Source organism: Carassius auratus, unplaced genomic scaffold (assembly GCF_003368295.1).
Source record: "Carassius auratus strain Wakin unplaced genomic scaffold, ASM336829v1 scaf_tig00216729, whole genome shotgun sequence".
Taxonomy (NCBI): domain Eukaryota; kingdom Metazoa; phylum Chordata; class Actinopteri; order Cypriniformes; family Cyprinidae; genus Carassius; species Carassius auratus.
In genome coordinates this window covers 4,716-136,226 of record NW_020528711.1, presented here as the reverse complement: position 1 = coordinate 136,226, position 131,511 = coordinate 4,716, and the positions used below count along the sequence as shown (strand labels likewise).

Here is a 131,511-nt window from a genome sequence, read left to right as displayed (position 1 = left end):
ATGTAGATAACGAGACACTAAGTCATAAACATGAGAAGGTTTTTCATTATTATGACTTACAGAATCGTATTTTTCTCAACAGTAGCGGAAACGGTCTTCCATACTCTGATGATGCAGTAATACCGCAGGTGAGAAAAACAATAAAAAAATTTTTTTAAAACTTTGGTCTGTCCAATGATTATAAACAGTCATTATGTTCACCAGACGTAAGATATTTTAGTGATAATGTGAAATTTGGTTTTAATAATTAAACAAAAATAAAATGGAATTAACAAAACCATTTATTTGTCATTATCTTTTAGTCAGTCTTATCTCCATCATTTGCCGCTGATGTTACCACCTCTTTTACTTTTTTTTCCGCTTCTGGCTGTCAGAAGAAGTCCTCTTCATGTTTAAATTAGCATATGCACTAGTAAGTGTCACAGGTCGGAGCGTACCACAGATGTCGTGAGTCACGCCCCTTCCGCGGTTTCCGCGGTTTCTGTATCCTGAGTGATGGGTCGACGTGCAGGTAGACGCTTCAAAGGGACCCGCTAGATCTGCACAAGAACATACAGGTAAGTATAACAGGACTGGACACGGACGGTGGACAGAGGGGCCGCTGGCTCTTCACTCGGGGCACAAGTAAGTCTGTAGAAAAGACAACTGGTAAGTACAAAGGTAACTGGGACTTCACTTGGGCATACAGGCGAGTGTCCAACGCAATATGCTGGCTTTAGCTTTGGGCATCAGGTAAGTACATCAAATGTAACTGGGGCTTCACGTGGGCATACAGGCGAGTGTACAACACAATATGCTGGCTTTAGCTTTGGGCATAAGGTAAGTACATCAAAGGTAACTGGGACTTCACTTGGGCATACAGGCAAGTTGCAACACAATATGCTGGCTTTAGCTTTGGGCATAGGGTAAGTACATCAAAGGTAACTGGGACTTCACTTGGGCATACAGGCAAGTTGCAACACAATATGCTGGCTTTAGCTTTGGGCATAAGGTAAGTACATCAAAGGTAACTGGGACTTTACTTGGGCATACAGGCGAGTGTACAACACAATATGCTGGCTTTAGCTTTGGGCATAAGGTAAGTACATCAAAGGTAACTGGGACTTCACTTGGGCATACAGGCGAGTGTACAACACAATATGCTGGCTTTAGCTTTGGGCAATAGCTTACGGTGAATATACAGGGAAACAGGAAGTGATGTAACTCACAGACCTTTGAGGAAATAGACATCAGGCATTCCTTTTCTGAGGCTTCAACCAACTGCTGATAGAGATGCGGATCGAAAGCTGCTGCTGAGTTGGGCCGAACACGGCCTCCGCTGGTGTCACACACAGGTAAGTTGTTTCACCCGAGGTGTGCTACACTGGGTGGGTCGAACACTTCCCTCTTTCTTCCAACCGACAGGGCAAGAGACCTAGACAGGGGCGAACTTTTGAAGAACTCCACAGCAGGTAATAATACACGCACAGCTGATTTCCTCCTACAGCAGCCAACTCCTCTACGTTAATACTTCCCACTGTATCCACACTGTTCTTACTTGAAATTGTTTCCCGCCACCGTCACGTGGGGAAGAAGGGTCAGGATGTCATCGACGGCATATAATTGGAGATGTTTTCTTCACCCGCCTCAGTACTCACTTCCTTCGCAGGATTTCGTCGGGCCTGAAAGGTGGTTGTTGACGACACAAACACAGCACAACACTGAAATTTTCAAGTGTATACACTCACAGCAAAGGACAAAGACTCACCCACTGCACTCCGCACACTGAATTTAGGGTCAAAACCCCGTCTGACCAAAGACTCGTCCTGGAAATCGTGGAGACACTGATGCAACGAATATTCAGATTTAAACGTCGCCGCCACGACACCCCAACGTCTTCTCTCGCTCACTGGTCCCGGCTCACCCACAATCCTCCTCCACGGTGGGGCCGCTCACATACTATGCCACAAACTCACAAAAAGGCTCACAGATAGTTCACTCTAGAGGATTATGATGCTGTACGATGGTTTAGGGTACACACACCGTTACTAACACGAGGTCTCTTTTCCCTCTTCTTTCCAGCTCCTGGATACTTCTCCTGCTGCCACGTGACCTGTCAATCAATCAATCACCTTTATTTATATAGTGCTTTAAACAAAATACATTGCGTCAAAGCACTGAACAACATTCATTTGGAAAACAGTGTCTCAATAATGCAAAATGATTGTGAAGGCAGTTCATCATTGAATTCAGTTATGTCATCTCCGTTCAGTTTAAATAGTGTCTGTGCATTTATTTGCAATCAAGTCAATGATATCGCTGTCGAAAGGGCCTCCTTCGGCGATACTTCCGGTGAGTCTTCCTGTTTTCAACCACTCAGAATTTGTTACACATGTCCATAGAGCATTTCACAGTTAGGTAGACATCCCAATATACTCAGCCCGGTTTCTGTTTCTGCCAAACCCTTGTCTCCGTCTTCGCCCAGCCAACAATATCCTCCGCCTTCTTTCCGCTGCACTCGCCCAAACACTCCAACTCACTCGCCGTATCGGCTAGAATAAAAAAAACTCCCCCTCTGCAGTTTCTGAGGCCCTCTTTATACTCCTCCTTCTCTTCACACTGCCCAATCCGCGATCGCCCCGCTCATCTATCCACCTGCGATCAATGAAACCCTTGCTGAGTCCCAATTCGCATACTATCCGTCCTAAATAGTATGCGAAACTAGAATTAGTACGTCCCAAATCGTAGTATGTTGAAAAGAGTATTCCAAAGATACCCGGATGGTCTATTGTTTCCGGTTAGAATTCAAAGTGCAGATCAGTGCACACTCTAAGTGCTAATATTGCCCACAACCCATTGCATGCGGGAGGGAGGAGCTTTGTGATGGCTTTGCGGTGATGTAAACATCCCTTGTCAAAAAATCCTATTGGAATTTCACTTTGTCCTATTGGATCCTACTGGATTCTTAAAATCCTATTGGACATTCTGATTGATTTTAATGGAATTTCACTTTGTCCTATTGGATCCTACTGGATTCTTAAAATCCTTTTGGACATTCTGATTCATTTTAATGGAATTTCACTTTGTCCTGTAGGATTTTATTTGATGTTTAGAATCTTATTGGATATTGGGTTTAATTTAATGGGATTAAATTTTTTCATGTGATCTTTTATTGATTTGTATTGGACATTGTGATTTTCAAATGGAAATTCACTTTGTCCTGTAGGATCTTATTTGATTCTGTTAATTACTTTTTAAGAGTAACTTAACTTTTTTAGAGTAGCACTGTGTATGTGTGTGTGTGTATTTGTAACCATAAAAATGCAGCCTACATATACACAAATATATATATATATATATATATATATATATATATATATATATATATATATATATATATATATATATATATATATATATATATATACACACACACATAATATATATATATATATATATATATATATATATATATATATAAATCTAAATACAGTAAGGAAAATATTTTAATTGATATAATATCCGAATAAGTTAAAATGTATTACATGTGACTAAGAATTCATAAAAAACACAAACATCTATAATGGTATTGTCGTGACGCTTCCCCTTTAAGAAATCCGAACGTAGTAGTGCGCGTGACACTGTAGCGTGCATAATTTGAACAGTAACGGTCAGGTGAGGAAGCTGAGAAATCGAGTGATTAACGTTGTTAAACTTGTTAAAAATGTATTGAAAGAAGGAATAAATAATGATACTTATCTGAGCTGCATCCCAAACTAACCATTTTGGGTGAAGTAATTATATCTGTTGCTGAGTTGTTGATCTAGTTACTGTATCTGCTGTTTACCATTAACTTTAGATAGCAAAAAGCTAATTTAACAACTGATATTAATGAAATAATAATGTATGCCATTTATAATAAAATGTAATTGTATAAAACACTGAAGTAGCGAGTACAAAATGCCTGTTCTGCCAACATTTTGAGCGTTTTGAATTTAATTCAGTTTATTTGCCAGACTCATGTCCAAAAGCCACGCAAGACAGGACAGGTAAAAACAAACAAAACAAACAAACAACAGTCAGTAAGAAAAAAAAAAAAAATAGCAAATACAATAATTAAAATACATACAGACATTTCAGCCAATGCACTCTCAGTCTGGATGTGTACCTGTAGCAACTCACTAAGGGATTTGAGAGTGCCACCATGATACTGTTAGTAGACTCATCCAGACGTTGCATAAATTTAAACATCAAATGTCTTAAAAGTGCTTTCAGTGTGGTTACTCCTACAGATACAAACATCTGACTAGCACTCCCTCCTCTGGGAACTTTGAGTAAAATTCTCATTGCATCATTGTAGGCAACTTGTAACTTCTGCATGGTAGATTTTTTGTAGGAAGACCACAGATGGGCTGTATAGAGAGGTGTACAGTAAGCTTTGAACAGAGTCACTTTAACCCGAGTAGAACAGTAACCAAACTTACGTGCTATGGTGTTTGCCTGTGCATATAACTTATAACACTGTCTGTATATGTCATCATCATCATTCATATCATCTGCAATACAATGACCAAGGTATTTAATCTTTTTGCAGACCTCAAGACAATTATTGGCTAGCATGAACACAGGAAAATTAAGCAATTTATCCTGTTTCGTTCTGCATATTAACACAGCACTTTTGCTGGAATTGTATTTTATATCAAATTCCACACCATAATCAGAGCATATATTAAGAAGCTCCTGCTGCCCAGCACTACTCGGACTAAAAGTAACAAGGTCATCTGCATACATAAGATGATTCACCAGCATGCCACCAATCATACAGCCAGTGTTGCAACCATTAAGTCTCCTTGACAGTTCATCCATATATAAATTAAATAAGACAGGGGACAAGATTCCTCCCTGCCTAACACCATTGGACACTCTAAAGGGGGTGGATATGCTACCCCCCCATTTGATATGCATCTGCTGGTGGGCATACCAATAGGCAAGAACCCTCACAATATACCCAGGGACTCCCCTTTGCTTTAGCTTAATAAAAAGCTGTTTGTGATTCACGCGATCAAATGCTTTGGAGGCATCAATAAAACACATGAGAATAGTGGAATTTTTAGACTTATACAAATTCACTATTTCCTTAAGAGCATAAATACACATGTCTGTGCCATGGTTTGGCTTAAATCCAAACTGATTATCCAGGGAAGAGATATACCCACTCACTCTATCAAGGAGGACTCTTTCCATTACCTTGGATAAAATACTGGCCAATGCTATAGGTCTATAACTATCCAGGCAGCCAACTTTTCCAGCTTTGTCCTTAATAACTGGGACAAGCAGAATAGATAACATTGAATCTGGAAGTATGCCATGGATCAACAAACCAGTAAAGTTGATTGCTAAGAGGGAAGCAAGCCTAAGACTGGCATTTTTCAGATGCTCTGCAGTTATTGAATCCATACCACATGCTTTATTGTTAGGTAAATTCCATATGGCACCAAATACCTCATGTGTCAGAATACTTATTGATTCATTACTGATAGCAGAGTCCTCCACGTGTGGATCATGTTTTAAACAATTAAAGAGGAAACTATAGTGCTGTCTCCATATTTCAACAACATTATCTTCTCCGGAGACTCCTTCAACAGTACAAGGAAGGGAAGATTTACAGTTATTGAGGGATCTCACCTCCTTCCAAAAGTCAGTAATATTGTTAGTCATCATTTTGCTGGCCATAGAGTCAGCCCTCATGGCTTGCTCATTTCTAGATATAAAACGAACAGCATACTTATATCTGGCATTGGCAAGCTTTTTATTCTCAAGCTCAGGGCCCTGCCTAGGTCTCCCAGCCAGGGCCCAAAGCTTGTAAGCTTCCCGAGCTTCAGTGTGATATGGTGCTACATGCTCATTCCATCCTGGTCTAATATTATAGGCCCTGTTTCTCCTGTGTTTTTGAAGAGGTTTACCACCCTCCAACAGAGCAGCCACAACATCATCATACATGACACATAGATTACTCTTGTGCTCCTCAATCTGACAGTTGACATCCTTACACATAATAGCTTCTCTGGGCAGATAAACATTACTTAGATAATGGTCTGTATTAGAATAATAAGCCAAAAGATCCTCTTCAGAAAGAGTTGACCAGTCTAATTTAGTACTCACATTACCACTAATAGCATTGTTGTTGCTGACTGTAGATGGTAATTCTTCAATGTTAATTGTGAGGGCCAAAGGTATATGATCCGTTATTGTGACCCCATACTTAATACCCATATTCTCTATGGCTGCATGCCCATCAGCTGTACTAAAACAATGGTCAAGCCATGATGTTGAGTGCCAGGCTTCACTTATGTATGTATAACTGTCTGCAGGCAACAGTACTCTATCCACCAGTACTCTATCCATCTATAACAGTAAGTTATTATCTTCACTGAAGCAGATCAGATGCTTAGCAAATAATGAGTTACTGTCATTGATATCAGCATTCATATCCCCAACACCATATACACTGCAGATGCTATTGTCTTGAATAAAAGCATTTATAAAAGCCAGTCTATTTAAATATTCAACCTCATTCTCACTAGAATCATATGGAGTATAAACATTTAAAATAACAAAATTGTTACATTTATAAGTATATTGTATGCCAATACACCAGTCAACATCAAGCCTGATCGGTTTTATCACAGCATCGAGCTTTTTATCCCAGAGCACAGCCACCCCACCTGGGATTCTGCCTCTGACTATAGCCTTACTAAGATCAGTCGTTGACTCCCCCACTCCAAGAAAGTTTTCATTAAGAGTGTTCAGTTTCTCTAAATCTTGTTTAGCAATAAAAGTCTCTTGCAAACATAAGATGTCACATTCGGCAAGCAAATTGTCCACCACAGAACGTCGAGCTTTATCCCCTGCACTCTGTCCCAGGCGCAGGCCACGGCAGTTGTAAGACAGTACCCGAATTGACATTTTCATGCCGACGGGTCAACACCAGAGTGCCCATTTACCTCCCTTTCGGACGGCACACGACAATATTGTGCTTTACGGTTTTGTGTACCGCTTTATTTGTATTGATGGATTAATATGTTCTGTAGTGCAGGTTAGGTTTTATGTTCCAGTTAAAAAGTTTAACTTGATACAGTTGTAAGGGAAACAGGTCAATTTAGCTCAAAGGGAATCATTTAAGATTTTAAAGGGAATTTGAACAGAATCACTGTTTCACGGCTGGTCACGGAGACGCCCTGCGATTCAGTGAACTAGCCGTTTAACATCAAATCTGCGCTGGATACTAATATCCAAACTATAGTGAAACCACTATCAATTAGCACAGTAACAAGATCGGTAGTTTAAGACATTAACTTGTAAACACAAAACACAAGATACTTCTCTTTTCAATATGAATAAGGCTTTATTAGATAAATCTAAGACATATAAACTAATCTAACACATAAACGCACGCACACACACATTCACACAAGTTGTAGGAAGGTCGAAAGTTAAGGAAAGATGAGTTTAAGAGAATGGAAATATGGAATCCCAAGTTTACAGCAATACGTTAAATTGCATAGACATGAACAACCATCAATCACGTAATTAACCCTTGCATTGAGTTCCTCAATGTGACTAAAATTATATTAGATACACCAGCACAACAAATATCTGGGGATACGTTGCCTTAGTTTCCTGTGAAAGGGACTCCCGTTGAAAGGGGTATCCCGGTGTCGCTGATCGGCTGGAAGTTCAGTAGTGAAGTGACGTCTTGGGAAGCCCGTGGTTGTTGGGCGTTGGCTCAAAGTGCAGAGTCGTGTGCGCTGGTCGAAGTTGAACGGGCATCCGAGGTCAGGCGTCGGAGACTCGACGTTACAAAACTTAACTCAGAACACGAAACTCTCAAACGGAAAAGAAAAGAAATAAAGTTTGACGAGACTAGGTTGTGTTCCTTTTCATTGTGGCATAGTAGCAGCAGGCAGGCACGCTGGAACCGCGCTCAAAGAACAATGATGACTAACCGCATGGCTAGATGCTACAAGCTAAAGCTAGGTAGCAAAGCTACAAGCTAAGAGCAGGCATGACTGATAGCACGAGCAAGGCTGGAACTAAAAGCAGACTAAAAGCCGACATGGCTAATAGCAGCAGCTAGGGACTAAAAGCAGACTAAAAGCCGACATGGCTAATAGCAGCAGCTAGCGACTAAAAGCAGACTAAAAGCAGAATTTCATGGGGTCCAAAGTATTTAAAACTTCCTTTTTTGGCCACCCCTCAAATGTTGCCTTGACCAATCAGATATGGTCTTGGGGTGGGTATCATAAATCATTTGTTTATCTTACCAAACATGTGGTTCTTGCCTCACAGGGTCTAATTTTGGACATGATTCCTATAACATGATTATGATATATTTTACAAATAAATGATTGTCAGGACAATATCAAGCAAGAAAATTCGATTATGTCAATACTAGACATGACTATGTATCCTATAGTTATCAAAAGACATACACAATAAGTGATTATACATGATAGTCAAATGTGTGGGTTACACATAAATGAATATGGAGTTAAGCAATGGAACGATTCATTTACAAGTCTTTTTGAGTTCATTCTGGTCCATATATAATGTATAAAAAGCAGTTTCTTTGCCATTCTCTGGCAAAGGGACTTTTCTGTGAAGACAAAGGTTTAAAGCCCTTCCCCCTTAGGAATTTCAGTCTGGTTTTACTGGCTGGGGGGGACGTCAATGCAAGTATTTAACTTGATCTCCTGGGTTTACATGTGATGTCCAGCGTTGCATTCCAATCACGAACAATAAATTTGACAATCTCTTCTTCGAATTAAAATTGTCAATAATTGTTCTATTGGTGTTAATGTTGAAAGCTGTTGTGTGAACAAGTTGGTTGGTTGGTTATCTTGCTTGGTTCTTGTGGCACTAGAACTGATTTATGACTTCCTGAGGAGTTCAGCTCATGTTTCAATGCACACAGCTCTGATAGACTCTTTGATTTGTCTGATTCGACTCATTTCTGCTACACAGTTCTCCCGTGATATTTGTGTGTACATGAAGACACGCATGACAAGAGAATAGATGGCGTCTTCCGTTATTACTTTCAATCGAAGCAATGAGTCCAGAAAAATTTAGCAGATTTACCGGCGTAATATTTAACACTCGCGTTTGTCATTTCTGAAATGGTAAATGTGGACGTCTTGGTCCTCTTAGATTAACAAAGATTTTCTTCAAATTGTGAATAGATTTTGTAGAGAAGCTGAGAAAAGTGCTATCCTCTTAAAGCACAGTACGACTCGAAATGACTGAGCTGGCTTATCTAAAACCAGGAAGTAATCGTGCATATGTTCATTTGACAGAGCATTAGTGATTGCTTTGGAATATATTTGATACAATATTTTTCAGTTTTTTTTTCTCTGTTTTTACATTACACACAAATAGTCCTGTATTAAATGAAATTAACAGTTTAAGTTCCCTTTGAGGTGTATTATACTGAGTTACAATATCATATTCTACATATTGTTTGATGTTTTATTGTTCTGTGTTGTGATGTGATTGTATTTGCTATTATTATTATTATTATTATTATTGTTACAGTAAAGTGTTATTTTTATATTCAACTTCTGGTCTCCTGTATACGCTTTATATGTTCCTCCTCACTCTAGATATGTTCCTCCCTTTGGGTCTAGAACTGGTTTAGTGTGAATAATTTACATTGGAAGCACAAGTGCTACATGTTGTGTGTGCGTGTGATCAATTCATTACCAGTCCCTTAGAAATGTTGGCACTAATGCTGTATTGCTGCACAAATCACCTCTTATGTTTTTTACAATGTTACTGAAGGTCGTGGAACGTACAATGAACAATGTCTACATCAGGGTGAGTTTAGGTAAACTGCAAGTACTATTTGTTCATAAAACAAATACAATGGAAAAGTGTACCTTTAGAATAAAAAAAAAAATCCCATATAAACAGTCACCCAACTGGATCCCATTAAAATCCTATAGGAATGATCCTACAGGATATTTATGTCTTGTCCTACAAGACTATTCCTATCAGAATCCTGTAGGAACGGTTCCAAAATATGATAGAAAATCCAATTAGAATCCTGTACAGTTTTCTTATTGGAATCCTTTAGGATTTTTTGACAAGGGCCGCTTCCATCAGCTGACAGGTGCGTCACATGGTCCCAGGAGGGAGTGCCAAATTCAAATAAACTATCTTCTGCCTATTTTTCATTCATTCTTTTTTCCGGTGGATCGCTTCATTCTGTTTGTGACACTGTACGCTGCAAAACCATGCCATGTTGTTACTAACAAGACGCAGTTTCCGACCGTGAGTTATTCCATAACGGACGCAAACAATTCTGTCGCTGAAGAAATGAAATGTAAACAAAGGAATTATGATCCATATTACAACGTTATTGCTTCGTTGGACTAAACGTGCTTCATGAAATGTCGTTCAGTGGACCCTTACCTTCCTAACTGAACCGGGATTTACAGCTGTGGATGTGTTTATGACTCGTTATTACGACAGATCTGGTATGTACAGAGTTTTCTTTGCTTATTTTTTTATGTGTACTGCTTACACAAATGTAGCAAATACAGTCTTTATAAGCTTTCCATTGAAAAACAGCGATCTGACGTCTATGCTTGAGGCTTAGATCTTTATAATGATACATCGTTTGTCAAGATTGAATTTGTCCTGTTTCATTTAATCTATTCATAATCACTGACACGTGCGAGTGGTGAGGCTTTGAGGACGAGGGCGTCGGGGTGCAGGTTACAGGTTAAAAATACCTCCATGTCCACTCAGAGGATGTGAATGGTAATGTTGAAGAATTTCAGGAATGAGGCTTTTAGGTAAGTACATTCTGTACTGAACTTGTCCTTTGCCTAGTTGTGTCTTGACAGACAACTTGTCTTCAACAATCTCAAATTGTTCAGGGGTAGCCTGCTTGTTCTCTGCTATTCCTTTGAAAATCTTTTGAATTTCAGGATCCTTATGTTGTTATTCCCATAGGTCCCTAGCAGTAATAGGAAAGTGTACTTCGTTGTTCAGGCATGTGAACAAGGTGCATGCAGGTAAGTTGGTCGCTCTGGAAAGGGCATGTTATGAGCCAAAGTCATTTGTTGGTTGTTTCCATTCTGCCCTCTTGTGTTCTCTGTGCATGTTTGTTTCAGATGGGCGGTTCCTGGAGATAATTTATTGGAGGCGATTGGTTCTCCTCTTCACCTGATCCAGATATAAGGACTGCCCCAAACACTCAATCAAGGCCATGATTGTGCCATCGCGTGTGACTCCACAGTTTGCTGTTTGCTTTGTTGTTGTTTGTTTGAATTTTTGAGTGTCTTACCAGAGAGATAGTGTGTTGGTGTATAAGATTGCGATTGTGTTCTGTGATAATTATATTGTATTGTTTTTTCTTTGCCTAAATTGTGATATTCCCGGTTAACTTGACCTAAGCCTGATTGACTACGATTTTGGATTCTGATTGTAAATTGTTTGCTGTTAACTTTTGTGTGTGTGTGTGTATATATATATATATATATATATATATATCTTGTAAACATTTTGTAAACATTTTGTTAATCTTAGTTTTTGTTAAGTTGAGGGACGTAGGGGGTTAGACGCCATTTTATTTTGATATCACTTTTCACATTGTTTTGGGTTTAGGGAGTCAGGTAAGTTGAATCTGTATTTTATTTCTTTTGGTTTCTTTAATTTTGATTTAGGAAGTGTAGAGGGTTAACAGAGGATTTTTTTGTTTGTTATTTTGGCCTTGTCTGCCCCTGATGAGAAGTCCCAAATTGTAAATAAATTATTGTTTAGTCAACCTCTCTCTGGTTCTGAGACTCTCTTCCTTTTCCTGTTGCGTCTGACCGCCAGCGGTCGTGACATAAATTGGGGGCTCGTCTTAAAAAGGAGTTTTTCCCCACAAACCAATTGGAGTTTTGCGGTCGCGTGTTTGTGATAAAACAAATTCATGAAATTTGCTTTGTTTTTTGTTTGGCTAGTGGTTTTCACTTTAAGGGGGAGGGAATTCGGTATGTCCTCTAAATTTGAATTGGAAACGTTTGCAATTCAGCCTACTGCTGAACAATTGGATATTTGTTGCAAAGATGATCGGTTTTCAGTTGCTGATTTATATCAAATTAAAGTTCCTCGTGGTGCAGTGAAGCGTGAGATCAGGGATGTGATCTATAAGCATTTGGTGGAAAATGGAGTTTTGCCAGAGGTGAGTGAAGCGGGTGTTGCAGATCAGTTGCCAATTTCCGTGGGTAAGGGGGCGGAGCATAATTAAACTGCACATTAAAATGGCCACGTAATGTTTGGCCACTGTTGTTGCAGTGTAAACTCATTGGTAAAGCCCAAGAAGTCCGCTCAGCGTTAACACTTGAGCAGAGCTTGGATTATGATGTAATGAAGAAATCCGTTTTTTCTGGTGCTGTATTTAGTTTTCCTTTTCTGTATTTGATGACAAAGTCAAACTTTTGTAAACGCAGGGCCCATTGGATGAGACGACCAGTAGTTTTAGTAGAGGACATTACCCACTGAAGGGCAGAGTGATCAGTCACAACTGTGAACATTCTGTACTCCAGGTAGTGTTGCCACTTCTCTAACGCCCAGATGACTGCTAAACACTCTTGGTGACGGAGTAGTTTGTTTCTGCTGGGTTTAAGCTTCGGCTTGCATAAGCTATAACTTCTTCCATTCCTTGCTCTTTTCTTTGGGTTAACACAGCTTCTAAACCCGTGCCACTAGCGTCTGTCTATACTGTGAAAGGATGTTGCAGATTTGGATGACTAAGAATGGGGGGTGAAGACAAACATGTCTTGAGCTGCTCAAATGCCTGCTGACACTTATCGGACCAATGAAATGTTTTCCCTTTCTTTTTCAGAGCATTTATGAGTTCTGCAATTTTTGAAAAATTCGGCACAAATCGATGGTATCATCCGGCTAGTCCAAGAAACTGCTGTACCTCATTAAGGTTGGTGGGTACTGGATAAGACTGAATGGCCTCAACTTTGCTAGGGTCTGCCATAATACCTTTAGTGTTCAAATCATTCAATTCAAGTTTATTTGTATAGCGCTTTTTACAAAACAAATCGTTACAAAGCAACTTTACAGAAAATTATGTTTCTACAATATTTAGTAGTAGCTAGTAGTTTGTGCACATTTGACAGGATTTTAGAAAAAATAAAAATAATAATAATACAAGACGTAGTCAGCTAGACGATGAACTATCAATATTATTAATTAAGTTATTATATGATTCAGTCACACATTTAGCAATAATTGTTAGTTCTGTTTGTTGATTCAGGGTCAGCATCATCTGAGGTCCTCTGAGGGTCAGCATCATCTCTTCTCAGGTGTTCTGGATCCAGACTGGAGCTTGTGTAAATCCTAGTTACCACGGGATGTAAATCCCGTGGCGAAATATAGAAACAAAATACAGACATCATTAGCATAGCTGCTGATCCAACAAAGTAAAATTAGTTTAACCCAAGCTAATGAATAAAAAAGCACCTTTGATCAGATGCAACTACACTCACAATTTAAAAGATACATTATTCGAATGCTTGGCGAAAGAGATGTGTTTTTAATCTAGATTTAAACAGAGAGAGTGTGTCTGAACCCCGAACATTATCAGGAAGGCTATTCCAGAGTTTGGGAGCCAAATGTGAGAAAGCTCTACCTCCTTTAGAGGACTTCGCTATCCTAGGAACGACCAAAAGTCCAGCGTTTTGTGACATTAGGGTGCGTGATGGGTTGTAACGTGGTAGAAGGCTAGTTAGGTACGCTGGAGCTAAACCATTTAGGGCCTTATAGGTAAGTAATGATAATTTGTAACTGATACGGAACTTAATAGGTAGCCAGTGCAGAGACTGTAAAATTGGGGTAATATGATCATATTTTCTTGACCTGGTAAGGACTCTAGCTGCTGCATTTTGGACTACCTGTAGCTTGTTTATTGACGAAGCAGGACAACCACTTAGAAGAGCATTACAATAGTCCAGTCTAGAGGTCATGAATGCATGAACTAGCTTTTCTGCATCAGAAACAGATAACATGTTTCGTAGCTTGGCAATGTTTCTAAGATGGAAGAATGCAGTTTTTGTAACATTGGAAATATGATTTTCAAAAGACAAATTGCTGTCTAATATAACACCCAGATTTCTGACTGTAGAGGAAGTAACAGTACATCCGTCTAGTTGCAGATTGTAATCTACAAGATTCTGTGTAGTGTTTTTTGGTCCAATAATTAGTATCCCTGTCTTATCTGAATTTAATTGGAGAAAATTATTTGTCATCCAATCTTTTACATTTTTAACACACTCTGTTAGCTTAGATAATTGGGAAGTTTCATCTGGTCTCGTTGAGATATATAGCTGAGTATCATCAGCATAACAGTGGAAGCTAATTTCGTATTTTCTAATAATATTACCAAGGGGCAACATGTATATTGAAAATAGAAGGGGACCTAGGACGGATCCTTGTGGCACTCCATATTTTACTGATGATAAATGAGATGACTCCCCATTTAAGTAAACAAAATGGTAGCGATCGGACAGGTAGGATCTAAACCATCTTAGAGCCTGCCCTTGAATACCTGTATAGTTTTGTAATCGATCTATGAGTATGTCATGATCTATGGTGTTGAATGCAGCACTAAGATCAAGTAAGACTAGAAATGAGATGCAGCCTTGGTCTGACGCAAGGAGCAGGTCATTTGTAATTTTAACAAGTGCAGTTTCTGTGCTATGGTGGGGCCTAGGAAGGTGCTCAATTGAGCAGACACAACTTTTTCTAAAATTTTAGACATAAATGGAAGATTTGAAATAGGCCTATAATTTGCCAGTACACTAGGATCTAGTTTTGGTTTCTTAATAAGAGGCTTGATAACCGCCAGCTTGAATGGTTTTGGGACTTGTCCTAAAGATAACGACGAGTTTATGATATTGAGAAGCGGTTCTTCGGCTACAGGTAACAGCTCTTTCAGTAATTTAGTGGGTACAGGATCTAATAAACATGTTGTTGGTTTAGATACAGTGATAAGTTTATTTAGCTCTTCCTGTCCTATGGTTGTAAAGCACTGCAGTTTATCTTTGGGTGCGATGGATGAAACTGAAGTGTTAGATGCTGTAGAATCTACATTCGCTATTGTATTTCTAATGTTATCTATTTTATCAGTGAAGAAATTCATAAAGTCATTACTATTTAACGTTGGTGGAATATTTGAATCAGGTGGCGTCTGGTAATTTGTTAACTTAGCCACTGTGCTAAATAAAAACCTTGGATTGTTTTGGTTATTTTCAATGAGTTTGTGTATATGCTCTGCCCTAGCAGTTTTTAGAGCTTGTCTATAGCTGGACATACTGTTTTTCCATGCAATCCTAAAAACTTCTGAGTTAGTTTTTCTCCATTTGCGTTCAAGACTACGAGTTACTTTCTTGAGAGAGTGAGTATTACTGTTATACCATGGTACAGTACGTTTTTCTCTAACTTTTTTCAATTTGATCGGGGCAACAGCTTCTAATGTATTAGAGAAAATAGTGCCCATGTTGTCAGTAATTTCGTCTAATTCATGTGTATTTTTGGGTACAAATAGCAGTTGAGATAGATCAGGCAGGTTATTTGCGAATCTTTCTTTGGTGGCTGGAACAATAGTTCTGCCCAGACGGTATCGCTGCGACATATAGTTAATATCAGTTATACGCAGCATGCACGATACAAGGAAATGGTCTGTAATATCATCACTTTGAGGTACAATATCTCTAGCAGTAAGATCGATTCCATGCGATATAATTAAATCTAGTGTATGATTAAAACGATGAGTGGGCCCGGTGACATTTTGCTAGACTCCAAAGGAGTGTATTAGGTCAGTAAACGCAAGTCCTAATGTATCATTTGCATTATCAACGTGAATATTAAAATCTCCCATGATTAGCGCCTTATCAACTGTAACTAGAAGGTCTGAGAGGAAATCTGCAAATTCTTTTAGGAATTCTGTATAAGGCCCTGGTGGTCTATACACAGTAGCCAGAGCAAGAGATACATTAGATTTCTTTTGCATGTCTGACAGAGTAACATTTAGCAGAAGTATTTCAAAAGAGTTAAACCTGTATCCTGTTTTCTGGGTAACATTGAGTGAAGTGACATTCAGCCAAGTATGGTGACCCATACTCAGAATTTGTGCTCTGCATTTAACCCATCCGAAATGCACACACACAGAGCAGTGAACACAAACACACACACTGTGAGCACACACCCGGAGCAGTGGGCAGCCATTTTATGCTGCGGCGCCCGGGGAGCAGTTGGGGGTTCGATGCCTTGCTCAAGGGCACCTAAGTCGTGGTATTGAAGGTGGAGAGAGAACTGTACATGCACTCCCCCCACCCACAATTCCGTCCGGCCCGAGACTAGAACCCACAACCCTTCGATTGGGAGTCCAACCCTCTAACCATTAGGCCACGACTTCCCCACGAGAATATCACTATATATTGAGAATATCACTATATATTGTTGCAACACCTCCGCCACGACCAGTCTGACGGGGCTCATGCTTATAACAGTAGTTTGGTGGAGTAGACTCATTTAGACCAAAATAATCATTTGGTTTTAGCCAGGTTTCAGTCAAGCAGAGTAAATCAAAACTATTATCTGTGATCATTTCATTTACAATAACTGCTTTTGGTGTGAGTGATCTAATATTTATGAGCCCAAACTTTAAAAATTGTTTTTGTTCATTTATTTTACATTGTTCTGGTTTAATTACGATAAGATTTTTTCTAGATCCTACATTATATTTATATTTATATTTTGACCTCACTGTTCGGGGAACAGACACAGTCTTAATAGGTTTTACAGTGCAAGTACTTTTAGCATTTAAGCGGGTGGAACAAAACTCATCATAATGGTTATTTGAGAATTGTCTTACTAGTCACATGGAGCGAAGTGTCCTGGATCATGGCCAAGGAATGAAATTTCTTGGAGCCAGAATTTACTTTATTTCAAGTTGATGGTCAAATCTGCTTCTTGTAGCTTATGGAAGACAGTCTGAATGTCTTGTAGATGCTGATTTAGGTCTGATGAATAGATGATTATATCACCTATGTAAACAAAACACCGTTCTCCTCGCAATTTCCCCAATACCGTCTCCATTAACCTTTGGAAGGTCGCAGGGGCATTCCTAAGCCCAAAAGGCATAACGTTAAATTGGAAAAGTCCTGAAGGAGTGATAAAGGCAGTTTTTGGTTTACTTGAGGGGTCAATGGCCACTTGCCAATAACCACTGTTGAGATCTATTGTGGAAAAAATTGCTGCCCCTGAAAGGGATTCGAGAATCTCTGTAATGTTCGGCAACGGGTAAGCATCTGTTTTGGTTATGGCATTTAACTTCCTGTAATCCATGCAGAATCTCATGCTGCCATCTTTCTTGGGGACAAAAACAACTGGAGAAGCCCAACCCGAGTATGATGGTTCCACAATTCCTGTCTTAAGCATCTCTTCCAGTTGTTCATTTACCAGAGCTTGCTTGAGAGGAGACATGCAGTAAGGTTTCTGTTTAATGGGTACTTGCTGACTTGTGTAGATGTAATGTTTCAGAACATCAGTATGACCAAGTTGAAGTGTGCATATTTAAGTGTTCCTCTCTAGAAGTTGCTTTTTACCATCAGGAGGTAAGTGGGCATCATTCACAGCCTTTTCAGTCAGAGTTAAGTCGGTAATCTCAGGAAATGGTAACATGAGTGTGGATTGAGGAGGTATAGAACTTAGTAAGGACAGACTCTGCAGCTTTCTTTCATTTCTTTGTCGTTGGGATTTGCAATTTGCAGGCACATTAGCATTTCCAGGTTGAAACAAATGTTGTTCTCCTGGATTTGACTTGAAGAAGTATGGTCGGTCAATGACGTTGATTTGCATGCCACTGAAGAATATGAAGTCCAAACCCAAAACTACTGAATAGGCGAGGGCCTTGGAAGAAAGGACAGCAATGGGTAAAGTAAAAGAATGATTATATATATTAATTTGTTGATTTACCCATCATAAAGGAACTTCAGCTTCTCCATTTGCCAGATATAAAAAGGTCCCAAAGTCCAAGATTGCAGTTTCTCATGTGGGGTAAATTTTTTCCACACCTCCTCCTGCACCATAGTATAACTTGCTCCTGTGTCCACAATAGCTTTTCCTGCCCAAACACCAATGCAGACAGGCACTACTAACTGTGGTGGAATGATTGGAGATGGAGATGAAGGTACTTTCGGGGTTGTTTTCATTTTAGGTATGGTTGTAGCAGTTACAGCATTATTGGTTGGTTGGCTGCCATGTTTGTGAGGTTGGAATGCTCTTCTGGTACCAGGTGGGTGCTGTGGTTTCTCAGGAGTGGATGAATAATGTGGACAGTTTCCTGGGGCGTGATATCCTTTACAACTCCAGCATCGTACAGAAGATGGTTTGTCATCAGTTCTGTTTGTGGGCTTTTGTGGGACATCTGGGAATGATGGTTTACTCACACAAGTTTCATACTGCTGTTGTTGCTCGTAGTCCTTCTCCAGTTGATGACCCAACTTTACGAGTTCTTCCACTGTGGTGACATGACTACGTAACTGACTGGCCAGGTGAGGTTTTATGGTCTTGAGAATCAATTTAACCACCTCCGTTTCGGTCAAGGTTGGTTTCCACCGTTTGCAGAGAGCTCTGTATGTGAAAGCAAAATCTCGAATTGTCTCCTTTTCTCCTTTGTGTTCAGGTACGAACTCGTTCCGCCAACTCACCTTCATAATCTTCTGATAGAAAAGCAGAAAGAAATGCAGTTTTAAACTCATCCCACGTGTTTATGGAAGATCTAGCGACCTCCCACCAGTCTCGTGCTGTGCCATGTAGGACTGTGCGAAAAGTTGCTAAAATGTCAATGTCGGCAAGAGGGTGTAATGCTTGGAAGTCTTGACATCGTGCTAGATATAGCAGTAGGTCAGTGTCATCAGTTGATCTTCCAAAAGTAGGAAAAGTAAGTCTTAAATGGTCACTTTTGATGGCAGGAGTTAGTAGATGTGTTGGACTTATTACTGGTGCAGCAGGTATGTTAGGTGGGGTTGTAGATGAGGACTCACTTTGTCTTTCTATATCCACCTTGATTGTTTTGAGGCTGTTCATTTCAAGTTGAAGTTCAGTTATCTTCGTGTCTAGTTCATTCATCTTGATGTTACCTTTGGTAACTTCTGCAGTGAGTTGCTCATGCTCTTTTTGAAAAATTCGCTGGGTGGTCTTGATGTCCTGCTGTAACTCCAGTTGTAGTTGTTCCACCATAAAGCGAAATTCAGTACCCTAGGTAGCTTCAGTTTTTTGTAGTTTCTCTGTTAGTAGCATTCTCATGGCTTTAACTAATTGATCAGTCTCGGTTTCTTCTTGTTGTTTTGTTGCAGTTAAGGTAATGAAGAGTTGCTGATGGTTGGACTCCATTTTTACAGACAAAGCATCCAGTTGCCCACCTGTGTGAGAAGTGAGTTCTTTTAGTTCATAGGTAAGTTCACTTACAATCTTTTTTTGATTTGTTTGATGATTTTTCATATGAGTGTGATATCTTGATTTAAACTTTGCAATTCATGGACTATTGATTACTGCGAGCCTACAACACTCGTCCTACATCAAAGCCATTGTGATTCATTATTGTAACCTCTGTTGTGAGAAATATTGTTTTTTGTTTTTTTTTGTTTTGTAAAAGAATAATATAAATATTTACACTAAATCTTTCTTGTGGGATGTTTTGTGAAGATTAATACAATTTGTTTTTGTCTGACTGGTGGCTTACGAGCTATCCTGGTATAAATGATTATGTGTGGTAGACCTTAATTCTACCTGGCACCCGAATTAAATTAAAAAAATCATTTTGCAAGGGCGTGCCACCGTTACACAGTACTACTCTAAAAATGTTACTCTTAAAAAGTAATTAACAGAATAAAATAAGATCCTACAGGACAAAGTGATTTTCTATTTACAAATCACAATGTCCAATACAAATCAATAAAAGATCACATGAAAAAATTAAATCCCATTAAATTAAACGCAATGTCCAATAAGATTCTAAACATCAAATAAAATCCTACAGGACAAAGTGAAATTCCATTAAAATCAATCAGAATTTCCAATGGGATTCTAAGAATCCAGTAAGATCCAATAGGACAAAGTGAAATTCCATTAAAATCAATCAGAAAGTCCAATAGGATCCAAAGGGACAAAGTGAAATTCCAATAGTATTTTTTGACAAGGGGCGAGAGCGCGCTCTGGCTTCGAGTGAATGAAACACACACTGCAGGAGAGTTTAGCCCTACGTTAAGTTCTTCTATCTTCTTCTGGGTCCTAATAAAATATCAGGTCATGCATAGACTATCCTGTCTCTTTGAGTTTAAATCTTTATATATTAAAAGGGGGGGGGGGGGGGCACGTCCCCCGCGTAATCTACGCCCCTGGTGAAGAATGTGTGCCAAACACGCCACGAATTGGCTTAAATAACCTCGACAGGTGACGTCACTGATAATGTGCACCTGCAGGTTATAAATGGACATGAAATGGAAAAATCCTCAGGTTACCCCTTTGTCTGAAGAGACACATCGACAGTGCGGCATTGAGGCACAGCATCTCGTTCCCGCTTTTTCAGGGAACAGGGTTACAGTAAAGTATCCCGAGACGTTCCCTTATCAAAAAGCTACTCTTGATGCTGTGCTCAATAGCCCCAATGGGAACAAGAATACCAACGCCGCCGCACTGTAAGTGTCTGTTGTGTAGTGTGTGTGCACAAACATCGAAGAGGTCTCAGACATGACTCTGGGATGTGGACTCAAGGGCATGCGAGCCCAGAGTAGCATCGACATCCTAACTATAGAATCTGACAAATGTGTGCAGAGAGGACCAACCTACCGCATCACACACTGGCTGCAAGGGTGCACCTCTTGCTCAAGCCATTGAAGATGCAACCCCATTGGTTGAATGGGCACTAACTCCTAGAGGCGAAGTTTGACTACGTGCCTCATAGGCTAGGGCAATAGCAACCCTCAACCAATGTAAAACAAGCCGCACCCCTGATTGTGACCCCACGGCATATGAAAAGCTGCTCTGACTTACGCCACTGGCTAGTGTGGTTGAAGTAAATCTGAAGAGCACGTAATGGACACAGTAAGTGAAGTCTTTCCTGCTCCAGTGTTATAAATGGCGGAGGACATAAGTCTTTGAAAATGAGTAGGATGGACATCCAAACTAAAGAACCTGACAAATGTGTGCAGAGAGAACCAATCTGCCGCGTCACACACTTGAGCAGGAGCATCCCTCACCCAATGTGAAACTGTTTGCCTGGAGGCGTAGCTCTAGTGGGTGCATCAACCTCTGAACCCCATGAATGAAGCGGGTGACTAGAGGGTGCTTTCCCGCAGAAACCCAGTCAATCAAAACATGGCAAGCCAAACTAGCGCCCTTGTAAGTTCTGAGAGTACTAGGGCATGTGTCTGAGGACATTTTCTCTTGCAACTCCAGTACTGAACCAATTTGGCAGTGAGCTGGGTCTACATGGTTTGTCATGCACCAGCCCTCAAAAACACTCCATATAAGTTCTTCTAGTGAAGGAAGTCCTAGCACTTAGAATAGTCTCTATTACTTTGGCTGGAAGGCCAGCATCTCTTAGTTGGTCCCACTGAGGGGCCAGACGTGAAATTTCAATAGCTCAGGCTGGGGATGAAATAATGTCCCCTGTGCCTGAGATAGAAGATCTCTCCTGACTGGAATCACCCATGGCAAGCCATCGAGGAGGGATATTAGATCTGAGAACCAAACTCCAGTCAGCCAGCGGGGCGCTATCAAGTAAGAGGCGAGACCCCTGTTGTTGGACCATGGCCAGGACTCCCAGGACCTGAGCAATCAGAGGAAAGGCGTAAAGACACAGTCTGGGCCATTCATGGGCCAAAGTGTCCAGACCCAGGGGAGCTGGATGGGTCAGAGAGAAGTAGAGGGGACATTGTGCAATCTCCTGTGAAGCACAGAGGTCCACTTCTGCTACTTAAAATCTTTCCCAGATTTGACTGACTACGTAGGGGTGGAATTTCCATTTCCCATGTTTCACAGCTTGTCTGGATAGCAAGTCTGCTCCCACATTCATATGCCCAGGAATGTAAATTGCCCTGAGGGACAGGAACTTGTCCTGTGACCAAAGCAGAACCTGGTATGCTAACTCGTTCGAGCTGCGCGACTGCAGTCTGCCCTGGCGATTTATGTAAGAGACTACAGATGTGTTGTCCACCCACACTAGGACATGGTAGCCTCTCAACTGCTGGAGGAAGTATTTCAGGGCCAGAAATACAGTCTTCATTTCGAGGCAATTGATGTGCCAATTTCGAGAAGATGACCTCTTGTCGTGGCAAAATTTAAATCAACTCTCGTCAGCATAAGAGACAGACTCAATCTCAGGTAATAATTAAAAAGAAAGCTTTTATTCTTTATAAAGAAGGTCAGACAGTCATACAGAATACAAGTGATTTCTGCAGAGTGAAACCGACCCAGGAAGAGGGAAGTCCTCCACCTTATATCCCTTTGCTCTTTCAAGGTTACACAGTCTTAACAGCTGTAACTTTCCATGGATGACATAAAACACACTCTCTGTAGGTTCTTTCTCACACATTTAGGACTTAGGTCATGCTCAGGTCATGCTCAGACATCTGTCCCCCCCCCCCCCCCCCCCAGGTGTCATCCCTCGGAACCCACACGTCTCTGTGAACCACCTGTTTACCATTACTCTTAGGCCATAAAAGTTCACACAACAATTTTAAGAAAACACATGCATATATGGGTATACAGAAGCAATGTTAACCCTCTTGGCGCCACGGTCGAGTTTACTCGACAAGATGCGGCACTGAATAAAACAGCCGATTTTGTCAAACAGGGTGTCAAATTTCATGCAACCTCCCCTGCACCAGATAGCAGACATGTAATACTTCAACTCTGACTGAAAAAAACATCATGCTCCTATACAAAATCTTCGAGCTAGAGCGCATTGAATCAGTGTGAAAAAAAGCGGAGCTTGTGTGAGTGTGAGCCATTTTGTCTGACCAATATTGTCAACGTCAGCGAGTATTGGCATTAGATTATTATTATTATCATTATTATTATCTAATGGCATCAATAAAGCTTCAATAAAGCTGCAATGAGGTATTGGGACACTGATTCTGAAGTGTTCATCGTGAAATTAGCAGGCGTGTTATTGTTGCGGGGACGAGGCGGGAGATTTTTTACCGCGCTAGACATGTATATTTGTCTTCTGATCGCACCTCTCCGCAATCGCGGCGACAGTATTGTAGTGGAGACTTTGTCTAATGCCACTGGGTATGTTAGATGAGGTCAAAGTATTCATAGAACAGTTAGGAGGCAAAGTGGGGGGGGGGGGGGTCGCAATGACACTGACAGTAGTCCAAGCTGTGTGGACGCGAGGCAGATCTGGCCGCGCTGCTCATAGCAGAAGCAGAGGCGATGTGACACGGGGCATAGCTTTTGAACTAAACAGGTCTTGTCTACTTGTGTTTATGTGTCATATGAATAATATATATGTGCCCCAAACATGGAATCAGAGTGCCTGCTGCATGTAGTAAATTGAAAATCCCAACCGCTACATGCATTCAGTTTGTTTCTACCATTTATTAGTAATGATTTACACAGTTTGTTTACTACTTACTATTTACCTGAGCATTCAGTATTGTGCAATATAGCACACAGAAGGTGAGGGGCATTTTTTGGGGGAAAGAAGTGATGCATTTTATCATTTAAACATGTGACTTTTCATGAAAATTCTATAATTCAAGATGAGCACCCCCATATGACATCATAATATGCAAATTAGATGGGAAAATAAAATCAATGACATTGGGTCATCCTTAATATTTTTATAATTGACAAAGTCTCTATCTTTTATACATTTTAAGATATAGCCTTTTGAAATTAAGAAGTCAAAATCGAACGTTTTAGGAAAAAACCTCTGGCGCCTAAAGGGTTAAATTAATTTTTCCACCACAATTTCCCCCTTTTTATCATTCATTGATCAGTAAAGCATAAAAATTCATTACTACTGGTTATATTTCCACTACACACTTAGCATTATGTTTGCTCTGGAAGCCGGACTAAATGAGTAAGTCACTGCTACTGCATTCCTGATATAAGTCAGACCCTCAGTCACCTCACAGACACAAACACAATTAGTTTTTTATTGTCCCATTCTCTCGTTTGATAGCCCCTTCCCCTGTGGGCTTATACGCTGAGTGCATTCTCATATCAATTCCTAAGAACTGACCCACCTCATTGACAAAATGTGTTCCATTGTCTGAACTGATTTTTCGTGGTATCCCCCATCTCGGGACTATTTCAGTTAGCAGAGCTTTTGCTACTGCTGCTGCATCCTGTTTGGATGTTGGGAAGGCCTCTACCCATTTGGACAACATGTCCACAAATACCAAACAATTTTTCTTCCCTTCACATGGGGACAGTTCAATGAAATCCATCTGTAAATATTCGAATGGCCCCATCGTTGCTGTCTGGGATACCGGAGGCATTTTTATGCCTCTTGTCACATTATTTGTATTACAAATGACACATCTTTTGCAAACATATTCTGCATAAATTGTGAACCCCTTTTTAAACCACAATTCTTTCATTTGCATAATAATTCCCCCTTTCGATGCATGGTCTTTCCCATGCATTGACTTAGCATAGTGAGGAAAGAAGTGTTTAGGTGCCATCTCTGCTCATCCATACTCCATTCACCATTTCACAGCCACACTGCTTCCATTTCTCTCTCTCCTGTCCTGTCGCAAATGTCAGGGTTATTTTCAGATAACAAAGTACACTCTGATGATTTTGTCTGCTGAGATGCCGCTGCCTTCGCCGCTGCGTCTGCTCTGGCGTTTCCTGTAGATATGGAATCTTTGTTATTAGTATGCGCTGTGCATTTACAAATGGCTATCTTTTCTGGCAGCAAAATAGCGTCAAGCAAATCTGCCACGAGGAGTGCATTTAATATTGGTCGCCCATCTGACTTCAAAAATGTTCTGTGTTTCCACAACGCACCAAATCGTGAATCTGTGTAAATCGTTACACATTTGTCTGTCATTAGTTTGCATGCTTCTGTTAATGCCACAAGCTCAGCTGCTTGTGCTGAATAATTTGATGGCAATGAGCCAGAGGCCACAATGTCAAATTCAGTTGTTATGGCATAACCAACTTTATTCAGGCCTGTTTTTGGATCTTTAAAAGCTGAGCCATCCACAAAAAGGACATTTTCACAATTATCGAGTGGCACATCAGACAATTCTGGACGTGGCGTACACACTTGTTCAAGTGCTGTCAAACAACAATGATGCTCTTCCCCATCCTCTTCTGTTGGAAGGAGAGTAGCAGCATTCAAGGTTGTGCATCACTTAACCGTGATTTTAGGCATATCAAGCAGAATAGTATGATATCTTAACCATCGTGCTGTTGACAAGTGTAATGTTTTCTGTTCCTGCAAAATCATGGACACTGCGTGAGGCACCAACAATGTCAGATCTGAGTAACCTATGAATTCTCTAGAAGCCATCACGGCCTTCTCAGCAGCTGCCACCGCCCTCAGACTGTGTGGCAGGCCTGCTGCAACTGGGTCTAATTTGCTGGAAAAATATGCCACAGGTCTCAATTTGTCTCCATGATGCTGCAACAATATAGAAGTCATAAATCCATTTTTCTTATCAATCATCTGAACAAAGGGAGTTTATTTGGGGCTGGCAAGCCCAGGGTTGGCGCAACAGACAGCTGAACTTTCATGTTCAGAAATGCCTGTTCTGCCTTCTCTGTCCACTTAATCCTGTCACTAGACTTTAACCCCCTTTCTGTTGTTAGGCCCCTCAAGGGCTGTTCAAGAATTGCATAATTTGGAATGAATGTTCTACAGTATGAGCACATCCCCAAAAATGAAATCATTTGTTTCTTTGTCAGTGGTTTTGGGACCTCTTTTATAGCTTCAACCCCATTTTCAGACAGTGATTTGCTATTTTGTGTTATTACATGCCCCAGGAATGTAATCTGTTGTTTCACGAACTGCAACTTTGTCAGGCTGACTTTATGGCCCTCCCGAGCCAGATGGTTCAAGAGGGTCACAGTGTCAGTCACACATGTGAGCACATCACGAGCACACAAGCAAAGATCATCCACATACTGCAACAAAGCTGTACCTGCTGTCAGGGTCAAAGGTTTCAAACTCCTCCTTAGGGCTTCATTGTAATTGCTAGGGGCATTGCAATACCCTTGTGGCATTCGAGCACAGGTGTAACCTTTGCCCTCAAACTCAAATGCAAACCAGAATTGGCTGTCTTTATCAACTGGCACGCTAAAAAATGCATTTGCCAAATCTACCACTGAGAAGAATGTTGCATCTTGTGGTATTTGTGACAAAATTGTGTATGGATTTGGCACTGATGGAGCTCTTTGTCTGTCAGCAGCATTCACAGCCTGTAAATCCTGTACAAATCGCCACTCTGTGGGCTCATCCCTTATTTTTTTTTACAGGAAAAATTGGAGTGCGAACTGAAGAATCATTGCATGGCACCATTATTCCCTCTTTTAATAGTGACTCAAATGCTGGTTTTATACCAAGAATTGCCTCTAGTTTTAGAGGTTATTTACATTGACATGGTCTGTAATCAGATTTTGGGGTGACGACAACTGGTTCACATCCTTTAATCAAACCCACATATTATTTGTGTTTTGCCCATAACTCTGATGGCACTTCTACTAATGCTGGATGTACAGTCGTGGCCAAAAGTTTTGAGAATGACATAAATATTGGAAATTGGAAAAGTTGCTGCTTAAGTTTTTATAATAGCAATTTGCATATACTCCAGAATGTTGTTTTTGAACGGACAAAAACCAGCTCCGCATGTGACACTCCCATGTGCCAGCCTGATCTTCTCGCTCATCTGGTTCCTCCAACCTGCTGTGTTTGTTGAAAGTCAGGTACAAGTGGTGGTAATAGTCCTGAACAGACTCGTCTCTGCTCTGGCAGCAGTTGCCAATCTTCGCTGTATCCACGCGCGCTGGAAATGCTGCTTTTATTCCCTTAGCCAGCTCTTCAACGGCCTTTCAGTATGGCGCATTATCATGATGTGACCACTCGCAGTGTTCTCTCCGACAGTCCTCTTTCTGCAGCTTTCCACTCACTTTATGCCAGCTCGTAGCCCCCAGTTTCACTGCCAACAGCCTTCTCAGTTTGTGCACGGTAGGGCTGAATTCTTGTCAGAAGGTGACTAATTCGATGGAAAATTTATCACCTGCTTCACCAGGACTCCGCAAGTGAGCCATCGCTTCTTTCATGTCCGTTATAGTCCACGGTCTACAGACCATAATAGGGCCGTCAGGACCTGAAACTTCAATTATTGGCGCTGTTATACTCACATTTTTCTTTTCTTTGTCAGGGGTGATCTGCGCACTATTTCCTCTTCAATTTCCTCGTTGGGGTTTCGGGAATGATTTCTGGATCTTCCACTGTTTCTTGTCTCCATTCTGGATCTGGCCACGGTGCTGTTGGTTTTCTTGGTGGAGAGCAGTCGAGGTCAGGGTCCATTTTCGCGGCTTGCAACTCAATCACGGGAAAATGTGTATAGGGCGGAGGTACATGTTTAGAAACACAAACATCAGAGCGGTTAGTAGGTCTATGTGAGGCAATTACATTTTCTTCACATTCTTCAACTTTCTTTTCCTCCTTTCTACTTGCTAATTATTTCTGCATTGTTCTCCTTTCTCTCCTATCTGCTTCCGCTATCCAACAATTCACAGTTCGTTCACATTTCTCACACGTGTCTTGCGCAACAACCTTTCTGTCTCTCGCTTCCCTCTTCTACTGATTCCTTCACAGCTTTTAATTTCTTAACACTCAACGTTCCCTCTTTTGGAAAACCATGGTATTTAATTAATTACCCCATATCTTGCATGCATTTTGGCCATACACTTTTTTTCATTTGCCTAAACATCGGTGTATCATACTCAACGAGCTTGCTCTGAGACTTTCCCATATTCCCCGGTTTCCTTCTCTGTGTTTATTCCTTCGGCACGCCTATAATCTGTCAGACGTCTCCAACAGATCCGACTTCCTCTGCCCAAGTCGGAGAGCCAATACTCGAACAGTCTCACTTCCCCTCTTAGAAATATGTTAACCGCTTGCCTCTTAATATCCGCTTAATATCTGGATCGCTTTGATCTCAATTTCTAACTCAATTAACGATCACGCCAGTTGCAGCAGTTTCAATTCCCCCTTAGAAATTTATTAACTGTGCCACAGTATTCTCACAATCCAATTCCCCTGGAATCACCCAGATTGTGCTTCCCACAGAGAAGGACCCACCGCTATGGTTAGTCCCTTTTCTATTTTAAATTCCAATCCTTAAAAAAAACTAAATTTTGAATACCATCAACTGTCTCTTACCCGAGAGTTCTGTTGCCACTCCGGTTCTTTTCTGATTCCAGTGGTGTCCCCTCCTGGCCTCGGCGGTCGGTCCCTCTCTCCCTCAAACGTAATCGGGGTTAGGGCTGAACTTCTATAGTCCAGGATGATCAGTCACCGTCTGCTCACAGGTCCAGAAGACACATCCAAGGAATCCCACGTTCTGACACCAAATTATCGTGGCAAAATTTAAATCAACTCTCATCAGCATAAGAGACAGACTCAATCTCAGGTAATAATTAAAAAGAAACTTTTATTCTTTATAAAGAAGGTCAAACAGTCGTACAGAATACAAGTGATTTCTGCAGAGTGAAACCGACCCAGGAAGAGGGCAGTCCTCCAACTTATATCCCTTTGCTCTTTCAAGGTTACACAGTCTTAACAGCTGTAACTTTCCATGGATAACATAAAACACACTCTCTGTAGGTTCTTTCTCACACATTTAGGATTTAGGTCACCCCCTCAGGTCATCCTCAGGCATTGTCCCCCCACTATATGGCCCAATGACCCTCTCAGGTCATGCTCCGACATCTGTTCCCCCCCAGGTGTCATCCCTCTGAACCCACACGTCTCCGTGAACCACCTGTTTGCCATTACTCTTAGTCCATAAAAGTTCACACAACAATTCTAAGAAAAACACATGCATATATGGGTATACATAAGCAATGTTAAATGAATTTTTCCACCACACCTCTCCAGATCCCTTGGGCTGGACGGCCAGCTAAGGCTGCTCCCCAGCCCATGAGGGAAGCATCTGTCATTAGCATCTTGCGATGACAACACGGACCTAGATGTAAATGTCAGGTGTCCTGAAACATGGCAGGAAGCAGCAGAGCATTTATCATTTCACTGGAGGCCATTGCCCCCCGAAACCCCGGTGGTGGCGGAGGTTTTTCAGTGATCCCCTAAGGGTGCCAGGAAGGAGCCTTACACTTCATATGGAATTTTGCAGGGCCCTCCCTGAGGGGAAAGACCCTTTGTGTTAAGTGTTTCTGGTCAAATGAAGTGAAAACAAGCCCACATATGCCGAAAAGGTTCGCGTATACACGTTATGAGTGATTTTCTCCTGCTAACCCCGAAAAGAACTTAAATTACACTTTCAGTTTTGAGATTACAGATAAGAGCAATACATCAATCGAATCTGTAAAGGGTTTACTTTTTTGTATACAGACATAATAACAACAGAACTTTGTGCACTTATAAAATAAAGATAGCAAACAAGGTATGCTGTCTGCAGCCTATGTCGGCGCTGATTTTCATTTACAAACACGTCATTAAAATGAACTGTAACTCTGTGAATACTCAACGAAGAGACATGAGAGAGATATCTATAAAAAGCCTGACATGTCTACTTTTAAATAAACAAGTGCTGCCGAAAACAGATATTCTGTGATAAGGTAATCCATATGAAAACAATGCGATGTCCATTTTTCACGTCTCCCTTCATTATCTTCTAATGTGACCACACCCCCGCGCTGAACGCTCTATTCAGATTCTAATGTTTCATTGAAGCGTGCGGCTTGAATACACCCACACAACAGAAGACTACACAGCGACTGTAATTCATGTTTTTTTATTGTACTGTTTGCTTCGCGATGAGAGGAAGAAGACATAATTAACCCAATAAGACAATAATTAAAAATGTGATGTGGTTGAGGAAGTGAGATTTACTCAGAAAAAAGAATGAATCACTTTATTCAGCAGAGATCATAAACATGAGTAAGTCTCTTTTTATTTATTTATATACTTAACACATAACGTGCAAACATTTTACTAGTTAGACTTTTTCCAAAGACTTTTTCCAAACTAAATGTATAATCAAGTGAAATATTATAAAGTTTCAATAACAATATACTGTAACAGATATGCAGGTCAGCGATTCATGGGTTAAATTCGGTTTTATAAATTCAGACTGTTGGTACTAAATGCCAGCCTGGCTGGACTTAAATTACTTTACGATACCCATGCGAGCTTCAAAGAAGAAACGAAAACCCCCAACCCAAATTCCTCCAACACACTGGAGACAAAGGAAACCTTTTTGTATAAGTTCCTTACTTTCATTTTATTATTAATATGTATTTTAATTATGTTTTTGGATTGCATAAAATGGTTAATCCTTGTTATGTGAAGAGTATAAGTTGCAAGCTCATACTTTAGGAAATGTCTCTCCTCACTTTAACCTTCTCAAAGAAAGCCATGTTTCTGCAACCCCCACTTTTGCAGGTTGTAAAAGTTACGACCACACAGGACAGGAGAGAAGCCAAGTCACTGGCTTCTTTTGAACAATGCATTCTATGGAATGTATTCATTAACTTTCTGTTTTCATGTTTTATAAATGTATTACGTATTCCCTTTTGGTACATTTAGATGTTTCCCAACATCTGCAGTGTTATCATGTGTTAAACAAATCTTTAAATGTGTAATTCGATCTAAAAATTAGATCTTTGGTCATATATATATTATGTCTAGTCTTGTTCTAATCGTCATGCTTTGACAGACCCACTTATCTAAAGTAAAGTAATGAAAAATGTATTATTCTGGAATTACGAACGTGCTAGAATATCCCTGATGAAATCGGACAAGTCCTAAATCATTAGGGTGGGTTGTTCCCAGAGACAAAGGAACTTTCCCGCCGCTTCAGATCGCGGATGTTCATTGGGTGGTTCACGCGAAAAGAGGCGTGAACATCTCAAGCTATAAGAGTCGACCGAACAAGGTCCGCCTGGCTCTTCTTGCTCTTCTTCCCGTTCTCCGTTCTCGGACACGTCGCTCCGCGCGGCCTCGGGCCGCGCTCAGTTCTCCTTCCCCCTCAGCACACGGACTGAGGAGAGGAAAGCCATTTTCATGGCTCATTTGGAAACTTTCATTTTCGTTGTTTTGTTTTCTTTTCTTTACTAAGTTTATTCAACTATTCGCCTCTCCACACAATGAAGACGAATTCTGGAACATTGTTTGTTGAACCTTTCAAATACAGCGCAAAGATGAACGAACACCTCTTTGCAACAAAGGAACACGTGACTCCACGCTCACGCCAAGATCCAGCGCAGCTTGCACGCGCGTCACACGGCCTCCGGCCCACGCGCGCAGTTTTCAAAGGACCACGTGACATCACACGTGCGTCGCCGGTACCACGCTCACCCACTGGGCCATGCAAGTATCGTTTTCTATGGAGATTTAAATGCTGCTTTAAAGTGTTGCTATTATTTGATTCGTTGTTGGTTTCACTAAGGTTTACTGACTGATTTTCATACCTGGGCTCATTCTGTGATCTCTCTCGCTTTCTCCACTTCTCCGACTCTCTCTCTCTCTCTCTCTCTCTCTCGCGCTCTCTCTCTCTCTCTCTTTTCTTTGGATTCCGTTATGTCTTGTAAATGTTTATTGTCTGTATTTTCGTACGCATATTTACTCTGTGTGATTTGTAGTTTGATGTATTACTAGTTGAATTATTAAAAACCCATATATAAAATGATTGGCTTGGACTCCACCCCACTCTCATTACGAGTCACTGAAATGTTTTGGTCTTTAGCTACAAGCTTAAATTTAGAAACTAAATTTATCATAATGATAGGATAATGTTTTCATGGCCAAAAAATATTTTTCCTTGAATTATAAAAAGTGATATCTCTATTGAAAACTGATAGGTCAATCTGGCTTGCTGGACAATCCACTGTTTGATTAGCAGTAATTTACAGTAAGAGATATCACAACAACTGATATGAAGAATGGAATATTGACATATTAATGAGTAAATTACAGTGCCCTGTGATTAGTATTGGTATTGGCAATTGAGCTATTTTTCATAATCAATAAAATTAAATGTAACTGTCATCTGAGATATATATTAATCAAATTCTTGATTAATTATTCAAATTCCCTATATATCATTTGAGTTAATTACTATGTAAAACTCATTGTTGTTACATTTTGGTGGAGAATGCGGGCATTTCAAACTTCGTTTTGTGAGCAATCAATCTGTGTATATGGTTTTTAATAATTTCTGCACGTGCACTATGAAATTATGTAACGTTACTTGTGAGATAAGTCGCAAGACGCGAACTCACTCCTAACTGACTGAGGCAAAAAGCTGGTCAGTAGCACCTAGGTATTCATAGAAACTTAACAGTATAGTCACTGTTATTTTTAATGAAAGTAAACTGCAGTATAATGTTAAAAGTATCCTGTTAAGAAAGACCAAAATCTTTTTACAGTGAGAACATTTTAATATGAATAATTAAAAGATGAAGAAATCTTTTATTAGTTGCAACATGTAAATCTGAACATGAGCGATGTTCCTCTGATTCAGTAAAAAGGCCTTGTTATTAAATATCGTTATTGAATTCATGGTAAACCACAGGATATTCAAAAAAATAAACGATAAAAACTCCTGGTCTAGAATTGGCTTAGCTACCCGATTTTAAACCTAAAACATTTAAATCATAAGTGCTATTTTGATAAATGTCTATTGGAGTCAACAGTTGGAAAATTCCTGTTTTTGTTACATTTGTGTTTCGGAAGTGAACGGATCCTTCCTTCAACCTATGTTAATATAGCACCTCAGAGATTAAAACTTTCTGTTTGTTACTTGTGATTTTTGATGCAGAAAATCAGCCTGACAAATGATCAGATAAATTCTAAGTCCTATTGAAATTGTAATTCCTCTATCTAAACACTAGAGGGAACGTGTGGGTTAGAAATTTCAGGGTACACCCTGCTTTCTGATTCCAGCTTGCATGAGTGCAAAGCTGCCAACCTGTGGCCATTTCAGATAATGCGCTCTGATTGCTAATTTATAATCCCCTGTGATGTATATTTGAATTGGATGTCTAAATTCTCGATAATTATTTGCATTTACAGCTTTGCTCGTGCGAATATTATTACAGGGAAACAAAAGAATGTTCCCTGCCTTTGACTGTTTACATTTACTTTGAGTTTGGTTCAAACATGATTTGAATTAAAATGTAATTGTTTAATAGTGGAAATCTAGATGTTTTCAGGTCAACCACTGATTGACCCACTTAGAAGGTAAGCCATCTAGTGGCAGTCTCCTGTTAAATCGACTAACAGACCTATGTCTTTTCCATTCTGTTTGAATTGCATGTCCACTTTTACCCTCTTTGATTAATCTCACACTGTTTGATTAATTTCATGATCATTAATGATAACTTACAAGCTATCAATGGTTATTATAGGATATTATTCAGATTTTCCTTTTTAATTCATACATGCTTATTTAAATTTTGATTTAAACCAGTTTTGAATTTTTAATTTGAATTAAGTTTTCTGCTCAGCAGGTTAAAGACAGAGAAGCAGTACTTTCCCCCTTGTGGTGAAAACCAGCTACTCCTTCTCTCTTGTTTCATTCCTGGTTTTTTTTTTATTTTTTATTATTTGATGTTTATTATTTTGCTTCTCTCTTTTGACTTAGGTTATTTTGATAATTACCATTATTATCATAATTCATTTTTGTTTTATTATTATTAGGTAAAGCTGTTACCTTTCCTCTCTACATATATAGTTACTCAATTGATGTTAAACAAACCAAACCTTAATTAACTTTAAGTTTCCTTTGTTCATCCTTTGTGTATTTGATTGTAGAACTCCCTTGGTGATTGGACAGTCATCTCAGGTTTCCAGTGAGCAAGGCTGCCCAACCGGTGTTACCGATACTGGCTGCGAGTGAAACTCGGTCCCTCTTGTCTCAAGAGACATCAGCAATTTTGGCACTCCAAAGGTTGTGCTAAAAGTCACAAGCCGTGCTTTCCTGCGACACGCCAGAGTAACGGAGGACCGGGGACACTGCGGTTCAGTGTTTGGGGAGCACCGGGGAGGTTGACCAAGCCACTGGTTCCCACCTGAATGACTTCAATTCAACCAGGTGAACCAAAAGTGATAAAACCTATCCACTTATTATAAGCCACAGAATATTAGATATTCCCCCGGATATATTTTAAGTGTTCTGACCCTTTTGCTTCTTTAAGCCACACCATATTTCTAGGTTTCCTACCCAGATAGCCCACTCACCTGTTGGCCCTATCTTAAAACCTAGCAGTAGGCTCAGGCCCCCTTATTCTCACTAACACATTGTGTTTCTATTGTTTTCATCCCATTTCAAGTGTTGTTTCACTTTGATCTTTTTCTACCCTCTGTTCTGTTGTGATTTGTTTCTTTCATTTCACATAGAGACAGTAACCTGGGAGCCACCAACGAAGTTAAATAGTAGAGCGACCACCAGCAGCCGGTGTCATCACACGACCCGCTAGGCTACTGCCTGTCAAATCTCCATTTCAGGTCCTTCGTTGACCCAAGTTAATTGGCTACTTAACTGTCTGACTGTTTGCATCAGTCAGCCCCAAAATTCTCATAAACGGCACAGCCCGTATGAATATAGCTCGTTAAACGTAGAACGAACTTGCATTGGTCTTTTTGTGTGTGTGTGCTGTGCTTCTCTCGCCGACAGAGAATCAGGATGTTCCAGGCATCCAGTCCAGCAGTCCACGGGGGCAACCTCTCGACATGGTTGAAAGCAGTGACGACCCCCTTCCTGCCCAAGGATGCCAGTAACCTGCAGCACCCAGAGCAACTAGACACCGAGCTAGATGAACTGATGGCACGCGATCCAAACCAAAGCGACTACTACAGAGAACTCGCCAGGATCTTCGGAAGCCCAGTTCCCATTCTCGTCGCCCAGGCACGGCTCAGTGAACGGAGCAACATCGCGGAGGAGGCCTGGAAGGACCAGGCCCCAACCCAGAGTCATCTTGATCAGCTCCTCCTCGAGACCCAGAACCAGCGCAAGAAAGAGGACGACACAGATCCAGAGCTACAGAAAGGAGTTGAAAGACTTCACAATGCCCTGCAAGATCTTCGCCTCGACACGGATCAAAGAGAACAGCTGGAGAGAGAAGCCAGAAAAGACCTCACAAAAAAAAAAAAAAAAAAAAAAAAAAACTCCAGCAAGGTGACGCTCTCCTAAAAAGAGCAGAGACTGAATTGAAAGAAAGAGACTATAAAACCTGGGCCTGCAAAACACACTTGCAAGCGGCCCGAGCTAAATTCAACAAGCTCCAAGATGAACTTGACACTGTTCACACCGAGCTGAGACAATCTCACAGGTTACAGAGTGGCTGGATCGGAGAAACGCACACCACAAAATGTCTCCCGGGCCGCCACTCCAACCCTTTCAGCCAAGAACCCAGAGCTGGAAAAGGGGGTGTAATCTCCCTTCTAAGGAAATCACCAGCCAGCTTACAAGAACATCTGTCAACAACGGAGGGAAGAGAACCCTTCCAGAGAACGCATGTCACCAAACCCTGCACTGCTCACAGAGAACTTCACAAGCTAGCCAGAAGCATCTCTACATTCATTCCAGATCCTGCAGGAGGACATGATGTTCATGCTTCTTTACAAGCCATTGACTTTCATTTGCAAACTGTCGCCAACGTGACAGATGTGAACACATTGTACCTGTTAAAAATCACGGCCAGCCGTGATGTGCATTGCTTTCTGGATCGTCAACCAGAGACTGTCAAAGCGTACTACCAGCAACTGCTACAGACTTTGATTCTTGAATTCTCTGATCCAAACTCAGATCATGGGCTCCTTATTGCTATGGACCTCAAACAGGGCCGATTTGAAAACCCACAGACTTTCTGTAGTCAGCTACGAAACACCTACTTCGGAGCATGCAACGAACCAGGTATGGAACAGGATTTCAACTTAAAAACTCTGTTCCTCCCAAACCTACATGCCAGTTGGAGTTTTCATCTCAGAGTCCCAGCGTGTCCCCGTAACAGAACTACACAAGAGTTACGGAACTTAGCCCACAAAGCTTGCACCAAGCAAAAGACTATTTGTGAAAAGACTGTGAAAAACCCCAACGTCTCTGTCTCTGAGCACTGCTTGGAGTTAACCCTAGATGGAGCTCTACAACACCACAGTCACAGACATCTTTACAGAGAGTCAATACCATTCCAAGCCAGCAGAGGGCAACACAGTGCAGCCACGTCTGAGACAGCAGAGATCCTGAGGGTGCTGAAAGATCTTCTTCACATGAATACTCGCAAGGAAGATGAGCCAAGCACCCAGAACACTGCCCGAGCTCCACAGTCAACAGCTACAGCTAACTGAACGAGACAGCACAGGTCCTCACACCAGGTACCACAAACACAGGGTACCAGAAAATGCTGTTTTGACTACCTGCCTTCGCAGCGAGCTACACAAGACCGGTCCTCATCACCCACCGATCGTCCCACCTGCCCTAATGCCAACATTCCTGGGCAGCCCTGTCAAAAAGGGGGTGGGTCAAAAAGGAGTCAACAGGGAAGACCTGATCGACACAGGATTAAACCTGACGGTGATCTCATCTTACCTTTTCAAAAGACTCCAATTTGAAGCTAAGAGACAAGATCGAACTCTTACACCTCAAACTTATGAACTGAATGTACAGGTGTACAGACAGGATGACATCCAGTTTGAACAGGTTGTTTCCATTCACCTGACATTCGTTCCGATGAGTCTAATACATCCCATGTATGTCCCACCAATGAACACTCATACATTGCTCATCGACAAAGACCTGCTAGAACACTTTGACCCTTTTCTGAACTTCAAACAGCTAAAAGACTTTGCTCAAGTGCGAGAACCTCTTTCTCTCCAGCCACACAGGTTGCTAGAGCCAGACTGTCAGGTCGCAGAGGTCACGGGAACTCCCACAGAGCCAGACGGTCAGGTCACAGAGGTCACGGGAACCCCAGCAGCCAGCCATGAGTACAACGCCCTAACAACAGGCCCAAGTTCAAGCCTCTGTACCTTAGTCAACAAACAGGGTACGGTGGTACCAGCTTACACCAAAGGGGTCGCTGTTCGGCTCAACCTGCAAGGTGGTCAAACCTTACACCACACGCTGGGTTTCTTCCAATCCTCACCTGAATGTGTGGAACTCGGACTCACACTTGCAAACAACAAGCATGTCAAACACCAACACCTGTTCTAGCAATGTGATAACATCACAAAAACACACAATGTGATCGTGTACTGGAAGAAGGAAAAAGGACACTCAAAGCTACCAAGTCTAGACGAGGACTTTAAAGATCACACTGACACCCTTGCCAAAACTGGCACACTAAACAACATTCTGTGGTCACTCCCAACCCACCCACCCACATTCAAGGTTGAAGTGATTACACACAGCACAAGAACTTTACTAGCTAAACTGCCTACCTCAGAATCGCTTACGCAGGCTCCGTTGTCTACACAGACCAACATAGCGGACATGCGGGCTTCTGAAACCTTGATAATGACTTTGTTTTACCACCTCTCAGACCCCTCCATCCACCCTGGCAACCAGTCTACAGTCACTGACAACCAAAGCCCCAGACCACTGCATGATACACAAACCATGCTGCGTGCACAGAACAATATTGTGGGTTGTGCACCGTCTGACATCACAATGCCAGGGCGTGTAATGCCACGGAGCAAAAGGGGGATACTGCCAATATATTTCCATGACGCAGCATGTGCTGCACCACGCAGCACCAGAGCCACTGACACAACACTGAGGCAAGCGTCATGCCAGCAGCAAGATGTGGCAAAACATGGGCGAGGGCGAGCTAAACCCAGTCGCCGCCCACGAAGCAAAGAGACTGTCCTGTCCAACCAAAGACAGGCCTTGTTTGTTTCTTTCTCCCCTTTCTCTCTCTCTCTCCCTATTATCTGTACCAGGATGCTGCTGTGGTTTGCCGTGCTGTGCTGTCAGCCAAAGAGAGGACAGCTGCCACCGAGAAAACCGCTGAGACTCCTGAATACCGATGACAGGGCACACTACCCCAGCACTGTAACCGAATACAGCTGTACAAGGTTCCGATGGAGAGAGGACTCCCTCACTCACACTGAGGCCGATGTCAAACACCTGTTCAGCCAACATGAGAAAGTGACGGTTACACAAATGGAGTTAGGTGGACACCACCAACGCTCCAAACAGTTCCCGGGAGCTTTGCTTAGAGCCGCTGCTGCCGCCAGAATGTTTAACATTGTTATGTCCAGTGTCAATGCAGCGAACCAGACTGTAAACTCCTTGAAACCACTGTTTACTGCCTTCCAGAAGGACTTTACCCAGACTCAGCTGTTAACAGCATTAACAACAGCCATGCTGTGGGAGGTTAGCTCCCCCAAAGACAGCCTAACCACGAGTAAAACCCCACCATACATGATACCCTTAAGCCTTGTGTTAACTGTGCTGTCTTACACCATCACCATGCCAGCTGACCTGCTACGAATGCACCTGGCCAACTCTCTGGATAGCGCCTTCCTACGGCACGCAAACCCCAAACAGGGAGAAGTGAACGTGCTCCTGAACCAACTCATCAGCGAGTCAAACCAAGTCTACAGACCTAAAGACATTGTCAGTGTCAGGATGTGGAAGAGCAACACCCACACCAAAACACACATTCCAAATGTGGTGGCCTACCACGACAGCAACACACAGCTGTACCTGGCCCCAAACATGCACATGTGTACTTTAACCAAAGACATTCATTATCTCTGCCTTAGCAAACCCTTCCTCAGACACAACTCTGAAGGAATCTGCGAGCTGCAACCCTGGGTCAGCGATACGCGCTGCCCTGCCGAAGCCAAGCCTCGTACACAAGTCACAGAAACGCAAGCAGAGATTGTGGGTAACAGATGGCTCGTCAACACTCCTGTGCGCTCAGCTATGCTGACCTACGACCAGCATGACACCGCCACCCGTGCCAACCTGCTGGACCAAGTACTGAAAGGTACCACCCAACACATTGACATTACTCCTGTCGATACAGCCCTCCAAGCACTGTCTCGACAGCCCATTCTGAACCAGTCATCTGCGGTCCTAGCCTGGACTGCTGCCGACACTGCACGGTGCATCTCCACCGTCATTGGTCCCACCCTGACTCTTGGCGTGACCTTCATCCTATACAGGATACTCAACGAGATGCAAACCTCTACAGCCAAACTCACGACAACTGTGGCTGGAGGTCTCCGATGGAATCCCCGGAAAAGGGACGCAAAGTCAAAGACAATACCGAACCTCACCAAGCTGAATCCTCAGCTTCAGGAACCACCTGTCATCATGACCCACCTGCTGCATGACCATCACGATTCACCTGTCATCTGCCCATCCGGATGATTGCCGTCCGATGATGTCCACACAGGGACTTCATCTGACGTAAAGGGGGAGATGTAACAGATATGCAGGTCAGCGATTCATGGGTTAAATTCGGTTTTATAAATTCAGACTGTTGGTACTAAATGCCAGCCTGGCTGGACTTAAATTACTTTACGATACCCATGCGAGCTTCAAAGAAGAAACGAAAACCCCCAACCCAAATTCCTCCAACACACTGGAGACAAAGGAAACCTTTTTGTATAAGTTCCTTACTTTCATTTTATTATTAATATGTATTTTAATTATGTTTTTGGATTGCATAAAATGGTTAATCCTTGTTATGTGAAGAGTATAAGTTGCAAGCTCATACTTTAGGAAATGTCTCTCCTCACTTTAACCTTCTCAAAGAAAGCCATGTTTCTGCAACCCCCACTTTTGCAGGTTGTAAAAGTTACGACCACACAGGACAGGAGAGAAGCCAAGTCACTGGCTTCTTTTGAACAATGCATTCTATGGAATGTATTCATTAACTTTCTGTTTTCATGTTTTATAAATGTATTACGTATTCCCTTTTGGTACATTTAGATGTTTCCCAACATCTGCAGTGTTATCATGTGTTAAACAAATCTTTAAATGTGTAATTCGATCTAAAAATTAGATCTTTGGTCATATATATATTATGTCTAGTCTTGTTCTAATCGTCATGCTTTGACAGACCCACTTATCTAAAGTAAAGTAATGAAAAATGTATTATTCTGGAATTACGAACGTGCTAGAATATCCCTGATGAAATCGGACAAGTCCTAAATCATTAGGGTGGGTTGTTCCCAGAGACAAAGGAACTTTCCCGCCGCTTCAGATCGCGGATGTTCATTGGGTGGTTCACGCGAAAAGAGGCGTGAACATCTCAAGCTATAAGAGTCGACCGAACAAGGTCCGCCTGGCTCTTCTTGCTCTTCTTCCCGTTCTCCGTTCTCGGACACGTCGCTCCGCGCGGCCTCGGGCCGCGCTCAGTTCTCCTTCCCCCTCAGCACACGGACTGAGGAGAGGAAAGCCATTTTCATGGCTCATTTGGAAACTTTCATTTTCGTTGTTTTGTTTTCTTTTCTTTACTAAGTTTATTCAACTATTCGCCTCTCCACACAATGAAGACGAATTCTGGAACATTGTTTGTTGAACCTTTCAAATACAGCGCAAAGATGAACGAACACCTCTTTGCAACAAAGGAACACGTGACTCCACGCTCACGCCAAGATCCAGCGCAGCTTGCACGCGCGTGGGCCGGAGGCCGTGTGACGCGCGTGCAAGCTGCAGTTTTCAAAGGACCACGTGACATCACACGTGCGTCGACGGTACCACGCTCACCCACTGGGCCATGCAAGTATCGTTTTCTATGGAGATTTAAATGCTGCTTTAAAGTGTTGCTATTATTTGATTCGTTGTTGGTTTCACTAAGGTTTACTGACTGATTTTCATACCTGGGCTCATTCTGTGATCTCTCTCGCTTTCTCCACTTCTCCCTCTCTCTCTCTCTCTCTCTCTCTCTCTCTCGCGCTCTCTCTCTCTCTCTCTTTTATTTGGATTCCGTTATGTCTTGTAAATGTTTATTGTCTGTATTTTCGTACGCATATTTACTCTGTGTGATTTGTAGTTTGATGTATTACTAGTTGAATTATTAAAAACCCATATATAAAATGATTGGCTTGGACTCCACCCCACTCTCATTACGAGTCACTGAAATGTTTTGGTCTTTAGCTAGAAGCTTAAATTTAGAAACTAAATTTATCATAATGATAGGATAATGTTTTCATGGCCAGAGAATATTTTTCCTTGAATTATAAAAAGTGATATCTCTATTGAAAACTGATAGGTCAATCTGGCTTGCTGGACAATCCACTGTTTGATTAGCAGTAATTTACAGTAAGAGATATCACAACAACTGATATGAAGAATGGAATATTGACATATTAATGAGTAAATTACAGTGCCCTGTGATTAGTATTGGTATTGGCAATTGAGCTATTTTTCATAATCAATAAAATTAAATGTAACTGTCATCTGAGATATATATTAATCAAATTATTGATTAATTATTCAAATTCCCTATATATCATTTGAGTTAATTACTATGTAAAACTCATTGTTGTTACAATACAATACTATACCATTCAAAAGCTTGATGTAAATAATATAAATGTAACAAATAAATTTAACTGTAACAACTGTAACAAACAATGCTGTTTTTTCAATTTATCCCCCAATAATATTCTCAGCTCTTTTCAACATTAATAATAATAATAATGATGATGATAATAACAATAAATGTTTTTTTTTTTTTTGTAGAAAATAAGATTTTTAAAAGGATTTCTGAAGGATTGTGTGACTGGAGTAATGATGCAAAAAAAAATTCAGTTTGAAAGTCAGCTTTGATTGTTCCTGATAAACTGTTTAATTGCACTCGCCAGTGGATATTAAATTATGTTGTGGGATAATTAAATATATTCTAAATAAACTACAAACATAAAATTATAAAGATTTATTTTGTCCTCACATTCTTTCTTGTAACTCCTCCCTCACAGTGGCACAGCTGATTGAAAGGCTCATTATGCAGCTCATTATGCAGGCCTTTGTCTTCTCAGGTGTAAGGTGTCTTCACAATGATATTCATGATAGTTGACGCCTACTCACATTTGACTTTTACCAACAAAACGTGTCTTAGAAAATTTAAATCAATATATTGTTTTTTGTGAGTGCGTAAACAAGATGATTTTCACATAATTTGGAAAGAAAAATTCTAGACTACAAGTTCCAGTTTTCAAAAGTCCCGGGAACCAATGTTCTGTAAAAACTAAAAATGTTAAATCACTTGAATAAGGCAATACCTTATTCAAGTGATTTAACATTTTTAGTTTTTCACTAACCAAGCATAACTTTTTTTCTCAAACACAATCATGTACATACATGCTGCTTGCATATTATTATAGCCCAGTATGTGCTGATTACAGTGAGATCAGACTTTAGCTATTTAGATGTGTATAAGAAACTGAAAAAAGCACAAACTTCTCCAAGCCCCAAAAATACGCTTAGACTCCAGAGGGTCAAAGTGTTTTTTGCAATGCAGAAAGACAGTTTTTAATCTGTTAGAAATTCTATGTACAGAGACTTATGTTAGCGCTTCAGTGCTCAGGATTTTCAGTTTAGAGCTTCTGAGAGCACTAATGGATAGTTAGTGCTTCTGGTGAAAAGAAGCTAAAACAAGCCAACATATGCAATACAGTGTCTCTCTCAGTGAGAGAATGTTGCTTTTTACAATGTTAAATGCAAAACTTGCAAACATTAAAGATCTCTCCGACTAATGAACTAATGTGTTTTTTTTTTTTTTTTTTGCAATGCAGAAACACAGTTTTTAATGTACTAGACATTCTATGCACATAAACTTATGTTAAAGCTTCAATGCTCAAAAGATTGTCAGTTTACAGGTTTCTGAGACCACAAATGTTAAAATAGTGTTTCTGTTTAAATGAACTGCAAACTAGTCAAGTCAAGTCACCTTTATTTATATAGCGCTTTAAACAAAATACATTGCGTCAAAGCAACTGAACAAGATTCATTAGGAAAACAGTGGGTCAATAATGCAAAATGACAGTTAAAGGCAGTTCATCACTGAATTCTGTAAAGTGATTTCTGTTCAGTTTAAATAGTGTCTGTGCATTTATTTGCAATCAAGTCAATGATAACGCTGCAGATGAAGTGACCTCAACTAAGCAAGCCATAGGTGACGGCGGCAAGGAACCAAAACTCCATCAGTGACAAAATGGAGAAAAAAACCTTGGGAGAAACCATGCTTAGTTGGGGGGCCTGTTTTCCTCTGACCAGACGAAACCAGCAGTTAAATTCCAGACAGCAGCAAAGTCAGATAGTGCAGAAGAATCAACTGTTTCTTGTGGTCTTGTCCTGGTGGTCGTCTGAGACAAGGTCTTAACAGGGGATCTGTATCTGGGGCTCTAGTTGTCCTGGTCTCTGCTGTCTTTCAGGGATGTAGAGGTCCTTTCTAGGTGCCGATCCACCATCTGGTCTGGATACGTACTGGATCCGGGTGACTGCAGTGACCCTCTGATCTGGATACAGACTGGATCTGGTGGCTAGGGTGACCTCGGAATAAGAGAGAAACAGACTAATATTAGCATAGATTCCTGCCATTCTATGCGTAGATTCTATGCCATTCTTCTAATGATGTAGCAAGTACATCGGGTGTTATGGGAAGTGTTCCCGGTCCCGGTAGATTCTTGCCATTCTATGCGTAGATTCTATGCCATTCTTCTAATGATGTAGCAAGTACACCGGGTGTTATGGGAAGTGTTTCCTGTCCAGTTTACCTAATTAATGCAGCCTAAAAATCATTTAACGGATTTGGATATTAAAAGCATATTCATATGTTATGTGTAAGCCAGGTTAAAGAGATGGGTCTTTAACTGCAAGAGTGTGTCTGCCTCCCGAACAATGTTAGGTAGGTTATTCCAGAGTTTAGGCACCAAATAGGAAAAGGATCTGCAGTTTAATTTGCAGTTGATTTTGATATTCTAGGTATTATCAAATTGCCTGAGTTTTGAGAACGTAGCGGACGTAGAGGATTATAATGTAAAAGGAGCTCATTCAAATACTGAGGTGCTAAACCATTCAGGGCTTTATAAGTAATAAGCAATATTTTAAAATCTATACAATGTTTGATAGGGAGCCAGTGCAGTGTTGACAGGACCGGGCTAATATGGTCATACTTCCTCGTTCTACTAAGAACTCTTGCTGCTGCATTTTGGACTAGCTGTAGATTGTTTACTAAATGCATGGATTAACATTTCTGCATTTGACATTGAGAGCATAGGCCATGATTTAGATATATTTTTGAGATGGAAGAATGCAGTTTTACAAATGCTAGAAACGTGGCTTTCTAAGGAAAGATTGCGATCAAATAGCACACCTAGGTTCCTAACTGATGACAAAGAATTGACAGAGCAGCCATCAAGTCTTAGTGTTCTAGGTTATTACATGCAGAGTTTTTAGGTCCTATAATTAACACCTTTGTTTTTTTTCAGAATTTAGCAATAAGAAATTACTCATCATCCAGTTTTTTATATCGAATATGCATTCCATTAGTTTTTCAAATTGGTGTTTTCAACGGGCAGTGAAGAAATATAGAGCTGAGTATCATCAGCATAACAATGAAAACTAACACCATGTTTCCTGATGATATCTCCCAAGGGTAACATATAAAGCATGAAGAGAAGCGGCCCTAGTACTGAGCCTTGAGGTACTCCATACTGCACTTGTGATCGATATAATACCTCATCATTCACTGCTACGAACTGATGGCGGTCATATAAGTACGATTTAAACCATGCTAATGCACTTCCATTAATGCCAACAAAGTGTTCAAGTCTATGCAAAAGAATGTTGTGGTCAATTGTGTAAAACGCAGCACTAAGATCCAATAGAACTAATAGAGAGATACAACCACAATCAGATGATAAGAGCAGGTCATTTTTAACTCTAAGGAGGGCAGTCTCAGTACCATGATATGGTCTAAATCCTGACTGGAAATCCTCACATTCACCATTTTTCTCTAAGTAGGAATATAATTGTGAGGATACCACTTTTTCTAGTATCTTGGACAGAAAAGGGAGATTCTAGATTGGTCTATAATTAACTAGTTCTTTGGGTCAAGTTGTGTTTTTTTTTGATGAGAGACTTAATAACAGCTAGTTTAAAGGTTTTGGGGACATAATAATTACAATGATGAATTAATAATAGACAAGGATCTATGGCTTCTGGAAGTACCTCTTTTAGGAGCTTCGATGGTATAGGGTCTAACATACATGTTGTTGGTTTAGATGATTTAACAAGTTTATACAATTCTTCCTCTCCTATAGTAGAGAATGAGTGGAACTGTTTCTCAGCGGTTCTATAGTGCACTGTCTAAGCCACGTTTCTAGCATTTGTAAAACTGCATTTTTCCATCTCAAAAATATATCTAAATCATGGCCTATGCCTAGAAAGGACCTCTACTGCCCTGAAAGACAGCGGAGACCAGGACAACTAGGGCCCCAGATACAGATCCCCTGTAAAGACCTTGTCTCAGAGGAGCACCAGGACAAGACCACAGGAAACAGATGATTCTTCTGCACAATCTTACTTTGCTGCAGCCTGGAATTGAACTACTGGTTTCGTCTGGTCAGAGGAGAACTGGCCCCCCAACTGAGCCTGGTTTCTCCCAAGGTTTTTTTCTCCATTCTGTCACCGATGGAGTTTCGGTTCCTTGCCGCTGTCGCCTCTGGCTTGCCTAGTTGGGGTCACTTCATCTACAGCGATATCATTGACTTGATTGCAAATAAAAACAGACACTATTTAAACTGAACAGAGATGACATAACTGAATTCAATGATGAACTGCCTTTAACTATCATTTTGCATTATTGAGACACTGTTTTCCAAATTAATGTTGTTCAGTGCTTTGACGCAATGTATTTTGTTTAAAGCACTATATAAATAAAGGTGATTGATTGATTGATTGTCTGATGCGATACTGTAGCTGACAACTGAATGGTTACAATTTTATCTCTAATAGTATCGATTTTAGAAGTAAAGTCGTTCATAAAGTCATTACTGCTGTGATGTTGTGAAATGTTAACACTTGTTGAGGATTTAATTTTCGTTAATTTAGCCACTGTATTGAATAAATACCTGGGGTTATGTTTGTTTTCTTCTAAAAGAGAAGAAAAGTAATCGAATCTAGCAGTTTTTAATGCTTTTCTGTAGGATAGGTTACTTTCCCGCCAAGCAATACGAAATACCCCTAGCTGTGTTGTCCTCCATCTGCACTTCATTTTCAGGCTGCTTTCCTTAGGGTGCAAGCATGCTCATTATACCATGGTGTCATACTGGTTTCCTTAACCTTCATTAAGTGTAAAGGAGCAACTGTATTTAAAATGCTAGAAAAGAGGGAGTCCATAGTTTCTGTTACATCATCAAGTTGTTCCGAGGTTTTGGATATGCTAAGGAATTCGGATATATCATTTAATCAGTTAGCAGACGTTTTTATCCAAAGCAACTTACAAATGAGAACAATAGAAGCAGTCAGGTCAACAAGAGAACAACAACAGTATACAAGTGCCTAGACAAGTCTCAATTAGTCTAATACAGAACGCCAGGTTTTTTTTTTTAAATAAATGAAAAGACTAGAAAAGAAGGAAAAGTGCTAGTATTAGTTGGTTAAGTGCTGGTGTAACCATGGTTAAATAAGTTTTATAAATATTATTTATGTGTAGGCTGCTTGGATATAATATGATTATTCATACATGTGAAACTCTACATAAAATACGTTTATATAAATATATGTATATTTGATTATAGTTTAGAAATGAGTAACAACAAATCAGAGAGCTGGGTTGTTGGCCCCGCCTCCTTGCTTAGTGGTCGCTTTGCTCAGATCACGTTGGAAGGCTGACGCGGAGTGACAGGAAAATGTGATCTGACGCGAGAGTGTAAAAATAGAATCATATGTTCCCTAAACTGTTAAAAGTTCACAAAAACCGAATAAATCAGAGGGGTAACCACACGATATTGGATGATCCAGTGTGATTGTGCCGATCGGGCACTTCATAGGTTACAATTTGACTCAATTTGACATTGAATGTGATAGTAGTTTATTTGATGTTTTTTTTTGCATACGAGTCAAAATTGTATTATATTGTGATGTTTTATGGGTTGGATTTTTTATTTGCAGTGTGGTTGTCTCAGACCGCATGGTGTATTAAGTGTTCATCGCTGACGCCATTTTGAGTGCGCGTGCCTGTGAAAAAAAAAGAGAAAGACGTGAATTAAAAGGTAATTGAATATAATGTCATTTGCTATGATGATGGTATTCATGTATGTATTGTATTTGCTTTCTGTGTTATGGATTTAATTGTAACACATTATTGATATACAATATTGAATACTTAACAGCCAAGATGGCGCCGCACATGGCTGCTTCAGTGATTGGCTCTCCAGTGTTTGTGCTGTTTTTGTTCGTTTTTCCTGTTTTTTGTTTAACAAACACGATCAGTTTCACCAGGGATGAACTGCTGAACATTCGGCAGAACACACCACAAGATCTTTTACCGGATTTAAATTATTCAGACGTTTTACTGAACATTGTTATCGGAGGAGTGGCGATAACATGTTATCGGAGGAGTACCGCTGATCAAGCGCTTCAGGAAGCGCAGACGGGGGAAGCGAGCGGGAGCGCTCGTCAGACTCAGGAAGCGCGGATTTCGAATGCCGTTGCCTAGCATCCATCTGGCAAATCTCCACTCTCTACCCAACAAAACAGACAAACTCCTTCTGCTCTCTCGGACAAATAAGGATTTCTCTCACTCTGCTGCTCTGTGTTTCACGGAAACCTGGCTGAATGACGCCATACCGTCATTCAGCCAGAGCGGATCGTGAATCAGAATCAACTAGGACATTGCGCGGTGGCGGGACATGATTTACATCAATGAACGGTGGTGTACAGATGTAACTGTGTTAAAGAAGATGTGCTGTCCTGATCTAGAAATGCAGTTTGTCAACTGCAAGCCGTTCTATTCGCCGCGGGAGTTTCATTCGTTCATTCTGGTCAGTGTTTACATCCATACAAGCGTATGTGAGCTCAGCTTTACAGAAACTCGCTGATCAGATTACAGAGACAGAACAACAACACCCAGACTCTGTTTTAATCATTCTTGGGGACTTTAACCAAGCCAATCTCTCCCGTGAACTGCCAAAATACAGACAGCATGTTACATGTCCCACCAGAGACAGTAATATATTGGATCACTGTTACACAACAATAAAGGATGCATATCACTCTGTTCCACAAGCAGCTTTGGGACATTCTGATCACTGTCTGGTTCATCTTATACCGTCCTACAAGCAAAAACTTAAATCTGCTAAACCTGTAGCAAGGACTGTGAAGAGATGGACCGGCGAAACAGAGCAGGATTTACAATCTTGTTTTGACCTCACTGATTGGAGTGTTTTTGAAGCTGCTACCACCGATCTGGATGAACTCACAGAGACCGTAACATCCTATATAAGTTTCTGTGAGTATATATGCATTCCTACCAGGACTTATTTAACTCTCAACAATGATAAGCCATGGTTTACAGTAAAACTCAGACATCTTCGTCAGGCCAAAGAAGATGCCTACAGAAATGGGGACAGGGTCTTGTACAATCAGGCCAGGAACACACTGAACAAAGAGATTAGAGCGGCTAAAAAGACCTACGCTAAAAAGTTGGAAGACCAGTTTACTTCCAACGACTCAACTTCAGTGTGGAGAGGTCTAAGAGCCATCACGAACTACAAGACACCATCCCCTTGCACTGAGGCTAATCAACGACTTGCTAACGACCTGAATGAGTTTTATTGCACATTTGAAACCCCCAACACCCATTCTGACCATCTCCCTACACAGCCATTAACACATCCTGCAATCCCACCCTCCACACCTCCTGCTCTTCAAATCTGTGAAGATGATGTGCGCCAGGTCTTCAAGAAGAACAAAAGAAGAAAAGCACCAGGCCCAGATGGTGTTACACCAGCCTGTCTGAAAATCTGTGCTGACCAGCTGGCCCCCATCTTTTCCCTGGAGTTGTGTGAAGTGCCTTCCTGCTTCAAACTCTCCACCATCATCCCCATCCCAAAGAAACCCAAGATAGCAGAACTTAACGACTACAGACATGTGGCTCTAACGTCTGTCGTCATGAAGCCGTTTGAAAAACTGGTTCTGGGTTATCTGAAGGACATCACTGGGCCCTTACTGGACCCCCTGCAGTTTGCTTACCGAGCAAACAGGTCCGTGGATGATGCAATCAACATGGGATTGCACTTCATCCTGCAACATCTGGACAAAACAGGGACTTATGTGAGGATCCTATTTGTGGACTTTAGTTCGGCTATCATCCCAACAACCCTTCAGACCAAACTGACCCGGCTCTCTGTTCCTAGCTCTATCTGTCAGTGGATCACCAGCTTTCTGACAGATAGGCAACAGTTAGTGAGACTGGGGAAATTCACATCAAACAGCTGCTCTACCAACACTGGTGCCCCTCAGGGATGTGTTCTCTCCCCTCTGCTTTTCTCCCTGTACACCAACGACTGCACCTCTAAAGACCCCTCTGTCAAGCTCCTAAAGTTTGCAGACGACACTACAGTCATCGGCCTCATCCAGGATGGTGATGAGTCTGCTTACAGACAAGAGGTTGAGCAGCTGGCTGTCTGGTGCAGTCTTAACAACCTGGAGCTGAACACGCTCAAAACAGTGGAGATGATCGTGGACTTTAGGAGAAACCCCCCTGCACTTTCCCCACTCACCATCATGAACAGCACTGTGACTACAGTGGAGTCATTCAGATTCCTGGGAACCACCATCTCATGACCTGAAGTGGGACAATCACATTGACTCCATTGTGAAAAAGGCCCAGCAAAGGTTGTATTTCCTTCGCCAGCTGAGGAAGTTTAACTTGCCACATGAGCTGCTGAAACAGTTCTACTCAGCCATCATTGAGTTTGTCCTTTGTACTTCAATAACTGTCTGGTTTGGATCAGCAACAAAATCAGACATCAGAAGACTACAGAGAACTGTTCGGACTGCTGAAAGGATTATTGGTGCTCCCCTGCCCACCCTTCAAGAACTGTATACATCCAGAGTGAGGAAAAGGGCTCAGAAAATCACTCTGGATCCCTCACATCCAAGTCATCCCATCTTTGAACTTTTGCCATCTGGCTGGCGCCTCAGAGCCGCAACTACCAGAACAGCAAGGCATAAGAACAGTTTCTTCCCCCAGGCAATCTACCTCATGAACAGTTAAATGATCCCTACTTATGCTTATAAACGTGCAATATGCTTATATTTATTTGTTAACCCTCCATCCTAGAACATTCCTGCATCTCACTCAATCCTATTCCATTATCATTTATAGCACAATTGTTTATACACTTATTTATTTGTCAATTTGTAAATCTTTTTTTTTTTTTTTTTGTCTGTGTGTTGTTGTCTCTCTGTACTGGAAGCTTACGTCACTAAAACAAATTCCTTGTATGCGTAAGCATACTTGGCAATAAAGCTCTTTCTGATTCTGAATGCATATTCTGGTCTGTAATCAGGCCAGGTTTGTTTTTGTGTGTGTGTGTGAATGTTTTGATCAAGATGGATTTCCTTAATTGATGGCAAGCCTCCCACTTCGATTCTGAAAGGATCACAAACTTAGTTAGAGGAAAGGACCATTTTCAGTTCTATTATTTATTTATTTTTTTGGGACTGAAACATCTCAAGAGCACAATTGAGAAAGTTTAAGACTGATCAATATTCCAATTGATATTCCATTTAAACATGAAATACTACATTAAGTGGGTTAAATGTAGAACCACTGCTGATTGTTTTCTCCAATCTGTGTTGCATTGAATACATTGTGATTGTGATTACTGTTATATGAAAACTTATTCAGAGGGTGCACCCAGGGTATAGTTATTTGTTTATTTTGTTTTGTTTTTAAATTGTAATTATAATAAAAAAAAAAAACACTAAAGGAAAAAATCACTGAACTCAAAGTAAATTGTATTGGTTCAACTTACCACCCGTCTCTGCCTGTTACTCAGTATCACCACTACCTCCTTTTACATACTGCACAGTCATTCCGATTTAATATTCCTGGTCCGTTAGTAATTGAGTTAACACCCGCTACACTGGTGAAAAAGATGAGTCTTTAGATGTTTCTTGAAAATGAGTAAAGACTCCGCTGTACGAATTCAGATTGGGAGGTCATTCCACCAGCTGGGCACAGTCCAGGAAAAGGTCCGTGAGAGTGCTTTTGAACTTCTGTGGGATGGCACCACAAGGCGTCGTTCACTTGCAGAAAGTGATGGTTCTACCATACTTGTAACAAGAAGTAGAATTTACAATTTTGCCTATATGAAGTTTGCACAAAACTAAATCACTTGGCTGCATAATTTCAACACTATCAACATCCATTCCATGTGCTAGTATTAAATCTAGAGTATGATTTTGACAATGAGTAGGTCCTGAAACGTGTTGTCTAACCCCAGTAGAGTTCAGAATGTCTATAAAGGCTGATCTAAATGCATGTTTTTCATTATCAACATGGATATTAAAATCACCAACTATTTAAACTTTATTTGCAGCAAGAAATATGTAAAATCACCAAACTCTTTAATAAAGTCTTTATGGTGCCCTGGTGGCCTGTATACAGTAGCCAGTACAAACATCACAGGGGATTTATCATTAACATTTGTTTCTCTGGATAATGTTACATGAAGCACCATTACTTCAAACGAGTTATACTTGAAGCCTGCCCTCTGAGAAATTCTTGAATACGCCCATACAACAGAAAACAATGCAGTGAGACTGTTCAACTTTTTTTTTAATTTACTCTTTGCTTTGCGATGAGAGGAATAAGACATAATTCACCCCCAAAAAAATTTATGTGGATTAACCCCGGGATTTGAGATTTGGATTTCCTCAGAAAAAAAGGATTAAAGCCCTTTATTCAGCAGAAATGATAAACATGAGTAAGTCTCTTTTTATTTATTTATACACTTGTTCTAGTTTTTACATAACATGCAAACATTTTACTAGTTAGACATTTTCCAAACTATAATCCCTGACTAAATGTATAATCAAGTGAAACATTATGAAGTTTCAATAACAATACACACTATTATACCATTCAAAATCTATATGTTAATAATATAAATGTAACAAATAAATGTAAATGTAACAATGCTGTTTTTTCAATTTACCCCCCCCCCCCCCCAAAAAAAAAAAATATTCTCAGCTCTTTTCAACATTAATAATAATAATGATAATAATAATAACATTTTAACGTTATTAATAACGTAATAATAACGTTGTCTCACACAGAGTTCAGAATGTCTATAAATGCTGATCCCAATGCATCTTCTTCATTATTAACATGGATCTTTAAATCACCAACTGTTAAAACTTTATCTGCAGCCAGCACTAATTTGGATGTAAAATCAGCAAACTCTTTAATGAAGTCTGTATGGTGGCCTGTATACAGTAACGAGTAAAAACATCACAGGGGATTTATTATTAACATTTCTCTGGATAATGTTTTACGAAGCACCATTACTTCAAACAAATTATACTTGAAGCCTGCCCTCTGAGAAATCCTGAAAACATTGTTATAAATGGAAGCAACATATCCCCCTTTGCCTTTTGGACGTGGCTTAAGATTATAACAGTAATCTTGGGGGGTGGATGCATTAAAAATAATGTAATCATCAGGTTTTAGACAGGTTTCTGTCAAACAGAGCACATCTAGATTATGATCAGTGATCATATTATTTACAAAAAAGTGCCTTTGTAGAAAGGGATCTGATATTCAATAAGCCAAGCGTTATCATTTGTTTATCCATATTCCATGTTTTTTATTTGTTGAACCTCAATTAAATTGTTACTCTTAAATTGGTTTGGGCGGTTTTTGTTTAGGTCGGGGAACAGATACAGTCTCTATAGTGTGATATCTAGGTGAAAGAGTCTCTATTTGCTGAGAATTAACTGACTTCTGTGATGTGAGGCGGCAAGTAGACAGTTGGTTTAGCCTGTCTGTCTGCTTCCTGACCGGGGCCCCAGTTAGTCAAGTATAAACTCTAAGACTATGTGCCATATTTCTAGAAAGAAGAGCAGCACCACCCCAGGAGGGATGAAGACCATCTCTTTTTTACAGGTCAGGTCTGCCCCAAAATATCATCTAATTGTCTATGAAACCTATGTTATTCTGCGGGCACCACTTAGACATCCAGCCATTGAGTGATGACAATCTGCTATGCATCTTGTCACCACGGTAAGCAGGGAGGGGACCAGAGCATTTTTTAAGTGTCTGAGATTATGCTTGCAAGTTCACACAGCTCATGAATAGTCCTCATAAGGCTGCGGTTCTCTCAGTCGGTTGTGCATCTTTTTCTTCGACACTTTTTCGTCCCACTCAACTTTATGTAAATCTGTTTCTGATACAGCACTCTGTAACCAGCCAGCTTATTGGCAATGAATTTTTGTGAAAGAAAGAAAGAAAAAAAGCGCCATAATATAGACTTTTGTAAATGCTGTGATATTGTGATTTCCTTCTCACAGTGCTGATTTAACCATTAACTCTGCAACTCTTTGTTGCTGTATATGGTATCATTGTAGCCACATTATCATCAAAACATAGTAGACATTACATCTTCTGTGTAATCATATTTGGTTCAGGAAATATGACACAAAATTCATTATTTGGTTATGGCAGAAGTAAAATGGTTGCCATGGTAACCACAAGGTGGTTTTGCAATGGCTCCATTTCTGAAAATATTTAGGGCCTGAAACTATACAACTGTACCAAGTTTCATGGTTTTATGAAAAAGTTAACATTATTTTCATACATCACATAGACTATGCATTAAACTCAGCCCCATTGTACCCTACAAAGCATGCTACTGGAAATAAACTTACAAATACACAAATATTTAAAATATTGAAAAAAAATGAAAAATATACAGGGGCAGCTCAGTCATGGTATTGAAGGTGGAGAGAGCACTTGGCAATCACTCCCCCAACTACAATCCCTGCCGGCCAGATTCTCGAACTCGCAACCTTTAGATTGTCAGTCTGACTCTCTAACTATTAAGCCACAACTTCCCACAACTGGAGTTTGTTTATTAAGCGCACAGAGCAACTACACTTGGAGATGTTACATGTGCTTACTGAAGCTGTTATACACAATAATTTTTTTTTTACAGCAATTACAATTTCATGAATACTAATAATTCTCAATTAGTAGAACTCCTTCAAGACTGTTGGAAGACCATTTCAGGTGATTACCTCTTGAAGCTCATCAAGAGCCAAGAGTGTGCAAAGCAGTAATCAAAGCAAAATGTGGCTATTATGAAGAACCTAGAATATGACATTTTCAGTTGTTTATATTGTATTTATATTGTATAAAATTCCATATATAATTCCACATGTGTTTAATTCATAGTTTTGATGCCTTCAGTGTGAATCTACAATTTTCATAGTCATGAAAATAAAGAAAACTCTCTGAATAAGAAGGTGTGGTATATACAGTGCCGCCCACAAATATTGGCACCCTTGGCAAATATGATCAAATAAGGCTGTGAAAATTCATCTGCATTGTTAATCCTTTTGATTTTTTATTTAAAAAATTCACAAGAATGTATCCTTTCATTGGATAAGAATTTAAAACGGAGGGAAAATATCATTATGAAATTAATGTTTTTCTCAAAAACTCGTTGGACACAATTATTGGCACCCCTAGAAATTCTTATGAGCAAAATATCTCTGAAGTATATTCCCATTCATATTCACAATTTTGAGCACTCAAGCATGATTATAAACATGAAATTATCCAGCCATTGCTTCCTGTTTCACAGAAATATAAAGTGGAGTGAAAACAAAGCTCAAATGCCCTTAATCATCCTTCACAATCAGAAAAACCAAAGAACATATTTCTGATGTGCAGCAAAAGATAATTGAGCTTCACAAATTGGTGAAGTGGCTTTAAGAAAAGAGCTAGAGCAGTGACAATTCCCATTTCCACCATCAGGACAATAATTAGGAATTTCCAATCAACAGAAAATGTTAGAAAACTGCCTGGAAGAGGAAATGTGTCTATATCGTCCTAATGCATGGTGAGGAGGTCAGTTTGAGTGGCTAAAGACTCTCCAAGGATCACAGCTGGAGAATTGCATAAAATAGTTTCTGGTTCAGAAAACCTTTTAAAAAATTGTCAAACAGAACCTACATCAACACATGTTGTTTGGGAGGGTTTCAAGAAAAATTATCCTTGCTCATACAAAAACAAACTAAAGCATATTCAGTTATCAGCCACGACTGGAACTTCAAATGGGACTGGCTTCTATGATCAGATGAAACTAAAAATGAGCTTTTTAGCAGTAAACACTCAAGATGGGTTCGGTGAAAACAGGGATAAAAAGTACCCCATGTGTACAATGAAATCTACAGCTGTATTTTTGATGTTGTGGGCCTATATTTCTGCTGGAGGTCCTGGCCATCTTGTTTAGACACATGGCATCATGGATTCTATTAAATACCAACAGATAAAAAATCAAAAAGTGACTGACTCTGTTAGAAATCTTATAATGGGCCATGTTTGGATCATTCAACCGTACAATAATCCAAACACAAACCTCAAAAACAACACCGAAATGGGTTACTGAGCTCAAAACCAAGCTTCTGCTATAGCCATTCCTCTCCTCTGAACCCTACAGAAAATGAGAGTAGTGAACTGAAGAGGAGAAGCTGGGAATCTGAAGGGTCTGGAGTGATTCTGGATGAAGGAATGGCCCTGATCTCTTGTCAGGTGTTCTCTAACCTCATCAGGCATTATAGGAGACAGTTTTGAGCTGTTAAACTGGCAAATGGAGGTTTAAAAAATAATTCAATAAAAGGGTGCCATTAATTGTCGCCAATGTGTATTAGAGAAAAACATTTATTTCATAATGATATTTCCCCCCATTTTAAATTCTTATTATCCAATGAAAGGATACATTTTTGTGAATTTCTCAAATAAAACATCAAAAGGATTAACAATGCAGATTAATTTTCACAGCCTTATTTGATCATATTTGCCAAGGGTGCCAATATTTGTGGGCGGCACTATATATATATATATATATATATATATATATATATATATATATATATATATATATATATATATATAAAATTGTATAAAAAACGAAAAGAAAATATCATACAAAAATATTATAAGGTTAGTTAGATTTGTTTTTTTGTGAGAGCTAATGTTAGAGGATCAAATAAAGATGGAAGGAATGGGTTTTAAGCCAATTTTTGAAGATGGCTAAGGACTCAGCTGCTCGGATTGAGTTGGGCAGGTCATTCCACCAGGAGGGAACATTTAATTTAAAAGTCTGTAAAAGTGACTGTGCTTCTTTTGGATGGCACAATTAAGTGATGTTCGCTTGCAATGCAAATGGTGGTTTTGTTTAAACACTTTTAATTAATGGAAAACTAGTCCAATCCATGACTTCTCAACCTTTCAACATTAAACATTCAAGACTTTAGTTATGAGCAAACAATGAACAACCTCAAGTGTGATACAAGTAAGACTTTATTAACTACATAAACACTTAAACTAGTCAAACACACACACGCAAAAACGCATACAGTGGACATTGGAAAAAGGGTTAAAGCTTAAGCAGTAAAGAGAAGAAGAAATAAAGACATAAAGCTATGGCACAATTTGATATTCAACAGGTCTACAGCCTGAAGGAAACATCAGTTTCTTAGTTCAAACACACCTTTGTAAAAGGTGCATGTGATACTTAATGTATCAATTAATAAGACTAAGTTTGACACTTGAACTTTGGGGCTCCAGTTGGTCTCTGCTGAACTGAGTTGATGAGAAAGACCAGTTTGATTCAGAGGATCTTGATGAATGGAAAGTCAAGGCAGAAGGCCTGGCACAAGCTTAGTGTGGTTTTTACAGCTCTTAGCTCAGCATCTTCTCCTGGAATTTCTGAATCTAAAAGAACCCACCCTGATCTTGTGATCAGTGATCTATGTAGTGTGATGATGTCACACCCTCAGGATTTGATTGAGCCAATGAGGAATGGTACCTTTTGGAAGGAAGTTTCACAGCTCTGTTTCTAATATGGTGTCTTGCATATAGATTGGGGGGTTCAAGAGAAGAATCCTTAAGATTCTTATATAACTAATGTATTGCATAGGTATCAACATAATATACACTCATGTAGATCATGAAAATACAAACTCATAGATACAAAACATCATAAAGATGAGGTTATATTAACTAGTGATCCATCATAAGCATGTATAAAACATTTACAATACACAAAAGACAATATACAAGAATAGTAACAGCATACACAATGCCCTAAAGTATATGTGAACATTCAAAGAAAGGTTTGTCTATGAATTAGAGAAGAGTCCCTTTTTATGTGCATTATGTGTCTGTTTTTGAGAGACTTGAGTTAAGAGTTGCTTAGCCACATTCCTGGGCACCATAAACCTAGTGTTATCAGATAGTGTGCCTTTGGTTGCTATGATATATATGTGAACTATACATATGTGAACTATGACTATGTGAGTGTATCAAAAAGTATAGAGAGAAATGTTACATTACAGAAGTTTTATTTCAATAATTACAAAGAAAGAAAAATATTAGGCATGCAAAAAAAAGAAAAAAAGAAATTGGAAGACATTTTGGTTGGCAATATACAAGACCTTGAACTCACAGGTTACATACCGATCATCAGAAAAGCTAGAATTAGACTGTTTTTTTGTGCATAGAAAAAGTAATAAAATGAAAAGCTGTTTTAGTTTGAATCTTTTAGATGTTTTTTGCCACTCTTCGCCTGCAAACTGGCTTGATCAAATGTTATGGTGTTTCTAAGGGAGAGATTAAATAAAAATTAAAAACATTTTTATTTGGTATTTAAAATAAAATAAAAAGAATAGACAAAATATTAACCAATGTTAAAAAAGGGACATAAACAGAGACCCACAAAAAGTCTGTAAGGTATCGTACCGTTTTTGACTGTATTTTTCTTGGTCAGCAACAGGCATCATGTGCAAAAGCTCCAAACTAGCGTTAATAGTCCTTAGCATTTCAAAACGCTCCTTACCACGTATCTGGAAAACAAGTTCAAAAATAACCTATGTATAATCAAAAATTATTTTCATGAAATGTCTTTTTATAAAGAAAGTAGCTTATAAATATTCAAATGTCACATACATGAATAATGTAAATCTCATCAGCGGATTCAGGTTCAGCTGCAGGGAGCACCTCTTTTAACGGATCCGGAATTTGATGCTCTGGTGTAATAAAAAAAAGGGTTAAGAAATAGCACATACTACTTAATGGGTTAGGCATTAATTGAGGCAATTATCAATCTTATTTTCACCATATTTAGTTTTGTAATTTTGTTTACTTCTCTTTGTCCCAGTAACTGTCTCCCCAGTAATCTTTTTCAGATTGTCTTCCTCTGTTTTGCGGTCGCGGCCTGGACATGCACACACTCGAACTTCAAAACATTGGCGACCAAGAACCTGTCCACTAAGAACGTAGAACACCACCAAACGGTCAATCCTTGGGCCGTATTCACAAAACATTCTCTCTTACCATGTAGAGTTCTCCTAAATAGCAGTAAAAGTTCTTTGGTACAGTGCCGCCCACAAATATTGGCACCCTTGGCAAATATGATCAAATAAGGCTGTGAAAATTCATCTGCATTGTTAATCCTTTTGATTTTTTATTTAAAAAATTCACAAGAATGTATCCTTTCATTGGATAAGAATTTAAAACGGAGGGAAAATATCATTATGAAATTAATGTTTTTCTCAAAAACTCGTTGGACACAATTATTGGCACCCCTAGAAATTCTTATGAGCAAAATATCTCTGAAGTATATTCCCATTCATATTCACAATTTTGAGCACTCAAGCATGATTATAAACATGAAATTATCCAGCCATTGCTTCCTGTTTCACAGAAATATAAAGTGGAGTGAAAACAAAGCTCAAATGCCCTTAATCATCCTTCACAATCAGAAAAACCAAAGAACATATTTCTGATGTGCAGCAAAAGATAATTGAGCTTCACAAATTGGTGAAGTGGCTTTAAGAAAAGAGCTAGAGCAGTGACAATTCCCATTTCCACCATCAGGACAATAATTAAGAATTTCCAATCAACAGAAATTTCCAATCTTTTCATTTATGCAATTGTGTGTATGTGTGTAAAGACCTCTAACTCTAACTATATTCTTTTTTTATTCTATCCGTTTTGTTTTTATTATATTATTTAAAAGCCCATGCTACGTGTACTGTGTTAACCTAACTGAGACTTGTTATATATAGCACTTATATTTCATTGCTCTTTTTGTTGTTTTTGATTACTTCCACTGTCCTCATTTGTAAGTCGCTTTGGATAAAAGTGTCTGCTAAATGAATAAATGTAAACGAAAAATGTAAGAATGAAAATTAGTCCATCATCTTCTCACCCCTTATAGCATCCTAGTTGTATGTGACTTTCTTCTTTCAGAATAATCCAATTGGAGTTATATTTAAAATTGCTGTTCCAAGCCTTTCAGTGGTGTTAAAGGGATAGTTCACCCAAAAATCAAAATTATGTCATTAATAACTCAAAACCCGTGAGACCTCCGTTCATATTCGGGACACAGTTTAAGATGGCTGCCCACTACTCCGGGTGCTCACAGTGTGTGTGTGTGTGTGTTCACTGCTCTGTGTGTGTGCATTTCGGATGGGTTAAATGCAGAGCACAAATTCTGAGTATGGGTCACCATACTTGGCTGAATGTCACTTCACTTAAGATATTTTAGATTTAGTTTGAGAGCTCTCAGTCCCTCCATTTTTATAACTATGTGCACGGTATACTGTCCATGTCCAGAAAGGTAAGAAAAACATCATCAAAGTAGTCCATGTGACATCAGAGGGTCAGTTAGAATTTTTTGAAGCATCGAAAATACATTTTCACAGTTCTTTTACAGTTCACCAAATCAAATTGAATCGTTTTAAACGTTTCACATCTCCAGTACGTATTAATCCACAAATGACTTAAGCTGTTAACTTTTTTAATGTGGCTGACACTCCCTCTGAGTTCAAACAAACCAATATCCCGGAGTAATTCATTTACTCAAACAGTACACTGACTGAACTGCTGTGAAGAGAGAACTGAAGATGAACACAGAGCCGAGCCAGATAATGAACGAAAGATTGACACTTTCACAAGTCAAGAACAGGTTGCATCGGTTTTCGGATCACCAGTAGTTCTTTCGGACAGTTTGATTCAATAAACCGGTTGAAGAAAACGGTTCACCGGTTCTTTTGTGCTCGACGTAATGGCGTCATTGTCGATGATTGCCCTTGATTCAAGCCTTCGATTTACCCGCACTCATTCAACCTTTAGCACAGAATCAGTTCAGAATCAATCACCAAAAGAATCAGTTCAGTTCAGACACTCTGTGTGTCACTCTGCTTCACAATGAATCACACATGCCCATTATCATCAGCTCCTCGGTTCTCGAATCAGTCACGTCTGACAGAAACGGTTCTTCACTCGAGAACGAGTCAGTCTTTTGTTCGTTATCTGGCTCAGCTCGGTGTTCATCTTCAGTTCTCTCTTCACAGCAGTTCAGTCAGTGTACTGTTTGAGTAAATGAATTACTCCGGGATATTGGTTTGCTTGAACTCAGTGGGAGTGCCAGCCACATTAAAAAAGTTAACAGCTTAAGTAATTTGTGGATTAATGCGTACTGGAGACGTGAACCGTTTAAAACGATTCAGTTCGATTTGGTGAACTGGTTCAAAAAGATCCAGTTACATTGAATGATTCGTTCGCGAACCAGATATCACAAACTGCTTTGTTTTGAACTGTCTCACAACAGACACGGAAGAGAAGACAATGCTGAATAAAGTCGTAGTTTTTACTATTTTTGGACCAAAATGTATTTTCAATGCTTCAAAAAATTCTAAGTGACCCTCTGGTGTCACCTGGACTACTTTGATGATGTTTTTCGTACCTTTCTGGACATGGACAGTATACCATACACACAGTTTCAATGGAGGGACTGAGAGCTCTCGGACTAAATCTAAAATATCTTAAACTGTGTTCCGAAGATAACAAAGGTCTCACGGGTTTGGAACGACATGAGGGTGAGTTATTAATGACAAAATGTTGATTTTTGAGTGAACCAACCCTTTAAGTATATGTTCAGTAAATTGTCAGCCTCTTACACTTCTGCATCTTGTAATCAATAAGCGGATATGCATTCAAGCAGCCTTTTATTAATAGACTAGAATAATCATGGATGAAAGCTGATAATAAGACATTGTACATTCAACATACAAGAAAACCAAACTGGCCACAAGAATACTTGAAAATAAGGACATAGTTAAGGGAAAAGGGAAATTATTGTATTTACATTCCAAGATGGATTGCCGGCAGCAACCATTTTAGGATTATTTGTGATTTAGTCAAGGTAAGGATTTAGGCAAGTTAGGAGCTACTTTTAGATGTTTTGTGAATACGGCCCCTGATCTCCATTACTGCCAGAAACTTGGACAACACCCTAAGGATGGAAAGGAAAAGAAGAAAGAAAACAGAAGAGAGGGACTCACTCAAATGTCTCCATGGTCAGTATGGTGAAAATTGGCCTCCTATTCATCCCACCCATACAACTGCTGTTGCACATAAAGTTCAGTAGTATGGTAGTTACCACCGAACCCACCTATATGGACAGAGCCAAAAATACAAACAGTAAAGTTATCTATCCACAACTTGGACACCACTGAGAAGATTGTGTCAAATATATATTTAGTTGTTGACTATCACAGCTAACTATGTTGTTTGAATAGTCAGAAGGTTGAACAGGACTTAAAAAATTTGGTCTTTATGTCTGCTGGACTATGTGAATAATATTTCCATACCTGGAACTAATTTGTTTGGTCTATATTGGTTTAACGCACCTATTTTTTATTGTAAAACAAATGTCATACAAAGTACATGTCAATGTTTATTTATATGATGACCAAGTAAATTGTTTTTTCTTTGCTAATATTAAACGTTTATTTGTGGCACAGTTCATTCATAGTCATTTCCCTTTTCCTTTGTTTCATTTGATCACCCCCATATAGCCAAAATGGCATGATCATAACCCCCTGCGAATATTCAACTGTGAGATTGGTAGTCAAACCAGGCTCCTTCTATCCAAGCATTGAATCTTCGACTATTTGGGGTCACCCACAGTATGTATATAAGAAACAAAAACATACAAGAAACAAACAAAAGATCTATGTGTAAAATTAAGACTGAAAGATACTTTTGCATTAAATAATTTTTTACGATTAATATATGTATTGGAATGTCTCTAGGTAAATTTGATATATTGCATGGTGCTTTTTTTTGTGTCTGCATGCATATTATGATGTCCATGGTGAATATTGGTGATTTAATCGGTGCAGGTGTGCACTAATCAATGTGGCACTGACGAAGAGCTTTTGTCTTGAAATCGTTTTGCACTTTTTACTTGTTTTAATGGCCTCTGACATTCAAATATTTTTTAAGGCGTTACCCCTGCATATAACCGTGTGCAGATTATTTTCTGCTGGCTTAATTTTTCTTTGGATCTGTGCATTGTGTGACTTGATTTTGGGCATCTGGTGCTGCTCCTCTTCTGTGACTTTATTCCCTGACCCCTATGACAGGAATTCTTGTTTGGTTCGATTCACTTCTAAAAATTCACCTCAAATGAGGTGGTTTTCCAAGCTCTCTGAAAAAGGAGTAGGCTATTTCACAAAACTGCAATGGAAACTTTTTTTTCCCACATTTACAAGTTACGTGGTGTATTTAAAAATGCCATTAATGCATGGATAACCCCTCATCTACACTGCACTTCTGCAGAGCATTATGGCTCAGACACAGCCATGGAGCTGATCGCGGCCACTCTAGTCAAAGCTTACATTTATACCAGTTGTGTCGTGACCAGTTTAAGAAGTGGTTCTCCATGCTACTTCGCTAAATATACACATATCCTTTGATTAATGTGATGTCTGTGATATATGTTAACCTACCAACATCAGTTGCCATAATTTATTGTGAGAAAAAAAAAATTTTTAGTTGCATAAACACCGGTTAATGGAAAGGCGCCATTTCACAATAGATTTTTTTTCATTGCCATTTATAGAATATCGCAAAAGCTTTGTGCAAATTTGTGACCCGTCACGGAAACCAGTGACACAAGTCGGCAGCACAACTTTCGAGCAAAATGAGAAAGAAGCGTTTTTTTTTTTCAAAATTGGTGATTTTCGTTTTTTTGCAGAATCTGTTAGTTGATATCACAATGAAGCCTCTCTGTGTTTGAGATAGCAGTATTGGTATATTTAAGAGCGTACATTTTGAGGTTGAAATCAGCTAGTTTGTCGGAGATTCTAGCACGCAGTAGGGGTGTTTCATTGTCTGTCTGTATTTCCATACTGGATAAGCCGGCTTTTGTTTCTTTTGTTATTGCCCCCGCCCTCCGGGGTAAGCGTGGCTACTTAGAATGCAGCGCTCTGGCCGGCTCTAGCGAACAAGCGCTCACTGATTCTGAAGACGATCTGAGCGAATATGAAAGCGGCATAATAAGACTGTATAATATCCCTAATGAGCGAAGATGACGACGAGGAAGAATGTATTGGACTGGCGTCAGACGAGTTGGACCGTAAGATATCAGAGGCTATATCGATAGTAACATTTGATGGGGATAAAGACAGAGAAATGGGGAAAATCCGTAACATTTAGAGGCAAACAGATGCAGAGTGCAAACTTCGGATCTGCAAGAATACTTTTCTGTTTTTTATGGGGTGAGTTTCCATAAACATCAAAGTTTGTCGTTTTGTGTTCATTCTAAGAACACACGTTATCTCATGTTTAGTCCATGTTTAGACCTTCCCATATCTACCTATTGTTATTAGCTAGCTCATCGGTTATCACAGAATCCTCTTAAAAAGTCCTAATGCTACACAATGAAATAATTTTTATAAAAGTCAAAAAAGATAAATTACTGACATTTATAATGCACATTCTCCTTTATTATTAATAGTATGCGGTCCGATTTTTCCCGTTGTGTCTGTCATTGCTATGCAGCGGGTATGGCTTATCTAAATGAGATGTAAATGAGCCCCATTGTCACTCGCAGCAGTGAGAACTGCACAATCTTCAGAGGCTATTTCTGCTGTTTGAGTTTTTTTGAGTGCCTACCTTCAAATGGCCACAACTTCTCCAAATATTATCAGATTTCCATGTTTTACACATCGCTGGAAAGCTTGGAGACAACACTTTCAGAATCTGCGAATAACTCAAATGCCCCAGAACCGACTTGCGTCCCTACTTTCTGTGATTGGTAACATTTGTAATGGAAATATATATTATGTCACTGACAGATTCAAATAAAAAATGAGTGGGCATGTTCCAGAGAGTATCCTCGCAGTCTTCCTCCCAAAGACTTTACATGGGTCGTGTGAATTGGTCGGCTCCAGAAAAGCCTGCCTGCAGCCACTTAGACAAGTAGTAATTTTGGCAACTGTCAAGGCCATAGCCAACCTGGTGGTGCTGATCAAGGAACACTGACATGGTCACATTCCTCGACTCCACTGTTATGCCCACAGGATTATTTGGCCATGATGTGAATGTCTTTGCTGAGAGCTTCACAGCGAACAGTAGTCATCACAGGCTATGCGTCACTTCCTGCCAAAGCCTTCTAGCTCTGAGGCTGGTTCAAATCAACAGAAGGCATCATCCTCCCAGCAGCTTAGAAAGCCTTTCCGGCCTTCCACCTAGCCTCAGTCTAAGTCTTAGCCTGGGCCCCATCATTGCTTGGATGGCTAAATCCTAGCCATTTTTTAAGCACCAGGGAAGAGCTACATTGGGCCCTTTACCACAGAAGCCTTACTGATCTCAGGTTCATCCTCAATCTCAGACACCTGAATCATGTGCTGATGAAACACCCATTCAGGCTGTTGACTTTGAAACAGATCCTCAAGCATACAGTGTATGCCCAGGGGATTGGTTCATAATGGTGAATCAAAAAGATGCTTACTATCACATCCAGCCCCTCTTGAGATTCACATTCGAGGGGGTGGCTTATCAATGTACAGTCATGTACAGCCTTTCGGAATGTGTCTTGCCCAGTGCACTTTTACAAAGTGCATGGATGCAGCTCTTTCCACTTGGAGGCATATGGGAATTTGCATCATGAATTACCTTGACATTTGGCTTGTGTTAGCCAGACAGAAGCAGGAACTTTTCGTTCAGAGATCACTGTTTTTCAGCCACCTGGAGCACCTTGGGCTAAACATATAATTATCACTGAACATAATCAAAAAATTACATTAAAAAAGTTAACAGCTTGAGTGTTAATTTGTGGATTAATGCTTATTGGAGACGCGAGACAGTTCAATCAATTCAGTTCGATTTGGTAAACTGGTTCAAGAAGATCCAGTTACATCGAGTGATTCGTTCCCAAAACGGATATCACTAAACTGCAGTGTTTTGAACTCTCTCACAAAAGACACGGAAGAGAAGATGATGCTGAATAAAGTCGTACTTTTTGCTATTTTTGGACCAAAATGTATTTTCGATGCTTCAACAAATTCTAACTGACCCTCTGATGTCACATGGACTACTTTGAATATGTTTTTATTACCTTTCTAACCATGGACAGTATACCGTACACACATTTTCAATGGAGGGACAGAAAGCTCTGGTACTAAATCTAAAATATCTTCAATTGTGTTTCCGAAGATGAACGGAGGTCTTACAGGTTTGAAACGACATGAGGGTGAGTCATTAATGACATAATTTTCATTTTTGGGTGAACTATCCCTTTTATGTGATGACGTAAGAAGCGCTGTTTCTGGGTCGAAGCCTCAACTCGGTTCACTTGAGAATACTACCTCAGCAGCCATTTATGAGCACTGTTTATTCATATTAATAATTTGAGCTAAACGCTTTCAAACTTACGGTGTGCACTACAGTCTCCGTGTTCACAGAGTCCCAAACACAAATAATATTTATATTAATTTATTTATATTTTCATTGTCTGGCTATCTGGGACTTCGGTATGGAGTTAAAGATTAGGATTATAAATATTTCAATAGTATTATATCACATTGTGGGTGTATATTAGCACCTTTTGTTGTTTTCTTGTGGTATCTTGACACATGATATCAGACTTAACAAGCAAATAGCCTGCTAAACTGGCTAAAAAAAATAATAAATACTACTCTCTCTCTCTCTCTCTCTCTCTCTCTTTCTATATATATATATATACACATACACAGTGAATGCACCTCTGACAGTGCACTAGAATGATCAAAATAAAATTTTGTGAATACATGTGAATTCTGACAAGACAGGAAATCGCTCTTTCCCATTTTTTTCAGTGACAAATGAGAATGGCTTCCAGATGTTTGACTCTCGACTTATCTGTCCATAAAGACTATAAAAAGTCGGCCTCCATGTATTTCACAACACATCAGCATGTGTTTCTTATTAAGTGGAGGTCATGTTTCAGGATTCTTTATCTTAGCAAAGTCTCTGAAAAACTGATTTTAGATAGGTTGTAGTTTTGGAAAATACTGGCGCCAGAGAATAAATAGTTCCTGATGATTTCAAACCTAATTCTTCACCGTAATAATTTTGCAGTTAACATGTCTCTTTTTCTTCGCCACCTGTTTTTTCTGACCCTGCTGACCCAATTAGCATTTCGCTGTCCAATGGTCATGCCTTAACTTCGCAAATTCTAATATTGCATCTTTCTCATGGTCATTTAATAACTGATTTCTTTCAGAGTTAAATCTTTTTTTTTTGCCTCATTTTATCTGTAAAAGAAAACCTACCTAATAATTATGCACACCTGAATAGTTTTTCACTTTCAGTCTTCATGGAAAATTACATATCACTTGTAAATGGACTGGACTGCATTTATATAGCGCTTTCAACAGACCACATGGCCATCCAAAGCGCTTGACAAGTTGCCTCACATTCACCCATTCACACACCCATTCATACACCGACTGCGGTGTCAGCCATTCAAAGCGCCATCCAGCTCGTCGGGAGCAGCTGGGGTTAGGTGTCTTGCTCAAGGACACCTCGACACTTCGTCAGGTGGAGCAGGGGGATTGAACCACCAACCTTCCAGTTTGTAGACAACCTAAATGAACCACTGAGCCACTGCCGCCCCATGTAAATGATCAAATATAAAAGTAATAGTTGTTATTAAGACTGATGTGGTTTGGTAAAATGTGCTTGGAAAAAAAATATGATCAGAATATCAACGTGCCTAATAATTATGCTTGCACTGTAGACGGCCATCAGACCAAGAGCAAGGGAACCAGACAAGTCCTCTGCACAATCTGACCTGTGTTGCAGGCTGAAATCAAACACCACAGTGCTGGTTTTGTCTGGCCACTCAACCTTTTTTCTCCATTTCTGTAACCGATGGAGTTTTGGTTGCTGCTGTCACCTTTAGATTGCTTTGTTGTGGATGTTTCATTTCTGGCAATACTGTCGTCTTGATTGCGCTGAAACTGGAAGAGAGCTGAACTGGATGATGACATCACTGAACCAACTGAACAACTGACTTTAACTGAAAAATGTCAGTTGTCCTCTTGCATTATTGACAAACTTTTTTCCTGTTTGACACTGTAAAGCTGCTTTGAAACAATATGTATTGTATAAAGCACTCCATAAATATGGGTGGACTTGACTTGAATAATGGTATGATTGTAACTAAGAAAAATTATTCTGTTTTTGTAAAAAGAAAAATGTTAGGCCTCTCTTTACTGATCAACTAAAATGACTCGCCTCTACCTTACACCTACCAAATTTGACAAAATGTGGGAACCAGTTTTAGTTTCTTGTTAAACAAGATCTAAGATTTTGTTTCCTCTCTTTTTTTCAATTAACAATTTATAAATTATAATTTACATTTTTTTTTCTTTACATTTGTTTTGGATTTTGTAAAAAAAAAATCAAGTATTCCAAGTGACTGTAATTTAATAATACCTATATTTTTATGTATAAAATAAAAACACAAAATGTTTTATGTAACAAGACCAAAAGGCCAATAGATAAGAATTGGTGAATCTGAGGTACCTGTGGGGACTCGTAAGGCAGCGTCACACTATGCCTCCTGGTGTTTGGATCCTCATGATACTGGACTCTCTGACTGCCCTCCACACGGATGAGATGGCTACGGTGGGAAACACCTGATAAAAGATGAGGCCAAACAATATAGACAAAATGAATAATAGGGTTGGGCCGAGACGGAACAGAACTCACAATTTCGAATCACAATACTGATTTCACTATACAATTTTTTCACATTTGTTATTATTTTTTATTTTTTACAAAATTAAAGACAAATTATAAATAAAATGGTGTCCTTTTATTGTTGCTCAGACAAAATAATGCACATTTCTTAGTGAAACAGATATGTCCAAAAAAACTAAATTGAAATGTTTAAATCAACCCCAGACCTAATCAAATAAAACCAAAAAACAAAATAAAATAATAATAATTAATGGCCATAACTGTGTATATACTGTGTGTGTGTGTGTTTTATATTTATATATATATATATATATATATATATATATATATATATATATTAGAGGTGGGCATAGATATTTTTTTTTAAATCTAGATTAATCTCACTGTGATCTCGAAATTAATCTAGATTAATCTAGATTAAAATGGCTAATTAGAATTCTGCCGACGCCATTCAGAATATGTGTGTTACCCAAATACAATTGACAAACAGTAAGTCTTTGAGAAGGGGTTTATCAAGCTAGATAGTGCATTAGAAATGTACATCTGTTTCCAAAATGCATCACAAACTGCTTGAAAAAGCTGTAAACTAATTCCACATTACACAAGGTGCAAACAACCGTACACCTGTTTCACACATACTCCGTCTGCAGTGCGTATGCATTGCATATTTTTTTACAAACCCATGTTAACGGATTCCAGTTGTGTTCCAGGAGCATTGCGTCTGCAAGCAGTGCAGCGATTGTTTACGTACCGGGTAGCGAACTGCAAACGCGTCCTGTGTGAAAGCACATCGAGTCGGTGCTGCACCACATACATAACTCACACTGACTGCATACGCACTGCAGACGGATTATGTGTGAAACAGGCATGAGCAGGGCGGTAGCTTGGGTCAGCAGGGACCCGGTGAAGGTTGTATCAGTGGGCCCTGTTTGAAATTGTTAATTTGAATGTTCGTTTATTTTTAATTATTTGTGCTATTTACACAATGTTTACGTTTTTTTTTTCAAGTTTGTAGGTGTCAAGGTACAGAAACTAAAAAATTAAATGTAAAAAAGCACTGGATAGTCTTCAATGTAAAAATGAAATATACAATCAAACCTACATTTATTCAGACACCTTTAACATTTCTCACATTATTACAGTTTTGCTATATATATAAAAAATATATCTGGTGTCTGAATAATTTTTGTTTTTATTTAAAACTACAAAGTATTCAAGAGCAGTGAGTGATTTTCATTTTCATTTTCTTGGATTAATATTACAGCAGCCAGTAGCTAAATTAGGCGCGGTCACTTTAAGGGACGATGAACGCATTCCAATATAATACACATCCCATTTTTTTCCTCAACTGTTTACTTTCACTTAAGAAATAACTGACAGTTTTTTCGAGCATAATTTCCAAGGTGGATATTTTGACATATTTCGTATGTATTTGTCGGCACTAGAGCAAAAATAAGCAAATTCGATGTTCAAGCGTTTTGATCAAAACACTTGAAAACGCTTATTTTTAGCGTCTCGAGACACCTTTCTCTGCGTGAGCCCTGAACACCAGAACACCGCGAGCACTGAATTGGGCTCTTTCACATCTTTTTGTTTGTTCAAACTGCGATTTGTATTTGCTCGTTCAGGTGCAGTAGGGACTTCGAGGAGAACTTCGCAGAAGAGCTAGGTTCAGTGTCCCGGTCCGTGATACTACTAATAATAATAATAAGTTTTATTTATATAGCGCCTTTCCAGAGCTCAAGGACACTTTACAATAAACAAACAACAATAAAGGCAATTGACAAAGAGAGCAGACAGAACAACAGTAGGCAATTGAGAGTGAAAGTACAGTAAGTGAGAAATTGGGTAGATGGGGCAGCAACCAGCAGTAAAAAAAAAAAAAAAAACCTAAGAACTATAACATTCAGAAAATAGGTGTGTTTTGAGCATGGATTTGAATTCAGAGATAGTGTTAACAAAACGGAGTGATTGTGGGAGAGAGTTCCACATTTTGGGCGCAACAACACTGAATGATCTGCCCCCCATTGAAGCAAGGCGATGCCGAGGGACAACGAGAAGGCTGGAATCAGCGGATCGTAAATAGCGAGTAGGGATGAAGGGGAGAAGCAGGCTACAGAGGTAGGGGGAGCAAGGCCGTGCAGAGACTTAAAAGTGAGAAGGAGAATTTTGAATTTAATACGGTAAGCCACAGGAAGCCAGTGAAGATCATGCAGAAATGGGGAAATATGTGCAGAACGCTTGGTGTGGGTGAGTAGTCTGGCAGCAGAGTTTTGAATGTATTGTAATTTGGAAATGGAGCTAGCTGATAGGCCAATGAAAAGTGCATTGCAGTAATCAAGACGTGAGGTGACAAATGCATGGATGACAGTTTCAGCTTCTGAGATACTGATAAAGGGACAGAGCTGAGCGATACGACGTAGATGAAAGAATGCCAATTTAGTGATGGAATTAAAGTGAGAGTGGAAAGATAGAGAGGAATCAAAAATTACACCAAGATTTTTAAAAGTACTAGATGGTTTGATAAGAGAGCCAGCGATCTCACAAGTGAAGTTGGTATAAATTTTATTAGTGAGTGATGAAGGTCCAGTGAAAATAATCTCAGTTTTGTCCATGTTAAGTTTTAGAAAATTTGAATGAAGCCAATCTTTTATTTCATGTACACAATCAGAGATTTTGTCAGTTGTGAAAGATAGAGTTGATGTACAGGTAGTATATAATTGAACATCGTCAGCGTAAAAATGATAATTAAAACCATGACGGCGGAGGATCTGACCAAGAGGTATTATATAGATTATAAATAATAATGGCCCAAGAATGGATCCCTGAGGGACACTTTGCTTCAGGGGAACAGTGGGTGAGTGAAAATTCTGAAGTGAAATGTAGAACAGTCTGTCAGAGAGATAAGAGGAGAACCAGGAAAGACAAGCACCAGAAATACCCACATCCGAAAGGCGCAAAATGAGTAGTTGATGGGAGACGGTATCGAACGCAGAGCTGAGGTCGAGCAGCAAAAGCATAGACAGAGAACCATAATCACCAGAGAGAAGCAGATCATTCAGTACCTCAACTAGTGCAGTTTCAGTACTATGCAAAGGGCGAAAACCAGATTGAAAAGGATCAAAGAGATTATTTTCAACTAAAAAAGACTGAAGCTGGGAAGCAACAGTACTTTCCAGTAATTTAGCTATGAAGGGGAGATTTGAAATGGGACGATAATTAGATAAAACTGAGGGATCAAGGTTTGGTTTCTTGAGAACAGGGGTAACAGCTGCAGTTTTGAGTGACAGAGGAAATGAAGCAGAGGTAAGAGATGCGTTGATGAAGTGAGAGATAGAAATAACTGAATGGCAACGTTTCAGTAGAGTAGTAGGAGCAGGGTCAAGATGACAAGATGAAGGGTTGGATTTCAAGATTAACTCGGAGACAGAAGAAGGAGTAGACAGAGAAAAAAGGAGCAGGGATTGACCAGGTTGATTTGGCAGATAACTAATGTTAGTGGCATCATTAAAGAGGCACTGGTTTACGGCATCTGTCTTTTCTAGCATGTGAGCCAAGAATGAAGTGCAAAGTTCATCAGAAGCTAGAGCAACATGAGATGGAGGTTTGGTAAGTTTATTTATTGTGTTGAATAATGCTTTTGGCCTGTTGCTTGATTTATTAATTGTAGCAGATACAAAACTGGAGCAAGCCAAATTCAGGGCCAATTTATAATTCTTGATATGTTCGGTGAATTCCAAATGGTGAACAGTCAGGCCAGTTTTCCTGTAGTAACGCTCAAGCAGTCTACCAGTAGCCTTTAAGATGCGGAGCTCAGGAGTGTACCAAGGAGACGAATGTGTGGAAGGGACACTTCTGGTCTTGACAGGAGCATGCTTATCTAAAATATCTGAGATTATGGAGTTATAGTTGGATAGTATCAGTGAGGGTGAGGAGATATCAAAGACATCAGAGAGATTAGAAGAGGAAAAGGAGGTACAAAATAATGCAGTATCAACAGCTTTGAGATTGCGGTAAGATATGACAGTTGTAGAACAATTCTTATGCATAGGCAGGCTGAAGCTAAAATCAAGAAATTTATGATCAGAAATACCAGTGTCAGTAGAGGTGATGGAAGAGATATTGGCCTTTGATGTACAAATCAAATCAATGGTATGACCATGGGTATGAGTAGGAAAATTAACATGCTGAATTAGATTAAAGCATTCAAAAATAGAAAGTAACTGGTTGGTGTTAGAGCAAACAGCATCAACATGAATATTAAAGTCACCAAGCAGTAGAATGGGAAACAACAGTGAGCAGGCAAGGGTCAACAGTTCACTGAGTTCAGAAAAGAAGTTAGACAGGACCTTAGGAGGTCGATAGAGCAAAATAATTATGAGAGAGTCAACCTTCAAAACCATGTACTCAAATGTATTGGTGTAGTGAAAGTCAAGTTGCTTGATATCACAATGGATGATAGCGAGACCACCCACTTTACCATGAGGTCACGGTCTGGACAGATAATTAAATCCATCTGGTGTAAGTAGATTTAACTGTAAAAAATCTTCAGGAACAAGTTTCAGTGAGAAGAAAAATGTCAAGGTTATTGTCAGTGATCATTTCATTGAGGCTTTGTCCGAAATTGATCGACAGTTCAAAAGGGCAAAGTGATGATGCGAGGGATTCAAATTAGGTGTATGTTGCTGATCGCTATCAGTGAGATAGATCAGAGAACGCTGAATGGAGGGACCGCCAGGCAGTAGTCTTGGCATGGAAGATAGTCTATTCTATTGTTGGTCCAGATGCAAGGAGGAGAGTCAGGCTTTGAACAACTCAAGGAACTCAAGAGTGTGCGCCGCGAACGATGTGTGTATCTTGGGCGACGGAGAATCCCTAGTCTCTGACAGTCTTCATACGTCACCGAATCAAGACGCGGCTGGCAGTTAAAGGCCCTCAGTTGTGATGTAGAATATTCCATATCCATCACAGATGTAAGACAAAAAAAATAAAAAAATAAGGCGGCGGAAAAAATAAATAAAAAATTTGCACAAGGCATGTTGATACTTGGCTCTCTCTCTATCCGCACCGAACACAGCACGTGAGTAACCAGCTACTCTGTTCAGATTTTCCACGTATTGTGTTTGAATGCTTTAATGTCTAAATCGACAAGCGGTAAGGCTTAACACGTGAAAAAGATTCGCTTTCATGACGATGCACAGCAGTGGCCCGTCAACTGTCCTGAGCATCTTTTTAGGCTGGCCTCAGCCAGTTGGTTATATAAAATATCAAGGTGAAAGTCATCATAGCTTGCTTAGTATAGACCCAGCTCCCAACCCAACTTTGAGAATAGATTAACGGTGATATTTTTTTATCGCCCGATAAGAGTCTCGCGTTAACGCAGCATGTTAACGCCGATAACGGCCCTCCACTAATATATATATATATATATATATATATATATACAGTGGGGATCGAAAGTTTGGGCACCCCTTGCAGAATCTGTGAAAATATGAGTAATTTACAAAAAATAAGAGAGATCATACTAAATGCATGTTATTTTTTATTTAGTACTGTCCTGAGTAAGATATTGTACATAAAATATTTTAACATTTATTCCACAAGACAAAAAAAATGCTGAAATTATTAAAATAACCCCACTCAAAAGTTTGGGAACCCTTGGTTCTTAGTACTGTGTTCTGTTACCTGATAATCCACGACTGTCTTTCTGTTTTGTGATGGTTGTGCATGAGTCCCTTGTTTGTTCTGAACAGTTAAACTGAGCATCGTTCTTCAGAAAAATCTTTAAGGTCCTGCAGATTCTTCAGTTTTCCAGCATCTTTGCATATTTGAACCCTTTCCAGAAGTGACTGTATGATTTTGATAAGGATTTTTCCAGACTGAGGACATTTGAGGGACTCAAACACAACTATTTAAAAAGATTCAAACATTCACGGATGCTCCAGAAGGAAACAAGATGCATTAAGAGCTGGGGGGTGAAAACTTTTGGAATTTGAAGATCAAGGTAAATTGTACTTAATTTGTGTACCTTAATTTGGAAACATACAAGTATCTTCTGTTGCTTACGAAGGGCAGAACTAAATGGAAAAAAAATTATATTTCAACAAAATAAGACAAATTTGGCCATCTTCATCGGGTTCAAAAGTATTCAAAAGATCCTTTTCCTATTTGGCGCCTAAACTCTGGAATAACCTACCTAACATTGTTCGGGAGGCAGACACACTCTTGCAGTTTAAATCTAGATCTATTTAACCTGGCATACACATAACATACTAATATGCTTTTAATATCCAAATCCGTTAAAGGATTTTTAGGCTGCATTAATTAGGTAAACTGGAACCGGAAACACTTCACATAACACCGTACTTTCTACATCATTAGAAGAATGTCATCTACGCTAATATTTGTCTGTTTCTGTCTTATTCCGAGGTCACCGTAGCCACCAGATCCAGTCTGTATCCAGATCAGAGGGTCACTGCAGTCGCCCGGATCCAGTACGTATCCAGACCAGATGGTGGATCAGCACCTAGAAAGGACCTCTACTGCCCTGAAAGACAGCGGAGACGAGGACAACTAGAGCCCCAGATACAGATCCCCTGTAAAGACCTTGTCTCAGAGGAGCACCAGGACAAGACCACAGGAAACACAATCTGACTTTGCTGCAGCCTTTTCTCCATTCTGTCACCGATGGAGTTTCGGTTCCTTGCCGCTGTCGCCTCTGGCTTGCTTAGTTGGGGTCACTTCATCTACAGCAATATCGTTGACTTGATTGCAAATAAATGCACAGACACTATTTAACTGAACAGAGATGACATCACTGAATTCAATGATGAAATGCCTTTAACTATCATTTTGCATTATTGACACACTGTTTTCCTAATGAATGTTGTTCAGTTGCTTTGACACAATGAATTTTGTTTAAAGCGCTATATAAATAAAGGTGACTTGACTTGACATAATACTGTGGAATATGCATAAAAATTTATGTCCACGGGAGCACTACGGAGGTCCCGCTGAATAAATTGTGAATTGACTTTTTTATGAGAAAACCTCCCAGTTGCCATTTATTCAATGCGCACTTCCTAGTGGTTCCGTGGACAGATAAATATTAGCAACATCGTGGTTGAAGTCTCATCAGCTGTACTCAGCATGCTCTGAGGAATCAACTTTTGTAAGTTTTATCCAATAATACTGTAGAATTTCCATAGAATTTTTTGGGGATTTTGGTTAATTTCCTCACATATGGTGCATGTCCACCCTCAATTTATTTGACGGCATATGTGTCCACTTGCAGTTTATTAAATAGCAACTCTATTTAACTTGATTTATTTCAAATATGTGCAATAGTGTTAATGGAAACACCTCTACTGTACTCAGCATGCTCAGCAGAGGCCATTCATTTAAGTTTTTTTACATAATACTGTAGAATGTGCATAGAAAAATCATGCATGTACGGGCTCACCAGCAATGAGTGACTTTAGTAAAAAGCTGAACGGTGAGAAATATGCATTTAAAAGTCATAAATATAAGTGGAATATATCAAAGTATATTCCATATATGTGCCAATCTTCCTGTTGCCAACAGGTGGCGCTACCATTATAATCGAATATTGGCCTTCAGGCCAGGACTCTTATCGAACGTGAAGTTTGGGGAAGATCCAACATTTTATGCCTGAGTTACAACAACTTCTCTTGCTGTGGCGAGACATCAAATTTTGTCATGGCGCCATGGACACACCCTTTAACAAAAACTCAAGATCTCCACAATTTAACATTGCAAAGGCCTTTAGATTAGACTGACCAAAATAAAATGTTGATGTCATTAAATTTCTAGGAGTAGTTTGTTACAACGTAAAACATGTCACTTCCTGTTGCCAGCACGTGGCACTATGGCTATAACTGAAAATTGGCATTTAGATCTGTTCAGGTCAAGAGTCTTATCCAACATATGAAGTTTGGGGCAGATTGGTCATTGTATGTCTGAGTTACAGCAACTTCCTTTTTCATGGCGAAACATCAAAATTTGTCAGGCCGCCATAGACACACCCTTTAACGAAACCTCAAGATCTTCAAAATTTAACATTGCAAAGGCGTTTAGATTACACTGACCAAGTTTGGTGTTGATCTGAATAAATCTCTAGGAGGACAACCCCTGAAAATGGCAAAAACAACACCAATTTTGCAAGGAAAATTCTAAATACTCCGTTGAATGTGTATAGGTGGCGCACCATATGGACTATTGGCCTGTAGATGTGTTCAGGCCAGGACTCTTATCAAACATGTGAAGTTTGGGCAAGATCGGACATTTAATGCCTGAATTACAACAAGTTTTAGTACAGTAAAACATTACAATAGAACATTTCACTATAATCTATAACCTACCAGTCAACAGTTTTTGAACATTACGATTTCTAATGTTTTTAACCTGTTAACTGTCACCCGTCCGCTCTGTGGGACGCCTACATTTACTTCACTATATTACAATTAAATCTAATATAATCTTGACAAACTATATGTCGTTGGAAAGTTCTAAGACTCCCAAATATATATTTTGTCAATGTTTTTTGTTAAAAATTATGTAGGAAAAGTAATAGATTAATTTATAACAAGAGTGCACCCTCAAAAATCTACATTATAACAGGAATTTTGACCTTTGTTAAAAAAACAAGACTTTGTTGTCTTTTTCTCTATCACATTTTAGAAATCATGAGAAATTATATATCAACTGAAAACTTAAAATCTAAAAATTCATCCTTTAAAACTCATTTTAAAATCAGACATTGCATTACCATGTAAACGATAAAAATTTAAGTTTGGATCGTGCACTACAAAGTCAATGTTCAAAAATATGAGCGACAGTTAAGGGGTTAAAGAAGTCTCTTCTGCTCGCCAAGCCTGCATTTATTTGATCCAAAGTACAGCAAAAGCAGTAATATTGTGAATATTAATTTAAAATAACTATTTTCTATTTGAATATATTTTAAAAGGTTATTTATTCCTGTGATCAAAGTTGAATTTTCAGTATCATTACTCCAGTCTTTAGTGTCACATCCTTAAGAAATCAAATCATTCTAATATGCTGATTTGCTGATTATCTATATTTAAAACGGGTACATTTTTTTTCAGCATTCTTTGATGAATAGAAGGATCCAAAGATCAGCATGTATGTCCTTGAAACATTACACAGTATATCATAAAAAAAAAGGTTTTAGGAAAATAAATTATAGAAATTAATATTTTTATTTAACAAGCTTTAAAATCTCAAATTACATTTTGAAATATATTCAGAGAGAAAACAGTTATTTTAAATAGTCTAGTAAAAATATTTCTGTTTACTGTTTTGCTGTACTTTGGATCAAATAAATGCAGGCTTTGTGAAAAGAAGAGACTTGACTGGTAGTGGATATTATAGGCAACTTTATTCAACACGTTATATAAATATGTTATTATTCTACAAACACTTATTTATCACATAATAACTGCCTTATAGTTTGTATACTGTAATAAATCTATGTCAATTAGCACTGTTTTGTTCATATACTGTATCACCTACTGGAAATGACTTGAAAAACCATATATTGTCACAATCATATATTAATGTCTTTGTGTTTCCATAAGTTTCAGTTCTTCTGTCAAAACAACTGTTTTCATACAGCGATAGCTGGACGCTGTTGCCCATATTAGGAGTTTCCCGTTATGACTTTCTGCGCGAGAGCGCGCTCCGGCTTCGAGTGAATGAAACACACACTGCAGGAGAGTTTAGCGCTACGTTAAGTTCATCTTCTTCTGGGTCCTAATAAAATATCAGGTCATGCGCAGACTATCCCGTCTCTGAGTTTAAATCTTTATTTATTCACACCAGCTCTTGAAAACCTCTATGCGAACACATTTGACTGAAAAAAGTGTGGGGGACAAATTTTCATGATATTAAAAGTGGGGGGGACACGTCCCCCGTGTAATCTATGCCCCTGCCTGAGTATAAGTTGCATCAGTCCAAAAATACGTCATGATGAGGAAAAAAACAAAAGTTGCACTGGACTATAAGTCGCATTTATTAAGAACCAAGAACCAAGAGAAAACATTACCGTCTATAGCCGCGAGATGGCGCTCTATGTTTTCAGTGTAGTCTACAGGAGCATTGAGCAGCATAGAGTGCCCTCTCGCGGCTGTAGACGGCAATGTTTCTCTTGGTTCAGTTCTCTTAGCTAATTTCTCTTGGTTCATGTCAAATTAATTTTGATAAATAAGTCGCACCTGACTATAAGTCGCAGGACCAGCCAAACTATGAAAAAAGTGTGACTTATAGTCCGGAAAATACAGTGTGTGTATATATATATAGATATATATATTAGGGCCGGGACTTTAACGCGTTAATTGAGATTAATTACACAAAAAATAACGCATTAACTAAGATTAATTAATTACAGAAAAAAAATCCTGCATTTTTAATAACTTATTTTTGCACCGCGGAACGTTTCTCACTGGATGAGTTTCGGCGGACCGATTATACTGGAGCACCAACTAGCGTTCGCATATCACCGCAGCACATCGAGTCTCAAGTATCACCTCAACGCAAAACATATAACAGCTAGCGTGGACTTTACACTTTATGTTGAACTATGTATTATTTTGTTGGTGCAACAGTTTATGTTGAACTCTTTATTGTTTTGGCCAAGGTTATTGAGAGTTGGACTTAGTATGTTATGGCCTCTGAAGCAACAGAGAGATGTTTTCTAATAGTCAGTGTTTCCAATGTTCTGAATGTAATTGACAGTATTGTGTTTTACTTAAAAAAACACTTTACAGAAGGTTCCAGCACCTATAAGCTTCCTGAATTTCTGAAATGTACTATTTCTAAATTGTTTCTAAATATGCTTTTGCTACACTTCATGGCAAAAATTGCACGGGTCTGCTAGACTTGGTTGAAAAAAAATAAACAATATTTTGTTGCTTAAGCTTATGTATTCAGGCATTATTCAATGGTATACTATAAATCCATGTGAAAAAAAAATTACTTCTCACTGTTCTCAGGTCAAATATTTATATGCGATTAAAATGCGATTAATTTCGATTATAAAGCCTCTAATTAATTAGATTAATTTTTTTAATCGAGTCCCGGCCCTAATATATATATATTTCAAGTTTACAGTTTTATTTTATTGCATATTTAAATAAATATTTCTGAGTTCTGTATCAATCTGTGTTGTGTTTGTTTATTTTTATTTTTCTTAGGAAGATAACCGACCCTACTTTCCTTTGTAATAAATGTGCGTATAAACCAAGAACAAGTTATTTATAGCTGTATTAATAAGCTACTTACTAATGACTATTAATGTTGGGACAAGGCTTTATAAAGCATGAACGGAATATTTACTAATGAGTGCAGTTATTATAAAGTGTTACCAATGCATTTACTAATGTTAACAAATTAGACAGTATTTTACAGTGTCACAAAATCTTTTAATGACTTATAAGTGTATTGTAATGATTTTATTGACCTATAAGCATTTGTGAAAGTTCTGCTTGCATTACAGCTTAGTCTTCATCTGTGAGCTGAACAGATTTACTGTTACATCCATGACATTATGTAAATTCATATACATGTCACAGGATGCAATGGGTCAGTATCAGATGAGTTTAAAATTATAAATTATATTTTTTTTAAACCCCTAAACCTGTCAGAAAAGGATAAGGCCTAAGAGATTTCATAGACTATAATGAAAAAAAAAAAACTAAAAAGCTAAAACACCATTAACAAAACAGAAAAGTGTTTTTTTCTAGTGATTAAATAGATAATAAAGTTTCTCTGTCACCCTTATATTTTTAAAAAGTCTCTCTGTGTGTGTGTCTCGCTCTCTCTCTCCCTGTGACACAAAGCCCCTCCCCTCACTCAGCTGAATGCACTCTCACCCAACCCTGTTCCTGACACAGAGCGATGACAGTGTTCATCAGATGTCTGATAGTTTTTTAATTTTCTGTTATCCATAGAGTGTTATGTAGTCGTGGAATTATCTATATTTCCTTAGAATGACTTATCTTTTATATGTTTTTTTTTGTTGTTTTTTTAAGTGTTTGGACGCTGCACTTTGAAAAAATAAAAGACATTTATTGGTTCCTTTTTACTGTTATTTTAAAAAATCACTACGACAAAACCGTTTAAACTATCCAAAATCCAGTCACAATTTAAGTTCCTCAATGTTTTGGCATCATGTAGACAAAGTATGGTGTGTATTGTCTACTTCTCCTCTGAGGAGTATGAATTAATTCACAGCTTCAAAAATCCAAAAATCCATATTCAAATCAAAATAGCTGAATTCCTGTTGGTCGTAGCTGATGCATGTAAATTAGAAAGTTCTCCATCTTGGTAAGAACAATTTATGTACCAAGTTTGGTGTCTGTAGCTAAAACTAACCTCTGACAAAAGGTGGCGCTATAGAGTGCCTCCTCCACGCTTATTTATGAACTTTTGCCAGTTTCTAGCTATCATTAATACTGATGTGTTTCGAGTTTCATGAAATTTTCAAGCATGTGATCGGTCTCAAAATTACCTGAAAATATTCTAGTTTGACACATTGCAATGGCAACGATATTTTAGATATCAATATACCCACAACAGTTTTACATCGGCTGTGTTTTGACAATATTCTGATGAAGCTTGAAGCAAATCGAATACAAATAATATGATGAATTCAAAGCATTTTGAAAATGACACTTCCTGCTGCCAGTTGGTGGCGCTATAACTTTGACCCCCAATATTCACAACTATACGACTGGCATCATAAATCGAACAAACTGATGCAGTTTAATTAAAATCAGGTAATGTATGTGGATGGTATTAGACACTTCCTGTTTCTCATTTCTCGCCATAATTTCAACGCCTCGCCATGAGCAAACCATTCGAGATATCAAAAATCCCCTGGCAATTTTTCATCTCCAATGTCTTGAGATCATACTGACAGAGTTTGGTGGCAATCGGGTAAAAAAACCTATGACAAGTATATCAAATTCCAGAGCATGTGCTTTGTACATAGCTTTAAATAGCTGACTTCCTGTTGGACGGAGCCTATGACATGCAATACGAAAGTTGTTCGGCACAATGAGATCTATATGTGTACTGAGTTTCATATGAATACGTGCAAGTATGTGTGAGCTATACATCAACATTTCTGACTGTGTTCCAGGGGGCGCCGTAGAGCCCCTGTGCCACGCCCGGGTCCCAGCCTCTGCGGGCTCCTAAAGGCCACAGATTCCAAAGTGTGTGCACATTTTCAAGAGTTTTTGAGCATGTTAAGGGCCCCAAAAGCCCCCACAACTTTGACGAAAAATATGAATACTAAACCCTAAATAGCCAACTTCCTGTTGGGCGGAGCCTATGACATGCAGTACGAAAGTTTAGTTTGATGAGATCTACATGTGTAGTAGAGTTTCATGTGTCTACGTGCAAGTAGTATCATGTATGATATATGGCCCTCAGTATTCCAGAGGGCGCTGTAGAGCCACTGTGCCACACCCGTGTATCAGTCTCTGCCCAGCCTAAATGGCCGCAGGTTCCAAGGTGTGTGCCAATTTTCAAGAGTTTTTGAGCATGCTAAGGGCCCCAAAAGCCCCCGAGACATTGGAAAATAATAATAAGAATACTAAAAAATAATCCTAAGGAAAACAATAGACCTCTCGCCCTTTGGGCTTGAGCCCTAATAATAATAAACGGAGCAATTTCAAGAGGGTCCTCGCACCATCGTTGCTCGGGCCTTAATAAATGGAGCAGATACAATAGGGTCCTCACACCATCAGTGCTCGGGCCCTAATAAACAAAGCAGATACAAGAGGGTCCTCACACCTTAGGTGCTCGGGCCCTAATAATAAATCCCCTGTGATGTTTGTACTGGCTACTGTATACAGGCCACCAGGGCACCATAAAGATTTTTATTAAAGAAGTCGGTGATTTTACATCCGACTTAGTTCTGGCTGCAGATAAAGTTTTAATAGTTGGTGATTTTAATATCCATGTTGATAATGAAACAGATGGATTGGGATCAGCATTTATAGACATTTTGAACTCTATTGGGTTAGAGAACACGTCTCAGGGCCTACTCATTGTTCGAAATCATACTCTAGATTTACTGTCAAGTGGAATTGATGTTGATGGTGCTGAAATTTTGCAGCCAAGTGATATCTCAGATCATTATCAAGTTTTGTGCAAACTTCATATAGCCACTACTTCTTGTTACAAGTATGCTAGAAGCATCACTTTCTACCAGAAAAGACTGCTTTGTACGTTATCTTCCTGATGCATCCGAATTCCTTAACATATCCAAAACCTCAGAACAACTTGTTGATGTAACAAAAACTATGGACTCTCTCTTTTCTAGCATTTTTAATACAGTTGCTCCTTTACGCTTAAGGAAGGTTAAGGAAAACAGTCTGACACCATGGTATAATGAGCATACTCGCACCCTAAAGAGAGCAGCCCGAAAATTGGAATGCAGATGGAGGAAAACAAAACTAGAGGTATGTCATTTTGCTTGGCAGGAAAGTAACTTATCCTTAGCATTAAAAACTGCTAGATCCTATTACTTTTCTTATCTTTTAGAAGAAAACAAACATAACCCCATGTATTTATTCAATACAGTGGCTAAATTAATGAAAAATAAAGCCTCAACAAGTGTTGACTATGAACTACTTTACTTTTAAAATCGATACTATTAGAGATAAAATTGTAACCATTCAGCCGTCAGCTACAATATCGCATCAGACAGTGCATTATAGATCCCCTGAGGAACAGTTCCACTCATTCTCTACTATAGGAGAGGAAGAATTGCATTAACTTGTTAAATCATCTAAACCAACATGTTAGACCCTATTCCATCTAAGCTCCTAAAAGAAGTGCTTCCAGAAGTCATAGATCCTCTGACTATTATTAAATCCTCATTGTCATGATATGTCCCCAAAACCTTCAAACTGGCTGTTGTAACAACAATGAGTTTTACAGAATAATTAACTCAAATGATATATAGGGAATTTGAATAATTAATCAGGAATATGATTAATTTAGATCTCAGATGACAGTTACATTAAATTTGATTGATTATGAAAAATAGCTCAATTGCCTATAACAATAAATAATCACAGGGCACTGTAACTTACTCATTAATATGTCAATATTACATTCTTCATATCAATTATTGTGATATCTCTTACTGTAAATTACTGCAAATCAAACCATGGTATGTCCAGCAAACCACTGTAGACCTATCAATTTTCAATAAAGTTATCACGCCTTATAATTCAAGGAAAAGTATTCTCTGGCCATGAAAATATTATCCTATCCTTATGATAAATTTAGTTTCTAAATTTAGAGCTTGTAGCTATAGATCAGACATCTCAGTGACTCGTAATGTGAGTGGGGTGGAGTCCAAGCCAATCGTCAGTATATGGGTTTTTAATAATTAAACTAGTAATACATCAAACTACAAATCACACAGAGTAAATATGCATACGACAATACAAACAGTAAGCTTTATACAATACATAACGAATCCAAATAAAAGAGAGAGAGAGAGAGAGAGAGAGAGAAAATAGAATGAGATCACATAAGGAGCTCAGGTATGAAAATCATAGTCAGTAACTTTTGGGAAGCCAACAACAAATAAGATCATAACAACACTTTAAAGCAGCATTTAAATCTCCATAGAGAAAGTGATACTTGCAAAAGTGTCCAATGTGAGCGTGGCGTGAGATCGGCGTCGAGCTTGTGAGCTTTGCGCGCTGTTTCCGTTGAAACAGCCATGTGCCATGAAACGGAGGCCATGTGACGCGCGTGCACGCTGCGCTGGCTCTTGGCGTGAGCGTGGAGCACGTGGTCCTTTGTTCTGTCCTCGCGCGGTATTTGAAAGGTTCAACAAACATTGTTCCAGAATTCGTCTTCCTTGCGTGGAGAGGCGAATAGTTGAATAAACTTAGTAAAGAAAAGAAAAGAAAAGAACGAAAACGAAAGCTTCCAAAGGAGCCATTAAAATGGCTTTTTCTCTCAGCCCCTGTGCTGAGGGGGTTTGCGCTATGAGCGCAACGTTGGAGAGCAGCGTGTTCGAGAACGGGGAATGAGAAGAAGAGGAAGAAGAGAGAGGCATGACGATTAGAACAAGATTTGCTTAACACATGATATTTAAAGATTTGCTTAACACATGATAACACTGCAGATGTTGGGAAACATCTAAATGTACCAAAAGGGAATACGTAATACATTTATAAAACATAAAAACAGAAAGTTAATGAATACATTCCATAGAATGCATTGTTCAAAAGAAGCCAGTGATTTGGCTTCTCTCCTGTCCTGTGTGGTCGTAAACTTTTACAACCTGCAAAAGTGGGGGTTGCAGAAACATGGCTCTCTTTGAGAAGGTTAAAGTGAGGAGAGACATTTCCTAAAGTATGAGCTTGCAACTTATACTCTTCACATAACAAGGATTAACCATTTTATGCAATCCATAAACATAATTAAAATACATAATAATAAAATGAAAGTAAGGAACTTATACGAAAGGTTTCCTTTGTCTCCAGTGTGTTGGAGGAATTTGGGTTGGGGGTTTTCATTTCTTCTTTGAAGCTCGCATGGGCATCGTAAATAATTTAAGTCCAGCCAGGCTGGCGCCAGGCCAGGCACTTGGTGCAAAAAGAGTTTCATTTGGAAAATCTGAATTAAACACATGAATCGATGATTTGCATATCCGTTACACACTTCCCCCTTTCGTCAGATGAAGTCCCTGTGTGGACATCATCGGACGGCAATCATCCGGATGGGCAGATGACAGGTGAATCGTGATGGTCATGCAGCAGGTGGGTCATGATGACAGGTGGTTCCTGAAGCTGAGGATTCAGCTTGGTGAGGTTCGGTATTGTCTTTGACTTTGCGTCCCTTTTCCGGGGATTCCATCGGAGACCTCCAGCCACAGTTGTCGTGAGTTTGGCTGTAGAGGTTTGCATCTCGTTGAGTATCCTGTATAGGATGAAGGTCACGCCAAGAGTCAGGGCGGGACCACTGACAGTGGAGATGCCCCGTGCAGTGTCGGCAGCAATCAAGGCTAGGACCGCAGATGACTGGTTCAGAATGGGCTGTCGAGACAGTGCTTGGAGGGCTGTGTCGACAGGAGTAATGTCAATGTGTTGGGTGGTACCTTTCAGTACTTGGTCCAGCAGGTTGGCACGGGTGGCGGTGTCATGCTGGTCGTAGGTCAGTGTAGCTGAGCGCACAGGAGTGTTGACGAGCCATCTGTTACCCACAATCTCTGCTTGCGTTTCTGTGACTTGTGTACGAGGCTTGGCTTCGGCAGGGCAGCGCGTATCGCTGACCCAGGGTTGCAGCTCGCAGATTCCTTCAGAGTTGTGTCTGAGGAAGGGTTTGCTAAGGCAGAGATAATGAATGTCTTTGGTTAAAGTACACATGTGCATGTTTGGGGCCAGGTACAGCTGTGTGTCGCTGTCGTGGTAGGCCACCACATTTGGAATGTGTGTTTTGGTGTGGGTGTTGCTCTTCCACATCCTGACACTGACAATGTCTTTAGGTCTGTAGACTTGGTTTGACTCGCTGATGAGTTGGTTCAGGAGCACGTTCACTTCTCTCTGTTTGGGGTTTACGTGCAGTAGGAAGGCGCTATTCAGAGAGTTGGCCAGGTGTATTTGTAGCAGGTCAGCTGGCATGGTGATGGCGTAAGACAGCACAGTTAACACAAGGCTTAAAGGTATCATGTACGGTGGGGTTTTACTCGTGGTTAGGCTGTCTTTGGAGGAGCTAACCCCCCACAGCATGTCTGTTGTTAAAGCTGTAAACAGCTGAGTCTGGGTAAAGTTCTTCTGGAAGACAGTAAACAGTGGTTTCAAGGAGTTTACAGTCTGGTTCGCTGCATTGACACTGGACATAACAATGTTAAACATTCTGGTGGCAGCAGCGGCTCTAAGCAAAGCTCCCGGGAACTGTTTGGAGCGGTGGTGGTGTCCACCTAACTCCATTTGTGTAACCGTCACTTTCTCATGTTGGCTGAACAGGTGTTTGACATCGGCCTCAGAGTGAGTGAGGGAGTCCTCTCTCCATCGGACCCTTGTACAGCTGTATTCGGTTACAGTGCTGGGGTAGTGTGCCCTGTCATCGGTAGTCAGGAGTCTCAGCGGTTTTCTCGGTGGCAGCTGTCCTCTCTTTGGCTGACAGCACGGCACGGCAAACCACAGCAGCATCCTGGTACAGATAATAGGGAGAGAGAGAGAGAAAGGGGAGAAAGAAACAAACAAGGCCTGTCTTTGGTTGGACAGGACAGTCTCTTTGCTTCGTGGGCGGCGACTGGGTTTAGCTCGCCCTCGCCCATGTTTTGCCACATCTTGCTGCTGGCATGATGTTTGCTTCAGTGTTTTGTCAGTGGCTCTGGTGCTGCGTCATGGAAATATATTGGCATTATCCCCCTTTTGCTCCGTGGCATTACACGCCCTGGCATTGTGATGTCAGACGGTGCACAACCCACAATATTGTTCTGTGCACGCAGCATGGTTTGTGTATCATGCAGTGGTCTGGGGCTTTGGTTGTCAGTGACTGTAGACTGGTTGCCAGGGTGGATGGAGGGGTCTGAGAGGTGGTAAAGCAAAGTCATTATCGAGGTTTCAGAAGCCCGCATATCCGCTTTGTTGGTCAGTGTAGACAACGGAGCCAGCGTAAGCGATTCTGATGTAGGCAGTGTAGCTAGTAAAGTTCTTGTGCTGTGTGTAATCACTTCAACCTTGAATGTGGGTGGGTGGGTTGGGAGTGACCACAGAATGTTGTTTAGTGTGCCAGTTTTGGCAAGGGTGTCAGTGTGATCTTTAGTCCTCGTCTAGACTTGGTAACTTCGAGTGTCCTTTTACCTTCTTCCAGTACACGATCACATTGTGTGTTTTTGTGATGTTATCACATTGCTGGAACAGGTGTTGGTGTTTGACATGCTTGTTGTTTGCAAGTGTGAGTCCGAGTTCCACACATTCAGGTGAGGATTGGAAGAAACCCAGCGTGTGGTGTAAGGTTTGACCACCTTGCAGGTTGAGCCGAACAGCGACCCCTTTGGTGTAAGCTGGTACCACCGTACCCTGTTTGTTGACTAAGGTACAGAGGCTTGAACTTGGGCCTGTTGTTAGGGCGTTGTACTCATGGCTGGCTGCTGGGGTTCCTGTGACCTCTGTGACCTGACCGTCTGGCTCTGTGGGAGTTCCCGTGACCTCTGCGACCTGACAGTCTGGCTCTAGCAACCTGTGTGGCTGGAGAGAAAGAGGTTCTCGCACTTGAGCAAAGTCTTTTAGCTGTTTGAAGTTCAGAAAAGGGTCAAGTGTTCTAGCAGGTCTTTGTCGATGAGCAATGTATGAGTGTTCATTGGTGGGACATACATGGGATGTATTAGACTCATCGGAACGAATGTCAGGTGAATGGAAACAACCTGTTCAAACTGGATGTCATCCTGTCTGTACACCTGTACATTCAGTTCATAAGTTTGAGGTGTAAGAGTTCGATCTTGTCTCTTAGCTTCAAATTGGAGTCTTTTGAAAAGGTAAGATGAGATCACCGTCAGGTTTAATCCTGTGTCGATCAGGTCTTCCCTGTTGACTCCTTTTCGGCCCACCCCCTTTTTGACAAGGCTGCCCAGGAATGTTGGCATCAGGGCAGGTGTGACGATCGGTGGTTGGTGAGGACCGGTCTTGTGTAGCTCGCTGCGAAGGCAGGTAGTCAAAACAGCATTTTCTGGTACCTTGTGTTTGTGGTACCTGGTGTGAGGACCTGTGCTGTCTCGTTCAGGGTGTGCAGCTGTTGACTGTGGAGCTTGGGTGTTGTTGTCACTTTGTGCTGTAACAGTTAGCTCTGTGGTCTGTAGATGACGGGCAGTGTTCTGGGTGCTTGGCTCATTTTCCTTGTGAGTTTTCATGTGAAGAAGCACTTTCAGCACCCTCAGGATCTCTGCTGTCTCAGACGTGGCTGCACTGTGTTGCCCTCTGCTGGCTTGGAACGGTATTGACTCTCTGTAAAAATGTCTGTGACTGTGGCGTTGTAGGGCGCCATCTAGGGTTAACTCCAAGCAGTGCTCAGAGACAGAGACTTTGGGTTTTTTCACAGTCTTTTCACAAATAGTCTTTTGCTTGGTGCAAGCTTTGTGGGCTAAGTTCTGTAACTCTTGTGTAGTCCTGTTACGGGGACACGCTGGGACTCTGAGATGAAAACTCCAACTGGCATGTAGGTTTGGGAGGAACAGAGTTTTTAAGTTGAAATCCTGTTCCATACCTGGTTCGTTGCATGCTCCGAAGTAGGTGTTTCGTAGCTGACTACAGAAAGTCTGTGGGTTTTCAAATCGGCCCTGTTTGAGGTCCATAGCAATAAGGAGCCCATGATCTGAGTTTGGATCAGAGAATTCAAGAATCAAAGTCTGTAGCAGTTGCTGGTAGTACGCTTTGACAGTCTCTGGTTGACGATCCAGAAAGCAATGCACATCACGGCTGGACGTGATTTTTAACAGGTACAATGTGTTCACATCTGTCACGTTAGCGACAGTTTGCAAATGAAAGTCAATGGCTTGTAAAGAAGCATGAACGTCATGTCCTCCTGCAGGATCTGGATTGAATGTAGAGATGCTTCTGGCTAGCTTGTGAAGTTCTCTGTGAGCAGTACAGGATTTAGTGACATGCGTTCTCTGGAAGGGTTCTCTTCCCTCCGTTGTTGACAGATGTTCTTGTAAGCTGGCTGGTGATTTCCTTAGAAGTGAGCTTACATCTCCTTTTCCAGCTCTGGGTTCTTGGCTGAAAGGGTTGGAGTGGCGGCCCGGGAGAAATTTTGTGGTGTGCGTTTCTCCGATCCAGCCACTCTGTAATCTGTGAGATTGTCTCAGTTCGGTGTGAACAGTGTCAAGTTCATCTTGGAGCTCATCTCTCTGCAGAGTAAGCTTGTTGAATTTAGCTCGGGCCGCTTGCAAGTGTGTTTTGCAGGCCCAGGTTTTATAGTCTCTTTCTTTCAGTTCAGTCTCTGCTCTTTTTAGGAGAGCGTCGCCTTGCTGGAGTTTTTTGTTGAGTTCTTTTCTGGCTTCTCTCTCCAGCTGTTCTCTTTGATCTGTGTCGAGGCGAAGATCTTGCAGGGCATTGTGAAGTCTTTCAACTCCTGTCTGTAGCTCTGGATCTGTGTCGTCCTCTTTCTCGCGCTGGTTCTGGGTCTCGAGGAGAAGCTGATCAAGATGACTCTGGGTTGGGGCCTGGTCCTTCCAGGCCTCCTCCGCGATGTTGCTCCGTTCACTGAGCCGTGCCTGGGCGACGAGAATGTGAACTAGGCTTCTGAAGATCCTGGCGAGTTCTCTGTAGTAGTCGCTTTGGTTTGGATCGCGTGCCATCAGTTCATCTAGCTCGGTGTCTAGTTGCTCTGGGTGCTGCAGGTTACTGGCGTCCTTGGGCAGGAAGGGGGTCGTCACTGCTTTCAACCATGTCGAGAGGTGGCCCCCGTGGACTGCTGGACTGGATGCCTGGAACATCCTGATTCTCTGTCGGCGAGAGAAGCACAGCACACACACACAAAAAGACCAATGCAAGTTCGTTCTACGTTTAATGAGCTATATTCGTACGGGCTGTGCCGTTTATGAGAATTTTGGGGCTGACTGATGCAAACAGTCAGACAGTTAAGTAGCCAATTAACTTGGGTCAACGAAGGACCTGAAATGGAGATTTGACAGGCAGTAGCCTAGCGGGTCGTGTGATGACACCGGCTGCTGGTGGTCGCTCTACTATTTAACTTCGTTGGTGGCTCCCAGGTTACTGTCTCTATGTGAAATGAAAGAAACAAATCACAACAGAACAGAGGGTAGAAAAAGATCAAAGTGAAACACAACACTTGAAATGAGATGAAAACAATAGAAACACAATGCGTTAGTGGGAATAAGGAGGCCTAAGCCTACTGCTAGGTTTTAAGATAGGGCCAACAGGTGAGTGGGCTATCTGGGTAGGAAACCTAGAAATATGGTGTGGCTTAAAGCAGTAAAAGGGTCAGAACACTTAAAATATATCCGGGGGAATATCTAATATTCTGTGGCTTATAATAAGTGGGTAGGTTTTATCACTTTTGGTTCACCTGGTTGAATTGAAGTCATTCAGGTGGGAACCAGTGGCTTGGTCAACCTCCCCGGTGCTCCCCAAACACTGAACCGCAGTGTCCCCGGTCCTCCGTTACTCTGGCGTGGCGCCGTCTTGAACGGCTTGTGACTTTTAGCACAACCTTTGGAGTGCCAAAATTGCTGATGTCTCTTGAGACAAGAGGAACACCGGTCGGGCAGCCTTGCTCACTGGAAACCTGAGATGACTGTCCAATCACCGAGGGAGTTCTACAATCAAATACACAAAGGATGAACAAAGGAAACTTAAAGTTAATTAAGGTTTGGTTTGTTTAACATCAATTGAGTAACTATATATGTAGAGAGGAGAGGTAACAGCTTTACCTAATAATAATAAACAAAGGAATTATGATAATAATGGTAATTATCAAAATAACCTAAGTCAAAAGAGAGAAGAAAAATAATAAACATCAAATTAAAAGACAGGAATGAAACAAGGGAGAAGGAGTAGCTGGTTTTCACCATGGGGGGGGGGGGGGGGGGAGTACTGCTTCTCTGTCTTTAACCTGCTGAGCAGAAAACTTAATTCAAATTAAAAATTCAAAACTGGTTTAAATCAAAATTTAAAATAAGCAGGTATGAATTTAAAGGAAAATCTGAATAATATCCTATAATAACCCATGATAGCTTGTAAGTTATCATTAATAGTTATGAAATTAATCAAACAGTGTGAGATTAATCAAAGAGGGTAAAAGTGGACATTCAATTCAAAACAGAATGGAAAAGACATAGGTCTGTTAGTCGATTTAACAGGAGACTGCCACTAGATGGCTTACCTTCTAAGTGGGTCAATCAGTGGTTGACCTGACACATCTAGATTTCCACTATTAACAATTAAATTTTAATTCAAATCATGTTTGAACCAAACTCAAAGTAAATGTAAACAGTCAACGGCAGGGAACATTCTTTTGTTTCCCTGTAATAATATTCGCACGAGCAAAGCTGTAAATGCAAATAATTATCGAGAATTTAGACATCCAATTCAAAAATACATCACAGGGGATTATAAATTAGCAATCAGAGCGCATTATCTGAAATGGCCACAGGTTGGCAGCTTTGCACTCATGCAAGCTGGAATCAGAAAGCAGGGTGTACCCTGAAATTTCTAACCAACATGTTCCCTCTGGTGTTTAGAGAGCGGAATTACAATTTCAATATGACTTAGAAATTTTCTGATCGTTTGTCAGGCTGATTTTCTGCATCAAAAATCACAAGTAACAAACCAAAGGTTTTAATCTCTGAGGTGCTATATTAACATAGGTTGAAGAAGGATCAGTTCACTTCCAAAACACAACTGTAATAAAAACAGGAATTTTCCAACTGTTGACTCCAATAAACATTTATCAAAATAGCACTTATGATTTAAATGTTATAGGTTTAAAAATCGGGTAGCTAAGCCAATTTTAGACCAGGAGTTTTTATCGTTTATTTTTTTGAATATCATGTGGTTTACCACGAATTCAATAACAATATTTAATAAGCAAGGCCTTTTTAACTGAATCAGAGGAACATCGCTCAGGTTCAGATTTACATGTTGCAACTATTAAAAGATTTCTTTATCTTTTAATTATTCATATTAAAATGTTCTCACTGTAAAAAGATTTTGGTATTTCTTAACAGGATACTTTTAACATTGTACTGCAGTTTACTTTAATAAAAAAAAAAATAACAGTGACTATACTGTTAAGTTTCTACAAATATCTAGCGCGCTGACTGACCAGCTTTTTACCTCAGTCAGTTGAGTGAGTTCGCGTCTTGCGACTTATCTCACAAGTAACATTACATAATTTCATAGCTCACGTGCAGAAATTATTAAAAACCATATACATAGATTGATTGCTCACAAAATGAAGTTTGAAATGCCCGCGTTATCTCCACCATAATGTAACAACAATGAGTTTTACAGAATAATTAACTCAAATGATATATAGGGAATTTGAATAATTAATCAGGAATATGATTAATTTAGATCTCAGATGACAGTTACATTAAATTTGATTGATTATGAAAAATAGCTCAATTGCCTATAACAATAAATAATCACAGGGCACTGTAACTTACTCATTAATATGTCAATATTACATTGTTCATATCAATTATTGTGATATCTCTTACTGTAAATTACTGCAAATCAAACCGTGGTATGTCCAGCAAACCACTGTAGACCTATCAATTTTCAATAAAGTTATCAAGCCTTATAATTCAAGGAAAAGTATTCTCTGGCCATGAAAATATTATCCTATCCTTATGATAAATTTAGTTTCTAAATTTAGAGCTTGTAGCTATAGATCAGACATCTCAGTGACTCGTAATGTGAGTGGGGTGGAGTCCAAGCCAATCGTCAGTATATGGGTTTTTAATAATTAAACTAGTAATACATCAAACTACAAATCACACAGAGTAAATATGCGTACGACAATACAAACAGTAAGCTTTATACAATACATAACGAATCCAAATAAAAGAGAGAGAGAGAGAGAGAGAGAGAGAGAGAAAATAGAATGAGATCACATAAGGAGCTCAGGTATGAAAATCATAGTCAGTAACTTTTGGGAAGCCAACAACAAATCAGATCATAACAACACTTTAAAGCAGCATTTAAATCTCCATAGAGAAAGTGATACTTGCAAAAGTGTCCAATGTGAGCGTGGCGTGAGATCGGCGTCGAGCTTGTGAGCTTTGCGCGCTGTTTCCGTTGAAACAGCCATGTGCCATGAAACGGAGGCCATGTGACGCGCGTGCACGCTGCGCTGGCTCTCGGCGTGAGCGTGGAGCACGTGGTCCTTTGTTCTGTCCTCGCGCGGTATTTGAAAGGTTCAACAAACATTGTTCCAGAATTCGTCTTCCTTGCGTGGAGAGGCGAATAGTTGAATAAACTTAGTAAAGAAAAGAAAAGAACGAAAACGAAAGCTTCCAAAGGAGCCATTAAAATGGCTTTTTCTCTCAGCCCCTGTGCTGAGGGGGTTTGCGCTATGAGCGCGGCCTATGGCTTGAGATGGCCCCGCCTCTTTTCGCGTAAACAGCCAATGAAAGTCCGCGATCTGAAGCAGAGGGAAAAGTTCCTTTGTCTCTGTGGAGACAACCCCCCCGATGATCTAGGGCCTGTCCGATTCCATCAGGGATATTTCTAGCAAGTTTGTACTTCAGATTACATACATTTCCTTACTTTGTTCTAGATAAATGGGTCTGTCAGAGCATGACGATTAGAACAAGACTAAACATAATATATATATATATATATGATCAAAACATGAAGTTACATTCAAATGTAGAATTACACATATTTAAAGATTTGCTTAACACATGATAACACTGCAGATGTTGGGAAACATCTAAATGTACCAAAAGGGAATACGTAATACATTTATAAAACATAAAAACAGAAAGTTAATGAATACATTCCATAGAATGCATTGTTCAAAAGAAGCCAGTGATTTGGCTTCTCTCCTGTCCTGTGTGGTCGTAAACTTTTACAACCTGCAAAAGTGGGGGTTGCAGAAACATGGCTCTCTTTGAGAAGGTTAAAGTGAGGAGAGACATTTCCTAAAGTATGAGCTTGCAACTTATACTCTTCACATAACAAGGATTAACCATTTTATGCAATCCATAAACATAATTAAAATGCATATTAATAATAAAATGAAAGTAAGGAACTTATACGAAAGGTTTCCTTTGTCTCCAGTGTGTTGGAGGAATTTGGGTTGGGGGTTTTCATTTCTTCTTTGAAGCTCGCATGGGCATCGTAAATAATTTAAGTCCAGCCAGGCTGGCGCCAGGCCAGGCACTTGGTGCAAAAAGAGTTTCATTTGGAAAATCTGAATTAAACACATGAATCGATGATCTGCATATCCGTTACACTGTTATTAAGCCTTCATTAAAAGACCACAACTTGACCCCAAATAACTAGTTAATTATGGACCAATCTCGAATCTCCCTTTTCTGTCCAAGATGCTAGAAAAGGTAGTATCCTCACAATTATATTCCTTCTTAGAAAGAAATGGTATCTGTGAGGATTAAACAATTAAAACTAATTTAGTTATATAAAGTACAGGGTCCTGCAAGAAAAAGACAAGCCCGGACTGTGGCCACAGAAGAGCAGGATATTTCGATATACGTTTTCCTCCTATAGAAAATCATTATAAATAAAACACAATGTAGCTTAATGGACAGAGACAGTGATATAAACGAGTTGTAGACAGTTTATTCCATATGGAAAAATGGTTAACACAAAACTTTAACGCGAACAAAACTGCGTGTTGTGTTTATTCTGGGCTCACCTGCATGCCTGTACATATTAGTTATGTATTTTAATAATGTATTGACTGTTCACCCCTCCCTTGGCTTCTACAGTCATTTCCTGTTTGGGACTATTTAACATGTGCTAGCATGTCACTCCACTGCAAAGTATTGCCAGTTAACCTGCCTTACCAAGCGTTTTCCTTGTGAGTATTCTGACTGCCTGTTTGATCACTATTCTGCCTGTTATCTCGTTCACGTCTCTTGGATTGCCCCTTTGGATATATTGCTTGATTGGACTGATGTTTGTGTTTGACCTGTTTGCCTGCCTATTCGTCTCTGCCTACTGGATAACCCCTGTGTATGTTGAAAGATCGGACTGCCCATATGGTATTGACACATTGCCTGGTAACACGACTCTGATTGTACGATCTTCCTTTAATAAACTCCTGCAAATGGATTCACTTTCTGCCTCAGCCTCTTCGTTACAGAATACTTCGCCTCAACTGAATCCAGCAGAAGTTACCAACATGCAAGCGGCGTTCACTTATCAAAGTGAGGTCTTAAAGGGGTACCAAGATCAGTTGAGTAAACTTTAAGCAGTCAACGAGCACTTGACAATCTACATCCAGTCACTTCCATCAACCACGCCTAGAGCGGTGAGTTTTGCACTACCAGATAAATTTGATGGGTCTACTGATAGATGTCGAGGCTTTGTTCGTCAAGTAAAGATTTATTTCGACAATCAGGAGGACAAGTTTAATACTGACGAAAAGAAATGTGCTTTCATGATGTCTGGGAAGGCGATTGACTGGGCTGCAGCTGTTTGGGATTCTGACATGAGATTCAGATGATCCTTTGACTATTTCCTGCAACAACTTCAAGAAGTGTTTGAATATCCCGCAGGGGGCAAGGATATATGAACTCAACTTCTACAAATTTTGCAAGGAAACAGAACAGCCGCCGAGTACGCCATCTTGTTTCACACCCATACTGCTCAGAGTGGGTGGAATGATGTTTCCCTGAAAACTTATTCCAGAGAAGCCTCAACACAGATCTCCAGTTAGAGCTCGTATGTAAAGGAGAAATTTCATCGTTTACTGACTTCGTCACGCTTGCTAATAGGATGGATAATTTGATGAGACAGACTCCACGAGGAAAGTATATGAAGGAAATACCGCCTGTTACCATGACTGTAAATAAAACTATAACGGCCAAAGAACCCATGCAAGTCAACTATACCAAACTTTCTGAAAGTAAACGAGCACGGCGATGCTATCTCCATCTCGGTTTCTACTGCGGTGAACCAGGCCATCGTTGCCAGAGTTGTCCACACAAGGCCCGGAAACCCATTCTGGTAAATATGGAATACTTGGCTATATAGCTAATAATCAATCCTTCAAACTTCCCCTTACCTTGAGAACTAAAGAGCTGTCCATCTCATTAATAGCAATGAACGATTCCGGAGCTGCATTAAATGTCATTCATGAAGATATCGTCACAAAGTATAACTTACCCATCCAACCATGTTACCCACCTATCAAGATCAAAGCCATCAATGACACAGCAATCGGAACTGGAATAACTCAACAAACTAAGACACTTACCTTGCAAGTGGGGTTATTTCACCAGGAGTCCATATCCTTCCATATCCTTATGTCGTTAACTCACCTAAGCATGGAGTCATCCTAGGATTCCCATGGCTGTCCATTCACGACCCCGTCCTGTCTTGGCATCAGGGGGAGTTGACCAAGTGGTCAGCCTTCTGTGAAAGTATCTGTTTCTCGTCAGTGCCTCAGCCATGTTGTATCACTAGTGTTGAAAGCCCTTCAAGCACCAAGACTGTCAACATCCCCTCCTGTTACGATGACCTAGTAGAGGTATTTAGCAAAACTAAGGCAACACAACTACGACCTCATCGTCCCTGGGACTGTTGTATTGATTTACTCCGCAATGCCATGCCTCCCAAGAGTCGCGTTTATCCCTTGTCTCGTATAGAATCCCAAGCCATGTAGGATTATATTGAGGAGGCCTCATCCGACTTTCCACTTCTCCAGCTGCAGCAGGGTTCTTCTTTGTGGAGAAAAAGGATATAGGACTCAGACCCTGTATTGATTATCGGGGATTAAACAACATCACGATAAAATTCTGCTACCCTTTACCATTGGTCCCTTTAGCTCTGGAACAGCTCGGAACGAAGTGCATACAACCTCATTCGCATTAAGGAGGGCGACGAGTGGAAGACTGCCATCCTCACCACTAGAGGGCACTATGAGTATCAGGTCATGCCGTGTGGACTTGCCAACTCACTCGCTGTCTTCCAGTCTTTCATAAACGAGATCTTCCGGAATCTGCTTAACCAGTACGTAATTGCTTACATTGATGACATTCTCATCTACTCCAAGTCTGAAGCAGAACACTATGACCATGTCAAGACCGTCCTCACTCGGCTCCTGAAGAATCACCTGTACGTCAAATCAGAGAAATGTGAGTTTCACGTCAAGCAGACATCATTCCTGGGTTATCACATTAGTCATCAAGGTGTTAAGATGGACGAGGCCAAGGTCAAGGCAGTAACGGAGTGGCCCCAACCTTCCACTATCAAGGAACTTCAGAGAAGTTTCATTAGAAACTAAAGCATGGTTGCAGCACCACTGACATCACTTCTCAAGGGGAAACCTTCCAAACTCAGCTGGAGTGAGGAGGCTAATCAACCATTCAATGTCTTAAAAGTTAAATTTACCATGGCTCCTATCCTCAAGCATCCTGACCCCAACTCAGCGCCATGGTCAACCGGGTAAACTGTACCCTTGTGCATTCTTTTCCAGGAAGTTAACGGCAACCGAACAAAACTATGATGTAGGGAATAAGGAAATCCTGTCTATGAAAGCAGCAATAGAGCAATGGAGGTACTGGATCGAGGGAGCAGTCCACCCGTTCCAAGTGATTACTGATCATAAAAACCTGGAGTACATTAAAAGTGCAAAACGACTCAACCCTCGCCAAGCTCGATGGTCCCTCTTCTTCACATGTTTCCAATTCTCAGCCTCTTCGTTACAATACATATTCATTATATTAATAAACTGTATATTTAATTTTATATTTTAATAGCATCTTAATACATTAAGCCATGTTAAGTTTGTTTTTCTACGGGAGGAAATCGCTCAGCGAGAGACTTCAAGTGAAAGTGTTCATATTCTGGTGTTCTGGCCACTGATTTGCCTGTCTTGCCTTTTTCTTGCAGGACCCTGTATGTTATAGAACTAAATTAGTTTGTTGCAGTTAGCAGAGAGTGCAAGTAGCGATTGCAAGTGACATTGTAATTTAGTTTCTTTTTTCTTGTCTTCACCACCTGGCTACTGTTATAAAATGTTGGGAAATTCAAACAAAAAGAAATAAAAATAAATAAAAGAAAATAAAGACTGCAAGTGATGTCACTAGCGGAAGTGCAAGTGTCTAAGAGTGCAAGTCTGAGAATGCAAGTCAGAATGCAAGTCTGCAGCCAGACCCTCTTCATTCAGTTAGGAAACTAGGTGTGCTATTTGATAGCAATCTTTCCTTAGAAAGCCATGTTTCTAGCATTTGTAAAACTGCATTTTTACATCTCAAAAATATATCTAAATTATGGCCTATGCTCTCAATGTCAAATGCAGAAATGTTAATCCATGCATTTATGACCTCAAGGTTAGATTATTGTAATGCTTTATTGGTTGGTTGTTCTGCATGCTTCGTAAACAAACTACAGCTAGTCCAAAATGCAGCAGCAAGAGTTCTTACTAGAACCAGGAAGTATGACCATATTAGCCCGGTCCTGTCAACACTGCACTGGCTCCCTATCAAACATTGTATAGATTTTAAAATATTGCTTATTACTTATAAAGCCCTGACTGGTTTAGCAACTCAGTATTTGAATAAGCTTGTTACATTATTATCCTCCATGTCAACTGCGTTCTCAAAACTGATTTGATAATACCTAGAATATACCTAGAATAACTGGGGGCGGCAGATCCTTTTCCTATTTGGCGACTAAACTCTGGAATAACCTACCTAACATCGTTCGGGAGGCAGACACACTCTTGCAGTTTAAACCTAGATTAAAGGCCCATCTCTTTAACCAGGCTTACACATAACACAGTAATATGCTTCTAATAACCAAATCCGTTAAAAAAAACTTTTAGGCTGTAATAATTAGGTAAACCGGAACAGGGAACACTTCCCATAAGACCTGATGTACTTTCTACATCATTAGAAGAATGGCATCTATGCTAATATTAGTCTGTTTCTCTCTTATTCCAAGGTCACCGTAGCCACCAGATCCAGTCTGTATCCAGATCAGAGGGTCACTGCAGTCACCCGGATCCAGTACGTTTCCAGACCAGATGGTGGACTGGCACCTAGAAAGGACCTCTACAGCCCCGAAAGACAGTGGAGACCAGGACAACTAGAGCCCCAGATACAGATCCGCTGTAAAGACCTTGTCTTAGACGACCACTAGGACAAGACCACAGGAAATGAATGATTCTTCTGCAAAATCTGACTTTGGAATTGAACTACTGGTTTCGTCTGGTCAGAGGAGAACTGGCACCACAACTGAGCTTGGTCTCTTCCAAGGTTTTTTTTCTCCATTCTGTCAATGATGGAGTTTTGGTTCCTTGCTGCTGTCGCCTCTGGCTTGCTTAGTTGGGGTCAATTCATTTACAGCGATATCGTTGACTTGATTGCAAATGAATGCACAGGGACTATTTAAACTGAACAGAGATGACATCACTGAATTCAATAATGAACTGCCTTTAACTGTAATTTTGCATTATTGACACACTGTTTTCCTAATGAATGTTGTTCAGTTGCTTTGACACAATGTATTTTGTTTAAAGTGCTATATAAATAAAGGTGACTTGACTTGAACGACTCAATGACTCACTCACTACTGGTACCTACTGGCATTTTAATTTAGTTGAAAAGTATCATTTCCAATATCATTTCTTGTTTTTATATTTAAAAATATTTTTAAAAAATCAATTTTAACTATTATTTAATTCAGTTATATTTTTCAATGTAAATTAATTTGATAACGTATACTTGCATAATTATAATTGAATTTATAGATCAAATATAAGGATTTGAAATGAAAGTATTAATGAGATTAGTGGAAAATACCCTCTATAAAAGGTAAAAATAAATAAATAAATGCCCTTGGATAAAATATAAAAAACACACAGATGTATGTGTCACAGCTTAAGGATAAATCATATTTCCATATTATATATTGTTATATATATATATTGAATTCTTCATTTACATATATTTCTCCCTTTTTTGGTATCCATTACTTCCTGTTTAAGCAGGAAGTCACTCTCACACCAGGAAATACATGTGCAAGACCTGCTCAGCTCCTCCTCATAATTTTACAGTTATGCTATTCAAAGTCATCCTGTTTTCTTTTCAAGTACATATTTCAAGTTTTTAACTTGAACATATCATGTAACCCATGTTTGTACAGATCTGTGTACAAGTGTACAAAGGGCTTAACACTAAGGAAATTTTCTTCTGGTCCGTTTACTTGCCCTGGCAAAATTTTCACAGGACTTACCATAGATCAATCAATCAATAAATAAGACTTATTGCGTTCATTGTTGATTGTAACATTTTATTGTAATAAATAACCATTTTGCACAAATAGGTACAATAGTTCAAAGATAAAACTTAAATGAACCATGCTTTTTCAGGTCTTTCAGCTTGGTCTAAGTCTATTCCAGTTAAGGATGCACCTATCAGGATTTTATTTTAAAATCAAATGGGACTATTCCCATTCTCCCTGCCAATTAATTTAGTTTTTATTCTCTTTTTTTTTTTTTTTTTACATTTATTAAATATTTATTTTGCTTTGTTACTGGCCAAACTGACCTTGAACAAACAATAAATCAGAAATATATGCAACATGAAGCAAGTGCACAAAACAAAAACATCAGATGGGCTGAATGAATATTTTATTATTAGTTTTATTACCTTAATAATATGTATGTCTGCACTGTACTTTCTGTACGGAAAGTAAACACTTGGCTGTACTGTGTGGAAACACTTGTCAATAAAGCTCTTTCTGACTCTGATGAAAATGCAAATTCAATCTCTGACACCAGGTGGCCCTTCTAGAACATTAGCGTTTCGTGAGTTATTGCTGCACGCAGAGCTGCGCTAATTAACACTCATTTAATGTGCATTTAACGATGGTAAGAGGAAAAAGAAAATGCCATAGAAACTTTTCTGAAGACAATCAGTTCTCCTCAGAAATACATCCATATTCACCCCACCCTAATTCCATAACTATGGTTTTCTTTCAGTATTTCAATGAATTTGTTCTGTCTGGTACAGTTCTCTGCGTGATTTCTCTCCTCTTTGTGTATCGGTCTTAAAGATAATCACTACGTTTGTATTACCAAATTGCATCCTGTCAGGAATAACCAGCCTGCGCTGTTTTGAACCTGGTCTTTTTTATTGCTGATTTATTAGTGATTTTGGCATTTCCTTCTCCCCAGTCTTCCTCCAGATTCTGGCATCTTGATTTCCGAATGACATGCAAAATTTGCTTTCATCCGAAAAAAGTACTTTGGACCACTGAGCAACAGTCCAGTGCTGCTTCTCTGTAGCCCATTTCCTGCACACGCCTGTGCACGGTGCTTCTGGATGTTTCTACTCCAGACTCAGTCCACTGCTTCCGCAGGTCCCCCAAGGTCTGGAATCGGTCCTTCTCCACAATCTTCCTCAGGGTCCGGTCACCTTCTCGTTGTGCAGCGTTTTTTGCCACATTTTTTCCTTCCTACAGACTTCCCACTGAGGTGCCTTGATACAGCACTCTGGGAACAGCCTATTCGTTCAGAAATTTCTTTCTGTGTCTTACCCTCTCGCTTGAGGGTGTCAATGATGGCCTTCTGGACAGCAGTCAGGTCGGCAGTCTTACCCATGATTGCGGTTTTGAGTAATGAACCAGGCTGGGAGTTTTTAAAAGCCTCTGGAATCTTTTGCAGGTGTTTAGAGTTAATTAGTTGATTCAGATGATTAGGTTAATAGCTCGTTTAGAGAACCTTTTCATGATAAGCTAATTCTTTGAGATAGGAATTTTGGGTTTTCATGAGCTGTATGCCAAAATCATCAGTATTAAATCAATAAAAGACCTGAAATATTTCAGTTGGTGTGCAATGAATCTAAAATATATGAAAGTTTAATTTTTATCATTACATTATGGAAAATAATGAACTTTTATCACAATATGCTAATTTTTTGAGAAGGACCTGTTCAGGTCAGGCGAGTTTGCTGGCCAAATAAAAACAGGGATACCATGGTCCTTAACCTGTTAGCCAGCTTCCCAATTATGGGACTCACAGCTTAAAGCATAGTTCCCTTTCAAAAGCTTCAGTCGATGCTGCGCTGCTCAGTGCTTTGGGAAACGTCTTATTCGTGACCAGCTGTGAATAATGTGTGTAATATGTCAATAGAATTGACCCGGTGGTAATATAGCATCGGTTGATGATGTCATCGGGGCAAACGCCCACAACACGGGGCTGTAAATAGACATGCCACAGGTGCATCCACAGGTCTTTTGTCTTCAGGTCATTCTGTGCATGTGTGCGTCAGTAAGATAATTTTTGTCAGCGAAATGGTAAGTGTTGCTACAGATCTTCGTAGGATGCCCCATGTTGCGGGTGCGTGCCCCGATGATGTCATCAACCGAGGCTATATTACCACCGGGTCAATTCTATTGACGTGTAACACACATTGTTCACAGCTGGTCACGAATAAGAAGTTTCCCAATCCGCTGAGCAGCGCAGCATCTCGTTCTGCTTTCTCAGGGAACAAGGTAACAGTTCAGTAACCGGGGAACATTCTGTGGTGCCTGGGGCAGAAGAGGGAAGGGGGGCAAGTTCGGGAGGGAGTTTCGCTTCATGACAGCCTGATTAATGAAGCCATCCTTCAGTCTGCTGGTCCTGGCCTGGAGACTCCGCAGTCTCCTCTCCCTGATAGCAGCAGACTGAAGAAGCTGTGTGACGGGTGGGTGGGATCACCTGCAATGCATGGAGGGGAGAGAGATACCAATGACCTTCTCCTCTGCTCTCACTATGCGTTGCAGTCTTTTGGCAGGACGAGTTGCAGGCACCACACAGTGATGCAGCTAGTCAGGATGCTCTCGATGGTGCCTCTGTAGAAGGTGCACATGATGGGGTGGCGGGGCTCTGGCTCTTTCTCAGTTTTCTGAGGAAGTAGAGACGCTGCTGTGATTTCTTGGCCAGTGCTGCAGTGTTGTCAGTTCTTGATGTGGTGCATGGCTAGCCGTTCAAAGCACTTCATGAGGATGGGAGTAAGTGCAACAGGATGGTAGTCATTGAAGCAGGATGAAGATTGCTTCCTTGGGACTGGAATGGTGGTGGTAGTTCCAAAACATGTGGGAACAACAGCCTAAGTGAGATGTTGAAAATGTCTGTGAAGACATCAGTGAGTTCTGCTGCACTTTCGTGTACTGCACTCAGTACACGCCCAGGAATGTTGTCAGGACCCGGAGCTTTCCATGCATTGATCCTGCTGAAGGATCTCCTCACTCGACATCACCTGGTCACCGGGAGGGGGTGTTTTTGTTTCTCAAAGCGAGCGAAGGTGTTCAGCTCGTTCAGCAGAAAGATGTTGCTGTCACAGGTCCGCGGTGGGGGCTTGTAGTCCGTAATGGTCTGGATCCCCTGCCGCAGGCTCTGAGTGTCTTTGCTGTAGCTGAATTGATGAGCTATCCTCCTGGAGTGCTGTCTATTGGCCTCTCTGATGCCGTGAGATAGAACAGCCAGGGCCAACCTAAGGCCCACCTCATCTCCATCTCTGAAGGCAGCATTCCGCATCTACAGGAGTCTGTAGACCTCCCCTGTCATCCACAGCTTCTGAATGGCCCGGACAGTGATGGTCTTTGTGACTGTTACATCATCAATACACTTGTTGATGTAGGCAGTGGCAGTGTCTGAGTACTCTTGGAGGTCAGTGGTGTTATTGTATGTGGCAGCCTGCTTAAACATATTCCAGCCAGTTGTGTCAAAGCAGACTCAAAGAGCCTCTGACGACCCTTCCGGCCACACTTGAATCCATTTTTGAACTGGTTTGGTGACTTTAATGAGCAGTCTGTATGCAGGCATTAGCAAGACAGTAATGTGGTCTGAGGTACCGAGGTGGGAGAGGGGGAGGGTTTTGTAAGCTCCTCTCTGTGTGGTGTAAAAAAAAAGTCTCTCAAAATTGTATTACCTCGTGTTGGAAAGTTAATGTGTTGGTGCATTTTTGAAAACACATTCTTTAAGTCTGCATGGTTGAAATCCCCAGCTAGATGAGAAAAGCATCAGGGTGGGCTGTCTGCTGCTCACTGATGTGCTGGTACAGTTCATTTAGTGCATCGTTCCTGTTGCTGTTGTTTCAGGGGAATGTAAACAGAAATGAGCAGGTTGGCAGTATATTCCCTCAGTAGATAGGCTGACACTTAATAATCGTAAACTCCATCAGGGTTGAGCAGTGTTTGCAGATCACAAAAGCATTGCGGCACCATGCATCATTGATGTAAACACAAAGCCTGCCTTCCCGGGATTTTCCTCCCGCAATGAGAGCTCTGTCTGCTCGATAGCATGTCAGCTCCGTGAACACAAAACACAACAGTCTCTTACAGTCCTCGGAGTTGAGCGTAGTAATCGGATATAGTCCAGTTTATTGACCAAAGAGCATATTTTAGCCAGTACAATGGTGGAGATAGATGGCTTGTGTGGGTTAGCCGTTAGCCTAGCCCGGATAGCCTGTGGAAAAGCCATCTTGGATTATTCACATCGATAGCTGTGATTACACAATAATAGGGAGGTGATTTGAGCTCAAAAAGATGGTAATCATGGGTGGCGCTAGTGAACACCGCATGGATTAGACGCTTTCTCGTGGGGCTCCGTCAAACCCTCACAAAAATTGTCACGCTTGCATCTTTTAAGTACAACCATGGGCAAACCTAAAGCTAAAGGGTAAACTATGAACCCTGATTCTCCTGCCAAAGAAGACAGTAAGACAACTTTATCCATTGAAGACGACGACAACGCTAGCAACCAAACCAAGCTAACTACAGACGCAACCACTAGCACCAGCGAGGCCTCAAGTTCACAACCCACTCTGGCTAACATCCTAGCGGCTATTGGAAAACTGGAAGAGGACATAACGGCCAGATTTAATGGCCTGGATTCAAAACTGCACCTCGTTCAAACCTCCCTTACCAACCAAACAACACGTATTACTGATCTTGAGGGAGCAATGACCGATCATGACACCCGCATAACCAGTCTCGAGCACCGCTATGAGGAAATGATTGAATCCAACACAGCCATGATGCGCAAATTAACTGACCTCGAAAGTCGCTCAAGACACTCAAACATTAAAATCGTGGGCTTACCAGAGAAAGTTGAGAAGGGAAATCCGACTCATTTCATAGCCGACCTCCTGCCAAAACTTCTCAGATCCGACAACTTCCCCGCTGGCTTGAAAGTGGATCGAGCCCATCGGATAGGCGCACAATCCTCATCGGCGCAGCCACGCACAATGATTGTCAAAATACACCACTTCCCAGAGAAGGATAAAATACTCAACCTCGCCCGCCTGCAATCTCCACTGACATTCAACGGAGCCCGGATCAGCATTTATCCAGATTTTCCACCTGAAGTTTCCGAGCAGCGCCGGGCCTTTGATGGCGTAAAGAAGAAACTGAGAGAGGCGGGAAAAAAACACGGTCTCCTTTTTCCACCGCGTCTGATTCTCACATTTGGGACCGGACAAAAAAATATTTCTTAAGCCTACTGATGCCGAGGCATTCATAGACAAATTTGTTACACCTGCTGCTACCGCGCATCCGACCTGAGACACTCCCGCTCTCTCACAGCTGTTTCCAGAGGCGCGTGCGACGCCGGACTAGCCAGCTGTCATCCGTCTTCTTACGTTGAGCAAGTTCAGTTCCTTGCCCTCCCTAGCTTATATGCAAGCAAATAGACATGAGGGTAGATGGGGCCACTCAAAGGGCCCACTGCTAAGGTAATTGTATACTATGATTATTTCATTGAACCGTACAATTAGTCCGACGGGACATTTCCTTGTAGTGTTAAATCGTTTCCCAATGTTTATGGGGGTTTTCATGTTCTGCTCTGTTTGGGGAAGTAGACAGGGGGGTGGGATTAATGTTACCATCTTGTTGTCATTTTTTCCTCTCTTATGTTTTTGTTTTTTGTTTTCTCGTTCTTTTATTCTGCTCATGCATTCAGTGCCGATACCATTATTGTTGTTATCACACCACATTATTCTGGCATTATCTCCTCATGGTTACTAGCACTTTTTCATCCTCGCCACAAGGTGGCAGTCTAACCTTTTAAAGCTGGAATGTCAGAGGTTTAAGAACCAATTTAAAGAGAGGCAAGGTTTTCTCCCACTTGAAATCTCTGTCTGGGGACATTATATTTTTTTTACAGGAAACGCACATTAAACATTCAGATCATTGGAGGCTAAAATGCAGTTGGGTGTCACAAATTTATCAGTCAACATTTTCTTCTAAAGCAAGAGGAGTAGCTATATTATTTCGCCGAAATGTCCCATTTCAACACATTTCAACCGTTTCTGATCCAAACGGTCGCTATATCATTGTAACGGGTCATATTTTGTCACGGCATGTAACATTTCTTAATATCTACGTGCCCAATTTTGACGACCCTGGCTTCTTTAGAAAAGTTTTTAATCTCATTCCGGACTCATCCACCACTCACTTAATTGCAGGAGGAGACTTCAATAATATATTGGATTGTTTTACTGATAGGCTTTCTACACGCCCGATTGCTCCTTCCAAGTCCACCATTACCATAAATAACCTAATTAGATCCATGAACCTTGTTGATATCTGGAGGCTTCAACACCCCGCTGCTAGAGATTACTCTTTTTTCACATGTACACAAATCATACACAATAATTGATTATTTTCTAACAGATGCTAAATTGACTTCTGCTATTATCTACACCAAATACCACAACATCTTAATCTCCGACCACTGCCCTATAGAAATAAAGTTAGACTTAGGCAGGACAAAACCCACATTTGACTGGCGATTCAACCCACTAATACTCAATGATACGTATTTTCGCCAACAAACAGCCAACCTCATAACAGACTATCTATCCTATAATGACACATCTGACGTTACAGATTCCACTCTATGGGAAGCTTTCAAAGCTGTTATGCGGGGCCACATCATAGCCTACGAGGTTAAACTGAAAAAAGATAGACAGAAGGAAATGTCAGAAATCACAGCTCAGTTGTCAGTCCTTGAAAGCGACTTTCAACGATCTGCCTCACCTTCTACACTGAATGAGATTGTGAAACTTAATTTCAAATATAACACTATTCTTTCTAACCAAGTGAGTACTATGCTGTTAAAGGTCAAACAAAAACATTTTGAACTGGCCGACAAACCAGATAAATTATTAGCCCGTCAGCTTAAAAGCATACAGGCTAAACGAACAATCCATAAAATCAAGACAAAAACAGGTATTATCACCACAGATCCAAAAGAGATTAATAAATGTTTCCGCCAATTTTATGAAGACCTTTACACGTCGAAAACCCCTGCAGATGCAACGCAAATCTCTCACTGACTTCATACCCTCCATCTACCTAAATTGAACACCTCAGCACAAGCAGACCTAAACGCAAATATAACTCTAGAGGAAGTTGAGAGGGCAATACGCTCCTTCCCGAACGGATAAGCGGCTGGCCCAGACGGTTTTAACAGAGTTTTACAAAGCATACTCAGACAAAATAACTGTTACGGATGTTTAACCACTCCACTGCTACTGGCCTGCTTCCTGACACCTTGTATTCAGCCATCATCTCCTTGATATTGAAAAAAAGATAAGATATAAGATAAAAGATATTGCCCTCCTTAACTCTGACCTTAAGGTGTTCACTAAAGTGCTTGCCAACAGACTAAATAAGTGTATAACAACCATAATCCACCATGACCAAACTGGATTTATTCCAGGGAGATTTTCCTTTTTCAATGTTAGACGGCTAATTAATACAATGTATGCCAGATATGATAGAGGCTCCAAAATCTCTGTTCTAGCTTTCGACCAGGTCGAATGGAAATACATCCTGGCGGTGATAAAGGAGTTTGGTCTGGGTGCTAATTTTGCCTCCTGGGTCGAAATGCTATACGCCCACCCGACAGCTTTGGTTGTCAATAATTGCGACAAATCACCCATTTTTTCATTGCAACGATCCCGCCATCAAGGCTGCCCGCTAAGCCCACTGCTTTTTGCACTGGCAATGGAACCTCTCGCCACCAATATAAGGAATCACCCCTCCATTGCTCCTTTAATCCTAGGCAAAGTTGACCACCGTATTTCGCTTTACGCGGACGATGTAGTCCTGTTCCTCTCCCATCCTGAAGAATCAGTTCCTCTATTACTCAAACTTATTAATACATTTGGTGAACTGTCTGGCTACACTATAAATTGGGACAAAAGCGAATTCTTATCTCTCAAAAATAACTTGAGCCCAAATTTTGTTAACAGCTTGCCCTTCCATATTGTCACAGAAAAAATAAAATATTTAGGATTGGTTATTCCCAAAGACCCCAAACAAATTTATAAATTGAACTATTTACATATGTTAGAAAAACTTAAATCTAATATTGAAACCTTGAGGCTATTACCCTTATCTATGATAGGGCGCGTGAACGCAATTAAAATGATGGCTCTCCCCAGGTTCCTCTATCTTTTCAAATCTTTGCCTATATTCATACTGAGAACATTTTTCAAGCTTTTGAACTCCATAATCTTTTCTTTCATTTGGGGATTTAAGGTACACCGCATTTCTAAAAAACACATCACCAAACCCAAATCGACAGGAGGCCTTAGCCTGCCTAATTTCCAGCACTACTACTGGGCCGCAAATTGTAGAGCCTTGACGTATTGGCAAAATGCACACCCAGGTAATGTTACAGATTCTACCCCTGCATGGCTTGCAATTGAACAGGACTTTCCTGAAGGCTCTCTTCCCGCTCTTCTTTTTTCAACAAACAAACTTCCGACAGCTATCGCTGGTTATAGGTTCATAGTTGCCAGCTCCCTAAGAATTTGGCAACAAATAAAAAAAAAACATACAATCTACCCCGATTTTTCATCTTACACCCCTATTTGCCCCCCCCCCCCCCACCTTTAAGTGATAACACTTTTTTGATCTGGAAGAACAAAGGTCTTCCCACTTTAGCGGACCTTTACATTGAAAAAGCTTTCGCTACCTTCATGCAACTGAAGGAAAAATATACACTCCTACCTTTACATTTCTTCCGTTTCCTCCAGATTAGGGATTACACACGCAAGAACATAAACTTCGAGTCACTCCCTGTCTCCACAGATTTGTACGCTCTACTAAACCAGGCCCCTGATTCGAGGAGACTTGTCTCTCATTTTATCAACATTTTTACAGTTTATGAGCCTGCTCCTACTCAACAACTAAAAGAAGCCTGGGAGAAAGATCTTGGTATTACAATCAGTGCTGATGACTGGGATACTTGCCTTTCCTCCATCCACTCATGCTCGATAAACTCTCGACATCAACTCATCCAATTCAAAGTAATCCATAGACTCCATAGACTCTATTCCTGCACTAAACTACTCTTTTTATTAATCTGTTTCCCCAATCTGTCCAAAATGTAAAGCAGAAGAGGGCACTCTTGGTCATCTCTTGGTTCTGCCCCAAGCTATATGAATTCTGGTCTGATATTTTCATTTGCCTCTCCACGATTCATGGTTGTGATATCACCCAAGACCCTTACACTGCTATATTGGGCAAGGCCCGACACCTTACTACTCTAACCCATCTTCAACAAAAAACGGTACAATATAGTTGTAAAACAGTTCGTTAGATAATGGACAAGGAAGACAGGGTTGGCGAAAAATGCTCTTTATTAAATCAAAATAAAACAGGATAAACAAAAGTAAACTGCGGTTCGGCTCTCTGCCTTTAAACATATACATCCGCACACACACACACACTGCTCAGCTCTGCTCTCTCAAAGTTCCCCCTCGCCGGTCTGCTCGGCGCTTATAAATCCTCTCTCCCCAATCACTGGAATTACAAACAGGTGTTAATCATTAATCATTTGACCTCCTTATTACCGCTCGTCCCCACATTCTTTCTCCCGCTGCAGTATTTTCGGCTTCCCACGCCCACCTCACCACAATAGTATGATCATTGCAAAAATAAATATTTTTACTTTATGGAAAAATGAAAATGTGCCATCTTTTAAGACCTGGTTATTAGAAATCACTCACCTATTGCATCTAGAGAGGTGTAACAGAAATGAGTCGAACCAGACAAATTAAAGAGTCTATCAAAGCTGTGTGCATTGAAACACGAGCCGAATTCCTCAGGAAGTCATAAATCAGTTCTAGTGCCACAAGAACCAAGCAAGATGACCAACCAACTTGTTCACACAACAGCTTTCAACATTAACACCACTAGAACAATTATTTACAATCTAAATTCGAAGAAGAGAAATTTGGTGTCAAATTTGTTGTTCGTAATTGAAATGCAACGCTGGACATCACATGGAAACCCATGAGTTAAACACTTCCATTGACTTCCCCCCACCTAGCAGAACTAGACTGAAATTCCTAAGGGGGAAGGGATTTTGTCTCCACAGAAGTATTTGTCGAAAGAATGGCAAAGAAACTGCTTTTGTACATATATATGGACCAGAATGAACTCAAAAAGACTTCTAAATGAATCAGTCCATCACTTCACTCCATATTCATTTATGTGTAACCCACACATTTCACTATCATGTTATAATCACTTATTGTGTATATATATATATTTTTTAATAACTATGGCATAGCTTAACAATCCATAATTGTGTTTGGTATGTGTGTGATCAAATCTTCTTGCTTGAATTAGTACAGACAATAATTTATTTGTCCCATGTATCATATTCGTGTTATAGGAATCATGTCCAAAATTAGACCCTGCCAGAGCAGGAAAATTCGGACCACATGCTTGGTAAGATAAACATATGATTTATGATACCCCCCTGAGCCAAGACAATATCTGATTGGTCAAGACAACATTTGAGGTGTGGCCCACAGGCAAGTTTAAATACCTTTGGACACCATAAAATCTGGCTTTTAGTCTGCTTTTTAGTCTCGAGCTATGCTGCTGCTATTAGTCATTTTAGCCTACTCTTAGCGCTTAGCTTGTAGCTTTGCTACCTAGCTTTAGCTTTTAGCTTCTAGCCATGCTGTTTAGTCATCATTGTTCTTTGAGCGCGGTTCTGCGTGCTTCAGCCTGCACGCCTGCTGCTACTTAGCCACGATGAGAAGGAACACAACCTAGTCTCGTCAAACTTTATTTCTTTTCTTTTCCGTTTGAGAGTTTCGTGTTCTGAGTTAAGCTTTGTAACGTCGAGTCTCCGATGCCTGACCTCGGGTGCCCGTTCAACTTCAACCAGAGCACACGACTCTGCACTTTCAGCCAACGCCCAACAACCACGGGCTTCCCAAGACGTCACTTCAGCCACTACTAGCGACACCGGGATACCCCTTTCAACAGGAGTCCCTTTCACAGGAAACGAAGGCAATGTATCCCCAGATATTTGTTGTGCTGGTGTATCTAATATAATTTTAGTCACATTGAGGAACTCAATGCGAGGGCTAATTACGTGATTGATGGTTGTTCATGTCTATGCAATTTAACGTATTGCTGTAAACTTGGGATTCCATGTTTCCATTCTCTTAAACTCACCTTTCCCTAACTTTCGATCTTCCTGCAACTTGTGTGAATATGTGAGAGCTTGTGTTTATGTGTTAGATTAGTTTATATGTCTTAGATTTATCTAATAAAGCCTTATTCATATTGAAAGGAGTATCTTGTGTTTTGTGCTTACAAGTTAATGTCTTAAACTGCCGATCTTGTTACTGTGCTAATTGATAGTGTTTCACTATAGTTTGGATATTAGTATCCAGCGCAGATTTGATGTTAGACGGCTCGTTCACTGAATCGCAGGGCGTCTCCGTGACCACCCGTGAAACAGTCATTCTGTTCAAATTCCCTTTAAAATCTTAAATGATTCCCTTTGAGCTAAATTGACCTGTTTCCATTACAGAGGGTTCGACATAGCGTTTGTTTGACCTCTGCGACCTTTGACAAAATGTGGCAGCCTTTTATGTTGTATTTGTCGAGACTATAACCCTGTCGGTATTTAGGTGTGTATGCATTATCATTGCCTCTCTCCATGTACATGTATTTCACTTTGTTGAGATAACAAGCATATTCTTACCAGTGCTGATTGCTCCTTTACTAACAGTACTTTGTATTTTTTTTCTCTCTCTGTTTAGTTGATTTTACTTTTATATTATCTATACAGTTTATGTGTCTTTATTTGTACTTTTTATGTCTATATTTACACTGTTTGTGTAATTGAAACTGTGTAAATAAAATATATATATAAAAAAAGTTGGTAATAATGCAGATACAGGCACATTCAACATAAAACACACTCACATATATGAAAACTGTTGCAAAATAAAACAAAGAAAAAGTTGATCGCTAAGTTCTGCTTCCATCAGATGACAGGTGCATCAGAGCAAGCGGCACGAGCCGTCACGAGAGAGCACCAGAATTCAAATAAGCATTCTTCCACCTTTCATTTTTTTTTTTTTTTTTTGTGGATCGTCTCATTCTGTTTGTGACACTGTACAGTCGTGGCCAAAAGTTTTGAGAATTACATAAATATTGGAAATTGGAAAAGTTGGTGCCTAAGTTTTTATAATAGCAATTTGCATATACTCCAGCATGTTATGAAGCATTATCAGATAAATTGCATAGTCCTTCTTTGCCATGAAAATTAATTAAATCCCAAAAAACCTTTCCACTGCATTTCATTGTTGTCATTAAAGGACCTGCTGAGATAATTTCAGTAATCGTCTTGTTAACTCAGGTGAGAATGTTGACAAGCACAAGGCTGGAGATCATTATGTCAGGCTGATTGGGTTAGAATGACAGACTTGACATTCTAAAAGGAGGGTGATGCTTGAAATCATTGTTCTTCCATTGTTAACCATGGTGACCTGCAAAGAAACACGTGCAGCCATCATTGCATTGCATAAAAATGGTTTCACAGGCAAGGATATTGTGGCTACTAAGATTGCACCTAAATCAACAATTTATAGGATCATCAAGAACTTCAAGGAAAGAGGTTAAATTCTTGTAAAGAAGGCTTCAGGGCGTCCAAGAAAGTCCAGCAAGCGCCAGGATCGTCTCCTAAAGAGGATTCAGCTGCGGGATCGGAGTGCCACCAGTGCAGAGCTTGCTCATGAATGGCAGCAGGCAGTTGAGCGCGCATCTGCACGCACAGTGAGGCGAAGACTTTTGGAAGATGGCCTGGTGTCAAGAAGGGCAGCAAAGAACATCAGGAACAGATTGATTTTCTGCCGAAAGTATAGTCATTGGACTGCTGAGGACTGGGGCAAAGTCATATTCTCCGATGAAGCCTCGTTCTGATTGTTTGGGGCATCTGGAAAAAGGCTTATCCGGCGAAGAAAAGGTGAGCACTACCATCAGTCCTGTGTCATGCCAACAGTAAAGCATCCTGACACCATTCATGTGTGGGGTTGCTTCTTATCCAAGGGAGTGGGCTCACTCACAATTCTGCCCAAAAACACAGTCATGAATAAAGAATGGTACCAAAACACCCTCCAACAGCAACTTCTTCCAACAATCCAACAACAGTTTGGTGAAGAACAATGCATTTTCAAGGTACAATGGAACACCGTGCCATAAGGCAAAGGTGATAACTTAAAAAAAAAATAAAAAAGTGCCTCGAGGACCAGAATGTTGAAATTTTGGGTCCATGGCCTGTAAACTCCCCAGATCTTAATCCCATTGAGAACTTGTGGTTAATCCTCAAGAGGCAGGTGGACAAACAAAAACCCACTAATTCTGACAAACTCCAAGTGATTATGAAAGAATGGGTTGCTATCAGTCAGTATTTGGCCCAGAAGTTGATTGAGAGCATGCCCAGTCGAATTGCAGAGGTCCTGAAAAAGAAGGGCCAACACTGCAAATACTGACTCTTTGCATAAATGTCATGTAATTGTCGCTAAAAGCCTTTGAAACATATGAAGTGCTTGTAATTATATTTCAGTACATCACAGAAACAACTGAAACAAAGATCTAAAAGCAGTTCAGCAGTAAACTTTTTGAAAACTTATATTTATGCAATTCTCAAAACTTTTGGCCACGACTGTACACTACAAAACCATGTTATTTTTTTACCTCCAAGATGTAATTATTTTACCTCCAAGATGCAGTTTATGAGCCCGTGTTATTCAATAATGGACACACAATTCTGTCCCTGAAGAACTGAAACAAAGGAATTATCATCCATATTACAACGTTACTGCTTCGTTGAACTTGATGCTTGAGGCTTAGATCTTTATAATGAAACAGTTTTGTATCATATATTTGTCCCATTTCATTTAATCCATTCGTAATTATTGACACATGAAAACAATGGGAGTTCAGGACGCCGGCGTCGGAGTGCAGTTTAAGAGGTTAAACCAGGTACTGGTAGCTTTGGCACTGTGTGCAGGTGTCAAGTCCTGTTGGAAAATGAAATCTGCATCTCCATAAAGTTGGTCAGCAGCAGGAATCACAAAGTGCTCTAAAACTTCCAGGTATACGGCTGCGTTGAACTTGGACCTCAGAAAATACAGTGGACGAACACCATCAGATGACATGGCACCCCAAACCATCACTGACTGTGGAAACTTTACACTGGACCTCAAGCAACTTGGATTTTGTGCCTCTCCTGTCTTTCTCCAGACACTGGGACCATGATTTCCAAAGCAAATGCAAAATTTACTTTCATCGGAGAACATAACTTTGGACCACTCAGCAGCAGTCCAGTCCTTTTCGTCTATAGCCCAGGTGAGACGCTTCTGACACCATTTGTTGTTCAAGAGTGGCTCGACACAAGGAATGCGACAGCGGAAACCCATGTCTTGCATACGTCTGTGCGTAGTGGTTCTTGAAGCACTGACTCCAGCTGCAGTCCACTCTTTGTGAATCTCCCCCACATTTTTGAATTGGTTTTGTTTCACAATCCTCTCCAGGGTGTGGTTATCCCTATTGCTTGTACACTTTTTCTACCACATTTGCAGGTGTTTTGAGTTAATTAGCTGATAAGAGTGTGGCACCAAGTGTCTTCATTATTAAACCTTGTCACAATATTCACATTTTTTGAGATACTGAATTTGGGATTTTCCTTAGTTGCCATTTATAATCATATTTCAAATGTTTATTTCTTTTAATTTTGATATCTGAAATATATATTGCTAATACTTCTGTGTTTAAATGTCTGAAACTTAAAATGAGCATTATGTGGTTGAAAACACTGAAGATCTGTGATGTATGCTAAAAAGTGCTGAGCGTGTCCATCTCTGGTTTAGCGCTAAAGCAGATTTGAATTTAGCAGTTGATCATGTGATGCTCTGAACGTTCTAATCACACCAGTGTGATCATATACTTCAGGGACCAGCCCAGAGTGATCAAACCAGTGTGATTATACATGGCAAAGGATTAAGTTAAAGTACACAAACCTTCGTTGTTCTCAGCAATGCTCTGGTGGTGTGGACAGCGGATTACCACCTCAGAAACATGTTCTGATTTCTTATAAATCGCGGTGGCTCTTAGCATGGTACCCTTAGGTGGCTCTCTGCCCACCAGTACATCCACAGGACACGTTTTTGCTAGCTGACAATACAGCTTATTCAGCAGCTGAGAATACTGTGGGAACAACAGACAGAGGATTACAGCAGGATGAATCTCATATTTCTGCCAATATACATTTTATCTATTGCATGGTTTCTGCAGGATTTTCGAGATCAAATTTAAGACTTTTTTAAGACCTGCACAAGTACAATATATACCATATTGCAATGTCTACAGTAACATACTAAACTGTAAAATGACAATAAAGGGCAATATTTATAGTTCAGATACAAGTTTTTCACAAAAACAAAAAGTTTTATAAAATTATACACTTCACATTTCAGCCAATAAACCATTTTTTTTTAAGTCAAAAGGATTAATCATTAAAATAATTAGTCAATAAATAATTCGTTACAAATTTTAAAGTTTAGCTGCATTATTTTCTTATCGATCCACCAGTTCACATTTACAGCTCTGCGTGTTTGCAGGGTCAAGTCAACTTTATTTATAAAGCACTTTAAACAAAAAGGATTGTGTCAAAGCAACTGAACAACATTAATTAGGAAAACAGTGCGTCAATATTGCAAAATGACAGTTAAAGGCAGTTCATCATTGAATTCAATGATGTCATCATCTCAGATCAGTTTAAATAGTATCTGTGCAATAATTTGCAATCATGTCAACATTATCCCTTTAGATGAAGTGACCCCAACTAAGCAAGCCAGAGGCGAGGCAAGCCAGGGTAAAAACTTGGGTAAATTTTCATATTGGTCTAAACAAAAACAACCCAAAACCAGTGTTCCAGGAATACCAGAGGCTGAAGTTTCAAGACCGCATTTCTACTAGGACCCTATTTTTTGTTACTGCACCATCTAGCCAATTCTATTCCAACAGAGGAGACCTAATTCAAAAATCAAACAGACAGAAACTATTCATTTTTCAGCAATCTCCATTTAGCCTATTTAGGTGTGCAAAAGTTTAAAGTTCACTGTGCTGCTCTGTGTGTGCTTGTATTCAAATTATTTTAGATTTATTAATTTAATTTTAATTTATGCATTTAGCAGACACTTTTATCCAAAGCGACTTACTGTGCATTCAGGCAAACAGTTTTTACCTAACTTTATTATTTATTACTATTATTATTATTATTATTATTATTATTAATGTAATAATAAACAGATTAAATTGTACCACAATTGTTTTAATGTTTACTGGGTCCGACATCAGATCTGAAGTGCTGTAGGTAATGAATAAGTCTCGCAAAGACACAAGTCTAAGAAAACAGAATTTAAAATATATATATATTATATACATATACACATACACAAAACATACATACATACACACAAATACACTATATATATACACACACAGTACAGGCCAAAAGTCTGGACACACCTTCTCATTCAAAGAGTTTTCTTTATTTTCATGACTATGAAAATTGTAGAGTCACACCGAAGGCATCAAGGGCTATTTGACCAAGAAGGAGAGTGATGGGGTGCTGCGCCAGATGACGTGGCCTCCACAGTCACCGGACCTGAACCCAGTCGAGATGGTTTAGGGGTGAGCTGGACCGCAGACTGAAGGCAAAAGAGCCAACAAGTGCTAAATGGTAAATGGACTGCATTTATATAGCGCTTTCAACAGACCACATGGCCATCCAAAGCACTTTACAATTTGCCTCACATTCACCTATTCACACACTCATTCATACACCGACTGCGGTGTCAGCCATTCAAGGCACCATCCAGCTCGTCAGGAGCAGCTGGGGTTAGGTGTCTTTCTCAAGGACACCTCAACACTTGGTCAGGTGGAGCCTGGGATTGAACCACCAACCTTCCGGTTTGTAGACAACCTAAATGAACCACAGAGCCACTGCTGCCCCAAGTGCTAAGCATCTCTCGGGGATGCCAAAAGTGTGCAAAGCAGTGATCAAACTTTGAAGAACCTAGAATATGACATTTTCAGTTGTTTCACACTTTTTTGTTATGTATATAATTCCACATGTGTTAATTCATAGTTTTGATGCCTTCAGTCTGACTCCACAATTTTCATAGTCATGAAAATAAAGAAAACTCTTTGAATGAGAAGGTGTGTCCAAACTTTTGGTCTGTATTGTGTGTATATATATAACGGTGTAACGATACGCGTATTCGCATTGAACCGTTCAGTACGAGGGTTTCGGTTCGGATTATGTACCGAACGGTTCGCTGTACTAATTAATTATATTTTGAAAAAAGAAAAAAAAAAAGTTAAATATAATGATGTGTGTTCAACAAGGTAGCCCAATAACCCAAACGACGTAACAGGCAACACTCCTGACACCCCCGAAGAAGAAAAAAACACCAACTTATATGTTTATGTTAGGCTACTCACTCAGTACGCGCTGAAGGCTCGTTGCAAAATAGCCAATGCGTTTAACAGACCAGAAATAGAAGATCCTCCAATAACCAACAGGTCTGGTGTTTGGGTGCACTTTGGATTGCCTGTAAGCTATAATGGTGATGGCAAGAGAGTGGTGGACAAAAAAAACAATGGTATGTCGCATCTGCTACATGACAATAGGGTACACCAGCGGGAATACAAAAAAATAAAAAACATGCAACAAACTATCCCCGCAGCATTTAAACCGACATTTCCAACTGACTCAAACAGGGCAAAAGACATCACCGCGGCGATTGGTAGGCTTCATTTACGTTATCAGGAGTCAAGAGGCATTTATTTGTCATTTGCATTGTTAACACTGGGGAAAACTGGGCATTGAAATGCTTGTGACGAGGCTCAGAAACACAGTGACAATAACAAGACATAAGACATAGACGTACATGGAGAGCACTGAGATTGAGTGACTACAGTGCATTTAGACAGAAAGACACAGACAGAGCAGTATGTACAAATAAGTGGAAGTAACAGGTACAATAAAGGTAATCAGTGTTTAGAATATATAGAGTACATAAGAAGTCCTGAGGTAGTATTATGATTACTGAGGTGGAACAGTGTCTAAAATGTCTTAGTAGTGTGACGTAGAGCTACATGTAGGAAAATTAAAGTGGCAGTGCAGATGCAATAAATAAACTTAAGAGCAGCACACATTCAGATATATTCCTGAGTAGAGCAATGTCCAAAAGTCATTGTAGAGTGTCACAGAGAAACATTAAGGAGTATTTTTTTAAAAAGTGGCAGTGCAAGGCAAGTACAATGAAGTAAACATAAGAGCAGCATGTATTCCGGTTTTTAGATGGAGGAAAGCTGATTGTTAAGTAGTCTTGTGGCTTGAAGATAGAAGCTGTTCTTCAGTCTGGTTGTCCGTGAACTGATGGATCGGAAACGTCTGCCAGATGGCAGTGTGGCAAACAGGTGATGAGAAGGGTGAGTGTGGTCCTTGATGATGCTGCGAGCCTTTCTCAAGCAGCGAGTTTGATAGATGTCCTGTAAGGCTGGGAGTTTATGTCCAATGATGAGCTCTGCTGTTCTCACCACTCACTGAAGAGCTTTGCGGTCCAAGGAAGAGCAGTTGCCGTACCATACAGTGATGCAGCTGGTCAGAATGCTCTCTATAGTGCAGCGGTAGAAGTTTGACATGATGTTAGAGGAGATGCCAAACCTCTTCAGTCTCCGCAGGAAGTAGAGACCCTGATGGGCTGTTCTCACTATGGTCTCTGAGTGAAGGCTCCAGAAAAGATCCTCAGAGATGTTAATGCCAAGGAACTTGTAGCTCTTAACGGTCTCTACTACCTCTCCGTTGATGTGAATGGGAACGTGACCCTCTCTCTGTGACTTCCTGAGAGTTATAGCCGCGGATATGAGACCTTACTATTTACCATTCATTCTTTCATCATTATAGCTTACAGGGAATCCAAAGTGCACCCAGACACCAGACCTGTTGGTTATTGGAGGATCTTCTATTTCTGGTCTGTTAAATGCATTAGACATTTTGCAACGAGCCTTCAGAGCGTGAGCGAGCACCTCAGGGGCCGTTCACATATCGCACCTAAAAACGCGTGGAAAACGCTAGGCGTGTCTTTCTCCTCCTTTCCAAAGTGCTCGGGCAGAAGCGCCCTGAGGCGACTGCCTTTGCTAAGCAACAATGACGTGCTCTCTCCATGAAGACGCGGAAATTTCAGCAAAGGATAAATGGATTTGCATCTCTAAAAATCGCTTGCAGTAGGCTAGCTCTGCTACTAAATTTATTTCAAAATTGCAATTCATATACAACTATGATCAGCTGTTCCTTCATCTTGGCTGAGCTTTCAACGTTGTTACGGGAAAGGATGAAGCTGATTGGTTAGTTCTTGTCACATGACCTGCGGTGCGTTTGCGCCATTCTGAAAAGTTGAGATGTTTTTACATTTTGCTGTATCTAAAACGTACCGAACCGAACCGTGACATCAGTGTATCGTATCGAACCGAACCGTGAATTTTGTGAACCGTTACACCCCTAATATATATATACATACATACATACATAGCTGGGTAGATTACTTGTGAATTGTAATCAGTTACTGATTACAGATTACATGAAACAATTTGTAGTCAGTAATATAATATCTTAGATTACACATTTTTGGTAACGTAATCCGTTTACTTTTGGATTACATTTGTGCTAACCCTTATTTGATATCCCATATATTTAAAAATATATACATTTAATTCACCGAAAAGAGCCACAATAGCTTTTTTTTCAAGTGCAATGTATGGACAGGTAATACTTACAAAATACTAACAATAATGTACATTGCTGTTAGTGTTTGCTAGTAACACTGAAAAAAAAAATCTAATCTTATGATTTTAAATCTAAAATATTTATATTAACGTAAATAAAAAATAATAATAATAATCGAAAAACATGAAATTCACAGCAATATCACTACTATGTAGAATATTTAATTCAAAAAAACAAAACAAAAAAAAACACGAAGTGTACATTGCAAAGATGAATTTTGAAAAAGACTAAACTCACACAGCGATGACATTTCTATCCATCTCAAACCATTTTAAGTGCATAGTAACAATGAGAAAAAGACAAACAATAACAACATTACAAAAATGAATATTAAAGCTGCAAGCAGCGATGAACGGGCCCTCGCACCCGGGCTCACTGCCAGCGAATGGCTTTAGTAAAAAGGTGAACGGTGAGAAATATGCATTTAAAGTCATAAATATAAGTGGAATATATCAAAGTATATTCAATATATTTGCCAATCTTCCTGTTGCCAGCAGGTGTCGCTATCATTATAATGGAATATTGTCCTTCAGATGTGTTCAGGCCAGGACTCTTATCAAACGTGAAGTTTGGGGAAGATTGAACATTTTATGCCTGAGTTACAACAACTTTAGGCTAGTGACAAATGGTCAAAAAGTGCTTTAGTTTTCGAGATACCCCTACCGGAGGTAGAACTAAACCCAACAATGAAAATAAATATTTTACTGCTAAGATTGTTAAATTAACAGATATTGTTATACACCCCAAAACCAATAAAGGACTAAAATATAGCCTGTGCGTATGGGAGTTAAGGCATATAAACTAATGCAGATCAATCACACAAGCTCTGAGAGCTTTGAAACTTGACATGTTTGTAGTCAGGAAGTTGATTTAACTACTAGAAAAGACTGGATGTGAATATCTTGATGTATGGAATAAATAGACACATGTAAACATATATCTAAAATAAGCGGACATGCACAAATTTAATATCTATGCAGAATGTTTTCATTTACTTTGTGCTTGCTTTGGCTGGCATTATCATAGAAACACATATGATGGCTTGTTGGAAAGGTGGGGTTGTGCTGAATCCAGCAATACCAAATATTTAAATATATAATAAAAGAGAAGTGTTCCGTCACTCAATGTATGAGGTGTCCAAAATGAAAGAACGCTGGACAAAATAGCCTCAAGTCCAAATCACATTATCAGTGGTGAGAAGAATGTTGACAAATTCATGGTTACTGCAAAGTAACTTACATTAGGTACAGTATTGTTCAAAATAATAGCAGTACAATGTGACTAACCAGAATAATCAAGGTTTTTAGTATATTTTTTATTGCTACGTGGCAAACAAGTTACCAGTAGGTTCAGTAGATTGTCAGACAACAAACAAGACCCAGCATTCATGATATGCACGCTCTTAAGGCTGTGCAATTGGGCAATTAGTTGAAAGGGGTGTGTTCAAAAAAATAGCAGTGTCTACCTTTGACTGTACAAACTCAAAACTATTTTGTACAAACATTTTTTTTTTTCTGGGATTTAGCAATCCTGTGAATCACTAAACTAATATTTAGTTGTATGACCACAGTTTTTTAAAACTGCTTGACATCTGTGTGGCATGGAGTCAACCAACTTGTGGCACCTCTCAGCTGTTATTCCACTCCATGATTCTTTAACAACATTCCACAATTCATTCACATTTCTTGGTTTTGCTTCAGAAACAGCATTTTTGATATCACCCCACAAGTTCTCAATTGGATTAAGGTCTGGAGATTGGGCTGGCCACTCCATAACATTAATTTTGTTGGTTTGGAACCAAGACTTTGCCCGTTTACTAGTGTGTTTTGGGTCATTGTCTTGTTGAAACAACCATTTCAAGGGCATGTCCTCTTCAGCATAGGGCAACATGACCTCTTCAAGTATTTTAACATATGCAAACTGATCCATGATCCCTGGTATGCGATAAATAGGCCCAACACCATAGTAGGAGAAACATGCCCATATCATGATGCTTGCACCTCCATGCTTCACTGTCTTCACTGTGTACTGTGGCTTGAATTCAGAGTTTGGGGGTCGTCTCACAAACTGCCTGTGGCCCTTGGACCCAAAAAGAACAATTTTACTCTCATCAGTCCACAAAATGTTCCTCCATTTCTCTTTAGGCCAGTTGATGTGTTCTTTGGCAAATTGTAACCTCTTCTGCACATGCCTTTTTTTTAACAGAGGGACTTTGCGGGGGATTCTTGAAAATAGATTAGCTTCACACAGACGTCTTCTAATTGTCACAGTACTTACAGGTAACTCCAGACTGTCTTTGATCATCCTGGAGGTGATCATTGGCTGAGCCTTTGCCATTCTGGTTATTCTTCTATCCATTTTGATGGTTGTCTTCCGTTTTCTTCCACGTCTCTCTGGTTTTGCTCTCCATTTTAAGGCATTGGAGATCATTTTAGCTGAACAGCCTATCATTTTTTGCACCTCTTTATAGGTTTTCCCCTCTCTAACCACCTTTTAATCAAAGTACGCTGTTCTTCTGAACAATGTCTTGAACGACCCATTTTCCTCAGCTTTCAAATGCATGTTCAACAAGTGTTGGCTTCATCCTTAAATAGGGGCCACCTGATTCACACCTGTTTCTTCACAAAATTGATGACCTCAGTGATTAAATGCCACACTGCTATTTTTTTGAACACACCCCTTTCAACTAATTCAACTAATTGCCCAATTGCACAGCCTTAAGAGCGTGCATATCATGAATGCTGGGTCTCATTTGTTTTCTGAGAATCTACTGAACCTACTGGTAACTTGTTTGCCACGTAGCAATAAAAAAATATACGAAAAACCTTGATTATTCTGGTTAGTCACATTGTACTGCTATTATTTTGAACAATACTGTATATGCGAGCAACATATTACAATGAACAAACCGATGAAGTTTGATGAAACTCAGGAAATGTATGTGGATGTTTTTAGGCACTTTGTGTTTCAGATGTTGTGCCCTAATTTCAACGCCTCACCACGGGCGAACCGTTCGAGATATCAAAAATGCCCTCGCAATTTTTCATCCTCAATGTCTTGAGATCATGTTCACCAAGTTTTGTGGCGAACGGGTGGAAAACTTCAGAGGAGTATTTCAAATTCCAGAGCATGCTTTTTTTAAACAGCCCTGAATAGCTGACTTCTTGTTGGGCGGAGCCTATGACATAGAGCGTGAAAGTTGTTCGGCTCAATGAGATCTATAAATGTATTGAGTTTCATTTAAATACATGCAAGTATATGTGAGCTATGGTTCAGGATTTTCTGACGGTGTTCCAGGGGGCGCTGTAGAGCCCCTGTGCCACGCCTGGGTTCCAGTCTCTGCGGCGACCTGATGGCCGCAGGTTCCAATGTGTATGCCAATTTTCAAGAGTTTTTGAGTATGTTAAGGCCCCCAAAAACCCCCGGAAGGTTAAAAAAAAATAATAATAATAAGAATAATCCTTAGGGGAACAATAGGGCCCTGCGCCCATTGGCTCGGGCCCTAATAAGAAGAAATATAGCTGCAAGCAGCGATGTCGGGCTCAAGCCATCAGTGCAACGCCACCCTGGTGGCATCTGGAAAACTGTGCCCAGCGGGCATAAGCATTTACAGTAACCCTCTGACAATCAAGCGCGTATGGGAGAATGGCGCATATTTGTTTTGTTTTTTTGTTTTTTTTTGAGCAACTGGGATGGTGCCCCCTCTGGGAGTTGGTGGTCTACGAAGACTGCACACTCTGCATATAGGGAGTGGCGGTACTATCTGGAAGATATGTTCCTCAAACCATCGTACAAGTGGAGGTGATGCTAGTCCTTCAAGAATCGCTCAAAACCTTTTCAAGTGTACAGTTTCCTTTTATTGCATCTTGAAATAAATATTTCTGAATTCTGAATCAAACTGGGTTGTGTTTATTTATTTCATAAGACAATTGAGACTTTAATCTCCTTTGTAATATATGTGCTTTTAAACCAAGAACAATGTATTTATAGATGTATTACTGCTTAATAATGACTATTGTTAAGGGAAAAGGCTTTATAATCATGAACTATTTACTAATGCTTAGCTAATGAGTGCAGTTATTATAAAGTGTTACCAATGCATTTACTAATGTTAACAAATTAGACATTATTATACAGTGTTACCAAATCCTTTAATAATTTATTAGTGTTTTGTAATGATTTTAATGACCTATAAGCATTTGTGAAATAGTTTTGCTTGCATTGCAGCTCAATCTGTGAGTTGAAGAGTTTTACTGTTACATCCATGAGATTAATAAATGTCATGTCACGTCACAGGTTCTCATAGGTCAGTATCAAATGAGTTTGAAATTATAATTTGCAGCACAAATAAGGATTCTTAGGATGTTTTTAAATCCCTAAAACTGTCAGAAAAGGATAAGGCCTAAGAGATTTCTTAACCTGTAATGAAAGGAAAAAAACACCACCATTAGCAACAACAAAAACAATAACAATTTAAAATACAGATTTTTTTTCCTGTTTATTAAAGGGATGATTAGGTCTCTATCTCTCTCTCTCTCTCTGCCAGACAGCCCCTCCCTACAATGCACAAACACTGTCAGTCACCAAAAATTCACAGTCACCAACCCCCTCACACTCCCCCTCCCTTTCTTCACACAGACAGAGTGGCCAAGGTGAGATCATGTCAGTTGAGAAGTCTGACAGTTTTTTAATTTTCTTTTATCCATACAGTGTTGTAAAGTAGTGAAACTATGCATATTTCCTCAGAATGATTTGATCTTTGTATGAAAAAATGCCTTGAAGTGTTTGGAAGCTGCAATTTAAACATACAATACAATTAATGTTTCCTTTCTTACTGTCATTTCAAAAAATCACCACGTCAAAACCGTTCAAGCTAACCAAAATCCGTTCGCAATTTAAGTTCCTCGATGTTGTTTCTTCATGTAGACAAAGTTTGGTGTGTATAGTGTACTTCCCCTGTGAGGAGTATGCATTAATTCACAACTGTAAAATCTCAAAAATACACATTCAAATCAAAATAGCTGACTTCCTGTTGATCGTAGCTTATGACTGTAAATTAGAAAGTTGTCCGTCTTGATTAGAACAATATACGTAGCGAGTTTGGTGTCTCTAGCTAAAACGAACCTCCCCACTTTTGACAAAAGGTGGCGCTGTAGAGTGCCTCTTCCACGCCCTTTTAAAAGCTTTTTCCATTGTCTAGCTATCAATAATACTGATATGTGTTTTGAGTTTCATGTAAATCTGAGGTTGTTATCTACCTCAAAATCACCATAACATAATATTCAAGTTTGACATGTTGCCATGGCAACAATATATATGATATCAATATCCCCACAACAGATTTACATCGGCCATGTTTTGTCATTATTCTAATGAAATTTGAAGCAAATCGAGTAACAACAAGATGCTTAATTCAAAGCATTTTGAAAATGACTCAATTCCTGCTGCCAGTTGGTGGCGCTATAACGTTGACTCTTAATAGTCACATATATACGATCGGTATCATACAGCGAACAAACCGATGAAGTTTGATTAAACTCAGGCAATGTATGTAGATGTTAATAGGCATTTCCTGTTTCTCATTTTTTGACCTAATTTCAACGCCACGCCACGGGCAAACCGTTTGAGATATCAAAAATCCCCTGGCAATTTTTCATCCCCAATGTCTTGAGATCATGTTGACCGAGTTTGGTGGCAATCAAGTAAAAAATCTATGACAAGTATATCAAATTCCAGAGCATGCTTTTTTTAAACAGCCCTGAATAGCTGACTTCCTGTTGGGCGGAGCCTATGACATAGAGCGTGAAAGTTGTTCAGCTCAATGAGATCTATAAGTGTACAGAGTTTCATATCAATACATGCAAATGTGTGTGAGCTATGGTTCAAGATTTCTGAAGGTGTTCCAGGGGGCGCTGTAGAGCCCCTGTGCCACACCCGGGTCCCAGTCTCTGTGGCGTCCTGATGGCCACAGATTCCAATGTGTGTGCCAATTTTCAAGAGTTTTTGAGCATGTTAAGGCCCCCCAAAACGCCCGGAAGGTTTAAAAAAAATAATAATAATAATAAATATAGCTGCAAGCAGCGATGTCGGGCTCAAGCCATCAGTGCAACGCCACCCCGGTGGCATCGGGAAAACTGTGCCCAGCGGGCATAAGCATTTACAGTAACCCTCTGACAATCAAGTTTTAAGGGATGCAGCAGTTAAAGGGTTAATCCGACCAATCTAGACTTTGAAAATCACATACACAGAACAATATATATAACTTTAGTAACGCTTTATTTTTATATTTATAAAAAATGTATAAGGTGTGCATTGTAGCTGACACCTATATGAACACATTACAATTGTTTTGTGACTGCAAGTCTTTCTTCTCAAATGCTATTGAGCTTCAAATTTGCATTTGAGCCCATGTGAAAAAGTAGCATAATTTACATATGACTTACAGTTTGTTGTAATAAATATCAAACATTCAAATTAATTTTGCATTATAGCTGTCACCTAGATGAACAATTACAGTTGTTTTTATGACTGTAAGTCATTCTCTTCAAATGCTACTGACGTTAGAAAAGTGTATAACAATATCACATGTAACTTTAGAGACCGGCCCTAAATTTGAGACTCTCAAGTGTCCAATGTCAATACAACTTTATGCCTGTTTTATTTTCTTTAGTTTTCTTTTCTCTGTGCCGGATTGCTGATGTCCTATACCCAGGCATAGATGTCCATCCATCAATTACGAACATTCGGCCGCAAACATGAGGTGTGAGCGGTCGCGAGCGCGCATGGGAGAATGGCGCATGTTTGATTTTTTTTTTTTTTTTTTTTTTTTGAGCAACTGGGATGGTGCCCCCTCTGGGAGTTGGTGCCCTACGAAGACTGCATACTCTGCATATAGGGAGCGGATGTACTATCTGGAAGATATATTCCTCAAACCATCATACAAGAGGAGGTGATGCTAATCCTTTAAGAATTGCTCAAAAGCTATTCAAGTGTACAGTTTCCTTTTAATGCATCTTGAAATAATTATTTCTGAATTCTGAATCAAACTGGGTTGTGTTTATTCATTTATTTTATAGGACAACTGAGACTTTAATCTATTTTGTAATATATGTGCTTTTAAACCAAGAACAATTTATTTATAGATGTATTACTGCTTAATAATGACTATTATTGAGGGAAAAGGCTTTATAATCATGAACTATTTACTAATGCTTAGCTAATGAGTGCAGTTATTATAAAGTGTTACCAATGCATTTACTACTGTTAACATATTAGACATTATTTTACAGTGTTACCAAATCCTTAAATAATTTATTAGTGTTTTGTAATGATTTTAATGACCTATACGCATTTGTGAAATAGTTTTGCATTGCAGCTTTATCTGTCAGTTGAAGAGTTTTACTGTTACATCCATGAGATTAATAAATGTCATGTAACGTCACAGGTTGTCATAGGTCAGTATCAAATGAGTTTGAAATTATTATTTGCAGCACAAATAAGGATTCTTAGGATGTTTTTAAATCCCTAAAACTGTCAGAAAAGGATAAGGCCTAAGAGATTTCTTAACCTGTAATGAAAGGAAAAAACACCACCATTAGCAACAACAAAAACAATAACAATTTAAAATACTGATTTTTTTTCCTTATTATTAAAGGGATGATTAGGTCTCTCTCTCTCTCTCTCTCTCTCTCTCTCTGCCAGACAGCCCCTCCCTACAATCCACACACACTGTCAGTCACCAAACATTCACAGTCACCAACCCCCTCACACTCCCCCTCCCTCTCCCCCTCCCTTTCCTCACACAGACAGAGTGGCCAGAGTGAGATCATGTCAGTTGAGAAGTCTGACAGTTTTTTAATTTTCTGTTATCCATACAGTGTTGTAAAGTCGTGAAACTATGCATATTTCCTCAGAATGATTTTATCTTTGTATGAAAAAATGCTTTGAAGTGTTTGGAAGCTGCAATTTAAACATACAAGACAATTAATATTTCCCTTTTTACTGTCATTTCAAAAAATCACCACGACAAAACCGTTCAAGCTAACCAAAATCCGTTCGCAATTTAAGTTCCTCAATGTTTTTTCAACATGTAGACAAAGTTTGGTGAGTATAGTGAACATTTCCTGTGAGGAGTATGCATTAAATCAGAGCTCAATTTAAATATTCAAATCAAAATAGCCGACTTCCTGTTGGTCGTAGCTGATGACTGTGAATTAGAAAGTTGTCCGTCTTGAAAAGAACAATTTATGTACCAAGTTTGGTGTCTGTAGCTAAAACTAACCCCCCCACTTTTGACAAAAGGTAGCGCTATAGAGTGCCTCCTTCACGCCCTTTTAAAAGCTTTTGCCATTGTCTAGCTATCACTAATACTGATATGTGTTTTGAGTTTCATGTAAATCTGAGCTTGTTGTCTGCCTCAAACTCACCATAACAGAACATTCAAGTTTGACACGTTGCCATGGCAACACTATATCAGATATCAATATCCCCACAACAGATTTACATCGGCCGTGTTTTGTCATTATTCTGATGAAGTTTTAAGTAAATAGAGTAAAAATAAGATGCTGAATTCAAAGCATTTGGAAAATGACACACTTCCTGCTGCCAGTTGGTGGCGCTATAATGTTGACTCTTAATAGTCACATATATACGATCAGTATCATACAACGAACAAACCAATGAAGTTTGATCAAATTCAGGAAATGTATGTGGATGTTATTAGACATTTCCTGTTTCTCATTTCTCGCCATAATTTCAACGCCTCGCCACGAGAAAACCGTTCGAGATATCAAAAATCCCCTCGCAATTTTTCATCCCCAATGTCTTGAGATCATGTTCACCTAGTTTCGTGGCGAACGGGTTGAAAACCTCAGAGGAGTATTTCAAATTCCAGAGCATGCTTTTTTTAAACAGCCCTGAATAGCTGACTTCCTGTTGGGCGGAGCCTATGACATAGAGCATGAAAGTTGTTCAGCTCAATGAGATCTATAAGTGTAGTGAGTTTCATATAAATACATGCAAGCGTGTGTGAGCTATGGTTCAAGATTTCTGACGGTGTTCCAGGGGGCGCTGTAGAGCCCCTGTGCCACGCCCGGGTCCCAGTCTCTGTGGCGTCCTGATGGCCGCAGATTCCAATGAGTGTGCCAATTTTCAAGAGTTTTTGAGCATGTTAAGGCCCCCAAAAATGCCCGGAAGGTTTAAAAAAAAATAAAAATAATAATAAATATAGCTGCAAGCAGCTATGGCGGGCTCAAGCCATCAGTGCAACACCACCCCGGTGGCATCGGAAAAACTGTGCCCAGCGGGCATAAGCATTTACAGTAACCCTCTGGCAATCAAATTTTAAGGGATATGGCAGTTAAAGGGTTAATCCGAACCCGTCTAGACTTTGAAATCACATACACAGAAAAATATATATAACTTTAGTAACACTTTATTTTAATATATATAAAAAATTTATAAGTTGTGCATCGTAGCTGACACCTAAATGAACACATTACAATTGGTTTATGACTGCAAGTCTTTCTTCTCAAATGCTATTGAGCTTCAAATTTGCTTTTGAGCCCATGTGAAAAAGTAGCATAATTTACATATGACTTACAGTTTGTTTTAATGAATATCAAACATTCAATTTAATGGTGCATTATAGCTGTCACCTAGATGAACAATTACAGTTGTTTTTATGACTGTAAGTCATTCTCTTCAAATGCTACTGACGTTAGCATTTGTAACTTTACATCTTAACATCACATGTAACTTTAGAGACGGTCCCTAAATTTGAGACTCTCGAATGTCCAATGTCAAGCCAACTTTATGCCTGTTTTTGTTTTGTTTTTTACTTTATTTCTCTTTTCTCTGTGCCGGATTGCTGATGTCTTTTACCCGGGCATAGATGTCCATCCATCAATTACGAACATTCATCCGCAAATGTCCGAGCGGTCGCGAGCGCGGATGGGAGAATGGAACATGTTTTATTTTTTTTGAGCTACTGGGATGGTGCCCCCTCTGGGAGTTGGTGCCCTACGAAGACTGCGTATTCTGCATATAGGGAGCGGCGGTACTATCTGGAAGATATATTCCTCAAACCGTCGTACAAGAGGAGGTGATGCTAGTACTTCAAGAATCTCTCAAAACCTATCTGTTCATAAAGCCTATATATAAAGTCTTAATATAGTATTCCACAATATGTTGTGCTATACTAATATTATTGTGGTTTTGTATTGACATTGTTATTTGCTGTTATTTTTGTTTTAATATTGTTACTGTTGTTACTTGTTGTACGGTGACCTTGAGTGGTTTGAAAGGCGCCTTAAAATGCATTATTATTATTATTATTATTATTAGCTGTACACTTGATAAAAAAATTAAATATAAACTTATGCAATTGTATATATATATATATAATATATATATATATATATATATATATATATATATATATATATATATATATATATAGTGTACAGTTTTCTTTTATTGCATCTTGAAATAAATGTTTCTGAGTTATGTGTTTTTATTTTTATTTTTTAAATTTTTTTTAGGAAGATTACAGCCTTTAATCTCCTCAAAATAAATGTGCATATAAACCATGAACAATTTAGTTATAGCTGTATTTATAAAAATGCTTACTAATGACTATTAATTTTGGGAGTAGGCTAGCAACAGTTGATGTTGAGGCCTAAGATATTTCTTAAGCTGTAATGATGAAAAAACAACAACAACACCAAATTGCTTTTTTTTCTGCTGGTGATTAAAGAGATGATTAAGTCTCCCTCCCTCTCTCTCTCTCTCTCTCTCTCTCGCTCTCTGACACCAAGCCCATCCCCTCTCCCACACATTCACACAAACTCAGCACACACACTTAACACACACACACTTAACACACAGACACACACACACACACACATTACCCAGAGGGACAGAGTGACATCAGATGTATGGTAGTTTTTTAATTTTCTATCATCCATATAGTGTTGTATAGTCATGAAACTATGCATATTTCCTCAGAATGACTTGTCTTCTATGTGTACATTTTGTTGAAGTGTTTAG

General features: G+C 39.8%; 1 protein-coding gene across 1 annotated transcript; it reads right to left on the bottom strand.

Annotated features, from left to right (window-relative positions):
* Positions 1-56,799: 56,799 nt before the first annotated feature.
* Positions 56,800-119,520, bottom strand: LOC113098897 (cellular tumor antigen p53; the record flags this gene model as incomplete). The annotated part of the gene is made up of 9 exons (XM_026263953.1): positions 56,800-58,118; positions 58,258-58,361; positions 58,465-58,544; positions 58,661-58,785; positions 61,866-61,975; positions 68,383-68,495; positions 115,628-115,814; positions 115,889-115,895; positions 119,224-119,520. Coding segments are annotated over 9 exons (1,096 nt in total), but the record flags the coding sequence as incomplete, so codon positions are not given.
* Positions 119,521-131,511: the final 11,991 nt, after the last annotated feature.